The 125,860-nt window shown below is 36.4% G+C and overlaps 1 protein-coding gene across 4 annotated transcripts; it reads left to right on the forward strand.

The window, feature by feature from the left end:
* The first annotated feature begins 19,967 nt into the window (after positions 1-19,967).
* Positions 19,968-113,073, forward strand: ITGAV (integrin subunit alpha V). 4 transcript variants are annotated; one of them, XM_515967.8, is made up of 30 exons: positions 19,968-22,214; positions 33,750-33,880; positions 53,719-53,810; positions 56,844-56,958; positions 62,194-62,255; positions 64,734-64,779; positions 67,482-67,607; positions 68,468-68,512; positions 69,685-69,728; positions 69,817-69,873; positions 72,292-72,344; positions 72,762-72,964; positions 79,198-79,389; positions 82,340-82,385; positions 84,486-84,593; positions 86,895-86,953; positions 88,498-88,652; positions 91,278-91,415; positions 95,981-96,048; positions 96,701-96,848; positions 97,340-97,432; positions 98,917-98,996; positions 99,369-99,449; positions 99,890-99,995; positions 100,970-101,128; positions 101,907-102,020; positions 107,784-107,897; positions 108,000-108,107; positions 108,991-109,113; positions 109,379-113,073. In XM_515967.8, the coding sequence occupies exons 1-30, from the start codon at positions 22,030-22,032 to the stop codon at positions 109,472-109,474; spliced, it is 3,147 nt and encodes a 1,048-aa protein (XP_515967.3). In that variant the 5' UTR covers positions 19,968-22,029; the 3' UTR covers positions 109,475-113,073. The 4 variants fall into 4 exon arrangements, with proteins under 4 accessions (XP_515967.3, XP_054535941.1, XP_063647396.1 ...); XM_063791326.1 differs by lacking the exon at positions 62,194-62,255 and having other exon boundaries at positions 21,482-22,214; XM_063791325.1 differs by lacking the exons at positions 19,968-22,214; positions 33,750-33,880 and adding an exon at positions 39,773-39,883.
* Positions 113,074-125,860: the final 12,787 nt, after the last annotated feature.

A 125,860-nucleotide genomic window follows, 5' to 3' on the forward strand; every position in this document is an offset into this window, starting at 1 on the left:
TAAAGGAGAGTATAATTGGAATGATTATAATACAAGGAAATGATAGATGATTGAGGGGATAAATACCCCATTTATCCTGATGTGATTATTACATATTATATGCCTATATCAAAATATCTCACATATCACATAAGTATATACACTTACTATGTACTCATGAAAATTGAAAATTAAAAAAAATTTAAGTAAATGTGAGAAAAAAAATTACATGAATGTCTTCTTTTGAGAAGTGTCTGTTCATGTCATTTACCCACTTTTTAATGGGGTTGTTTTTTTCTTGAAAATTTGTTTAAGTTCCTTGTAGATTCTGGATATTAGAACTTTGTGAGATGGATAGATTACAAAAATTTTCTCCCACTCTGTAGGTTGCCTGTTCATTCTGATGATAGTTTCTTTTGCTGTGCAGAAGCTCTTTAGTTTAATTAGATCCCATTAGTCAATTTTTGCTTTTGTTGCAATTGCTTTGGGTGATTTCATCATGAAATCTTTGCCTATTCCTATGTCCTGAACGGCATTCCTAGATTTTCTTCTAGGGTTTTCAGAAACAAAGCTCAACATCACTGATGATTAGAGAAATGCAAATCAAAACCACAATGAGATACTATCTCATGCCAGTCAGAATGGTGATTATTAAAAGTCAAGAAATAATAGATGCTGGCAAGGTTGTGGAGAAATGGGAACACTTACACACTGCTGGTGGGAGTGTAAATTAGTTCAATCATTGTGGAAGATGGTGTGGTGATTCCTCAGAGATCTAGAACCAGAAATACCATTTGACTCAACAGTCCCATTACTGGGTATATAACCAAAGGAATAGAAATCATTCTATTACAAAGATACATGCATGTGTATGTTCATTGCAGCACTATTCACAATTGCAGTGACATGAAATCAACCCAAATGTCCATCAATGATAGACTGGATAAAGAAAATATAGTACATATACACCTGGAATACTATGCAGCCATAAAAAGGAACAAGATCATGTCCTTTGCAGGAACATGGATGGAGCTGGAAGTCATTATCCTCAGCAAACTAATTCAGGAACAGAAAACCAAACACCACATGTTCTTGCTTATATGTGGGAGATAAGCAATGATAACATATGGACACAAGGAAGGGAACAACAAACACTGGGGCCTCTCGGGGGGTGGGGTGGGGGGAGGGAGAGCATTAGGAAAAATAGCTAATGGATGCTGGGCTTAATACCTAGGTGATGGGTTGATAGGTGCAGCAAACCACCATGTCACACGTTTACCTATGTAACAATCCTGCACGTCCTGCACAGGTACCCCCAAACTTAAAATAAAAATTAAAATTACAAAAAAAAAAAAGAAAAGAACCATGAAACTAGGATTTTAAATGATCTTATACAGCAAACGAAACCTGTGGTCTTGTGTTTTCTGCTTCTGTGTTTTCACAGTCTAATTTAGTTTTCCTTTTTGTGAAGCAACCAGATCCAGGAAAATTTAAGAACACTAACTAAAAGTGGGCCATCTATTTATCCAGGCTATGCTCAGCAATAGCGCTGAGCTGATCATGCACTCAAGCAGCTCTGGAAAAGGGTCTCTGCAGATATGGTCACTCAACAAGAGAAAGCAGTTTGGTCATCCTTTCAGGCCATAATTATATTCTAGTTCAGTGAGCAGTGGTAATTAATTGTACTTTGTGCCCAATGTTAAAGCAAACAAACAAACACAATGGGGAAGTGCAGTGTCGGGTAAATGGCCACAGCCATCCTTGGAATTTAAGCTAGTTTCTTTCAATGGTGGAAAGGAAGTTAATGTCTCACTTTCTCCCAGAATAGAACCAGGTTTTAATACGCAGCAGACCTGTAACAGCACTTTCACCCCACCCCCAAGGGAGACTTCAAATTTGATAGCTTTTGATAACAAAACAGAAGCTTTACAAAAGAAAGCATTAGCATTGTTTATATTCTCTCAAAACATAAGTTATTTGTACAGATCTATACAAAGCTTCTCCTAGGTAAGCACTTTGGAAGAAAGGCAAATAAATGGAAATAGATGCAGATTTTTTTTTTTAACTCTAAGGGAGAAGATTGTCAAAGGAGATTTAACCCACACAGTTCCATACTGATGTGGCTAGGAAAAAATGTACAAACCATTGAGGATACATTGAGTGTGGAATCATAGACTAAACGGCAGAAGAAACTATTTAATTTGTTTTTTGTTTTTTTGTTGTTGTTTTTTGAGACAGGGTCTGACTTTGTCACCCAGGCTGGAGTGCAGTGGCACAGTTACAGCTCACTGCAGCCACAGCCTTCTGGGCTCAAGCAATCCTCTCACTTCAGCCTCCAGAGTAGCTGGGACTACAGGCGTGTACCACCATGGCTGGCTAATTTTTGTATTTTCTGTAGAGAAGGGGTTTCACCATGTTGACCCAGGCTGATCTTGAACTCCTGGGCTTAAGCAAACCACCCACCTCAGCCTCCCAGAGAGCTGGGATTACAGGCATGAGTCACCGAGCCAGGCCAGAAACTAATTTATCTTTATTTCTTGATAGAGAAACTGAATTCAAGGAATGTATGAGAACCTGCCTAGGGTTAGTCAGTGGCAGAGTTAGGATCCGACCTTTAGCCTGTGAAATTGTGTCAACACTTTCGCTCTTTCTACAACATAATAATGCCTCACAGGAGGGAATGAGGAGTAATTGTTTTATACCCTAGAAGTCCAAGAACAGAATTCAATAGCAGCTAATATTCTGTTCTCTTCAGGATTAAACTTTTTATTTCTTTCTTAATTCCAACATTTTCACGCAGCTAGTAGAAATAGGACTGCAAAGTCTTTTTGTTTTGTTCTTGTTGTTGTGTTGTTTAAAGTAGTCTAGACTGCAACCATTGGCATATTACTGGCATGATTTTTGACACATCTGCATATCAACTCTACCATGTACTTTTTTAAAAAAGGTTATGTACATGTAAATTTTATTTAAAGAGGACGTATATTCACGCCTAAATAAATAAACCAAAATCATTTGGCATAAATGGAAAAAATCTTAGAAATGAACACAAAATAATGTTACTCTTGCCTACTAAAACCCCTCAGCATAAGGCCTGCCTTTCTTTGTTAAAAGATTAGCAAGTATGAGTAGAGCTGCTAACATAAGTTAGCACCAATCTGAGCCTTTTTTTTTTTTTTTTTTTTTCTTGAGACGGAGTTTTTGCTCTTGTTGCCCAGGCTCTCGGCTCACTGCAACCTCCACCTCCCGGGTTCAAGTGATTCTCCTGTCTTGGCCTCCCAAGTAGCTGGGATTACAGGCATGTGCCTCCACACCTGGCTAATTTTGTATTTTTAGTAGAGACGGGGTTTCTCCACATTGGTAAGGCTGTCGAACTCCCAACCTCAGGTGATCCGCCCACCTTGGCCTCCCAAAGTGCTGCGATTACAGGCGTGAGCCATCACACCCAGCCCAATCTGACCCTTTTGTAGTAATCAGAAAGACTAAAACAATAATGAAAAGGGAATAAAATTCTTACTATGATTAACCGTTATGTAATATCAGGCTTGTGTAACACTTCAAATAATCTTTTTAATCAGTTTGGAGAAAACTACTGCAGTTAATGCATTTACCATCATTAATATCTAATATCAGCGTCCTTTAGAATCCTGTTATTCTCCAAGAGAACTATAAAAGGCAATATAGCATAGTGGAGGCCCTAGGTATATTCAAATGTACAGCAGGTAAGCTCTCTAACTCGATTTGTTTGGATTCACATCCTGTCTTTACCACCTGATTACCTGTGTGACCATGGGCAACTCATTATTCTCTAACCCTCATTTTCTAAAATAGGGGTTGTTTTTAAGATTTAAAGGTCTAATTGCATATAAAAATTTACAATGTTGAATAAACATTAGTTTAGTTACTATTTTGTCACCATATTGTACACTGTTCTGAGTTTTAAGAAACTGTGTATGATGGGCATGGTGGTACGCGCCTGTAGTCCCAGCTGCTACTCGGGAGGCTGAGATGGGAGAATCGCTTGAGGCTGGAAGGTTGAGGCTGCAGTGAGCGGTGACTGTGTTGCTGCACTCCAGCTTGGGCAACCAAGCAAGACTCTGTCTCAAAATTAAAATAAAATAAAATAAAATAAAGAAACTGTGTATGAGCCTCCCATGATGGCAGGAAAAGTAAACTACCATTATTTAGAACAAAAACATTTTTAGGCAGCTGACTTTGTGTGAAGCTTAACTTTTCCTCCTCATTTTGGGAGACTCATGTGGCATAAGAGATGCATCCCACTTTGCCCTGGCTCACCTCCAAGCCAAAAATTTTCCGAAAGGGCACACTAAGGAAAGGACGAATAGTTAAATGTTTGCAAAACAATTTGCCACCCACCCTCTTCTGAGTCACCTCTTCAAGTTGGCAACCTTTCAACCAGCTGATGGTGCCACCCAGTATCAGGGGCATGTATGGACTCCTTAAGGTGGTTTCCCAAGGCATGGTAGCAGCTGCTGGAGCTGGTGAGGGGGATAGGTCAAGTAAAATATCTGGTCACAAATTCTAGATTGTTTGGATACTGAAGTAGAAGACTGGCCAGCCGCAGTGGCTCGCGCCTGTAATCCCAGCACTCTGGAAGGCCAAAGCAAGTGGATCACTTGAGGCCAGGAGTTTGAGATCAGCCTGGACAACATGGTAAAACCCCATCTCCACAAAAATACAAAAATTAACCAGGTGTGGTGGTGTGCGTGCACACACACCGCCCCCCGCCAAACAAACAATGTAGAAACTTAATAAAAAAAAGAAAGTACAGGACTGAGGGGAGAAGAGATAGAGGGAGTAGGCTAAGCACACATGACAGAAGAGAATATATGATTAAGTGGACAAAGTAAACCAAGATAAATAAAAAAGAAAAGAAAGAAGACGCTTCCATGGGACAGCACTCCAGCATAAAGTACAAGATACCCTAAAGGCATTTCTCAGTCAAACAAGACTACAAAAAGAAGACAGTGATTTAGGGAAGATGATAAAAAAATGGATGGCACCAAAGTGACAACAATTAAGAGGAAAAATGAGGAAGGTATTTGGTTAAGAAACAAGGCTTTTATAGACATTTCTTTTTATATTTTGTGTAAGTATGTGTTATATATACGTTATGTTCATATCAGTAGCTTTGAAAGCATACTTTTATGTTATCGACATGTCTGTGAAAAACAAGACTTAAAGATTTGATTTTCTTCCGTAAGCCACATTCCTTGACTCCAGTCAAGCCTCCCAGAGTAACAGACAATAAATACCAGTCTTTTCCAAGCCAGTCTAACTCTGAGGTGGTGGCTGTTTGGTTTCTATTAGAAACATTAAGAAAAATAAATTATTTTAGAATCATGGAAAAAGTACTTTCCAACAATCTTGGTGTCACAGATATAAAATTTCTGAATTTGGAAAATATTTAGTGAAAAATATTTATTATAACAGTTGAAATAATAAAAATCTATTGCTTTCTTGCCACTGAGCTTAAGCAAAGAAAAAAAAATCTATTGCTTTTCTCAATTGCTTAGAAAGCATAACTGAAAGTGGACACACTGAAAAGACTTGCAGTGGAGATCCTTCAACTTCAGCCTCTGGAGATTATAGTTACTTATCCCATAAAAATATATACATATATATATACATATATATAATATATATATATACATATATAATATATATACACATATATATAAAATATATATATACATATATAATATATATACATATATATAATATATATATACATATATATATTATATATATACATATATATATAATATATATATACATATATATATAATATATATATACATATATATATAATATATATATACACTATGTATCCATGAAAGTTAAAAATAAAAAAAATTAAAACAAAGATTACAGTTACTATGTAACAACCAGAGTGCTCTTTTTTTTTTTTTTTAAGGGATTGCCTCCCACTAAGGAGATAACAATAAATATTAACCAGTGTTGCAGTGAACTGGTTGGCCAAAGATAGCAGGTCTTTGTTTTTTGTTTTTTGTTTTTTTGAGACGGAGTCTCACTCTGTGGCCCAGGCTGGAGTGCAGTGGCGCGATCTCAGCTCACTGCAAGCTCCACCTCCCAAGTTCACGCCATTCTCCTGCCTCAGCCTCCCGAGTAGCTAGGACTACAGGCGCCCGCCACCACGCCCAGCTAATTTTTTGTATTTTCAGTAGAGATGGGGTTTCACTGTGTTAGCCAGGATGGTCTTGATCTCCTGACCTCGTGATCTGCCTGCCTCGGCCTCCCAAAGTGCTGGGATTACAGGCGTGAGCCACCTTGCCCAGCCAAAGATAGCAGGTCTTAACATTGGTTGTGCATAGGAAACAACTGAGGTGCTTTAAAAAAAAAATGCTGACACCTGGCTCCCACTCCCAGAGATTTGGATTTTATTAGGTGAGATGCAGCCTGGGCATCAAGAGTTTTAAAAGCTCCCCAGATTTTTCTAATGTACAGCGAAATGTGAGAAACACTAAAACCCTCGCTACTGACCAGTATGGTCCATGGACCAGCGGCATTGTTATTACCTGAGAGCTTTTTACAGATGCAGAATGTCAGGCCTCACCTTGGGCTGATGAATTAGAATCTGGATTTTTCCAAGGTTCCCATGTGGTTTGGTTTATATGTACATTCATGTCTGAGAAGCACGGCTCTAAGGAATTCTTGTCACTGATCATTTTTTCTTTCTCTGATGTTAGATAGTAATTCCATAGTTAATAAAAGATGAAAGAAAAATAACTCAACTTTCATTCTCTAAAATGCAGGAGAAAAGACTTTCATCTGTGACATTCTGTAGCATGATAAAAGGTGATTGATGTGAGATGAGATCCAAATATGTAGGGTTGCCAGATAAAATATAGGCTAGTCAATTACATGTGAATTTCAGATAAGTGATTTTTTATTTTTATTTTTAGTGAAAGTATGTTCCAAATATTGCACAGGGCATATGTATACTAAAAAAGTATTCATTGTTGATTTGAAATACAAATTTAACTGGACATCCTGTATTTTTATCTGCTAAATTTGGCAACCCTACATATATTCCCAGGAGCCTCTCTTTGCTCTCTAGGCTCTCCTAGTTGAAAAAAAAAAAGGAAATGATACCATAAATGGCCAAGTGGCTGCCCCTAAGCTGTCTAGACTGATTGCCTGTAATGTTGTTTCTCATCTAGCCCAGACACAGGACTCTGACTTAGGGAAGCCAGGCTGGTGACTCATCTAAGTGGGAAATTTACTTGCTGACTCAGGAGGACATAGTTCTTGGCAAACTTTTGCCTTAGAATAAACCAAAAGGGAAAAAAATACATAAGCAAATGTTAAATACAGGAGAATGTATTAAAACACTTCAACTTAAGGCAACAGGCAAATTAATCGTATATTTTCTTTCAGTTGATTAAATGAGATTTTCGTGGTTTCCTCTTTTACCATCGCTTGTCCTAAAAAGTGATTTTTGATAAGAGCAAAAGGTTTTATTTAAATATGGAAAATGGTAGAGAGAATAAAGATGGATTGAAGTCAGTTGGGTACAGAGTATAAAATTCAACACTCACTTTAGGAGGAAAGACTGAGATAGCTGACTTGCCCATGGTGGCACTCAGGGTTTGGCATTTTTCTGAAGAATTAACTGCTATTTAAGTCCTCTCAGAGGCCACTTTCCAAGAATACATTTTAAATCAGTTATCTCAATATTCCATGTAGCTTGTGTATACAGTAGCAAATTCTTGGAGCAGAGATGTAGGTGTGGCTTGGGTGGAAGCCCTCCCTTTGCAAGCCTGGTAGAAGAGGAAACTAAATTTACTTAGCCAGTTCTGATTTTTTCATATTTGAAAAGGTTTTGATGGGAAAAACCTGAACAAAATAATTGTGGATATGTGCAATTCTGTTGTATTAATAATTTTTTTCTTAAATAAGTCCATAGTTGTTTTTGAGTAGGTCCAAAATGGAAGTTAGATACCAACTCTTTTTTTTTTTCTTTTGAGCTTCTGAATCTTTTCGACGGAGGTTGGACCCTTATATTTAATAACTATTAGCCACGATATTAACAATCCTGGTTTTAGGACTGGAAAGCAAAACAACCTGTTTCTAGCAAATGCTGACAGAAATTTTCATTTCAAAGCAAAGCCCATAAAAAGCATATCCCAGAAGTTTCATAAACACAACAATCCCTGCAGACATGATGGAGAAGGGACTAAGTATTAAGAACTATGGTGTACAGGAAAAATAAATACAGCCACAAAATGCTTTGTGACTGAATCTATCAAGAAATGAAATCTATTTTTTCTCTGCTTTGAACTTGGTCTGGCCATCTCGCTTGCTCTGACCCAACAAAATGTGGCAGAAATGATGTTGTACAAGCAAGCCTAGGCCTCAGGAAAGCTTGCAGCTTCCACCTTTGCTGTCTTGGAGCATTACCCTGAGAAGCTGCTTCAGCTGACTGGAGGATGAGAGGTCACAAGAAGAACTGAGATGCTCTGCTGCTAACAGCCAGCAGCATTGCCAAATACATGTATGAGGCTATTTTGGACCTTCCAGTCTAGCCGTGCCTTTACCAGAATGATGATGCTTGAGTGAGCCCAGGAGATGCCAAAAGAGAAACTGCTAGTGAACCCAAACAGAATCATGATAAATAAGAAATCATTGTCTAAAGCTACTGGGGTTGTCGGGGGGAGGAGTTGATATGTAGCAATAGGTAACTAAAAAGATGGAATGCTCAAACTTCACTAAGTTTAGTTTCACTAAAACGCCCCAAAATAAATTCTAAAAAAAAAAAAAAACTCAGATCTCGTCTCCACCCCAGAAATCCTGATTTAGCTAGGCCTGGCAACCCACTTTTTATACAAAGACCCCAGATGGCAGTGGTCCTCAGACCACCTTTTGAGATACACCCCCTAGCAAGATTTTCTTCAGCACAGAGGAGGCTTGAGGTAGGTGGCCACATAGCTGTGCATTACTCCTGCAAATGATGCTGCTGGAGCAAGTGCACATTTGTATCATCGTCACCATACGCAGTGTCCCAGGTACCAACAGAGCATTTTTGTTTATATATATATCTAATTATAAAATGGAAATTGAAAAGATTATTTCTATTCTTCCTCACTTATCTAACATGGATTATTGGAGAGGGAGTTGAGTGGGGGAGCAAAATAGCACAGCCCTCTGCGGAAATGGGCTTGGTGGAGACTTTGACTGGAATTGATATGGGTTAAAGTCTTGATATTGGCTACATAGCAAAAATGCAGCTGAGTTGAGGCAGAAGTGGGATAAAAAGTGTGCAGATGTTTTTTGAGCATTATGAAAGGAAGGGAAAGGAGAATAGGGAAGGCAGATGCTCGGGGAGGTTTATTTGAGTGGAGAATCATATAAATTGTAGGTGAATATGCTGAAACCACTATAGAAAGATGAAAATTAATCTATCTGAGGGAAATGAATAAGTCTTTTATTTATTTGTATGCCCTCATCATAGCTGCAGCATAATAGGTGTATCATAAAACAAAGGTGGTGTGAAGTGTTGAAAGCTGTAGTTTTCAGTTGTACTTGATGGTGGTCCTCTGGCAGCATCTGGGTCCTGCTTTTTCTTAGTCTTATATATGTGAATTCTGCTAGTGTGCCATTTGAAGGGTTCCACTGCTAAGAAACCTTTGAAAACCAATGAGTTAAAGCATGAAGGAAATGCTATTTAATTGAAGAGAAGGATTGATTATTAGACAAGTGATATTGACATTTCTGAGATGTCTGCTTTCCAGTGGTAGGTGAAAGATTCAAACTTAATCCTCCTGGGGTTCTCTTTTACCCTCAGGAGGTGAGGAGAACCCAAGAAAACTCTCAATAGTAGCCACTTCCCAAGGACTTTTAGGGAGATCAACTTGCATTTCTTTTGCTACAGTTAAAGTGAAAGAACTTGTGGTGAAAACACACATTTCTAGTATAGTAACATAACTCTACTCAGAATTTTTTTAAAAAGTTATTTGTGAAATTTTAGTTGCTGAAATAAAGAGTAAGATGAAATCATAGATATGTACAAATAGTTGGCATAGGAGATCCCTTCTGACTCTTCTGAGCTCGAACTCACCAGAGAAATATTTTGAACCCTGATACTCACTAAATGAAGACTGTTTTCTCTTTCTCTTGGGAAAACGGTGAAATCAACTGTTATTTGTAGGTAAATCACACAAATATATGTATGTTTTTTGTCTAGAATAGAAATTATACATACTGTAGTAAGGGAAAATATATAACATTTCATAATTACCATGAGAATCCTTTTTGTTTATAAATTATGCCTACTTGTAATTTAATGTATCTGTATTCCTCAGGATTGACTAGGCGGTATTATAGTATCAAATTAACACAGAGATCTTGGCAGCTTAATGCAATAAAAGCTGTATTTCACCCTATTGCATGTGAGACACATTTAGTAAAAATATGTAATGCAAACATCAGGCATTTAATTTCATTCCATATACCCAGGCAGCATGAGTATAAAATAATACAAATGATGCTTTCTAGCAAATGAAATTTCTCTAAAAATAATGGTAAGTTTTGTTGTCAAGGCGAAAATAAATTGTTTCCAAATACAGTACCAACCAAGGTGTAGCAAGGTTAAGAAACAGTTTTCAAATCATCACAACCACAGAAGTGGGGTTAACTGAGGAAATGGCTTGTTAGTTGACATAGTTCCCACAATATCTAAAGATAAATGTATAATTTATAATACAGACAAAAAGTTTTAAGCCAACATTGCATTTTGACCACAAAAATATTATGCCAATGATTATATAATTTTCATAGTTGGTTTAAAACTAACAAAAATAGATTTAATTAACAGTAGGAAGGCCTAGGGGAATATTTTTCAAGTTTCATAATCGGGATAACTGATTAATATTGAAATAAAAAATTCAGGGCACATGAGGGAATTCTTTTTCTCCTATATAAGTACCAAGAGTTATATGTGGAAAACTCCTTGAGAACAAGACATGTTACTTATAAGTCTGCATTAGCCAAATACTGTATTTGTATGCCTGGTTACATCTCTATCTTTGTGGAACTGCCCTTCCTCCATCTTAAGTAATAACAACATTCATCAACCACAGTGCTGTGCCACATTATTCCCATAGGAGTTTATCACCTGACCTGTGGCCAACCATAATATCTCACTCTCTGAATACAGTGATTGGTTCAGGGGTGAGCAATTATTATAAACACAGTCAATATAAATCATTGCCTTGAGTTGAGATACTTATTTGAGAAGAGGGTAGCTTTATCATCTATGCATTGCTAAAGTAGGACCTATAACTGTTTTCTCTGGTCAACTGTACAGCCTGATGCAGTTGGAGAGGGTAAGGCCAACATAAAGTAGAAAGCAGAGCTGGAAAAAGAATTGTGTTGTGTTTGAAGACAGAACCAACACTGCACTTCTGGGTTATGTGAATCAATCCATTCTCTTTTTCACTTTAGCTAATATGAATTGGGATATTATCACTTGTAACTGAAAGAGTCCTGACAAATACTTCATTTCATTCCCCCCTTCTTTTTTAAGAGAGAGGGTCTCACTCTGTTGCCCAGGCTAGAGTGCAGTGACATGATCGTAGCTCACTGCATCTTCAAACTCTTGGGCTCCTGCTTAAGTCTCCTGAGTGGCTAGGACTACAGGCATGTGCCACCACTCCTGACTAACATTTTTTATTTTTTGTAGAGACTGAGTCTCGCTGTGTTGCCCAGGCTGGTCTTCAGCTCCTGGCCTCTAGCAGTCCACCTGCCTCAGCCTCTTCATTCTTGAAAGTGCTGTAGCATCTACCACAATATGCCATAGCATCTTGTATGTAGCCCTGAGTCAGTAAAAGTTTTATAATTCAATAAGCATTGATAAATCTATCTTCTGGCATCCTCAAAAGGTATTGTTGGTGATCAAGGCATAATTTTGTCAAAATAATTATTATCTACTTGCTTCTCTAACTCAATTACAACAGGAAAAAATTTTCTATCTCTCTCTCTTTTTTTTTTTTCTTTTTGGTTAAAAGTTCCACTTCCTATATGTAACACTGGATTTTCAAAGTATTGGCTGAATTCTTAACTAATGTACCCATGTGAAATACCATTTAAAAATACATATATGCATCAAGTTATGTTCAATAACTTTTTTATCTATGCGTTTTTCATTTTTATATGACTTACTTTTCAAAAGTTTGTTATGCCATTTTTGGTAGTCAAGAAAGATTTCCTATTGGAGATAATATGTAAGTAAGTATAAGATTCTCAGACATGTTTATAAAATCTTTTTAACTCATATTGTTTACAGTGATAATATAATAGAAAGATAAATGCCTTTCAAGAGACCTGTATACTAATCCCAGTAACACCTTTTATTGATTTTATGACAATGGCCAAGTCCTCTCTGAGGCATCTTTTTCTCATAACAATATATACTTACATAGCATATATAGTTATATGAAAAATAGAAAATTTTATTTCAAACTCTGGAGCCAGAATCCTTTTTAGAATAAGAACATTTTAAACTTAGTTTTTCATTCAAAATTTTGAGTCTTGCAATGTAAGTTCCAAACATGGTCTGAAAAAAAAAAGGCCAAAACAAAGAGAAGTCTTAGTTGCTCAGTATGAAGTCTGAGAAAGATGTAGACATGACATTGGCCCAGAAGGAAGACACAGGGGCCTAGGAATGAGGACAACAAAGAAAAGAAGGTCTGGTGGCAAGGAGTGCACACAACACAATGACAGGCCAGGAGGCTGAGAAGGAGATACAGTCAACGCAATGTTCCCATGGTAGGAATGGCTGAGGGCTGTAAATATGTCTACTATTCAACCGTAAGTGGTTAGCTGGCCTCCGCTGCATTACTCTGAAATATTACCCTCCACCATCACCATCAGACTTTCTACAGAATTCTGTTACATGCAACCACCATGCATTCAGGTTCCTTTGTGGAATAAATGCAAAAGGGGCCATATTCCATTTTTTCAGTTTGGATGAAGTATGTGCAAGGTTGAGTAAATAAACCGGATGCAGAAGGTGAGGTGCCAGTGAGATTGGGAACTTAATTTTGGCTTAAGCCCCTTTGAGAATTCTTGGAACACTGGCAAGAATCCTGGCAATAGTGGGAATTATGTACAGCCCACACGCAATCTCAGATGTGCAAGTAACATCACATTATTTACACTAAAATCAATTTGATATGACTCAGTATCCTTATTATTCCTGCATGACCCCATACATTTCTGTGGGTTTGCTCCTTCCAAGCAGAGAAATATCTGCTAAATCTGGAAGCCCCTGCATTTAGGGTTTTGTGTCCATAGCCTGCTACCTTGCTATCACATTTGACAATGAGACATGTGTCCCAGAGGAGAAGAGATATTGAAGGCAGTGAAAGAGAAAAGCAAGGTCAAAAATGTTGATGCCAGAGCAGCTTCTTTTTTTTTCCACTGCACTTGGCACACTAATTCTATGATGATTAAATTAATGAATAAATGAATTCCTAATATTAAAAACAGAAAAATTTGGTTCAGAGTGGAGCAGTAACGGAGAAAAAGTTTCACCATTTATTTTTGCAGCTATGGCAATACAAAGTTGGAAGAGACTTTAGAATCTATCAAATCTGATTCTTTAACCTCTGTATCAATACCATCTATAACTATGCTGTCCAATTTGGAAGCCATTAGATACATGTGACAATGAAAAATTTTTTTAAGTTGAAATTTAATTTTTCCATCATACTAGTCACATTTCAAGAGCTCAAGAGCCACATATGGGTAATGCAAGTGTTCAGACAATATAAATATGGAACATTTTCATCATTGAAGAAAGTTATAGTAGACAACACATATTTATTACATCCCTATCAAATGATCATCTAGCCTTAGTTTTCATTCTTCTTAATAAATGTCCTTTACTACTGCATTTCAGGCCAGCCATATTGTTAGGTTGTCCTTGAAGTTTCTTCCATATATTTATCCTTGATATTTTAGACATGTGAACAAGATTTATTCTGTATAGAGAGTACTTCATTAAAGTAACTGTTTAGAAATTTTCTTAATAATAAAGATAGTCTAAACTGAAATAGTTAGAACAACTAGACAGAATAAAAAAGTTTTTTAAGGACTCTCTTATAACCAAAGAATAGAATTAATTCATGTAACCATCTCCATACTAGTAATTTAGTCAAAACTCAGAAGAAAAGAAATCCAACTGTAGAATGGTTTATGCTTCACAAAATGCTGAAATGCATAAAACCTTTAATTTTTTGTCTCTACGTGCTAAATCTAATGCTATTATGCAAGTAAGAGTTCTGTATCTAACATCTTAGTGAACATCATCATTTTCTATTAAACCCAAATATATCCATAAAGACTGAAAGGTGAAAATCTTTAGTCTTCAAGTTTTAGAGGAAGTAAGGGTGGAGATTTTAGAAAACCTCCCAGAAGGAACAAAATTAGTGATGGCACCAGACCATCTGATAATTAGAGTATTGCTCACAATGACTTAATTCATACTTGTTTTATTAATGTCAACAATTGGAGGAGCTTCCATGGAGCATATAAACTTTTAAAGACCCAAAACAGTGAACTGACTCATCTTTCTGTACATAATAATAACCTTGTATCATCAAGAAAACTACCTGACAATGTTTCCCTTTTAGCTACTCTTCTCTTTTAGAGTGGTCAGTATATTTAGCATAATTTCTACCCAAATAGGTTAAGAATAAAAATTTTTGGCACTCAAAATTTAAATCTCTGTTTGAGGAATTAAGGTGAGTATATCAGCTAAGATTAGGTTAGTCAAGGTATAACCGAAAATCCAAGTCATAACAGCTTAACAAAGATAAAGGTATATTTTTCTACTGCATAATACAGGTTTACAGTTCAAAACTGTTATGATGGGTCCATGGTTATGAGAAACACAAACTTTCTGTTCTATAATTCTTAGTTCATGACCTATATTACCAAGTATAGCTTCATGTCCACAATGTGGCTTCTGCAGCTCTGACTATCACATCCATGTCTTAGGCAGCAGTTATACAGAAATTGAAGAACAAAAAAGGTTCCTTGTGATAGTTAAGATAGCCCCCACAAAAGAACTTTCCTACAAGCTCCACCTGACAACTTCTACTGACATATCTTGTCCATCTGTAGGAAGCTGGAAATGGTTTCTTTTTTTCCAGCTAGACCACTGTTGCCACCACACGATATAGGGGTTTTATTACCAAACAAGAAGCAGGCAATGAATATTGGATAGCTAGCTAGCAGTCTCTGTCTGAATAAATGAATTATCCTTTCTTTGTGCTAAACTTACATTGTTGCACAGGCCATACTGTATATACTTACTTATACTGAAAACAGAATTGTGTAGCAATAGAGAGCACAGGATGTAATTAGGGTGATCCTATGTTCCAATTTGCCCTGGAGAGTTCCAGTATATAGCTGTTGTATCAATATAGTTATTATTAGTGTTTCTATTACTCTCTAAAGTGTCTCAGTTCGACAATAAATTGCATGGTCACCTTAGCTATTATAAACTGGCTAGAACATCTCTAATACTTCCTAGCTCTGTGACCTTAACAAATTACTAACTTTTATAAACTCATTGTATTAGTTATCTATTGCTGAATAACAAATTTTAAACCCCAAATATATTGGCTCAAAACAACAAACATTATCTCAGTTTCCATGGGTCAGTAATTAAAGAGCTACTTAGATGGATGTTCCTGGCTCAGGGTCTCACTTGAGATTGAGGCTGGCAGGAGCTGCTATCATCTAAGGGCCTAATTGGGAGGCAGGATCCACTCTGAAAATTGTTCGCTCACATGGTGGTTGGGAAGAGGCCTCAGGTCCTCACCATGTGGGTTTCTCTATAAGGCAGCTTGTGTGTCCTCATAACATGGCAGCTGGCTTCCCCTCCAAGAGAGAACAAAAGGAAGCTTCAGTGCCTTTTATGCCCTAGTCAACAAAGTCCCACAGTCACTTCCTCTTTATTCTATTCACTAAAAGCAGTTTACTAAGTCCAGCTCACACTCCAGGGGGGACTATAGGCACATGGCAACATGCCTGGGTAATTTTTTTATTTTTTGTAGAGATGGGGATTTGCCATATTGACCAGGCTGGTCTCAAACTCCTTGGCTCAAGCAATCTGCCCACCTTGGCCTCCCAAAGGGCTGGATTACAGGTGTGAGCCAACACACCTGGTCATGATTTCTATTTTGGTGCTTTGAATCTCAGTTTTATATATCTTCTATCATAGATTGTATCAGCTCTGAAGGATAAGTTTGAAAAAGGAGTCTTATGGAAATAGGACCACAAGGAAGGTGCTCAATAAATGTATAACTCCAGGCGGAAATACGACTGGATATTTAAAATGTAAGCTTGACTCTAGTAGAAACAATAAGTTTTAATATATATTTATGACATATATATGTATATGTATACATATATATATACAGAGATAGCAAGAGAGAGACAGAGTATTGCTCTACTGCCTAGGCTGGAGTGCAGTGATGTGATCACAGTTCACTGTAACCTCAAGCTTCTGGGCTCAAGCGATCCTCCTGCCTCAGCCTCCCAAGTTTGTAGAAAATGGGGTCTCGTTATGTTGCCCTGGCTGGTCTCAAACATTTGGCCTCATGCCATCCTCTTGTCATGGCTTCCTAGAGTGTTGTGATTACATGCATGATCTTCCTTGCTTGGCCAATGTATGTTTTCTTAATCTACTCATTAACTTTCTCTTCACACTTGAATTTATATAGTGATGTAATTGAGCTCTTGCTATGCTGCCCAGGCTGGTCTCAATCTCCTGGGCTCAGGTGATCCCCCCACTTCAACCTTGCAAAGAACTGGAAATATGTTGGTTATTATTAAGTCTCTGGACAATGGAATTAATTCCTAAGGTCCTGTAAGCTCCGAGAATACAAAGACAATAAGGTATGGTTCCCAATGAGTCTTCCTAGGAGACATGGGTTTTTGCTATGCTGCCCAGGCTGGTCCCAGTCTCCTGGGCTCAGGTGATTCTCCCACTTCAGCCTTGCAAAACAGTGGGGATATGTTAGTTATTATTAAGTTCCTGGACAATGGAATTAATTCCTAAGGTCTGTAAGCTCTGAGGATACAAAGACAATAAGGTGTGGTTCCTAAGAGAAGTCTTTCTTGGAGACAGGCTGATGCCTAATACAAGCAATGAAAGAAGAATAGGAAACAGCCACTTTAAGGACATTGTGTATGTTTGTATATAACAGAAGGATGGAGGCTTGTGGAAAATGGTTACAGGCAGAACTAATGTTGCCTAGGAAGATGGAGCCCTTTGAGCAAAGATAGCACTCTGGAGAAAAGTTAAGTTATTTAATATGGCTAAAGCTCCTTTGTGAGGTGGGAAGTGTTAAGAAATGAGAGTTGAGAGCATGACAATGCATAAGATCACCCTGAGGAGAAATGCAGTGATTCAAGAACAGAGACTTAGGGAATCCTAGCATTGAAGGGGTAGTTTAGGAAACATGGCCCAGAAAGGTGACAAGTTTACTGCCTGCCTTCTCTTCTTTCCCATTCACCCAAAGAGCAGAAGTGCTGGCCAGAATCTTTTCTGATACAGATCAGATAGGAAAGGGCAGCACTGGGAGTGGAAGTGGTTATGGGGGTGAAGAGAGAACAAGTCAGTCTCCCTAATAAACAGCCAAGAGAGGAGTGACAGGAGTGAGTTAGACAAGCAAACAGCAACAAAAATTCCAGGGCAGGGTTTAGTGGGTTAAAGCCTCCAGAGAAATTGAGAGTAGAAGAAGCAGATTTCTGAAGTTCCCATGGGTTATTAACCGAATCTCCTTTGAGGTTCTTTGAGAGAGATAAAATTTGAAATTCTTCTTAAATTATGGACTAAGTTCCTTTGTTTGCAGAGACAGAGCTGCGTGAAGCCCTGGTTTGATTATGGTTATTGAAGGACCTGTTGGACAGACACTAGGGGAACTAAGAGAGTGAAATAATAGTCATAAAAATTTACGGCAGGAGAATTGCTTGAACCCAGGACGCGGAGGTTGCAGTGAGCTGACATGGCGCCACCGCACTCCAGCCTGGCGACAGAGTGACACTTTGTTTCAAAAAACAAAAAAATTATTATTGCTACCATGCTAAACTATTAGTCTTAAAAGTATTAATGGCAACAAGAACTGTTCAATTTTAAGAGATAGACATAGTATTACTCCCCTTTCCCTTTCATAGATAAGAAAACTGAGGCACAGATTGGTTGGATTGATTTCCCCAGGGTCATACAACTAGTAGTTGGCAAAGCCAGGAATGGAACCCAGGTGCTTTATTTTACAGAAACCACTGGAATCAAGATTTTTACTAAAGTATAGGGTAGTAGAGGATAAAATTCAAAGTACAAATTATTTTTACTAATATTTTATTTTCTAAGAAAAGGATTATATTCAATGAATACTTAATGTATACACAGAAGTTCTTTTAAGTTGGAAAACTGTTATAATGTAGTTCAAAGAGTAGTGTCATGGGGGTAGGGGAGGGGCATCACCATTCTTTCGTAGACTAAAACATTCTTTTCTCTGTCCCATGCACATAGTACCAGGTGCAATGTGGATTTTGAATCAGCACTAGCTGAACTGACATGTTCTACAATACAATTTGCAAGGCACTGTGTGAGTGGCTGCTCGAGCATGGTCACACAAAGAGATGCCTGCATTTATAACCCCAAGTTTCTAAAGCCACTGGGTTAGTCTGCTTCATAGTTTCCTAATTGAAATGTATGTTTGCTTTTTGTTGTTGTTAGACAGTCTCGCTCTGTCACCCAGGCTGGAGCACAGTGGCCCACAATACCACAATATCTCGGCTCACTGTAGCCTCTGCCTCCCGGGTTCAAGCAATTCTCCTGCCTCAGTCTCCTGAGTAGCTGAGATTACAGGCACACACCACCATGCCTGGCTACTGTTTTTTCTTTTTTGAGATGGAGTCTCATTCTGTCATCCAGGCTGAAGTGCAGTGGCACGATCTTGGCTCACTGAAACCTCTGCTTCCCAGGTTCAAGTGATTCTCCTGCCTCAGCCTCCCAAGTAGCTGGGATTACAGGTGCCTGCCACTGCACCCAGCTAATTTTTGTATTTTTAGTAGAGATAGGCTTTTACCATCTTGGCCAGGCTGGTCTTGAACTCCTGACATCGTGATCCACCCACTTTGGACTCCCAAAGTGCTGGGATTACAGGTGTGAGTGAGCCACTGCGCCCGGCCAATTTTTGTATTTTTAGTAGAGACGGGGTTTCACTGTGTTGGCCAGGCTGGTCTTGAACTCCTGACCTCAGGTGATCCACCCACCTCGGCCTCCCAAAATGCTGGGATTACAGGCATGAGCCACAGTGCCTGGACTATTTGCTTTTTTTAAAAAAAACAAATTCCTTGATTTTCAAGACTGCTCATTCAAAATAAACTCATAAAGAATGGCTCAACAATAAGTGCTTTCAGTAAGTTGTAGCCCTATTTGGGGGTGTGTTGTTCACCCAAGTTTTGGTGGGTGTACATGTGTTGTCATTTCGCGGGCTTCTTCTTTTCCCCGGTCCTCTCACATTTCTTCACTCCACCTTGGTCTGTCGGACCCCTGTCCTGCGATCAGAAGTTGAGGAGTGGGAGACTTACTGGATCTAGCCAGAGTTTAAACTCTTCTGTTTTCCTTACCTGGATGGATTTCCAGGTAGACTGGTTGTCATGTTTTTAAGATATAAAAGACCCTTTGGGTTTATGCATACATATCAATAGCCTCTTTGGTGTATTAGGAAAGAAGGTGAGAAATAAGCTGTATTTGCATTTATGTGTAAGGATTTGTGTAGGATTTCCTCTCTCAATCAGTAATTTCTTTCAGGCAGATGCTAGACCATGCCTTGTAAAACATGCCAAAGGTTTTGCTGCATATCTTTTAGTCAAATTTAAAAATGGAAATATTTAATGCATTTTTTTTTTTTTTTGAGATGGAGTCTCACTCTGTGGCCCAGGCTGGAGTGCAGTGGCACCATCTCAGCTTACTGCAGCCTCCGCCTCCCGGGTTCAAGCAATTCTCCTGCCTCAGCCTCCTGAGTAGCTGGGACTGCAGGCGCATGCCGCCACGCCCGGCTAATTTTTTGTATTTTAGTAGAGACGGGATTTCACCGTGTTGCCCAGGCTGGTCTCGAACTCCCGAGCTCAGGCAATTTGCCGGCCTCAGCCTCCCAAAGTGCTAGGACTACAGGCATGAGCCACCTCGCCCGGCCTTTTTTTTTTTTTAAACACAGGGTCTTGTTCTGTCACTCAGGCTGGAGTGCAGTGGCAGGCTCATGACTTATCGTAACCTGGAACTCCTGAGCCTAAGCGATCTATCTACCTGCCTTAGCCTCCGGCATAGCTGGGACTACAGGCATGCACCACACTCCCAGCTAATTTTTAAATTTTTGTAGAGATGAGGTCTCCCTATGTTCCCCTGGAACTCCCGGTCTCAAGCAATCCTCCTGCCTCAGTCTCCCAAAGTGCTGAGATTGCCAGCATGAGCACCTGGACCTGGTCCAATAAATATTACAAATTCGAATTAGGCATTTCACTTTCATTTATATACATATCCTTTCACAGGATTATTTGATAGTTATTAATGTACATTATGATTGAGTTTTAATAGTTACTTTGGGAAAACAGAAATTACTGTTCCAGTACTTACTTGTAAGTTGTAAGTCCACACAATGCACTTAAACTTCATCTTGTTCAACAGATTCTGTAGCACATGAAACACTTGAAATATGGAAGAGTCACTTCTCTGGGCACTTTGCTCATTTCGTCTGCTATTCATTCACTGATTGGACATTTTATTGATCGACTACTATCTGCTTGGCAAGGTGCTAGAAATAAGAACACTAAGAAAAAGGTCAAGGTTCCTGTCCTCAAGGCCCTCTCTCTCAGTCCAGTGTTGTCAAGGCTTGATGAAACACACCAGTGGCAAACAAGCACGCGGGGCCTTATTTCACCGGTGTGCGGTCCTTCTTCCAGCTGTGAAATTATGTCTATCCAAACATCCTAAATCAACAAATCAGTGTTTCTAAATCATACGACCGCAGCTAACAAACTGGGAATAAGGCTTCGATTATTCTGACTTGATTTAAAACGATCACTGCCAATTCTTTTCCCTGCGAATCCTTTCTTTGACTACTAAGTTAAGCTTTACATACCTCACTTGCAAGAGGCTATGCTGGCTTTCTGGAAATCCGTAATTAAGTTCAGTGTTTGTGGAATGGAGTGTAATTAACGACCATTAATTAACAGGGTTTCGTTCGTGAGAGCCTGCCAGGCTAAGCAGCAGAAACACGAGAAACTGATAAAAAGCTTTCCTCATTTTTAAACAACAGTCGCACGGAAGTTCCCGGCGGGACAAGGGAACGTGGGTGCCCTTGCTACTCCCGTGGACGCGGGTAGATTGGGACGCTGGACCGTGTCTCCCCGCCCCCGCCCCCACGCCTCCTCCGGTGCTCAGCCTGAGGCCTTCGTCCAGGAGCGCTACCGCTGACCCAGGCTCAGGAGCTGGGGGCCCCTGCACAGACACCCAGGTCTCGGGACAGGCGGCGACTGCACTCACGGAAGTACGCTGAGCTCTCCCCTGTAGAAGGGCGCCTCTCCTCCCCCACTTCCTCCTCCAGCTCCACAGCAGCCTCCCGGGCCGGCTCCTCCTCCTTCCAGGTCTCCTCCCAGTGCCGCCGCGGCTCTCAGGCCCGAGGTGCGGCGCTCACCCCGGCAGTCCCCAGCCTCAGACGCTGCGTGGAGCGGCGGAGCCGGAGGGAAGCAAGGGACCGTCTGCGCTGCTGTCCCCGCCCCGCGCGCTCTGCGCCCCTCGTCCCTGGCGGTCGCTCCGAAGCTCAGCCCTCTTGCCTGCCCCGGAGCTGTCCCGGGCTAGCCGAGAAGAGAGCGGCCGGCAAGTTTGGGCGCGCGCAGGCGGCGGGCCGCGGGCACTGGGCGCCTCGGTGGGGCGGGGGGAGGTGGCTACCGCTCCCGGCTTGGCGTCCCGCGCGCACTTCGGCGATGGCTTTTCCGCCGCGGCGACGGCTGCGCCTCTGTCCCCGCGGCCTCCCGCTTCTTCTCTCGGGACTCCTGCTACCTCTGTGCCGCGCCTTCAACCTAGACGTGGACAGTCCTGCCGAGTACTCTGGCCCCGAGGGAAGTTACTTCGGCTTCGCGGTGGATTTCTTCGTGCCCAGCGCGTCTTCGTAAGTGGCCGCACTTGGAACTGGAGCCGGCCCCCTCCCCCACCGCGCGCACCCACCCAGCGTTTCTCCATTGGGATTGATTTCCGAGAGATCCCGGCGTCTGTCTGTCTCACCCATGCTACCCCTCAGAGTGGTTTATATCCTGGGTGGAGGAAATATTTGGGGAAATGAACTCCCTTTGGTACCCATCACCCAGTTACACCCCGCTTCTCACCTCTTAAAATTGGTTAGGGGCAGCGGGAGAGCTTTGAAGCAGACCTGTGCTTAAAAATCGGGGAAAGTGGCAAATCAACAAAGGCTGGTCTTGCCGGACTCCCCGCCTCCTGTGCCAGTGTCGAGGATTTGGTCAATATCATCCCCGAACTTCTTTTTCTCCTCTACCAGTTAGGCTTCTTGGTAACCTTTTTCTGCTTTACAGGCTTAACGCCCGTCCTTTTCAGTCTCCCTAAACAAGCCCTCCCCCACTCTTTCCGCCTCTGTCTCATTCTGTTTCTCCTCACTCCTTTTGCAGACATTCTGATGACTTAAAATGACCATACTGTCCTATTGAATTCATTGTGTCTTATCTCTGGGACTGTCAGACATTTGCACATTTGAGGTTGAACAGATGAATTGAATGTGTCATCTGTTCTTTTTATAGTGATTCACTATTTAGGTCATTGTTCAGAAGGAACAAGGGTGTTTGCTGAGTTTTCACTCGCTGCAGGTCATTTGAATACTGCAGTATTTAATAATTCAGTTATGTTTTCAAGTTGCCAACGTTCCGCGTTGCAAGGGCCGTCAGGATTTCTAACAGTTATTGCCATTATTGTGTTAGAAATTGTCTCCGACTTTACTGAATGCTGACATCATTCTCACCACCCCACCCCCATGTTAGCGTTAGGAGTACTGTTTTAATGAATGTTGACAGTTTTTTTAATGATGTTTAAATCTTGTTTTCAAGAGAGAAACTGTTCTTAGGGTGCCTTCTAAACGCTTAGACCTTGTAACAACATATTTTTGTTTCCATATTTTCTGTATAAGATATCCCTTCGGGGTGAAGTGGAGGAAAATTTTGACGGTTAGTACGGGGATAGGACCATCTTCTACTACACACATGCCTAATTTGAGGGTGGTCTCAATGGTTTTCTATGACTGTTAGGACACTCAGCAGAATTTAGTCTTAGTGTTTTTCTGAATGTTACTGAGTATCATTCATTTTGGTAACAACCTTTGCAGCAATACATAGATTGGATGCAGTTAATGGAAACTTTGTTAGTGGAGACATTATTTTATGTAGCAAGCTTAGTTTTATTTGTTGTTAGCAGTTACAGTGCTTTCTGTGAGACCTGGAGCACAGATTTTCCAACATGATAAAAATAATCATTATTTAGGCAACATTTACCAATTTCACATTCCATTTAGTCATTTTAGTCAGCATTATCTTTCTATTTATTGTTTTTAACCACAGGGGTGAATACCAAACGTTATCTTTAAACATTTTTGTTTCCAGATACTTTCAAGTGTATACCTTCATGAGACAGAACATTTTAGTTGCTCCCAAGGATTCAATGTGAGATATAATTTGTAGAGAAATTCTAATGATTTTGAAAATATATGTCTTCAGTCAAAAATTAGCATTTAAATACTTCAGGCCAGGCACAGTGGCTCACACCTGTAATCCCAGCACCTTGGGAGGCCAAGACAGGCAGATTGTCTGAGCTCAGGAATTTGAGACCAACCTGGGCAACATGGTGAAACCCTGTCACTACAAAAAAATACAAAAATTAACCGGGCATGGTGGTGCACACCTGTAATCCTCGCTCTGCGGGAGGCTGAGATGAGAGGATTGCTTGGAAAGTTGAGGTTGCAGTGAATGGAGATTGTGCCACCACACTGTGGCCTGGGTGATAGAGAGAGACTGTCTCAGAAACAAAAACAAAATCAAAAACAACAAACAATAACAACAACAAAATAAAGTTGATGGCAGTGTTTTACAATGTTACTGTTAATTCTTCAGCAGTGCTCTGAATTTAGTGTAAGATAAATGAGAGGCTGATTAAGTGTTTTTTTTTTTTTCCATGAAAAATGCAGTGATGTTGAACTCTTCATGATATTTGCTACTGCTGATTACAAACCAGGGTGACTAATCTTTGGCCAGTCATTATAATCAATGAATGTGTTATGACCTCACAGGTTTACATGACTTCACTCATAGACCTTTAATGATAAAGTAAAATTGAACTTGGGTTTGGTTGCATATAATATTTTGAAATATTCATCAGCAACTTTGTTACCGATAGACTACAGAGCTCTAGGTATAGGTAACTTAAAAAATGGAAACCAACCTTGAGTTTTTTTTCTTTTTTTTTTTTAAACAAAACGTATATAAACGCAGGTTTTTACTTACTGAGCTTTTCAGATTTAACAAAAAGTTATGTAAATTTTTGCTGAATTTTCTAGAAGGGCACTTTAAATTTAACAAGCATTGAAATCCAAGGTACTTGGGATGCCATTTCCAATATTACCAGTTGGATTTATTGTTATTTGGTATTACCACAAACTTTTAAAAGAAAAAAAGCCACATAATGAAAAAGTATTTGTCAATTCAAGAGCGCCTTTCTTCTGAGGGGAGAAGGATTTGTGAGGAGCAGTGGTTGTGACGTCCACTCCTGTAGCTTTTTCCAGTTTTGGTGTCCACATACCTTGGGGAAGCTGTAGAATTATTTTATGCCTAATTTTTCTCTTTATAGAAAATTATTATTGAATTATCTGCATAGTTCATAGTTTTGTTGTGAAAATTAATGAATCAATATTTATTAAAGGGAAGGACAAAGTACTAAGCAAAATGTTAAGGCGGCCCCTCAAAAAATCACTCCAGAAATGAGTCAGGTTCAAAGTAAAAATTCACTAATATAGTGATTTTCAAAATTATGAAAAAACATTCGCATTCTGTTTTTTTTTCTATAAGCATTTATTTATGCTATGTTGTAAAACTTACATAAAATTTAAAGATTGTATGCAGGCTAATAATTAGAGTCATACTTTTCTTGTGGAGACTAATTGGAAAAATTAAAAATTACATCCTATGTTTAATTATAATGATGACATCTTATTTTGGTAAACATATTTTATAATTTGCTAAGCACTTATATCTCATTTCATTCTATAGCCCACACCACCGGGGGGAAGTAAGGGGAAGCAGATATACTCATTCTTACAGATGAGGAGGAAATGGAGGCAGAACCGTTTGCAGTCTAGTTATTTGAGTAGGTTGGTGTGAGTAGAAGGTAAGGAAGGGAAGGATCTGAAGACAGGGTGTAAAATTCAAATCCCACTTTTTTTAATTCAAATATTGAATTTTTAAAATAACTGAACAATTTTAAAATTCATTCTTCAAATATATGTTATACAGTTCTCATTTTATGTATTTCTTTATTTTAAAATAATGCTATAATGAATGACACTGGATTCTTGCCTTTCCCCCCATTAAACGCTAATGGAGCCTTATCTTACAGTTGGCAATGTGTAGATGTGTATGCCTTAGAAGCAGAAGGTCCTGCAATGGTTCTCAGTCCTAACTTCATGTTTGCAATATCTGGAAAGCCTTTTAAATAAAACTCTTGCCCTGGCTGTATCTTAAATCTAAAAGTAGATCTCTGACTTGATATTCCAGTGGCCTGGCCTGTGAATCATTTCTCGTTGACTAGCCTGTCTTAACTCAATTTGACTAAAAAGTCTTCACCAAGAAATGTTAGTTGCACCTCTGTTTCTATTAATGGTGGCATCATTTTCTCTGTCACCTTGGAAATACTTTCATATTCCTCCCTCTCATGTTCTATTTTTTCTGTGTTTCTCCTACTTCACCACCTTAATATCAGTCAGTGATTAGTCAACAGGCAGAAGCTCCTAGAAATTCTTCCTTTTTAAGGTTTTCTTGATTCCATCTCTGCTTTCTACTCCTTATTTCAGTATAGTTATGACAAGCGTAGTCAGTGGCACTCAGGTCCTCCCCCATCCCTCTGCCCATCATTTGGCTCTTAAACGTGCAGAACATCTTGTCTGTTTCTATTCATTTTATCTTTCTTTAACATCCTTTTTCATCCTGGTATTCTGTTGCAAAAATTTTCATAATAAAGCTTCCGTTGCCAGCAAGAAAGTCCAAACCGCTTAACGTGGATTAAGGTCACTTGCAATCTGTCCCAACCTGTGTGTATTTTTAAAACTTCATGTACCATTTATACTCTTACCATTTTAACCCTTTTCACAACACTTTACAAAATGATGCCAGCTCATTTTTTATAAACTTCAGAGTAGCTCTGATTATTTTGGTTGATTTTTCTCATCATAAATAATATACATGTATATTAGGGGACATAAAGTTAGGCTATAATTTTGTTATTTAGAAAGCAAATCCTATATTGATTACTTCTGATTAAGGACATATGATGTTTCATAGAACATTATGAAAGACAAGGGAAAATATGTGGAAATTGTAGTTACTGCTTCTGTTTTACGGTAGTTGTTGACTGGCATTTTTGTTTTTCTTTTGATTCAAAAAAGCATTTTTTAAAAAATGAAAAGTAAATCTGAAACTGGAATTGTAGCTTTGAAATAACATTCAGTAGTATTTCATACACATTTATTTCTATATACATGTATGATAGTTTTTCAGAAGTTCCTTTTGGTGAAGGCTCATTGGTCAACTCAGAGTCAGCTAAATATATTAAACATGCTTTATCTTAGAAAGGTCAGTGCTGAAAGCAGACAAACAAGTTAGTTTATTTGGAGGGTTTGAAAAATGGACTTGTCATTGTTTGGCAGGTTGCCCCTCCTTGGTTGTCAAGGTCACATTCCATGAATCAACTGCCCTTCAAGTACAATTTGGACAGGGAGTGCATCCAAAGGCCATCCTCCTGATTGGTTCCTCTGAGCCTCTTGTCTGTCTCCCTCTCACTGCCTCCTCTGATACCTCTCCCTCCATATCGCTCTCTCTTTTTTCTTTTTCTGTCTCTTGTCCTTCCTCTCTTTTTCCTTTCCTCTATCTCTTTTCTTCCTTTCCATCCATCTTTCTGTCCTCTCTCCCAAACTCAATCCTTTATATTTTAGCACTTCTTGGCATGGATGTAAACCTTAATTTTGAAGTCCCAGAGAGTTATTTAATGGCAGTGTTTCCAGTCATTAAAAAAAAAATGTTGAGGATGGGGATTCTGATGATGTTCTTGGACATACTTTTTGGAGGGAAATGGAGTCTATCAGGAGAGAGCTGCGGGCATAGGAAATTAAGTCACTCAGCTTCAGATTTACACTGCTAATCAGTGAAAACTCTTGTCAACCTTGCCTCACCCTGTGTATTCTCCCCACCTCGCCACCATTGATAAGAAATGTTTAAGCCGGCTTTTCTACCCTTCTTTCTCTTTTTCTTCTTCATCTGAGTTAATCACTTGACCATTAATGGCCCTTTGAAAACACTGAGGAAAGAAAAGCCCTTTTAAAGACAGAATTTAAGTTTTACATTTTCTACTCTTCTAGGGAATAACTTATTAATGGCATCAATTGTTTTCAGGGCAAAGATGATAATTAAATCCCATCATCTTGTATTTTCGTGGTGTTTCAGATTTTCTAAGTTTGCATTTATTTATTATCACCTTCAGAAAGTTTCTTTTTAAAGTAATTACAGTGAGCATTGTTATTGCCATTCGATAGAAGGGAACAGAGATTCAAAGTTACTCCTTCAATTGATTTGCAGTGTTTGTAAATTTTAATTCCAAACTGTTTCCATTAGATAGTGCTGCTTAGATCACAAACATTTTTTTTCTGGTCTGTCAGTTCTCTTACCCTAATTAAGCTGTTGTACACTTTCATTAGTCATTCTTAGATGAAATTCAAGTAACAATTATTTTTATGGAGTGTTTTATTAACTTTGTTTTTTGTAGTATGTGTTGCTTTTTTTTTTTTTTTTGAGATGGAGTCTTGCTCTGTTGCCCAGGCTAGAGTGCAGTGGCACAATCTTGGCTTGCTGCAACCTTCGCCTCCTGGATTCAAGCAATTTCTGGCTAACTTTTGTATTTTTAGTAGAGATGGGGTTTCACCATGTTGGCCAGGCTGGTTTTGAACTCCTGACCTTAAGTGATCCTCCTGCCTTGGCCTCCCAAAGTGCTAGGATTACAGGCATGAGCCACCGTGCCTGGCCTGTGTTGCTTTTTATTCCTTAATTTTTTTATATAGCATCTTTTATCACCTTGTACCCAGTTTTCTATGCAAGTATTTCTTTTTCACTACACAACTTCCTCGTAAGACTTTAACATATGTCTAAGGTCATTTTACTTTCTCTATCTCTTCATTGTTCTCTTTAAAAAACTTAAATATCTTAATGATAACTTTAATATCGAGATGGCATTTTGGATGAAAAACTTCATTCATCAGCTTTTTTCCCTCACAAATTTAGCATGTAGATATTGACACATTCCTTTTATATTATTCTGCCATTTCTGTAGCATTTCACCAGTATGCAAGTCTGCACATGAAGGTATGCTTAGGAAAACTTAATGAACATCCATATTTGTACACCTGATTACCATCATTTCATGCCTGTAATGTGCAGATAGCCTGATGAAAAGCAACAGGCTTGTTCCTGGTCTTATTCAAGGAACTCATGCTATGTGCTGCCAATAGAGTGGTATTTTCATTCAGAGAACGCTCCTACTGGGCTCTTTTTCTCTGTCTTTGTTGAAGGCTTTCTCCTAATAACTTCCGAGCTCTCTCTGTCTTATAGTGCCAAGTAAAGAAAGTATCTGAAACCCAAAATTAAGTAGAGATGTTACACAAGGAAATTGTTTTAAGGGTAATTTAAATAATTGGATGTTTAATAGAGGATGCTTTCTGCATTTTTGAGGGTTTCAGACGTAGTGGAAATGACTTATTTATATATGGCTACTTTAAGATTGAGACATAGCTATTGAATTTACTTTGTTACTCCACTGTCCATTTAAACTTTTCTTGAGTTCTTATAATGTAGCAGGTGCAAAAGATGAATTAGAGTACCCTACATTCAAAGAAGCAATTTATCATAAGGTAGGCAGAATAGTTTTGACCAAAAAGTTATACAATATATTGTAAGACAGGGGTCCCCAACCCTCGGGCCATGGACCAGTACCAGTCCATAGCCTGTTAGGGACCATGCTGCACATCAGGAAGTGAGCAGCAGGAGAGTGAGCATTACCACCTGAGCTCTGCCTCCTGTCAGATCAATGGTGGCATTAGATTCTCATAGGAGCAAACCGTATTGTGTGAACCCTGCTGTGAAGTGTGCATGCAAGGGATCTAGGTTACATGCTTCTTATGAGAACCTAATGCCTGATGATCCGAGTTGGACAGTTTCATCCGGAAAGCATCCCCCTCTGTGTCCAGGGAAGGAAAGGTTGGGGACCACTGCTGTGAGCTACTATTTGAAGACAACCCAGAAGTGATTTTTGCTTGTAGGTTTCCAGGCAAAGCTTGAGAACCAGTTCTCCTATCCTGATGTAGAACCTGGTATGATCTACAACACTAAGAACGTGTACATACCTGTGCTTGTATTACTCTCATTAGGGCTACTGTGGCAATGTCCCAAGCAAGCACTATTCAAGATATTGACCCTCAAAAGCAAACTTACCTGAACTGTTCTTTTGTTCTAGTATGCACTCAAAAATCATTTAATTCTGATGAAAAGAGGTAGTTGTGTGATTTTGGGGTCAAATTTTAGACCCGTAGAAAAAAAATTGTATATGTAATAAATTTACATATTATAATTTATACACACACACACACACACACACACACACACACACACACACACACACAGAGTTTCACTGTGTTAACCAACTCTGCTCTAGAAAAAGAACCGATGGGGTTTTGATGACGAGCTGCTCTCTTAGTTATGGGAGGTGGGGACTCTCTTACTCATAGCATTTTTTTTTTTTTTTTTTTTTTTTTGAGACAGAGTTTTCCTCTGTTGCCCAGGCTGGACTGCAGTGGCGCAATCTTGGCTCACTGCAATCTCCACCTGCCAGGTTCAAGTGATTCTCCTGCCTCAGCCTCCCGAGTAGCTGGGATTACAGGCTCATGCCACCACGCCTGGCTAATTTTTATATTTTTAGTAGAGATGGGGTTTTGCCATGTTGGTCTCAAACTCCTGACCTCAAGTGATCTGTCTGCCTCAGCCGCCCAAAGTGTTGGGATTACAGGCATGAGCCACTGTGCCCAACCTCTTTTTTTCTTATGAAAGACTTTTGCTGAATGAAAACTAAGTTCATTTTCTATCCAGAATCATTTTGCCGTGATGGGAGAGAGCCAACATTGGTGTTTTACTGATGCCAAATATGACTGCATGAAGCTCTATTAAACAGGGCGTGGTTTGGTTGGGAGTTACGTCTTTATTTTGAATTTGTGGATTTTTAAGATAAGTGTCAGAAAGCAGGATTCTTTGTAACCCTGCAATTCGTACAGCCAGCTTTTGTCTACTGTAGATGAGATTTGGCAGCTACTACCCAGAATAAGAAATTGATTTTAAAAGTTCAAGTGAATGCATTCCATATTTAAGATGTACATTCGTTCTAATTTCACAAAAAGGTGAAAAGCAATTGTAAATGTTTCCTTTGCCAGAATAATTTAAGTGACTTAGTATTTAATGAAACAAAATGATTATGGTGATAGCATTTTAGGACTGTTTTTGTCTGCCTGTATCCTGCTTTATTTCCTCCTATATTTCAATCAGTTTCTTGAGATTAAAGACAAAAATCTTTTTTACTTTATCTTCTTTCTCTTCTTGACTCCTAAATGTTGTTGTCCCTGAGAACTCATTCATTGCCCCTCTTCTTTCGACGCTTCCCCTGGCTGAATAACCCCAACTGTGTTCTGATACAGCATACTGTCTCAGGCAGGGCTTCAGACTACAACTGGATGACTCACAGATATCTCAAACAAACATATTAATAATTGAATTCATGGTTTTTGTGTAAATACTAATTTTATTTTATTTCTTGAGACAGGGACTCATTGTTTCACCCAGGCTGTTTGCTTACTTTGTAGCACTTGTAATCACAGCTCACTGCAGCCTCAACCTCCTGGGCTCAAGCCATCCTCCTGTCTCAGGACCCCAGCTCCACTCCCAAAGTCGGGACCGCAGGCGCATGCCACCACACCCAGTGAATTGTTTTATTCTTTGTAGAGATGGGGGTCTTACTATGTTGCCTAGGCTAGTCTTGAACTCCTGTAAGTACTTAATCTGCCTTCTGCTTCTCTGCTCTCTAGGCTTTTCTCCCATCAATGCACTCAAGAAGGAAATCTAGGTGGCATTCTTGAATGTCTTTTCTCTCATATTCAGGCCTCCAGCGATTGCTGTTGTACTCCAGATGTTTTTTTCCATCTGTCACCTATCTTTCCACCCACCCTCTTACTGCAGATCACACTCACCTGCTCCCTGAGCTGCGGCCAGTCCTTTGCTTTCCTTGTTCCATTTTTTTCTCCCTCTCCCTTAATGCTTTCCCCATAGGGCATAACATTTAGTTTTCTTTAGTAGATGATTTCATTCTTCTCCTTAAAAAACTCAGTGGCTTCAAATGAACCTTGGGATAAAATACAAAGTTTAACCATGGCCAAAAGGCCCTGTTTGACTTAGTTATTGCCAGGTTCCTTGACCTCATCTTGTGCCACTCCCGGCTTGCCCCCTCCTTCAGCCATACCTTTCTTTGTAGCTCCTGGAGATTCAATTCTTTCTTGCCAGGGTCTTTCTACCTCTGCCTCACATATTCCCTCCATCTCTTCATTCCACTTCCCTCATCCCCACCCCCCACTCCCCTCCATCCTCAATACACAAATGCTCCTAGGCACCCTCCTTCTGATCCTGTACATCTTAATGTTGTGGTGAGTTCCTTAGAAATAACTTCTCTGTCTACTTTATCTAAAAGAGAACTTTCTTCCCCATTCTTTAAAGATGATTTCCTTAGAGAGACTTTCCTTTACCTAGAGGAAATCTTTCCCCTCTCATCCTTAGAGATAACTGCTCTGTCTAAAGAAGGTCTCCTCTCCCTATTCCCAAAAATCTCTCTCAGCTAATTGTTTGCTTACTTGGTAGGACTTGTAATAGTAATTTATTTATTGGCTAGTTTCTTGCCTCTAAGGGAATGTAAGCTAAATTCCTCCATTAAGAGCAGGAATCAGCCAAGCACAGTGGCTCACGCCTGTAATCCCAGCACTTTGGGAGGCCAAGGCAGGCAGATCACCTGAGGTCAGGAGTTAGAGACCAGCCTGACCAACATGGTGAAACCCTGTCTCTACTAAAAATACAAAAATTAGCCAGGCATGGTGGTGGGCAGCGGCTATAATCACAGCTACTCAGGAGACTGAGGCAGGAGAATCGCTTGAACCGGGGAGGTGGAGGATACAGTGAGCCAAGATCATGCCATTGCATTCTAGCCTGGGTGGCAAGAGCAAGACTCTGTCTCAAAAAAAAAAAAAAAAAAAAAAAAAGGCAGAAACCAAGGTTGTTTTATTCATCTGTTATCTCTAGCACTTAGGACCTTGCTTTATGTAGAGGAAACACTCACTTTATATCTTTTATGAATGAATAGAAAACAACAAAAGAAAACATCTCTTTAGAATTAAAAATTTTACTCCTGATTATTGTGTCTTTGGTTTATTTTACCTTAATGACAAAGAAATTGAATAGTGGTCCTAATCTTTGACCAAGAATTGATTACATTAATCTTGTGATAAGAAATTTTTTATTAAATAGTCAACTATTAAAAAAATTAAGCCTAGGCAATGTGGCGAGACCCCACCCCTACAGAAAATTTAAAAAAAAATTAGCTGAGCATGGTGGCATATGCCTATAGTTCTACCTACTCAGGAGGCTGAGGTAGGAGGATCGCTTGAGCCAGGAGTTGGAGGTTGCAGTGAGTTATGATTGTACCACTGCACTCCAGCCTGGGTGACAAAGCAAAACCCTGTCTCTTAAAAAAAAAAAATAGAATAAAATAAAAATTACAGCAATATTTCTAATGCAAGATAATTTTTCTAAATGGGAAAATAATAATATTTATAATTATACTTTGGAATAATTTACTTAGAAAATTTTTTTTTTTGCTCAACATTCAGAATATAGAAAATGCGTAGTAATTCTCTCACACACACACATGCACACACACACACACCAGAACACCAAAACAAAACTTTCCTGCCTCTAGGCAGCATACATTTTTAAGAGCTTTACTGAGATATGTGACATACAATAAACTGTACATATTTAAAGTGTATGATTGACCTGCATAAATTCCTAAATGAATGTAACCCTGAACTTGCCTTATAAAGTTATCAGGAAAAATAAACTATATCAAATAATGTATGCATGCAAGAGAGTACCAAATGAATAATGAAGATTATGCCCTCAGTGAATAGCAAATGGTTTTAAAAAATATTTATAGATAATATCAAGAGAATGATTGCTCCTCATAAATCAGAAGATATTGCTTACACTTTGTTTCACTTAAACTTTGGTCTGCCCCTTTTGTATTTTAGCCGGATGTTTCTTCTCGTGGGAGCTCCCAAAGCAAACACCACCCAGCCTGGGATTGTGGAAGGAGGGCAGGTCCTCAAATGTGACTGGTCTTCTACCCGCCGGTGCCAGCCAATTGAATTTGATGCAACAGGTAAATTTTGATGCACAATTTTCTTTTCATTGATTTCATTTGATTTTTTTTTTGCAATTGGTTTAGTTTAAAGGTAGCCATTTAATACAATTATATAGATAAGCACCTCAGCTTCACAGGGAAAATTATATAAAGACAAACGATTTATTATATGATTTTTTCCTACAATTTTTGTGGTAGATGAAAGTATTAAAAGTACGTTGTGTTTCCATTGGTTCAGATGTCTTCTGCCGTAAACTGATAATATCAACCCACAGAAATTTGGGGTAAACCTGTTAGGATGTTTTTGTACCTTTTCTGAGAATAGGGAGCTCATAGGCACAGAAAGGCATTCTGCTGCTTCTCTGTCAACCAAATTGAAGCATGACTCACTATTATAGAAGATCAAATCTCTGATCATGAATATATCCAAGCCTTGGGCTGTGCTATAAAAAGCAGTTGAGGAGGCTGGGCATAGTGGCTCACGCCTGTAATCCCAGCACTTTGGGAGGCTGAGGTGGGCAGATCACGAGGTCAGGAGTTCCGGACCAGCCTGACCAACATGGTGAAACCCTATCTCTACTAAAAATACAAAAATTTGCTGGGTATGGTGGCACACATCTGTAATCCCAGCTACTTAGGAGGCTGAGGCAGGAGAATCTCTTGAACCTGGGAGGTGGAGGTTGCAGTGAGCTGAGATTGCGCCACTGCACTCTAGCCTGGGTGACAGAGGGAGACTCCATCTTAAAAAAAAAAAAAAAAAAAAGCAGTGGAGGAATCTTTTGCATTCAGGTAGACTTAGGTGACGTAAACACTTATCAAGACTTTGTTGGGAAAATTATGTATTATGGTTCTGGTAACAGGAGAATTTTAGGGATAATTTTCAGTGTCAGGATTGTGGTAGCAAGGAGAAAAATAGCATGTGTAAGATGAGAAATAAGTTTTACATTTTTGCCAGTGAAATAAAATATGCAGAATTCTGTACACATTTATATTGGTATATTTATATATATTTGTGAAATCTTAGATAATCCTTAAGGAAATAGTGTGACATTCTTCTAGTATGATAGTCTTGCAAAATTTTTTATTGATTCTGATTTGCTGGCTTTGACAGAGTGCTTTAAGATAAACCTGCACAAAATTAATCCTTTTTTCCATATTGTTATTTCCTGCCAGTACTAAAATATATTGATTCTGGGAAATATATCAGTGAAACAGGAATCATGATGCGGACTGTTCCATTTGACATTGTGATCAGTGCCAAAATGGTTGTTAGTCATTAAGCCAGCTGTTAATGGGAACCAGATCACATGCACATGTTTTCAGGGTTTTTTTTTTTCCATTTGAAATTATCTACATTAAACTCTGTTGTTGTATTTTTCCATATATGGCTAATACTTGGAAAACTCCAAGAGTTTGTAAAAAGGCCCAATTTTACCATAAATGGAGAAATACCTGTGACTCAGAATATGATAGTTTTAGGGCATTTATTGTCTAACAAAATATGAGAACTAATAAAAGGAAACCACAGTTTAGATTTTGATAGGTCGAACTCTTGAGATGTTTCTGTACTTAACACTGTAGGTTTTTGTGTATTGCAAAATAATTTATTGCTTCAGATAATTTTTTGTTTATTGAAAATAATATTTGCACATGGTAAAACAAATTTTAAACAGTCTCAAAGGGTGTACAATGAAACATACAACTCACATCAGTCTTCTCAGAAGCAATCACTTTTTTTTTTTTTTTTTCTTTTTGAGATAGGGTCTCGCTCTGTCACTCGGGCTGGAGTGCAGTGATGTGATCATGGCTCATTGCAGCCTCCACCTCCCAGGCTCAAGTGATCTTCCCACCTCAGCCCCACGAGGAGTTGGGACTACAGAGGTGTGCCACCAGCCCGGCTAGTTTTTATGTACTTTTTTTTTTTAAAGAGATGTGGTTTTGCCATATTGACCAGGCTGGTCTCAAAACATCTGGGCTCAAGCAGTCTGCCCCCCTCAGTCTCCTGAGGTCCTGAGACTACAGGTTTGGCCCACTGTGCCCAGCATGAGGCAATTACTCTTAACAATTTCTTTTATCCTTCTAGAATTTTCTTACTTCTATATATGTATGCATCCTTGAAAAAAAGGCAACTCAAAAATCTGATGCCTCCCTGCACCGTTCTAACAATAGAAATCTCTTGTAGATATTTCCTTATCGGCATATGAATTTACCTCATTTTTTTGTAAATCACTGATACTATTCTATTGTATATGTGTACTTAATTTGCTTAAATTATATTTTCTACTAGTGGATACTTTGGTTATTTCCAGTCTTTTATTATGAACACTGCTGTAGTGAAAATGTTATACACAAGTATTTGTACAAATATGTGAATATATCTGTATGATAAAGGAGATTTTTGGATCAAAATGTATGTATATTTAAAGTTTTGTTAGGTATTATATACTTTCCCTCACAGAAGTTTACACCCCTCCAGTTATGTTTTGAAACCCATAGCAACCTCATTTATTAGCATATTTTTAAATCTTTGTCAGTTTTATAGGAGGAGATAGTATCTGTTATGTTAATTTGCATTTCTTTAATTAACAGTAAGACTGAGTGTCTTCATATTTGTTTGTAAGCCTTCAGTATCCCTTTTCCTGTGAGCTACTTTTAGTATATTTGCACATATTTTCTGTTAATTTGTGATTTTTAAAAAATGAATCTCAGTTTATGGCACTCCATCCTTTCAGTGTTTAGGCCAGAATCTGGAGCTATGTTTGACATTGAATCTGTCAGTAGGTCAAAATTTAACTGCTTCTTATCAGTCCACTGCTAATATCCTGGTCCAAGCCACCACTGTCTCCCACCTGGACTATTGCCCTAGATTTCTGAATTAGGGCACTGCCAGGAACGAGATGGTACACTTAAATTGGGGTAATTTGACTATTTACAGAGGACTGTGCAGGTACCTGGGGATTGATCGTATATCAGCACTAGTTAAAATGTGACCTCTAGGCCTGAAGGCAGTGATTACCAGAATCTGAAGACAGAATACTAGGTGTAGAGAGCCACGTGACAGGATCTGTGGCTTTTTTCAGAGGGCAGGAGCCAGCCCAAAATGACCAGGGGATTAAAACAATGAGCTTACTCTGCTTCCTCCCTTTGATTCTCTGTGCTGTGCTGTGCCTCATAAACAGTAGGCACATTCCCACCTCACCCTTGCCTGGGCTGTGTTTCCTGCCTGGAACATTCTTTCCCTAAATATCCACTGAGTATCTGCTTCACCATCATTTTGAGAATTGCTCAGATATTATCTTCTCAGTGATGACCATCTTATTTAAAATTCCAACTCCCCCTTCTCACCTTGTACTTCCATCCTCTTCTCTATTTTTCCCAGTAATACTTACATTGTTACATGTTATTTATTTGTTTTTAGTGAATGTCTCTTTCCCTCAATTAGAATGTAAGTTCCATGAGGACGGTTTTTTATCTTTGTTCATTGCTGAAACTCCAGGGCCTAAATATTGTCTGGTGCCCAGCACAAGTTAGTGCTGAATAAATTGAAGAGATGAATGTACGATAAGAGGTTTTTGTATAGTAAGGAAATAACTAAAGTCCTTTAGTGGTCATAGATGTATATAAATATATTTATATGTATAATACATATATTCTTATGTATATGTATAATATATTCTTATGTATATGTATAATACATATATTCTTATGTATGTGTATATCTTTTGTCCCTGTTTATGATATTTCTGTAATCCTTTTGTATAACTTCTGAGACCTCCCCAGTGGAAAAACAATTAAGATTTCATTTTTTTACATTAGTATTTTTATTCAAATGGTGTTTATTTGAATGTAAGAGGACAACATAGATTTAAATAATCCAGTCAAGAAAATGTATATCTAAAATAGCCACATTAAACTATATGGTATTGAGTTTCAAGGAAGAAATGCTTATAGCTTATCGCATCCTGCTAAACTTTCTTTATGTCTCTCTCCCAAGGAACTCTTCATCCCATCTTAGCCCAAACATATAAGCATCCCTACAATACAAATGTCTTCTCTCTTTTTTATTATCTCAAGGGAGACAGAAGCTGAGCAGATATGTGGGGTTTCTGAAGGCAGCCTCCCTGGGGCTCAAACCCTGGTTCTGCCAGTTACCAGCTGTTGACGTTGCACGGGTTACTGTTAGGTTACCCTCATCTCCCTAGTGCAGTATTCTCATCAACCTGCTCCATGGGTGTGGATTACATTGCAAGAGTTAATTTACATATAGGTGAAGACTTCTAAAGTGCTTAGGACAGGGTTTGGCATGTTGAAATGGCTCAGTAAACATGAGCTGTGTCATGTCGCTATTCCTCCCTTTTGCCTTCTTAGAGACCCTCCCTATTCCTTCATTTGCTTCTGTATCCCTGCTACATTCTCCCTTTTCCTTTCTTCCCCAACTTTGAAGTGTGTTTAAAGTTTTTTCCCTGAAAAACTAATCAAAAACTGTTTTCCCTTGAACATGTATCTTTTCTTAGTCAGTCACATCTTTCTCTCTTCTTTCCTTTACATCCATGATTTTTGAATACATATTGTGTCTTCATCACTTGTCATGCTTCAATCCAATAGAATCACTGTTGGGTTGTGGCACCGACCCAACCCAGCAGTGATTCTAACTGTGATTGTTGACAGCAGCCTATTTGCCAGCTTCAGTGGATGCTTATGATTCCTCATCTTTTTGGACTGCTCTTTTACAATTCACCCCATTGGCCATTCCCTCCTTAAAGTTTCTGCTCTTTGTCTGCTTGAAATGATCACATCCTTTTATCCCTCCTAAACTTCTTGATACTATTGTGGACTTTCCTCTTTGACTCTTTTTCATCACTCCATTATTTGTTAAACCTCATGGTGTCATGAAAAGGAATAGGCCTTGTAGTTAGACAGACATGGGCTCAAATCTAGCCTCTGTCATTTTTTCTAACATTACCTTGGGAAAATTACCTGCCATTCTACATTGTATAATACATTCCAGGGAAGAGTATAAATTGGTTAGTTTATTTACTTTATTGTGTTTCTGAGCCCAGAACAGATTTTAGTGCTTAAAAGTGCCCTGTCCTCATGTTTTTAATATTTGGGAAATAATTTAGTTTATGAAATAGTCTCAAGAAAATTAGCTGTAATTATATGATGTGGGAGATATTACAACACTTTGTCATTATTCACATTTTTTTAAACTTCTGGGAAGACCTTTGGTATGCCCATGTGACTTTTTCTGGCCCATAAAACATAAGGAGAATTGTGTCATTTCTGGGTGGCAGGGTTTAAGAGCTGGGGCATTATTCTGCCCCTTCCCAGATGTCACAGGGAATAGTGATAGTTGAAATGGTAGAACTTCTGTCAACCTGAGGCCTGTGGTAAGGAAGACATAAAGCTTAGACTCTTACTCATATGTGTGTGGACAAAAAAAAATCTATTGTTCTTTTTAACTACTTCAGATTTGGGGGATGCTTGTTACTATAGCATAATGGGAACTAAACTGAATAACACATATAGGGATATTAAAATGGAATATTATCAATAATCATCTGCTGGAAAATGGTTATTAAAACCACTTTCTATTCTGCATGCCAGTTTGGTCTTCCTTTAAGTTTCTAGTCTGACTTACTGAGTATCTGAGTGACTAAGTGACTAGGTATCATTGCTTATGCTAAAAATGGCCCCTGACGTTAAGTTGCATTTGGATTGGGAGAAACTATAAATAGACTAAGTACCTGATAGGGATGTCATAGCTTTGGGGTTCCTTGAGTATAGTGACTTAAAACTGGCATGTGTTTTGTGGCGACTCTGGAAGCTATGGCTATGGAGTTGTTGCAAAAGATATCATTTCTTGGGGGCAAGAGGCTTTGAAGCCAGAATGACTCCTGTGTCTACCAGGTTTTGTTTCTTCATATCTGAGCCGTCACCTGGCGGGGCAAAGAGAAGTACTCTGGACAGCTGGGTGGACAGCTGTATAGGAAAGTTCATGTAAGGATTCTCACCAAAGAGGTATGTCTGGTTCTGTCCTGCTGGAAGGCTGTGGTTGTGTCCTATATCCTTGCAAATAGATTGGTGCTTCATATGGCCTTTGATAGTTTTGTGAGTTTGAAAGTTTAGTTGAGCCTTAGGAAGCCCCAGATGATTGTTGCATCAACATTTGAAGTCTGTAATTGTATGAAATATTCTAGGCTGGTTGCTGCATAGTCTGTTTCTCCTTTGAAAAAATAGAATAGTAACTATATTCCTTCCTACAAAAAAGAACAAACCTCAGCTAGCTCTAGAATCACAATAAAAATTTTACAGTAAAGTGCTTGGGGATACTATAAATGCTTGGCATTAAGTAATATTTTGTAAAATGGTCCTTTCCTCTCCCATTCACCTTTTAGGTCAGGTTCTGCCATACTGGTAGTCTTAGTGCACTGAGTACAGTTCTCTTTCTTTATTAAGCTGAATTTTTTGTTGATTTCTTTTTTTCTTACTGATGTTATAGTATGTTTGTTTTCCTGAGTAGACTATAAGCTATCTAAAGGCAGGGAACACATTTATTTCCACTTACCATTTATTCCACTTCCATATGGTGGGTTGCCTGTGTGTATGTTCCATGCAAGTTTTGGGCTCTTCATGAAAAGTAATAGAAATAGACTCTAGCTAAATTTAACAGAACAAGAATTTATTGGAAGGATGTTGGTAACTTAACAGTTATCTGAAAAAATAAGCAGGAACCAAGAGAAGCTAACAAAAGAACAACTAGTGGATTTTATTGTTGCTGGAACTGCTATTGCTGAATGTGGAGTAACACCATGAGAATAATTTCTTATCCATCATGCCTCTTTGCATCATTTTCTAGAGATTTAAAACTTTTATAGTAGTGTCTGTTTGGTTGAGTCTAAGTCTCATATCTGTGAAAGACCTGGAAAGCCTGTCTTATCTTACACAACTAAGAAGATTATGAGCTTGTAGAGGGAACTAAAAGGTATAGGATTAAAAGGGTGCCTTTTTCTCCTTTTGACTGGAAAACAGGGTAATAGGAAGGAAACATCCTTTGCAAATAACCCTTTTTATCTGTTGGGCTAATTAGTAATTCATGAACTAATTTTACTTTGTGTTTACCAGTGAGGTCCCTGGATATTAGATAGTATATCATTTATTAAAAGGCCATTTAACTGTTGCTTGTCACATGCATTAAGACATACACTAGTAGCTAATTAAGAAAATCTGGATTTTGCTTTTAAGGTATCATAACACAACTTTCTTAGCTTTTAAAGAAGACAGATGGACACTTTAGATGTGCTTTCCTATCCTGTAACATGATTTTGGTGGTTTGAGTTGGGGGTAAGAGAGAGGCTTTCAAAAATATATTTGAGAGATCAGTCTAAAAGTTATTTTACTGTAATTCTGAAAAGTAGACATAAATAGATTCATACCAAAATAAAGGAGGCATAACTGGAAAGTATCTAACTTTGCCTGGGGACTTTGAAGAAGGCTTCCTAGATTAGTTGGTGACATTTGAGCTAGCTAATGAAAAATGAGATGAAATTCCTTAGATGTCGAAGAGGGTTCTAGCTTGAGAAAACAGTATGTGTATGCTTAGTAAAAGAAGTTAGGGACTGATAATCAAGTAATTCCATGTGCCCTACATATATATATATGTATGTGGGCATAAGGGTTATACGTGTGTGGTGGTGGGGTTATGGTGTTGAGGGCATGATGAGGAATAAAACTGGAAGTAGCTGAGGAAAGATATAAATGAGTTTTTAAAAACATACTCTAAAGGTATAGCCAAATAAATTTACCATTAAATCTTAATGCATATAGAGTATTATATTAGAGATAGAAGGATCTAGAGCCCCATAGGGACTCCTGGTTCCTTGTAGATTTCACATGAACATTGCAGATGAACTAGTACTTTCAGTACCCGTTTTATTAATTTTCCTAGTCACTTTTTTGGTAAAATGATAGAAGTTACATGAAATAATGAATATTATCATATACATATATTCAAAATATTATAGACACGACTTTAAAAAATGTGGAGTTTCATGATACAAAGTTTAATTTAGTAGAAGGTACAATCCAGGATAGAAAAGTTACTCGCTGCTTTGATTTTTGAATAATATTTATGCTTTAGTGAGCCTTCAGGAGTAAAAGGAAACCTTAGTCCAAAATTTAGATTTGCAAAAGTTATCTCCAAAATGTGCTGCCCTGTTAATTTTCTTTCAAGATCTTGACTCTGGCTTGTCATCTTTATTTTTCTTTTCCCCCCAGATTTGCTTGATAGAATGTATAAACAAAGCCACAACTAAGATGTTTTAAAAAGTTTCTTATTTTATATGTTTATGCAATGATTGAAATATTACAACTTGCTTTTGAAATAGCAGTTGCCCTCTTGGATTTGTAAACCTTTTCATCCAGTGACTCTTCATAATTTATAGATTTTAAGCAAGGTCTGCATAATGATGGAATAGTTTTTTTCCCCCAAATTGAAAGAATAATGTGAACTTTGATATGTTGTGGAATTAGTGAAAATGAAACAGTTATTTTGGGTATGATTTCTTTGTTTTAGTCTAAGATGATTGATAGGTAGAAAACTCACAAGTGGATGATTTAGTTTAGGGATTAATGATCTATGTATTTTCAGTAGTAAAGTTATTCCAAACTATAATAGATTGTGATGCAAAACAATATTGAGACTATTCATGTAGCAAACCTAGACTGCTCATGTAGTCTGTTATCTGTTTTGCCTTCATGGCCGCATTCGTTTCCTGTTGCTATTGTCATAAGTTACCAAAGATAGCACATCTGTTATCTTTAGTTCTGGAGGTCAGATGTCCAAAATGGATTCACTGGGCTAAATCAAGGTGAGAAACTGTTTCCTTTCCATTTCCAGCTTGTAGAGCCATTGGCATTCTTTGTCTTGTGGTTCCTTCCCTTATCTTCAAAGCCAGCAATAGCTACCGGGGTCGTTCTCATGCTGCATTACTCGAACATTGACCCTACTGCCCCCCGACCCTTGTGATTATGAGTCCACCCGGCTAATCCAGACTTACCTCTTATTTCAAGGTCCTTAATTTGATCACTTCTGCAAAGTCCTTTTTGCCTTACAAGGTCACATATTTATGTGTCAGTTTCTGGGAATTAGAAGTTGAATATCTCAGGGATATTATTCTGCCTACCACAGTGCCCTTTTATGTATTTTCTTTTTAAATTATTTGTTATTTTTTTCTTTAAAAAAGAGAGATGGGGTCTTGCTATGTTAGACCAGGCTGGTCTCAAACTCCTGGCCTCAAGTGATCCTCCCATCTCAGCCTCCCAAAGTGCTAGGAGTACAGGTGTAAGCCACAATTGATATTGGTTACACTGCAAGCTATGCTGAGGCAAGAACCATGCTTATATAAGTAGGCATTGCTGTCTCTCTTGTTCTTTTTCCCTTGGCAGCTTTGGTTATAAAGAATGCAAACTAGATTTAGAAGATGCAGGCTCAGATTCAGACTCTGATACTTATTAACTGTGATGTTGGGCAAGCACCATCCACAATTTCCCCATCTGTCAAATAAGCATAATACCTACCTCTCAGGGTTGCCATGTAGATCAAATGAGGTAATGTCAGTCAGGCATGGTGGCCTGGTGGCTCATGCCTGTAATCCCAGCACTTCGGGAGGCAGAGGCAGGAGGATTGCTTGAGTCCAGGAATTTGAGACCAGCCTGGGCAACATAATGAGATCCCATATCTGATTTTTTTTAAAAAAGGTAATGTCTATGAAGGTATTAGGTTGGTGCAAAAGTAATTGCGATTTTTGCCATTACTTTCAATGCTTTGTAAACAAGAAAGCATTATACCAGTGAAGAAAGGATTGTTTATGTTGTGCCCATACTAGAACTGTAGGGAACTAAATAAATACGGAAAAGGAAAGAAATAAAGATAATTGTGGATATTCTTAAATTGATTATAGCTTGATTTGCATTTTAACTTCTGTTATTGTGACATTTGGGAAAATCCTCTTCTTATAACATGTTTTCCTTTTCTAGGGAAGCAGATGCTACTGACAGACTGAGCCTTGGCCATGTTTCTTAGTAATGTGTTTTTTTTTCCACCCAAAAAGATAGACTGCTAATGTACATTGAGAAAAGAGACCATGTATCACTGCCCTACGAAAGTCTCTTTGCTTAGAAATGAAGGCTTACCTACCTGTTTAAGTTTTTTTTTTTTTTTTTTTAAAGGAGAAGCTCCTACCTTTATATTCCAAATACAGTGAATGGATGTCACCTACCACTAACCGTTTCTGTCATACAGAAGGGCGGAGGTCAGATTACTCTTCTTCCTACCCAGAGCAGCTTGCTGGAATGCTTGCCATTTGTTCCTAGAAGGGCCTGGCTGTAGGTTGAGAGCAAACCTTGGCTATGCCAGTTCTGTGGTCAAGAAAAATGCTGTGGAGTATTTTCTGGGTATAACTAGGCTTTGTATTTAATAGAGAATATAAAACATTTAGCTGTTTTCTAGCTTCTGCAGTACAATTTCCATCTCGTTGCAATTAAAACACTCAGGCAGACCCTAAACTAACTTCCTTTAAGTTTTACTTCCTCCTATTGATGAATTTTCTGTCTTCCAGAGTTATGTCTAGGTATTTCTACAGTTGCAACTGTCCTGTAAACTAAAAAGTTAAAAAGAAAAGTAGTTTCCCTTCCCTTGTTAATACAAAACAAATTTATACTAAGGGTTTTTTAAAAATAAATATGTTTCTCCTGATATAATCTGTTATCCCCTGTTACAGAGTTACACAGAGAGCTGGTAAGCACTTTAGAAATCTTTTAGTCTAATTCCTTTACTACTAACTGACTGACAGTCATACAGTTAGTCAGTATTTTAATGTTTTCAGTATTTTACTGAAACCAAACTCACAAGCTCTTTTAAAGTCTCTTCCTTTCCCTGCTCACTTTGACCTGACTCAGCCCATTCTTTAGGACTTAACATGGGATTGGCTTTTTTTTTTTTTTTTTTTTTTAATCCCCAGTAAAGAGGTTTTGTCTTAAAATGTTAGATGCTTTCAGGATCATTTCCTTTTCATGACTAGAAGGAAACAAACCAGCATTGATAAAGCAGTGAGTGTTTTCAAAAGGCCTGTATTCTTTGTGCTGCACTCCAGCAGCACTGGAATTGCTCATGGAAGAAGAGGGAGATTTTGATTCTTTATTCGCTGTGGTAGTAATAACTAACTAACTCAATGAATACCAATCCCAGTGAAATGAGCTTCATTCCTGTTTTCCTCTGGTTCTGCTTTTCTGACTCTTTTTGTTTATTTTTGGGAAACAGCTGTATCTTATTTTATGTAAAAGATGTTTCTGGATAGTTCTATATAAATTAATAACACTTTTGCATGTCCATGGATTATGGTTGCAGAACTTATTTTTGTATATATAAATGATTTATTTTTCAAACACTTTGGATTTAGGGAACTTGGTCTCTTGGCCATTTTAAGTCAATACAGGTAAGTTTCAAGAGACATTTGAAGACACCTTGGAAGTTTATAAAGCAAATTGTCCTTTCATTAATAGTACTAGTTCTAATATCTTACCACTACTTATTATTTGTCAGAGTTTCTTAAATAAATTAACAAACTGTATTTCCTTACTAAGTCAACGAAATCATTAACCACCAGTTTAGTCTTCAGGAGTATCTAGAATTTTTATTTTTTAATTAGTTATTTTATGCAGTATTCTACTCTAATAGTTTAATTCTATAACATAGAATAGAGGTTCCTAGGAAGGTCAATGCTTAAAAAAAGAAGGAAGAGGTTCCTAGGAACGCTAATGCTTAAAGAAAGAAGAGCTTGTGTGATTAAAATTTTTTCTTGAATTTTATGAACTAAAACTCCTTTACATGTAAGAGATGAAAATGTAAACAAAGTTAATTAAGAGGGGATGTGGGAGCTTCAAACTAAGCTTTTGTATATGAGGATTGAAGGATATTTATCCACACTACTTTTTAAAAAACCTTTAAAACATTTTATAAATAATGCATGTCCATTGATGAAAATATGAGAAAACCAGACCTACTTAAATCTCACCACTCAGGAAACCAAGGGCCATAGGATATACTTTTGTGTGTATTTGTGCATGTACCTTATGGCATGTGTATATTCTCTGTGTGTGTGGGTCTGTGTGTAAATATACAAGATACATAAAGTTATAATTTACTCTGTCTCCTATTCTGTTGGACATTCTGTTTGACATGCTTATTATTCTTAGTTCATATTACAAAAAGTTTTTTTAGTTAATTTTTAAAAATTACATTTAGAAGTCATAGGAATGTGTGTTTCAAGATTTCTGATACATATTTGCCAAATAGGAAAATACTGACACAAGCAATCTTTGAACGAAATTTGATACTATCTTCCTTTGCCTGACAGGTGAAACATATATCTTGTTTTAATTTACATTTCTGTCATTTCTGGTAAGCTTGAGTCTTTTTTCATACGCTTATTAGCTCTTTCTGAGTTTTTAAATTTTGTTTTCTATTATCCGTTTTCATTCTCGATCTATTATATTATTCATTTTTATTCTTGGTCTATTACTCTTCTGACACATCTATTTTTAATTAATTTTGAAAAAGTCATTTTATATATATATATACATTTCTGTTCAATGTTACAGCTACTTTTTCTCCTGACAAATTTGTCCTTTTTAAAAACAGTTTTATTGAGATATAATTTACCATAACATTGACCTGTTTTAAGTGTACAATTCAATGAATTTTTACTATATTTATAGAGTTTTGTAACTATTACTACAGTCTAATTCCAGAACATCTCCATTTACCCTAAAAAGAAATGTGTCCAACATCAGTCTCTCCCCATTTGTACCTCCAGCCCTAAACAGCTATTAATTTACTTTCTGTGTCTACATATTTTTGGTTTTGGATATTTTATATAAACGGAATTATATGATATATAGTCATTCCTATTGTAGCATGTATCAGTGCCACATTCCGTTTTTATTGCCTAACAGTATTCAACTGAATGAATAAACATTTTGTTTATACCAGTAGATGCACATTTGAGTGTTTTCTGCTTCTTGGCTATTATGAATAATGCTACTATGAACATTCATGTGCAAATCTTTGTGTGGACATATGTTTTCCTTTCTCTTGCATAGATGTCTAGGAGTGGAATTGCTGTGTCATATGGTAATCTATATTTACCTTTTTTAAAAACTCAAACTATTTTCAAAAGTGGCTGTACCATTTTACATTTCTATTAGTAATGTATGAGGGTTTCAGTGTCTCCGTGTCCTTGTGGACACCCATATTCTGTCTTTTTTATATTATAATAACCATCCTAATGAGTGCGAAGCCATATTTTATTGTGGTTTTGATTTGCATTTACCCGATGATGAATAATGTTGAACATCTTTTCTTGTGCTTACTGGCTGTTATTTCTTCTTTGGAGAAACATCTATTCAAATTCTTTGCTCATTTTTCATTTGGTTGTTTGTCTTACTGAGTTGTAGGAGTTTTTTGGTTTTTTTTTTTCATATTATTTAGGATACAAGTTTTTAATCCAGTATTTGATAAGCAAGTAATTTCCCCAGTTTTGAGGGTTGTCTTTCCACTTTTTAAATGGTGTTTTTGAAGCACAAAAGTTTTTAATTTTAATTGGCTAATATATCTACTCTTTTATCATTATGCTTTTGGTTTTCTAAATCATTGCCTAACCCAAGTTCATGAAGATTTATTTCCTTGTTTTCTTTTAAGAGTTTTATAGTTTTAGCTCTTACATGTAAAAATTTCTGTGATCTATTTTGAGTTAATTTTCTGGTACAGTTTGAGGTATGGTTCCAAATTATTTTTTTTGCATATGGGTATCTAGTTGTCCCAGCATCATTTGTTGAAAAGACTATTTCTTTGCCACTGAATTTGCTTGGCATCTTTGTCAAAAATCAGTTGACTGTGAATGTACAGGTGCCTTTGACGTTAAAATGTACTATTTATGTACTACTAAAAATACTAAAAGTGTCACCATTATAAATATATCACTGTTGACTATTGTACACATTCAGATTTTAGGCATGCTAATATCTGAATATTTGCAGCTCTGAGTCAATGATATACCTTATTTCAAAATAGCATTGGGTTACAAATAAATGCATGATAACAGTAGTTGTCTGACCTCCAAATCATTTTCTCTCAAATTTCCCTTATAGTATTTATTGCTCTCTGAAAATATTTTATATAATTATATATTACTTTTCTCCTTGAAAAGCAAGGACTTATCTGTCTCGTTTAATGCTATATTACTATCATATAGACATAGGAGATACCCATGATTTATGATTTATTTAAATAAATTAATGGATAATCTAAGATATTTCTTCCACTAACCTGTCCATTTTTACCTAATAAATAAGCATGCTTTATTGGATTTTTTTTTAAGCAAATTTGTTATACGAAGTACAACTAAACAAGTGATGTTTGAAGTAAAAAGCTGCTTAAGAAAGTCTGTGAATTGTCTATGAATGCAGGGTGGTATTGTTTTGATAGACATTTTTTCTTTCTTTTTTTGTTTGTTTTTTTAGCAAAAAGTAAGTTAAGGACCTGAATTATTTCATTATTCATAAAAGTCATAGTGATAAATAGGAACCAAGTGACTAAAACCACATTTAGCTTCAAAATGGAAGTTTACTCTCTTGCTTTTCTAATGATTTAGCATTCTTGTTCACTTTGGCCGTTTCACAAAAAGGTGACATAATCTTGTTCCAAGGGATATTCTTTTGGCATGAAAAGAAGAAAGAAAACATTTTGCTTAGGGTAAGAAGGTAATTGTATCTTAAAAATAAGCACTGCCCATAATTGTCCAGCAAGTTGAGTGCCAAATGTGTTGACAATGCCTTTGGAAACACCGGGGAAAAGAGTTGGCTGCTAATAAGGAGTAGAGTCGAAAGCTACGACAATCCGTTTTTCTCATTTGCTTCTGTCCTCAAGCATGCAGTCATGGGAGTTTGATAAAATGCACATGACAAGTTTCCAAACCTGGCAAAATAAATGTGAAATTTTCAAGTCTCTAGTGATTTACTTGCTTATTAACTTCAAGTTTCTCTAGCAAAGTTTTCCTCTGTATTTTTTAAAGTGGTAGCATAGAGCCTTATGTTAATTTATATAATACAGAGCAATTTCTTCTCAACTTTATTAGAGAAAGAGATTTAAAGATTATGAAATAAAATAATATTTAAGATTTAAGTTATTTAAATACTTTATTTCGATAATTAAATAAAATTATTTTATTGTGTGAGATACTCTTTTTTTCTTTTTTATTTATCTGGGTGAACAGAGCTAATCTTCCAATGGGTTTTGTGACTATGGACAGAAATCTTTCTATTCTTGGCTGTTGCCGGATAAAGCATTTCTTCCAGCCCTTGAGTTTCTGCGGTTGTCTGTGTCCTGTTTCCTTTTCAAGTGTGTCAGCATAGTCCAGGCTATCTGAGGAGGTCCAACATCATCCTAAATGCTGACTTCAGAGCTGTGATTCAAAATATTTACTTCACTCATGTGCCTCAGGATAGCTGCCAGTTTCACCCAGGTCATGAATGAACTTCTTGTCAGTTTGTCTGGAGAGCAGGCTTTCTTTTGCATTCTCTTCACCCACTCTATTTACACTTCCTGTGGGTGAAACTTCTATGTAATGTTGAATCAAAGATTTTAAGACTTGGTCTCCAAAAAAACAATTTTGATTAGTAAAGACAAACTTCCTAATGAGCAAACTTCTTAAAAAGATGGTAACATGAGGTTGTAACTCTGTTGCAGGTGAAGGCATTGAAAGCACTGGATGATGTTATTCTTTTTGAAGACCATTGACTAAGTTTTGGGTGCCAATATATGCCAATGCATTATATCCAGTTATACTGGACTACTTTGGTTTCCAAAAAGATATGTCAAATTTGTACTGATTTTGCATGAATTTTCTAGCTTAAGCTAACCCTGATGTCCACAAAGACAGATATCCATAACTGTTAAGGCAAGGGATGTTTTTGATACTTTTTTAAAGAAATAGGAAACAGAACATGGTAGCTTTGCAAGCCTATGCTGCTTGACAGTGCCCAGCAGCATCTTGTGCCACCGTATACAAATTTAAAGAAAAGTAACGTTCGTTAAGAAAAACATTCATGGAGGTAAATTTTCAAAGTGGTAGGGAGAGATTGGATAACCTTTCACAAAGAAGAAATTTCACTTTTCAGGAATATAATAATTGAGAAAAAATGCTTAGCATAGAAGGCAACTCAAAAATCCCATAAAGCCCAGTCTTAGCGTGGCATAAAAGCTCTTGACAAAAGTGGGAATGTAAATTAATACAGCTACTATGGAGTACAGTATGGAGGTTCCTCTAAAACTACAAATGGAACTACCATATGATCTGGCAATCCCACTACTAGGCATTTATCCAAAGGAAAGGAAATCAGTATATCAAAGAGACATCTGTGTCCCCATATTTATTGGAACACTATTCACAATCACCAAGATATGGAATCAGTTCAGGTGTCTAACAACAGATGAATGGATAAAGAAAACATGGTGTGTGTATGTGTCTATATATATATATGTACATGCATTATATACATTATATATAGTATATTTTATACATATATATATATATTTAGTGTGTACATATATTCCTGTCTCCTGTCTGTGTTCAGGAATATGTATACACACTGGAAAAATGTGGTGTGTGTACGTGTCTGTGTTCAGCCATAAAAAGAATGAAGTCCTGTCATTTATGGCAACACGGATGGAACTGGAGGATATTATGTTAAGTGAAATAAGCCAGGAACAGAAAATTAAACACTGCATGTTTTCACTCATAGGTGGAAGCTAAGAAAAAGTTGATGTCATAGAAGTAAAATGTAGAAGATACTAGAGGCTGGGAAAGGTAGGGAGAATGGGAAAATAGAGATTTGTTTAAAGACACAAAATTACAGCTAGACAGGAGGAGTAAGTTCTAGTGTTTTCTACCACTGTAGGGTTATTATAGTTAAAAATAATGTATTACCTAATTTCAAATAGGTAGAAGGAAGGAATCGAATGTTCCCAACACAAAAAAAGTGCTAAATGTTCAAGATGATGAACGTGCTTATTACCCTGACCTGATAAGTGTACATTATATGTATTGAAACATCCTTATGTACCCCATGAATATGTAAAATTATTATATTTCAATTAAGAAAAAAGGGCTCTTGGCCAGGCAGGGTGGCCCACGCCTGTAATCCCAGCACTTTGGGAGGCTGAGGTGGGCAGATCACCTGAGGTCACGAGTTCAAGACCAGCCTGGCTGACATGGTGAAACCCTGTCTCTACTGAAAGTACAAAAAATTAGCTGGGCGTGGTGGTGTGTGCCTGTAATCCCAGCTACTTGGGAGGCTGAGGCAGGAGAATCGCTTTAACTCGGGAGGTGGAGGTTGCAGTGAGCTGAGATCACGCCACTATACTCCAGCCTGGGCGACGGAGCAAGACTCCATCTCAAAAAAAAAGAAAAAGAAAAGAAAAGGCTCTTGATAACCACTCCCTTCCTGACCATTCTCTCTAGTTATAGTGAACAACTCACAATTCTCTTAAAAAATTCAAGATTACCCACTCTTCTGCCTCTTTGCACAAGGTTTTCTTTTGGCCCAGAAAACATTTCCTCACTTGTAGTGTACCCTTACTTTCCTATAACTCTTTACGGGTGCCTGTACTATTTTCCACCATAATTGCTTGTTCCTGTGATTATCTCTTGTGTTAGAGAAATGTTCCCATAAGAGGCAGACTACCATTTCATCATGGGTTAGCATCATGAATAGACAAACACACCTGAATTTTCAGTTAGGATTTGAATCCAGAGTGGAGGGAATAAAGTTTCCGGGCAAGAGGACCTTGGACACAAATGCCTGCAGGTGGAAATAAGCATGACTTGTTTCAGAGAATAGGGACGAAGGATAAGAGAACTCTTCCGCATAAAAATAAGTATATCAGCCAGGCATGGTGGCTTACACCTGTAATCTCAGCACTTTGGGAAGCTGAGGCAGGTAGATCCCTTGAGCTCAGGAGGTCAAGACTAGCCTGGACAACATGATGAAACCCTGTTTCTACAGAAAATACAAAAATTAGCCAGGCATGGTGGCATGCATCTGTAGACCCAGCTACTGTGGCAGCTGAAGTGGGAAGATTGCTTGAATATAGGAGGTTGAGGCCACAGTGAGCTGTGATCACACTACTGCCCTCCAAAAATAGAAATATTCCTAAATTTGAAATTGAGGGAGATGTAGGGGATTGATTAAATAAAGTATTCTATGGCTGTATAATGGGATACTACACAACAATGAAAATGATACTATAGGTCTGCCTTTATAAGTGCCATATTAAGGGAGAAAAATGTACATATATTTATAAAATGATAATTTTAATGTTATCTTAAATATTGACTTAATATCAATTTTACATATAAAAAACATGCATGTATTCATGAAACAAGTCTTTAGGATAGATACTAATATGTTAACAGAGGTCATTTCTTTATGGTGGGGTTGTGGTATTTAGATCTGTCTTTATGGCTTTGTTTTATGTTTTGGTTTGTTTTGTAATGAATAAGACATCTATAATTAGAGTAAATACAATAAAGTGTTAAAAGGGCAAGAAGGTACCATTGGTCTTGTACATATATTTTGTACTTATTGATTGCTGTGTCTTAAAAATTATTGTGAAAATTTTCAAACGTATAGAAAATTTGAATTTCAGTAATACAATGAACAACGAACAACACACTTGTTCACCTAGCTTCACCCATTGTTGCAGACATTGTTACACTTATCCCTAAATACTTCAGCATGTATCTCCTAAAAACTAGGACATTTTCTTATGTAAGTACAATATAGTCATCACATGTTAGAAATGAATCATTATTATGAAGAATATTAACAGTAACAATGTAATTATTGCTGAATTAAACATTATTACTGTTACCTACTCTAGTTCACAATTCAAATTTCCACATTTATCCCAATAAAGTCCTTTGTAACTTTGAAAAAAAATTATTTGGACATAAAATTCAATCAAAGATCACATCTTGCATTCGGTCGACATGTCTTAGTGGTCTCTTTTAATCTAGAAGTGTTTCCTACTCTTTTTGTCTTTCATGATATTGACATTTTTGAGGGCTCTATCCCAGGTGTCCTGTAGGCAAGTATACTTACATTGGTAAGAATATAGTGATGTTCAGTCTATCCCAATGCATCATTTTGTTTTTGACACTGGAATTTTAGTGTACAGAAATAATTTTCTCAATAGGGCTGAAGTAATAAAAATAAATGTTTGATTGTAGTGTGCCGTATTGAATTCTTTTTTCTACCAACCAAATCAAGTTTTCTGGATTCTAATTCTCGCATTGTTATGTCATAGGCACACGTCTCAGTCTTGTCTTTTATAGCATTTTACACAAAGGTGTTTCATAGCATTTAATTTTCATAATTATCTTTATGCCCCACAGAAAGATCTTCTGGGAATAGGCGATCATACGTATTTGTTTAATAGTTAATTATCTAACAGTTGAGCAACTGGAAAACTTTATTTACAATTGCTTTTTCAATCATCTGTATTATGATAATGGGGCTAATAATAACACTGAGACACTTCTGGGTCATCATGTATCCTATGTTTCTGATTAGTTGAAAGTCTCTAATGTATATAAACTGTATATGAAAAAAATAACCAGTGGAATATTTGATTAATCAAAGGTGTACTATTTCTCAACCTAGCTGGGGATAAAAATAAACTGTTATATTAAGAATAGTATATTTTGTGTCTTACCACTCACAATATTCTTTTTTAGGCAATAGAGATTATGCCAAGGATGATCCATTGGAATTTAAGTCCCATCAGTGGTTTGGAGCATCTGTGAGGTCGAAACAGGATAAAATTTTGGTAAGTCTTCTGGATATTTACTCACAGGTGAGTTTAGTCAGTTTATGTGGAGACACAGAAGGTTTTATATTTTCAGGCTGATAGTAAAATTCAGTATGCTCAAGGGCGCAGCGTATAACAACATAAGATAGCTCTGATCAAAGGCCACTCTGTCCAAGGAGGCCATCTCTCTTGCCCTTCTTGAACAGGCTTTCACATTTTTTCACCCTTATTCCTACTTTGTTTTACCTGCCCCACTTGACAGTTCCTATCAGTTTATTTCCACCTAGCCAAGTATAGGAATAGTGTGGCTTTGGCTAACAAGTGCTTTAATACTTCCTCTCTCTCTCTCTTTTTTTTTTTTCTTTCCCCGAGATGGAGTCTTGCTCTGTCACCCAGGCTGGAGTGCAGTGGTGCGATCTCGGCTGACTGCAGCCTCCGCCTCCCAGGGTCAAGCAATTCTCCTGCTGCAGCCTCCCGAGTAGCTGGGATTACAGGCACCTGCCACCAGGCCTGGCTAATTTTTGTAGTTTTTAGTAGAGACAGGGTTTCACCATGTTGGCCAGGCTGGTCTCTAACTCTTGACCTCAGGTGAGCCACCGAGCCTGGCCACTTCCTCTCTTTGAATATACGACACGATGTTGAAGTGGAATACAAAACAAAGAAAAAAAAATAACAACCTTCCTTCACCTCATCTCCCCCTATGCCACTGTCCATTCCTCTGCTCCTCTTCTCAAACAGTTTCTGAAATGTTTTCTATGGTAACCATCGTAGTTCTTCACATTCCCTTTCCTATGTCATCATTGACTTTCAGGTCACTGAAATCCACTAGCATTTATACATATGTGCATACATACACACCATTATGTTTTGTTTTCTCTGCTGGTATTTATTTTTATCTTTCTTGCACTGTCAGCATTATTCAGAATGGTCAACATCCCTTTTTTTTTTAGAACTAAATTTTTCTTCTCTTGGTTTCTGTGAACTGTATTTTCCTGGTTTTTCTCCTATCTTACTGGCTGCTCTTTTGTAGTCTCCTTTAATGGCTGCTCTTAACGTTCAGTTTCCAAATATTGGGGTGTCCTTGATCTCTATTTAGCTTCCTTTGCTTCCTCTAACTACAACTTTTACCTAGAGATTCCTAGCCTATCCCATGGCTGTAAGTATAATCCCCAAATCTATACCTCTAGCTTTTAATTCTCCCTGGATCCTTAAAGGCATATTTCCAGGCTACCTATTTGGCTTCCAAATGAACATGGCCAAAATAGGACTCTTGTTTCCTTCCATCAAAGAAGAAAAACAAATAAAAAACTATTATTATATATATTTCCCAATTTTTTAGGAGGCCTGGGTTTCCACCCTATTCACTAGTGAGCACTCACAATCTGCCTCAAAAATATATCTCACATTTATCAGTAGATCTACATGTCCGCTATTTCTACCCTGCAACAAGCCACCATCATTACCCCCTTGGACCACTGCAATGGCTCTTCTCATCCTGCTGCTGCTTCTCTTACCCTAACTGCAAGAAGGACCAGAGTGAACCAGAGCATTTAACCTTCTTGATTAAAACAGTCAAGTGGCTTTCTGTCACTCTCTGCATAAGTATGAGAAGCTCATACTGCCTTAAAAACATCTCCAAAAACAAGTCACTGGCTATGTCTTTGGCCTCCTCTCACTCCATCTCACATACTAAAGCCAGGCTTGTCTTTATTTCTTGTACATTCCAAATCATTTCAGTTAGTACCTTAGTGTTTGTGTTTCCTCTGCTTGTATTAGTTGTCTTTATGATTTCTACTTGGCTAGCCCTTTGTCATTCACATTTCAGCTGTCACTCAGATTTCAGAGACTGCTCCCCCTATTTTAATTATTTACGTAGTATTTATTGTTGCCTTTATTTTTTCATCTAATTATGCTGCATAGGGAAGGATTTGCTTAGGAGGTGAAGTTTCAGCAGACTTTAAAGGATGTGCCACATTTCAGCAATTGGAGGTGAAGGATGGGGTTAAGAGTGGGGATGTTCTAGGCAGAAAGAGGTGCAAAGAAGCAGGAGTAAGGAAAAGGAGCAAGGCACCCACTCTGGAGTGTCAAGTACGTGTACAGAAGTAGCTGCTATGACCTACTTTCACTGTTTTCAGGGTATATATACAATAAGTCAGTATTGATGTTCTGCAGTGCTTATGTTAGCACTTTGCTTCAAAAAGTATAGAAAATCAAACCTTTTTCACTAAATGAATTGTTCCACATTTGGTAGATTAATATGTTGTTAAAGCATTCATTACTCTACTGCTCTATGTGGTATTACAGTCTAGAATGCTGAAAACAAAAAGGTCATGGTTTATTTGGAAAGTAAATAAAATAAGTACTGTGCATTATTTTACTCTCTTAATAAACTATTTGCTGTATAATTTAGGGGGTATATTCCATATGCATGAGTGTTACTTAGTTCAAAAGCTAATTTGGTCTCTACCTTTAGCATAGCATATTACATCAAGAAATATACTACCTGAAATAACAATTTTGCTAACTATTTTGAAAAAAAAATTGGACTACAAATATGGCCTTCAGAATAATGTGAGAAAAAGACTTCATTTAATATCTTTATTTACCACTGTGATAAAAAATTTAAGGTATAGGATAGGTTTGATTAATTTCTATGAATGCTTTGAAAGTTGGCCAGGTGTGGTAGGTATGGTGGCTCACAATTAGCGCTTTGGGAGGCTGAGGCAGGAGGATTGCTTGAGTTCAGTTAGAGACCAGCCTGGGAAACATAGTGAGACCCCGTTTCTACAAAAAAATTTTTAAAAATTAGCCAGGCATGGTGGCATGCGCATGTGGTGCCAGCTACTCAAGACGGTAAGGCCAATTATTTGAGCTCAGGAGTTCAAGGCTGCAGTGAGCCATGATCACGTCACTGCACTCCAGCCTGGGCAACAGACTGAGACCCCATCTCAAAAAAGAGAAAGTGGTATTATATTCTGAAGTAGTATAGAGCATCTGAAACACTAAATTTTTAGAAAATCTTCATGTCGTGGACTAAACCTTTGATTTTAGGCGTGTGCCCCATTGTACCATTGGAGGACTGAGATGAAACAGGAGCGAGAGCCTGTTGGAACATGCTTTCTTCAAGATGGAACAAAGACTGTTGAGTATGCTCCATGTAGATCACGTATGTATAGGATATTGTACCAGCTTTTAAGAAGAGGGGTGGGAAGCCTAGTTTGTTAAAAATATATGTGTGTGTGTGTGTGTGTGTGTGTGTGGGTGTGTGTGTGTGTGAGAGAGAGAGAGAGATTAAAAGATATAGACATATTATGATGATAACAAAATGAAAACAATCCTACTAATGTAAAGATATTACAAATGTGAAGTAAACAGGTTTACTTTTTCTAAGAACTCATTTTCATCTTCCTTCGTTAGTATAATAATAGTTACTACCTGATTTTAAGAACCTGTATTTTTGATGACTAACAGTCAAAAGATGCTTAGTTGAACTTCTCTTAACAGAGAAGATGTAGACCCCACAACTAAAGATTCTGATTCAGTAGGTCTAGGTCAGGCCTGGGTACCTGCACTTTTAACAGACTCTACAAGGCAATTCTGATAGATACCAAAGTTTGAGAACTCCTGCTTTATATTAATAATGATGTTGAAAATAAAGAATATTATGTCTTAAAGAGCCAAAGTTTATATAGGAAGATGAACATTGAACTCAGGAGTCTTGACTCTGAATTTTCCTGCTCTTAATCAGAATTTCTTTGTTAACCTGCTACCAAGCCCACCCCTTTTTGGTGATCCAGAGGATTTTATGCTCTTTGCTAATATTACTTGAAATTTCAAAAGGAATTAATATCATGGCTAAAGATGACTTCAAGCAATTATAATTTTGATTATGCTTTTCCAAAATCTCTACATCCTCTTCTCTTTGGAGATTCCAGTCCTTTTGTGCCCCACTACCCTTTGTTGAATTGGCTACTGCTTTAGATCTTCCTTGTACCAGAAGCATAAAAATAGATTACTGAAATGCAGTGTAGTGTTTATGCCTAGAGCCCTTAGGCCATTATTTTTTGTGTTCCACTGGTCACCCCATAGTTTATTAGAGAAAATTAGTAACAAAAGCACAACATGTAAGACTCTTACTCCTACATTTGTTTTGTCCATGTTAGGTGACCTGTGACACCAGGTCAAAGGAACTATTCTGTCCTCCAGATTCTAAGTAGTTGAACCTACAGGAAACTGCAGATTATTTCAATAAACACTTATTTTCTTAGCCCAACACTTTGATCCTACCTGTTACAAGTGGGAAGTGAACATTAAAAGAGTGATACCTACTCAGATCTGTATTGTATGTTAGGAAAGAGAAAAAATCAGGTTAGAAAGCATACACTGCACAGGATAAGGGAAATTGAGGCTTTATCCTCAGTGCTTGGATGCCATCTGTACTGCCATCTTTATGTTGGTATTTTGGTTATGGTACTGTCATCTTCGGTGGTATGTAGAGAATCTGAAGATTAAATTTGTATTTTTAATTTCTATATTGCAAAAATGTTCCTATTTGAAAAGATAATTTTATAGCTATGAAGAATGAGTTAACCCTTGTATGCCAAGTTTGTTACTTATTAATTATATGATGTACACACACACACAATACACTCTTATTTTCATTTGATGCATGTGGGAACTGAGATTCACATAGTTGAAGCAATCTAATTTCCACATCTCATGGGGTTGAGAGTGGGGATATTCTGGGCAGACAGAGGTGCAAAGAAGCAGGAGTAAGCAAAAGGAGCAAGCCACCCACTCTGGAGCATCAAGTACGTGTAGAGAAGTAGCTGCTATGACCTACTTTCACTGTTTTCAGGGTACATATAGAATAAGTCAGTGTTGATGTTCTGAATGGTCAAATGAGGATTTAAACCCAAGTTCTTCTATTCCGAAAGAACCTTTCTTCTACATTATTCACAATAGAAAATGTTTTCCATTTCAGTTGCTTCTGTATTAAGCACAGCTTTTCTACAAAGAATACCTCCTGCTTTCATGACCTAGGTTTGGATAATTCCTGATATGTAAGAATACATGGAACTCTCCTGAAAACATGCATTCTAACAATGATTCCCTTGTTCACAGAATGCTTTTATTTGGTTTAGGCACAGAAATTATAAAGTCATTTAAAGCCATATTTTCTAAGGTATTTAACATCCAAATCAGGTCCATGAACTGTGGCTTGTGGGCCTCTTTTTGTGAATAAAGTTTTATTGGAATACAGCCACACCCATTTGTTGATGTGTTATCTATAATGATCTAGTACAGTTGTGAGAGTTGAGTTGCCACACTACGTGGCTCCTGAGCCTAAAATATTTACTGTTCGGCTTTTTACAGAAAAAGTTTGCTGAACCCTAATCTAAATAATAAAACCTCAAATCTTAGGAAAAGCTTAAAGAACAGTCTCAAAAAACAGAAAAGCAAAGTGCATGCCTTTGTTTCTAATAGGCCTGGCACTTTCAGTAACCCTTGATTATTGTACATGCTTTTTGATTCAACCTTTGAAATGTTAAGCCACCTATAATAGGCCTAAATTGTGAGGGGCATCTTGTTCAGAGAAGAAGACTCAGGAGTGGAAGTCTGAGAACCTGGGTTATATTCTGACTTTCTGCTGACAATCCACGTATAGCTATGGGTAATTCACCTAACCACTCTGGGCCTTTGTTTCATCATTGGTAAAACACCAATTCACACAAAAAACTTCTGAGGTATAAATTCAGTGTTTTTTATCTGTTTCATACTTCAATAAATTACGCAAACCAATAATTGGTTTTATGAGATGATGTCTGTTTTGTAGGACTACACTGCTAACTTTTTAATAACTTTGCTTGTCTTGTGGGTTGTTTTATTTATTTGATTGTTTGCTTTTGAGTTTTTTTTTTTTTTTTTGGTGGTTAGTTAGTTTGGTTAGTTGGTTTGTTCTGTTTTTAACCTGACTTATATGGACACCCTGGACAAGGAACTTCACTGTCTGTCACTAACTTACCTTTTTACTGATTACATTTGCTTTCAGCTCTTCATAACTGCATGATAAAACCTCAGATCTTAGGAGAAAAGCATAAAAAACAACCTCAAACAACAAAAAAGCAAAATTACTTAGGGAAATTAAGTAACTTGACCGTGGCTAACCAGCTAGTAAATAAGAGAGTATAGACCTGACACTACGTGTGTCTACACCACTACATTGCACTATGTCAAATCAACAATATACTTATCATTTCCTGAGTAATGACAAAGGACATTATGCAGTAGACCAGATGTTGTTCTGTTCTAAATTGCCTAGCCACTTTTGTTCCTTCTGTCTGCTTTCTGATGCTAATATTATTTGAACATAGATTTTTCTCAGTAATGATTTCTAGTTGGCTTTTCCTTTCCTTTTGTCATTACTCAGGGAATGATAAAGATATTATTGATTTGAAACAGTACAGTGTAGTGGTATAGACACACCTGGGTTCAGGTCCTACTCTCTTATTTACTAGCTGGTTGGCCATGGTCAAGTTACCTAATTTCCCTAAGCATCAGTTTCCCCATCTGTACAAATTATTGAGTAATAATAGTATCTCTTATAGGATTGGTATAAAGACTTAAAAAGTTAATGTCATGTAAAATGCTTTAGCATAATACCTGACTCAGAGTAAAGGCTTAATAAACCCTAGCTGATCTTACTGTCAGAATCAATAATATTACTATTTGTAATATAATTACCAGACTTAACAAATGGGAGAACTATTAACCATCTGCAGGAATAAGTACCAGAGCCTGCATCAAAATAGTTTATATTCAACATGAAGTCTTTAAATTGGCAAAAGCACTCAGTTTAATATATACCTGTTAAGAAAATTTTAAGAGACAGTCATGGTTTTTAGCTGGATACTCTGGGAAGCCAAATAAAGCCGATAATTGTACAGTATGATAATCAAAAAAAGGATGTCTTTATAAATAGCTTGAAATAGTTCCCCAGATGCAACTTGAATAAAGGAAATAAATAGCCAACTTGCTGTAACTTGAGGTTAGAGCAGAATTCCTTAGTCTGATTCACTGGATGCTGGAAACCCCTGCCCCACATTTTCCCACTCCCTCTTGGTTAGAAAAATTTACGTTGGTTTAGCATTATACTCTTGAGGCTATTTTCTTTCAAAAAAAAAAAACTTTAAAAAAATTTAGATATTAAGTGTGTAATCTTTGGGCAGTTTCCAGGCTTTAAAAATGGGTTCAAAATTTCTGATGGGATTATTTAGCAGAAGTTCTTAGAAGTTTGTCCTTATGACTGAAAACAGATATTTTTGGTTCCTGTATTTGGGTGGCAAACAAAGTAACAGTACAGCCTTAATGTATTTGTAACATTGGCCACAGTGAGTCTTTGATAACTGAAGGATAGTGTTTTCCATTGTTCTCTGTTGTCCTCAAAGTAAAATAAGGGGAAAGTGTTCAGATTCATCCTTACATGTGTTCTAGGTACTGTATTGCTCATGATTAAAATTAATTTAAATTAATTGGCTAATTGTTCAGAATTAATCCCTTTCTATGAGAACAACTAAAAAGGGAACAACTACAAAAGAGTACAACTATTGAGCCTACTATGGTTGGAAAATACTTGAAAGTATCATTTAAAGATGGTTACTTTAATTAGATCTCCGTACTAAACGTGGGAGGATAGCTTTATATTTTACTTTTTGAAGAGCATTAAGTTCTGGTCTGTCCATTTCCTGAAATTCTGAGCTATGTTATTCATCTCTGTTGTTGGCTCTATAATGTATGTATCTGTTTGCTGCTATTCATAATAACAAAGGTCTTAGTGAAGACCTAGCAATCTTAGGGTAATAGGAAGACAGAGGAATTTCATATTGGAATTTTTAACTTGCAGATCACAACTTGTTAGTGTTTTACGAAATCAGTGTAGTGGGTCACAACCACTATAGTTTTTCTAAAAAAAAAAAAAAGAATGAAATAAAATAGAAAATGTCAGAGTGTATTCTATATAATAATACAAATATTGTTTGGTAAGATTTTAAGTTGTATCTATATATTTTATACACACAATGTGTGTTGGGTTGTGATATAAATTATAATCTTTTTGTGGATTGTGGTTAACTAAAGGGTTTAAAATTTATCATTTTAGTTGGTTTCTTTGTTCTCTGGTGACTGGTTCAGGTATTTAATCTTCGTTTCCATATCTGAGTAAATGGTGCTGATAAACATGCATACTCTCTTGGAATGTGGTAATAACTAAGTGCCTGAGTGAATGACCACTCTCAAAAATTGGTACATTATCTTATGATTCTAGTGATATCAGGTTTTCTCATGTTTTGTTTTGTGTTGTTTGTTTTTGGGTTTGTGTATATTTCCAATCTTTTTATTTTAGAAGATATTGATGCTGATGGACAGGGATTTTGTCAAGGAGGATTCAGCATTGATTTTACTAAAGTAAGTTCTCATTTAAGACTGAATGAGATTCACATCTACCTTATTGACTAAACTGTGGTTAAAAATAAACTGGTCAATACCTCAACTCCTTTACAGCTGTTAGCTCTTTAATGAAAACAGTTAATAAAACGATCCATTCATTTTGACATTCTTTGTCTTATATTATTCCCTCCCTAGTAAACATTGCTTATTTGAAATAGGGAGACATCCCCCATCACTCTGGGAATGGAGGAAAGTAGACAATCTCCTCAGTAAATGATAGGTAACTATTATGACTTAATATTAAAATTTCCAGTTATATGAATTTATAGCATATTAAAGTTTTTTATTTTTAATTAAAGTTGTTTTTCTTACAAAAGCTATCAATGAGAGCTTTATTACAAAATTAGAGTTACATAAAAGCTGGGAAACATGTATGTTTGCCATCTATTATGTGCCTGTAGGCACTAAGTGAAGCTGACTTCACTTATGTAATGTGTAATAATTGTAAGAAATCTCATAGGCAGGGCTCTATGTATTTTTAACTAAATTAATATTCTCTTCAGAATTGATATTTTTAATCTATTTTTTGAAAATAAGACTTCCATTTAAATGTTCAAAGGTAAATTTTCTGAAGTACTTTTCTTTATTTACTTTTCTTTTGTGTGTTTATTTATTTTGGTGGTGGGGGAGTATGCACATTTTGAATATCAAATTGAGAATATTCTTTCTAGAGAAGTCTAAAAACTATGTTGATTGATTATATGTAGACCTTCCTTAGAAAGCTTATATGTAGGCTTTCTTAGAAATGTGAGCAAAGAGGAGTGCCTTAAATGTATGAAAACAACTGAAATTGAAATAATATGATGCATAAGAACTAATAAAGCATTTTCTTATTTTTTAAAAATTTGTAGGCTGGGTGCAGTGGCTCATGCCTGTAGTCCCAGCACTTTGGGAGGCTGAGGTAGGAGGATCACTTGAGCCCAGGAGACCAGCCTGAGCAACATAGTGGGACACCATCTCTACAAAGAATTAAAAATTAGCCAGGCATGGGTGACATGTGCTTGTGGTCCTAGCTATTTGGGAGGCTAAGGCATGAGGATTGCTTGAACTGCAGTGAGTGAGGCTGCATTGAGCCATGTTCATGCCACTGCATTCCAGCCTGGGCAACAGAGCAAGACCCAGTCTCAATGTTTTTTTAAAAATTGTATTTTATCTGTATTTGTATTTTATTAATTTTTTTTCTATAGTTAATTCTAACTATAATTATAGTTAACTCTTCTTACTAGGTAACTTGTTTTTAATACTCTAAATTTCATACTATATTACTCAAATTTCAGAATGTAAGCCAAAGAGAGATAAAGTATATTAATAAGTGTTAGGTTTAAACTTGTATGATACATTCCCAAATAGGTATTATATATTTTTAAAATATATAATGTCCATCTTTTCTGTATTTATGCCTATACAACCATAACCCCAGAAGTACTCTCATACTGTGAAAGTCATTGCTAAATTAGGTATTCACTTTCTTAAACACGTTTCTGAGAAAAGGGTGTCTTTTTAGGGCAGATGACTTAGAAGTGTCTTTTACGTAGCCAAGGCAAAAGATTGTCTATTGAAAGCTTGGAAGGGCTATATGTACATTTGGAGGGGAAAAAAAATTTATCTTACCTCCAGCAAGAAGAGATTTCTAAAATATTGTGCTCAAACACAATACACCTAGAATTAGACACTTTTAGATAGTTAAATATAAGAAATGCTAGGCAAGCATAATTTGTATATGTATAATACACCCTGAAAATTTTATTCTCAACTTCACTTCTGTTTAGATCTGAGACACTAAAAATATTTCCTTTAGCAGAAAATTCTTCAATGATTATAGAAAGAAAATTTGCTGTATAGTCACAAATTTAATATACAACATTAAGAAGTGACTTAAAAAAATTGTAACCTGATAATACTTCGCATTAGTGCCTCATTTCAAATATGTGAAGCAGCCAAGATCCACAAAAGTGTGTATTTTCATATATTGAGTGAATATATTAAAATGTTTCTTTTAAATTTTATTTTAGAAAAGATACAGTGAAAACCACTGAAACTGAGTTAGATGAATTTGAGATTTATGACTTTGTTTGCTTTAATATATACTAGATAGATAGATAGATACATAGACAGATAGATACATAGACAGACAGACAGATAGATATAAATCTCAGCACTTTAAGAGGCTGAGCTGGGAAGATAGCTTAAAGCCAGGAGTTTGACCAGCTTACCAGCCTGGGTAAGGGAAGACTTTGTCTCTACAAAAAAAAAAAAAAAAAAAGTCTTATTAAATTTTAAAAAATATAATTAACCTGGTAATGATATAAAGATACAATACTGTATTGTTCAGTCATATATACATATACATATATATCTTATGTTTTTCATTGATTTCTATTTTGAGAGATATTTGTTCTTTAAATATATATCTTTTTGTTGTGTGATTTCATCTAGGCTGACAGAGTACTTCTTGGTGGTCCTGGTAGCTTTTATTGGCAAGGTAGGTTAATATTTTTTAAATTACAATTGGTGACTATGTGTCGCTGATTCACCTGGCTAATTGTATGCCTATGACATTTTACAAATTATTTTAAAGAAAGAAATGGAAATACAATTAAAGCATATAAACACTCCATTTTACACAGTGTTTTTTAAAAGAATATATATAATATATATTAAATATGTGTATATTCCTAGAAGAAAATAAACTGAATATTTAAAAAGTAAATACATACTTTTATGTTAAATATATTTTAAAAGTAATTATATAAACTAATTTATTTTTATTGTGTGTGATATATACTTCTCCATGTCTGTACTCTAGGGGCCATGACATAGTCATTAGGCAGTGTGCGAAACCAATCTGTATAGGCCAACTGTGGCATTCTAAAAGTTGAAGGTTTTGAAAGTATTTTGAAGTTGCTCATTAGGATATTTAAGTCATTATTTTATTATTACTGATATTGAGAATGATCTCTAAGTGTTTGGGGACTTCTTAAAAATTGAAGCTGGGCATGGTGGCGTGGGCCTGTAATCCCAGCTACTCGGGAGGTTGAGGCAGGAGAATCACTTGAACCCAGGAGGAGGAAGTTGTAGTGATCCAAGATCATACGACTGTACTCCAGTCTGGGTAGCAGAGTGACACTCTCTCTCAAAAAATATATATAAAATAAAATAAAATTAGAGGATCTTAATAGGTTTTTAAAAAATATTAAACTGGCATTGATATAAAGATGCATTATTATATTATTCAGTCATTCTGGGAGGCCTAATTAAATTACCATTTGAACATATGTACAATAGATTATTGTTGACAGTGTGAAAATAGATAACTAAAACTTTATTTGCTTTATGTTTCTTTATGTATCATTAGAGATACACAATTATTTATCTCATCAATATATTGACATGTTTAGTTTCTGCTAAAAAGTGCCATTTATGAGGTGAACTATTTTGTATTAGCATTCTGATATTCAAGCATTGTCAGTGTTTGGAAGAATTAGAAAATCTTTGACTGGATTGATTTGAAAGTTTCAAATTTTACTCTATTTTCTACACTATGCTTTCCTGACTTGCTTCTTTGTAGAAAAACTCATGCTTGCTTTTGCCTTGTGGAGAGGGAAGCTAAAGAAAGAGATTTGCTGGAGGATGACAGGATGGAAGGAGAATAAGAAGAAAAGAAAACTAGGAATAAGTGAAATATTGAAAGGGAAGGCAAAGGAGGGAATAAAAAAATAGAAAATTCAGGCATCACAGACAGGGATCAGAATGTGAGACATAGCAAAGCTGAAAAATTGGAATTTCTATGCATTATACATCTATTGGGAAATAAAATGGTTTAGAAAAATTATAATTGAGTTTTACTGTTTTAAAACAAAAATAGCAGTTCTAAAGTACATATGAGAAAATAGGGGATATTAACACTTTATAGTTAGATATAGAAATATGGATTTATTTTTCTTCTTTATTGCTGATTATGTCATTCAGTGGAGGGGAAGGAAGTATCTGATGAGCATGCCTGGGAACCAAAACTGTCAAGGAAGCTAAATTTTGTGATTCTCAGTTAGGACTACTTGTTAACTCTGTCTTTTTAAGAGATACAGCTGTGAAAATGTATGACCTTTTTTTTTTAATGCCATGGGTATTGCATAAATAGGAATAATAATAAATAGGAATGTGTAATAATTAGGACACAGTAATAAATTAGGACAAATAAATTAATATTATATTTATTAGAATTTGATTACAAGTTGTCTGTAATATATAGTTAGCAGACTCAGTGAATTGGCAAATAGTATTTTGTTTTAATAAGATTAAAATCAGCAGATGTCACCCTGGATAAGTACGTTAGAATGAATTTTTTCACAGATCTCAGAATTGTCGTTGTTAGAATGGAGAAAAGAATAATGTTTTATTCAGAAGAAATAATGAATTTTCCTCTGTTCTTCAATTTAGGAAATGTTTATTGAATTTCATATGTTCTTGGTACCGCTGAAGCCCAGATGATAAAGTAGTGACCTGGACAGAGAAAGTGCTTCTGTGCTGTAGATCCAGTCTCTGTGACTGAACAGATGGGAACAGGACTGAAAATGTTAGCTGTTACACATTTCTTTCTAAAACAGCAGAAATGATAAGAGATTACTGTGTCCATATTGTGGAGACAACATTTGATAAACCAGCTATCCTTTCTTGGCATGGAGGGCAGGCTGATTTTTGTGTAGTCATCTGGATTTCTTGTCTGCTTAATAACAAGGTTGTGAACGAAGGTGAACTCATCCATTGAGGTTGTTTCCTAAAGATGTTTAAATTACTAGTTAAAAAATATCAATTGAACCAATTATTCTGATTATAAAAGTAACAGTATTGTTTCAGTAAATTTTTCATGTTTTAATGGATTAGTTGGGTGATAGCCTTTGATTTTATTATTCCGTGTATTTAACATTGCTTTCTAGTGATTTAAGACAAATCCTGTTTTCTTAAATTTTTATTAGCAGAGACTACTTTTAAGTACTGGCTTAAACAGAAATAATTTTAAGTTAAGAATATCCATTTTCAAATTGAGTATGATCAAGGAGAGTTATGTACGGCTAATAATTAGAAGTACTAATATCTAATATTGTTTTCCTTCATGCAGGTACCATACATTATCTGTATCATAAAGTTTCCATTTGAAGGTTATTTTATATATACACCTTTTTTTAGGTCAGCTTATTTCGGATCAAGTGGCAGAAATCGTATCTAAATACGACCCCAATGTTTACAGCATCAAGTATAATAACCAATTAGCAACTCGGACTGCACAAGCTATTTTTGATGACAGCTATTTGGGTAGGTAAAACCAAAATGTACTCATTTTTGGAACTGTGGTACATATATCTTATATCTGCGTATGGTCTTTTAAGTAGAAAAATATTTTATGTGAAATAGATTAGGATTTTTTGAAACATACAGAATATACAATTTCAAATTGTTAATGAGTACTTTGGTTATGTTACGTTTCAGTAATTGAAATTGAAGACAGTGATTATTTGTGCAGTGATAATAATAATAGCTAGCCTTTAAGATATGCTTACTGTGTTCTGGGCATTGTTCAAGGTGACTTGGTTTGTATTCGCTCATTTAATCCTCACAAGTCAAGCATACTGTATTATTCTCATTTTGTAGGTGAAAACACTGAGGCACTGAGACGCAAAATAACTTGCCCAAAGTCACTCGCTTGTAACTTGCTTTTCAGAGATTCAAATGGAGGCAGTCTAACTCCTGAAGTTTTCTTCATGATGTTAAATAAAAGTTTTGGTCTTTAGGACTTATTAACATGTGTTCTTTCTTTAAATTTCTTTCTGATATATTAAAACAAGTCATATATGACAGAAATAGTACTTGCTGATTGAGAGAATTTATTTGTTCTTTATGATGAGTTGTAAATTTGGTGTTTTTAACAGACTCCTTTGTAAAGTTAATAAGACAATTGTAGTTTTGTAGTAAAAATAGCCTATTTGAGTATTTAACTCAGTTGTTTCATTTAAAATTCATGTGTCATATATATATTAATCTGTTATGACTAGGGGACAAAATATTACATAATTAAAGGAGTTTCTTGAAAATATTTTCAAGGAATGCTTACTCAGCAAGCCTGCTGAAGATAACGTCCTTGTCCTGATGGTTCTCCCCTTTGGTTTCCTGTTTAGGTTATTCTGTGGCTGTCGGAGATTTCAATGGTGATGGCATAGATGGTATGAAGTACTTGAACTATATATAATCTTTAAAAAAATTAGATTAAGTATTTGAAACATGTGGCATTGAAAATTTTAAGCAGTTTGAGTGGCTGGGTGCTGTGGCTGAAGCCTGTAATCTCAGCACTTTGGGAGGCCGAGGCGGGTGGATCCCTTGAGCCCTGGAGTTCAAGAACAGTCTGGACAACATGGCAAAACCCTGCCTCTAGAAAAAACACAAAAATTAGCCTGGCGCGGTGATGCACACCAGTGTCCAGCTTCTCAGGAGGCTGAGGTGGGAGGATCTCCAGAGCCCAGGGAGGTTGAGGCTGCCGTGAGTTGTGATTGCGCCACTGCACTCCCACCCGGGCGACAGAGCCAAGACCCTGTCTCAAAAAAAAAAAAAAAAAAAAAAAGGAAAAGAAAAGAAAATTTTAAGCAATTTTAAACCATTGTTATGGAATATAACAGAAGAAATGAGGAAGATGTTAGCACACTGGTGAGAGTCCAGGCTAGGTCTGTGCTGAACTTCCTCTAGTGGCTGCTGAAATTGAGACAGCTACATTTGGCTTCAGTGCCTTTCCTTTCTGCTTCTTTTTAGCCCCCAACACTGTTAGTGATTTCTTTAGCATTTTCCTCCTTGTCTTCAGCAAATTCATTCCTCTGGGAGGAAGAATTAGTGTCTTCTTTCTTTAGGCATCCTTTGTTACCTTCTGGGTCATCTCTGTACGGTTATTACCCCATCCTCTCATTGTCCATCCATCTTCCTTCAGAGCTCCGTTTAGGAATCACAGTCTTTACCTGATTTTGATCACATTTTTGTGCCACAGCCACTTCTACCCCACTTCAGTTTGCTCTGTATTATTTTTCATTACTGTACTACTAAACTAAATGTAGTTTTTCTTCATTCTTAGGTTACTTTATCTTGTCTATTCTTGTTTAACAATATTACAAATGACTTGAGGGCTTATTTGCTTATGTTTGAGAGCCCTCCAGAATTTGTATTTTGTAAATTTTGATTTTATAGTTTAAAAATGCTGGGCTATTTATTACGGAGTACCAATTTTTCTAAATTGATTGTTTGTTTTGAACTGAAGTAGTAAAACTTAAAGCTTGCTGACATAGTCACTTCTGGTCTGCAACTTCCAGTGTTGTCCTAAAAAATGAATAATTTGTTTGTTTGTTTGTTTCAGACTTTGTTTCAGGAGTTCCAAGAGCAGCAAGGACTTTGGGAATGGTAGGACAGTTAAAAGGTATTTTTAAAAAAATCTCTAAGTTATCTTCTATTTTACCAGATTTCACATACTTCTATTTTTCCTTCACAGGTTTATATTTATGATGGGAAGAACATGTCCTCCTTATACAATTTTACTGGCGAGCAGGTATGCTTCCAAAATATGATCGTCCTCTCCCGCTATAAAAGCAGTATGTACTCATTGGAGAAAGTTTGCGAAATAAAACTGTAAAAGTGAACTATAATCTCATCAAATAGATAATTCATCCAACTCTTACCATTTTGGTCAAACTATTATCATTTCTCTTTTGAGCGTGTGTGTGTGCGTGTGTGTGTGTGTAGTATATAAACAAAAATTGGTTTACTCTGTATTTTTCATTTTGTCTTGCCTTTTTCACTCAATATTTTATCATCAGAGTTTCTAATGTTTTAAAACTTTCCTTGGCAGTATCAGAATGGTTTAATGATTCCATAATATTCAATATTCTAGACATAAGATGGGCTTTAAATATTTCATCTTTGTTTTAACCAAAGTAATTTGGATATTTTGGCTTGTTTTTGTTTCCTTTTTTTTTTTTTTAGGAAATGCAAAATCACATGCATACAAAACCACAAAGACTTCCTTTTTCTTTACTGGTATCATTAAATTCTTTTTTAAGGATGATCAATGCCTTATAATTTTATTAGATGCAACAGAAAGCATGGCACAGATATGTGTATTATAGATATTATAAGCAAACTTCATTTTTACTACATGAAATAAGATATTTCTCAGCTAAAAAAATGCTAGTACTTTTTAAGTATTAGACATTTCTCTGCGAGTACAGGCATTTTATAATATTCTCTGTTGTATGTCTCAAAGAATTATACCATAAGTTGGTAATGATGAATAAACATTTAAACAGTAGGTAGAGAAAAATCTTTCTCAAAGTTTGCAGATCTGGGATTCAAGCCTTTTTGTTCAGTTGAGATTGTTGGGCTTTGGGATAGGATTGACAGGCTGACTGACTAGACTCATGGTCCCCAGAAACCTCCTCCCATTTGTATGGCAGTCAAGATTGATGCACAACCTGGAGGGCCCTGCAGTTGACAGGCAGTTAGGGTTGCTGCAGGGGTGGTCCCTTTGTTCCGTTTTGACTTCTCCAGCTCAAGCAGCTTCTCCTGTCTGGTGACCATGTATGAGTCTGGATCCTACTGCATGCACTCAATGATACTTGCTTTATTCCTCCTTCCACTATTGGGAAGTGGGGGTGGCTAGAGAGGAGTGGGAAACGTGGATTTTAGATGAGGACAAACCTGGGTTTTCCATGCTCAATCTGTTATTGCATTGGATAAGGTATTTGCTGCTGAAAATCTGTTTCTTATTTATAAAAATAGGGATGCTGACAACTTCCTCATGGGACAGTTGTGAGAATCAAAAGAAAACATTCGAATCATAGTGCCCGGGACAAAGTGTGTCTCAGTAAATGCCATCCTTTCTTTACACTTCCAAGCCAAACACCGTAGGTGACTGAGGCCCATGAATATTATTCTGTTACATAGTCGGCACATCAACCTTTTACCCCAAACACAGTATATTTTATTTCACAAGCTCTGAACTTGTTATTTAATACAGAACACACCTTTCATTTTCCCAATTACACTGTATCAACCCAAAATAGATAATGCAGGAATCTCCCTTATCATTCTCCCTTGATATCTGAGCCAATCAAATTTGAGAAGCATTGCTAACTTTCCTTTTTTGGTTTGTTGACTCATTTTTCACCTTACTTTATATTTAATCTGTCATCTCTTTTAGTTTTGTTTTGCACTTTCAGCTCTCTTTAGAGCTTTCCTTTTTCACATTTATTTACAGCTAAGCTGCTCATCCTATGAAAGCCTGTGGTCTCCTGTGGTAGGGAAGAGGACATTTCTGCTCCCTGTGCATTATAAGCTCATAATAAACCCAAACACATTTGTACTGTGTGTGATTCAAAAGCAAAATCATGTGGCAAGTAATCGATAGAGATATGACACAAAAATGAGCTCCTTTCCATATCTTTCCAAACAGTAATTTTTAAACAGTAGTAGTAGTTACACATAGGGGAGCCAATTATTATCTGTTATTAATAATTATTATCTATTATCCTCATGACATAGGCATCCATATAAAACTTGTTGGGTTCAATCACAACATTTGTCTGTCACTATATATCTTTGTTAGTGTGCTTGTGTCTGGTATGTTTTGGGAAGTGGAGAGAAAGGGAGATAGTAGGGTAGGCCTGAGAAGGAGAATTGATAGTCCTTAGACTTAAATGTCATATATCAACAACACTGGAATGATATACATGTAATATATTGTGTATATACATGTAATATATTGTGTCCATGATCTAGGAAAACAACAAGCCTCATTACCTGATTGTCATTGTGTTGGTAGAATAAACAAAAGACAAGACATTTAGATTGAAGCACTATATGCAGAGAAAAAAAATAACCCTTTCTATTTGGTACATATATTACAAATGTTAATTGTCTAAACTAATTGGATGAAATATAAACATTTCATTTTCATCTTTTTATCCAGATGGCTGCATATTTCGGATTTTCTGTAGCTGCCACTGACATTAATGGAGATGAGTAAGTTTAAAAAAAATGTTTCCAGAAAGTTATCTTCTCATGTTTATGAATACTTTACTCAAACTAAACATTTTTTTCTTCTGTTTTTGTATTCCTTTTCTGCTAATCTTTCTGTTTAAGGAAACAATTTGAAGCAACCTTAATCATGAATTCTAGAAAACCTCATATGTTTATTCTGTTTTTTTTCAGTAGCTTTTATAACATGAACAAATAAAGTAATTTTATGAATTATTCATAGTTTCTTAAAAGAATTAAAGGAAGTTTCGAATTTGAAATGAGTGCTCTGGTAATCATTTTGTGTTTCACTGTGGGTGTGAGAGATGCAGAAGGAGGAAAAGTGAGTTGTAGTAAGAAAGAAAATGCCTACTAAGACATGAAATTTGTTCTTGCTTTGGTGAGAAGTTTCTGTTCTTCTAGTTATGCAGATGTGTTTATTGGAGCACCTCTCTTCATGGATCGCGGCTCTGATGGCAAACTCCAAGAGGTGGGGCAGGTCTCAGTGTCTCTACAGAGAGCTTCAGGAGACTTCCAGACGACAAAGCTGAATGGATTTGAGGTCTTTGCACGGTTTGGCAGTGCCATAGCTCCTTTGGGAGATCTGGACCAGGATGGTTTCAATGGTAAGATCAAAGTTTAGCAGCTACAGGTGCCTGATTATCTGTGTCCACCTGGAAAAGTTCTGTAAGTCCATCTGTAGAAGTCTACACGAGCAAATCTCCTTCCTGGAAAGGTGGGTTGTGTGTAAGTGAGTAACACACCAAATTTAAAGACAGTTTGCTATTTTTCTTTAAAAATCAGAGCAAAGATTTCAAAAATGGACTCTCATGAGTTATTATTCACTTGGCCTCAAATTAGAAGGTCAGAATGATTACTTTCTGAAAGGAACCTTCATTACCCTGGTGTCTACTGCTAGCTGGTGGCTTTATGTGTTTGTGCATTCTGCTTAGCAGCAGTGCCCTCTTCTGTTCATTTGGCTACAAGTGTTAAAAAAAAATGCTTCCAGGCACATTGTGAAGGCAATGCTGACTAATGCATACCTCAAAGGTATGATTTGCCATTAATATTTTTAAAGCCATAACTTTGTTGTAGCTGTCCAAAATGTTCTAAGGGATGTTATATCTCCCTTCATGGTGGCATGTTAAAAGTATAAGCCTATTCTTTTATAATAGTACCATTTTAATAGTTGTCGATATCTTTAAAAAGCAAAGTTAGCTTTTACTTTAGAACTCTTTTCAGAAACATGAAATATATGTTACAAATTACCAAGATTTTTTTTTAAAATCTGTTAAAAACCTTTCTAGAGATCACAGAATGGATAGTTGAACTAGTTTGTGTAATCAACAGTATAGTAAGCCTATGCCCCCTTAAAACCTAAAGGAAAGGTATACATTAAGAAGAAAACTTTAAAAATACAGATAACTTGTTGTATGTCTCAAACAGTAGTGGAAAGGTAAATGTTGTTTGCCCTCGAGATTTCACACCTGTCTTGTGGGTAGGTGCTGTCATTTACTAGATGTGTCATCTGGAAGATTAACCTTAGACATTTCTTTTTCTTTCTTTCTTTCTTTTTTTTTTTTTGAGGCAGGGTCTCACTCTGTCACCCAGGCTAGAATGCAGTGGTGCAATCATGGCTCACTGCAGCCTCAACCTCCCAGGGTCAAGAGATCCTCCCACTTCAGCCTCCTGAGTAGCTGGGACTACAGGCTCCCACCACCTAGCCCAGCTTATTTTTTTTAGTAGAGCTGAGGTCTTCCCATGTTACCCAGGCTGGTCTCTAACTCCTGAGCTCAAGTGATCCTCCTGCCTTGGCTGTGCGAAATGCTGGAATTACAGATGTGAGCCACTGTGCCTGGCCAACAGGAGAAGTTTCAGTGGTAGGGAACATCTACTCAGAGGTACATCTGCTACCTAAAATAGAGGCTTAAAGAGTTTTACCACAAAGAGAACTTAGCATAAATCAAATGGAGCTATGGTATGAAGTTCATAATAAAATGTGAAAAGAACACTATATAACAGACCAAATCATTACTTAATCATAACAAAAACTACATAGGAAATACAGGGCTAAGTTTGAGGTTCCATCATGAATAAAGTTAATGAATTCTTTGCTATGTAGCTGGGCCTCTGTCTCCCAGGTTTTCTGGGAAGCCTGGTCATGTGTGATCTTCACCTTGTCTTGATGTTATTCCAGTTACTTTAAAGAAAGTTTTCTCATTACTGTGATCTAGCCAACATCTCTTCCAGCTTTCTAAGTTTTTGTTATAATGTGTTGTCTGTCAGTAGAACAAATATAGACAACAGCTTAAAAAAATGTGAAGTTTTACAATGATTTTACAAAGGGCTAAAATATAGATAAAATCATCCATAGAGGATGATTATGGTCTCCCAAGGTTTCTCCTTGGGTCTTACTATAGCAAATAGTAGATTGTGAATGATAATGTCTTTAGTGAAAAATTATCTGAGCTGTATTTATGTATAGTATTTAGTACATATGTGTAAATATAGTTACATTATACATATATATGTTCTATTAGTTATGTTAGATCTTTTGTTGTTGTTCATACATGAAGACATTAAGTGTCATTGTTCCTGTATTCCTATATTCCTTTCTTTCCACCTACCCCCACCCTAGGCATCATCAAGAGGGATATTGAAAACAAAACAATAAAGTTATGTTCCAAAATTTTATATAGCCCCAAGGTAATTATGTGCAGTTTTTTATCAGTACTTTTCCAGAAAAAGCAGAGGAAAAAAAAGAAAAGCAGGAAAGAGCATCTAAAATGATCAAAGGAAGAAATCAATTGCATGAATGTGTAGGATTTTCCAGACTCGACAGATGATAGCGAAGAGAGAAGATGATTAACATGTATAAAATAATGAAGCGTTTAGGAAAGTTACAGATAATTTTTATTAAACAGTCACTCAACGTTGGAGCCATCTTTTGTTGCAAAATTATGTTTTAATGAATACTTTATTTATTATTTGTTGAGACAGGGTATTGCTCTGTCACCCAGGCTGGAGTGCAGTGGTACAATCACAGCTCACTGCAGACTCGACTTCCCAGGCTCAAGCAGTTCTCATACCTCACCCTCCCAAGTAGCTGGGACTACCAATGTGCACCTCTGTGCATGGCTGATTTTTGTATTTTTTGTAGAGATGGGGCTTTGCCATGTTGCCAAAACTGGTCTCAAACTCCTGGGCTTAAGCAATCTGCCTGCCTCGGCCTCCAAAGGTGATAGGATTACAAGCATGAGCTACCGTGGCCAGCCTGTTTTAATAAATACTTTATTAATGCATATGTCAGTAGAGAAGTTATGCTTATCTTTGGTTTGTTTGTTTGTTTGTTTTGTTTTGTTTTTTGTTTTTTTTTTAGACTGAGTCTCATTCTGTCGCCAGGCTGGAGTGCAGTGGCACGGTATCGGCTCACTGCAACCTCCGCCTCCCGGGTTCAAGCGATTCCCCTGCCTCAGCCTCCTGAGTAGCTGGGACAACAGGCACCCACCACCATGCCTGGCTAATTTTTGTATTTTTAGTAGAGATGGAGTTTCACCATGTTGGCCAGGATGGTCTCAATCTCTCGACCTCGTGACCCACCCGCCTCGGCCTCTGAAAGTGCTGGGAATACAGGCGTGAGCCACTGTGCCCAGCTGATTTACCTTTAAGGCTTAAAAAAGGATAAAAAGAATACTTTTACGTAAGTTAGGTACTCATTTTTAAGGATAACAAATTCTTAGTTGGTGTTTACTGCAGGCCAGGCACTCTTCTAGGTGGTGAAAATGAGCATAAATCAGAGTCTACTCATGTCTTTAAGAAACTCAGCATCCATAAATGTCTTCTTTTGAGAAGTGTCTGTTCATGTCCTTCGCCCACTTTTTGATGGGGTTGTTTGTTTTTTTCTTGTAAATTTGTTTGAGTTCATTGTAGATTCTGGATATTAGCCCTTTGTCAGATGAGTAGGTTGTGAAAATTTTCTCCCATGTTGTAGGTTGCCTGTTCACTCTGATGGTAGTTTCTTTTGCTGTGCAGAAGCTCTTTAGTTTAATTAGATCCCATTTGTCAGTTTTGGCTTTTGTTGCCATTGCTTTTGGTGTTTTGGACATGAAGTCCTTGCCCACGCCTATGTCCTGAATGGTAATGCCTAGGTTTTCTTCTAGGGTTTTTATGGTTTTAGGTCTAACGTTTAAATCTTATTTATGCAGCCAAAAAATACATGAAAAAATGCTCATCATCACTGGCCATCAGAGAAATGCAAATCAAAACCACTATGAGATATCATCTCACACCAGTTAGAATGGCAATCATTAAAAAGTCAGGAAACAACAGGTGCTGGAGAGGATGTGGAGAAATAGGAACATTCTTACACTGTTGGTGGGACTGTAAACTAGTTCAACTATTGTGGAAGTCAGTGTGGCAATTCCTCAGGGATCTAGAACTAGAAATACCATTTGACCCAGCCATCCCATTACTGGGTATATACCCAAATGACTATAAATCATGCTGCTATAAAGACACATGCACACATATGTTTATTGTGGCATTATTCACAATAGCAAAGACTTGGAACCAACCCAAATGTCCAACAATGATAGACTGGATTAAGAAAATGTGGCACATATACACCATGGAATACTATGCAGCCATAAAAAATGATGAGTTCATGTCCTTTGTAGGGACGTGGATGAAATTGGAAACCATCATTCTCAGTAAACTATCGCAAGAACAAAAAACCAAACACCGCATATTCTCACTCATAGGTGGGAATTGAACAATGAGATCACATGGACACAGGAAGGGGAATATCACACTCTGGGGACTGTTGTGGGGTGGGGGGAGGGGGGAGGGATAGCACTGGGAGATATACCTAATGCTAGATGACGAGTTAGTGGGTGCAGCGCATCAGCATGGCACATGTATACATATGTAACTAACCTGCACAATGTGCACATGTACCCTAAAACTTAAAGTATAATAATAAAAAAAAAACTCAGCATCCAATGGGGGCAGCATATATGTTTAAAAAAAAAAAAAGCACCTCAATGTGATCATCACAGTGTTTGAGATCCCAGGCTTAATGGTCTCATATAAAGGATGAGTGATCAAGGCATCGTTGATGTTTCAGGGGAGCCATGAGACAATGAGGCATGGCTTATTAAGGAGCTATGAGACAGCTTGTGTACATTAAGGAAATTGAGGCAATTTGTTATGACTGGTACGTAGGGTCTGTGATAGGCAAGATACGACATGTCCTTGGTCTCATGAAGCTTATGTTCTATAGCTTACTTACTTTGTGTAGTCATAGAATAAGTAAACAATGGGGAAATCTAGATAGTGATAAAGATGATGGATTTTTTAGAAGGCAAGGTAATATAATAGAGTTTCAGGATAGAGAGGGTGATAGAGAAAGTAGGGGGTCGAGAGGGGTGGTGCACTGCTGCGTAGGATGGCTAGGGAATAGCTTGCTGACAGACAAACAGCTTGCTATTTGTCCAAATAGAAGGAATAGAGTTGTAAAAGCTCTGGAGCAAAAGGCAGAGAGAATAGCAAATACAAGCCCATAGTTGGAAACTAGCTTGGTGTGTTTAATAAACAGAAAAAAAGGCCAGGATTGCTGGGAAGAGTAAATAAGGGTAAAAAACTGGATGGCGTGGGGGTGGGGATGGGGAGAGGAATGAGATTTGCATGGTAAACAATGGAAATACCAGGTAGGGTTTAGAACTTACTCTAAATGCTTTGGGAACTAATTGAAGGATTTTAAGATGGGGATGGGTGTAACATGATATGGTGAATGGCCCTTTTGAAGAGAAAGTTACAGGCAAGCGTAGAAGTGGGAGGCCACTTAAAAGGCTGTTTAAGGCCGGGCGCGTGGTTCACGCCTGTAATCCCGCCACTTTGGGAGGCCGAGGTGGGTGGATCACGAGGTCAGGAGATCGAGACCATCCTGGCTAACACCATGAAACCCCGTATCTACTAAAAAAAAAAACAAAAAAAATTAGCCGGGCATGGTGGCGGGCACCTGTAGTCCTAGCTAATCGGGAGGCTAAGGCAGGAGAATGGTGTGAACCCAGGAGGTGGAGCTTGCAGTGAGCCGAGATTGTGCCACTGCACTCCAGCCTGGGGAAAAGAGCGGGACTCTGTCTCAAACAAAAATTAAAAAGAAAAGAAAAGAAAAAAAGGCTGTTTAAGTGCAAAATGCGGCAATGACTTGTCTAGGGTGGCAGCAGCAGAGAGAGAAGTGGGCAGATTGGTAATACATTTTAGAGGTAGAAAAGATAATTTGGTGTTTGGGGTTTTTTTAAAGATTTAAAATGTTATTCATTTATCTTCTTTCAGTGTAAGTTGAGCAAGATCAAGATGAAGTCACAACTTACGAATTTCTGAGCAGATTGGCTTCTGTTCAGAAAAAACAATACCATCCATAAATAAATTATCTAGGATTTTGAGAGTGAAAATAAACTTTAGATGAATCTTTTGATGTGTCCTCCTCCATCCCCTACCCCTAGTTTTAATGAGGAAGCATTTGTGGTCCAGAAAGTTTAAGTGATTTGTTTAAGGTCAGAGCCAGATTATCTGGCTCTAAATTAATGTCTTTTCTGTACAGTTTTGCTTGAGTTTCCTTGAATTAGATTATTGCTTATGGATAAAGAGTACCCTACTGAACTTTGAATTAGTATTTATCATGATAAATGGGTTCTATAAATATTAAGATCTGTGCAAATAATTACAAGTACTGAAACTTTCTTCTCTTCATCCTTGCCCTCTTCCCCCTTCTCTCGTTCCTTCCTCATTCTTCCCTTTCTTTTCCTCCTCCTTACTTCTGTCATTCTCCTTCCCCCTCCTCTTTTTTTCCCCACAGATATTGCAATTGCTGCTCCATATGGGGGTGAAGATAAAAAAGGAATTGTTTATATCTTCAATGGAAGATCAACAGGCTTGAACGCAGTCCCATCTCAAATCCTTGAAGGGCAGTGGGCTGCTCGAAGCATGCCACCAAGCTTTGGCTATTCAATGAAAGGAGCCACAGATATAGACAAAAATGGATATCCAGGTGCTTTCTTATCAACACATAGAGCCCTTAGATTTTTCAGTCCTAATAGCAAATAGTATTAGTTACTGTTCTTGATTTATATTATAAATTATTGCAATTCAGTATTTCATATGTTGATCAAACCTCTAAAATATTCAAGGCATCATTCCCATCACCTAAGGGTATATGAAGAAAAGTCAGCTCTCTTTCCTGGGAGTGTACAGTGTACTCTGAGTTTCTCCTGTAGTCTTTAATGAAATGAGAAGAGTATTACAGAAGTTATAAACAAAAGTTAAATGCTCATTCTAAGCTGTTTTAATGTTAGCTATCTTTTTTATTTTTTTAATTATGTAGAATATATGTACTTGACTAATAGTTGTGATTTTTTTTTTTTTTAAGACAAGGTATGTCTCTATTGCCCAGGCTGGAGTACAGTGGCACAATCTTGGCTCATTGCAGCCTCCACCTCCTGGGCTCAAGCCATCCTCCCACCTCAGCCTCATGAGTAGCTGGGACTACAGGCACACACCACCATGCCTGGCTAATTTTTGCATGGTTTGTAAAGAGTGGTTTTTGCCATGTTGCCCAGGCTGGTCTTGAACTCATGAGCTCAAGCGATCCACCTGCCGTGGCCTCCCAAAGTGTTGGGAATACAGGCGTGGGCCACTGCACCCGGCCTTCATTGTGATTTTTTTTTTCAAGTATATTATTTTATTTAATTCTCCCATTAATACATGAGTTAAAATAAGCTCATTTTTATAGCTCATTATTATACCATTTCTGAATGTAAAAAGAGACTGAGAAAGGCAGTTTGCCCAAGGTTGCCCACTGCATGGGTCCAGTAGAGCAAGCAAGACCTTTTTCTGGTTCTTATACACTTTGGAGCATTATAAATGGATCTAGGATCAAAACAGATCTTTTCTTTAAATGAAATACAGTGTAGAAAATTTAGATGACCTTTGTGTTGAAACACTTAATATGAGCTCAATATACAAGTATGTTGGTCTGTTTCCAGAAATAAGACATGAAGTGGATTCTCATAAATTAGTATTATTTTAGAGTTTTTTTGTTATAAATGCAATATATTTGTTATAGAACTTTTAGAAAATACATCAAAGCATATCTTTTCAATGTTTTTCCTGTGCAGTCACACACATTTTTTTTAAAAAGGAAATCATGCTTTTATATGCTATTCATAGTGTTTTATTCAACGTTTCAGAAACATTTCTTTATTATTCTTCTAAAACATGAATTTTCTGTTTCCCTTTGTAACAAATAGCTACATCATATCTTATTTACCTTTTTTTGTGGCATTTTTATCTTTCTTTATGATTCTTTTGCATATCTCTGATTATGTCATTAGGACAAAATTCAAGAATCACTGTGTCAAGTGTGTGCACTTCTTTTTTTTAAGGTTATTAATACACATGGTCAAGTTACCATCCCACTCCCTCCACAGGAAGGTTTTTGTCAACTTTTTAAAGCACTCACCAGCAGTAAATGAGTCATTGTTTTCCCATACTTGTGCTTCTTTTAAAATAATTTTTAACTGTATAACAGGTGGACAGTGTATTTTAACTAACAGTTTGTGATTCTAGAAATAAGGCATGAGTTTGATTCTTTTTGTTGAGACGAAGTCTCGCTCTGTTACCCAGGCTGGAGTGCAGTGGCGTGATCTCAGCTCACTGCAAACTTCACCGCCCGGGTTCAAGAGAGTCTCCTGCCTCAGCCTCCTGAGTAGCTGGGATTACAGGCAGGCGCCACCACGCACAGCTAATTTTTGTATTTTTAGTAGAGATGGGGTTTCACCATGTTGATCAGGCTGGTCTTGGTCAGGCTGGTCTCAGTCAGGCTGGTCTCGAACTCCTGATTTCGTGATCTGCCTGCCTCAACCTCCAAAGTGCTGGGATTACAGGCATGAGCCACCACGCCCGGCCATCAGGTTGATTCTTAACTATACATAAATAAAAATGATTATTTTTACTAATAATCTAATGTATAGTTATGAGGTTGATTCTTAACTATACATTAGATTATTAGTAAAAATAATCATTTTCATTTGCGTGTGTATATATATACATTTGTATATATATAATTTGTGTGTATATATATACACATTTGTATATATATACATTTGTGTGTATATATATATACACACATTTACTTCTGTGAATTTCCTTTTTGTGTCTTTTTTTTCTTCTTTGCTACTGGGATTGTATGTTGCTTTTCTTTCATTCATTCATTTTTTTTAAACTTTCACAATGCCTTAAATGTTGCAAATATTAACTTCTTAACTCTTTTATGTATTTTCTAGTTTGTCAAATTTGCATTTTGAGCATAAAGTTTTAAACTTTTGTGTAATTTAATCTGTTTTTATTTTTTTTTCATGTGATTTTCTGTTTAGAAAAGACTTCCTCAAATTTAGCTTGGGTATACTGTGAGATAGAGCTCTCATTTGACTTTTTCTGAATCATGAACCAGTTGAACCTGTGGCATATGAAAACTAATGCGTTTCATTCTTGCTGATTCGAGTGCTATCTGCTATTGTATTTTATATATATATATTTTATATACATATTTTATATATATACACACACACATTATATATAGAAAATAGAAAAGAAATTTTACAGTAAGATTGTAAAATCCACAGGCATCTATAAAGCTTTTTCCTTTGGCAGTATGTATGTTTGGCAGGTGTATGCTTATCATTGCTGCTTTTTACTAAATATTCATTTAAAAGATTTATATCCACCTAGATGAAAGTCTACTTTATGATAAGCATTTTCCACTGGTGGTAGTTTGTTTACAGTTTTCATATATTTTAGCCTTTTATATGATGTCTTACAACCTCTTAATAGTTTTGAGAATTTGTTCAAGCCTTTTTATGTTCATTGAAAATTTTATAGAATGGTATATACATTTTAAAAACCATTATCATTATTAACATGTTTTTCCACTCTTTCTTAAGACTTAATTGTAGGAGCTTTTGGTGTAGATCGAGCTATCTTATACAGGTGAGCATTTTCTGTATCCTGCGGTATAGGAATATTCTGAATTATTTGAACGTTTTTTAATTAAGTGTCAGTGTTTGAATTTTAGTTTAATTTTCTTGAAATAATGATAAAATTTGTTCTTTCTATTTGTGATTTGCTACGGGCAAATTATTTTTATTGGTACGTAATAATTGTACATATTTATGGGGTACATGTGATATTTTGATACATTCATACAATGTAATTATCAAATCAGAGTAATTAGGATATTCATCATCTCAAACATTGATCATTTATTTGTGTTGGGAACATTCAGAATCCTGTCTTCCAGCCTCTCTTATAGTTATTTTGATCTTTTGTTTTCTTTGGAGACAGAGTTTCAGTGCAGTGGGACCATCTCGGCTCCCTGAAACCTCTGCCCCCTGGGTTCAAACAATTCTCATGCCTCAGCCTCCCAAGTAGCTGGGGTTACAGGCACATGCTACCACACCGGCTAATTTTTGTATTTTTAGTAGAGACAGGGTTTTGCCATGTTGGCCAAGCTGGTCCTGAACTCCTGGCCTGAAGTGATACACCCGTCTCAGCCTCCCAAAATGCTGGGACTACTGTTATGAGCCACTGTGCCCAGCCAGCTATTTTGAAATGTACAATAAATTATTATTAACTATAGTCAATCTATGGTGTTATTGAACACTAGAACTTCTTTTTTTTTTTTTTTTTTTTTTTTGCCCAATCTGGAGTACAGTGGTGCAATCTTGGCTCATTGCAACCTTTGCTTCCCAGGTCCTAGTGATTCTCGTGCCTCAGCCTCCCGAGTAGCTGGGACTACAGGCATGTGCCACTACCACACCTGGCTAATTTTATGTATTTTTGGTAGAGACAGGGTCTTGCCATGTTATCTGGGCTGGTCTTGAGCTCCTGGGCTCAAGTGATCCACCAGCCTCAGCCTCCCAAAGTGCTGGGATTACAGGTGTGAGCCACTATGCCTGCCCCTTCTTTGTCTTTTAAATTATGTTCAGAGGTATTCTCCTGTAGTTTTAATCTCTCTAAAAATTGTCTGGGTTTACATTTTCCTATAAGAAGCAGGAAATTAACCTCATGCTTATGTCTTGGTATTCTCTGACCACAAGGTCAGTATGTAATGAAACCCCAAATGAATATTTTTATTAGAGCAATATGTATGAATTTATATATTTCTATTTCCCAATTTCTTATATATCCCCAGTTATTCTCTGTATTTCATCAATTCCTCATGACTTAGAATATCAGTTGGCATCCCAAGTAGTTAAGATGTTTATATATCTATGATCTGAGTTTATACATGGCAGGAACACTAACATTAGTGCTATGTAGCGGAGTTTGCGATGGGTCAATTTAATTGTAGCTATACAATACTTAACAGATTTCAGATATTTATCATTTTGAGACAGGCACATTGACTTGAGCCAGCTGTATTTTTATATAGGATTTAAACCTGTGTATCTGAACTCAGGAAAACTGTATTTATTTTAATTTATTGTTTTTAGTTTTTAAAATTGCTGTTAATTATATAATGTATGTGGTAAAAATGCAAACACTATAAGAAGGGTATATAAAAAAAGTTTTCCCTCACACCAGCTAATAATTTATTTGTTTCTTCTACTAGAAATATTCTATGCATTAAAAAATCATATTATGTATGTATGTATGTATATCAGTAGACATCCTTTGTACTTCTTGGGTTTTTTTTCTCTCCCACTAAAACTATATGTTGGTTATGTCTTAGAGGTCATCCCACTCATTTTCTCCACGGTAGTGCAGTGAATTCGGTAGATATCTCACAACTTATTTAGCCATTCTGCTTTAGTGACTGAATTCATATAGGCCAGCCATTGTCCCACTTTGTCTGGAACTGAGCGATTTCCCAGGATGCAGGAGTTTCTGTGCTAAAATTAGGACAGTTCTGGGCAACTAAGACAGTTGATCACCTACGGTTATGTTGTTCCTGTTCCTTTTACTATTACAAACAATGCTTTTAGTAGACATGGTACTATATATGTAGTGAATATGAACCAAAAATATTTCAATCAACCTAACTTTTTAAATAATTTTTTACTTCATCTTCTTTTTTTCCCCCCCTAGGGCCAGACCAGTTATCACTGTAAATGCTGGTCTTGAAGTGTACCCTAGCATTTTAAATCAAGACAATAAAACCTGCTCACTGCCTGGAACAGCTCTCAAAGTTTCCTGGTAAGGGTATTTGTTTAATAATAGTTATTATTGTGATTATTGTTCAGGCATTGTAAGAACAATTGAAAATGAAGGTGGTAGGGCTGAAATATTGCTAAAACAGTTTCTGTGAGTATACTGTTTTTTTAATCCTTTTTTTATTTGAAGCAAAGTCTGCCTCTGTTGCCCAGGCTGGTGTGCAGTGGCACAACCATGGCTCACTGTAGCCTCGACCTCCCAGGCTTAAGTGATCCTTCCACCTTGGCCTCTATAGTAGCTGGGACTACAGGTGTGCGGCACCATACCCAGCTAATTTTTTAAATTTTTTTAGAGATGGGGTCTCCCTATATTGCTTAGGTTGGTCTCGAAGACTGCTGTGGCTCAAGCAGTCATCCTGCCTCAGCCTCCTAAAGTGCTAGGATTTACAGGTATGAGCCATTGCACCTGGCCTTATACTCTATTTTCATGTTATAAATTGGATTATAGAAATAGTGCTCCAAAAAGGATATCTAAAGGCTGTAAAGATACTCTATAAATTAGTATGAAATTAATTTTTAAAGAATTATGCATGGTCAATGAATATTTTCAAAAAGAAAGAAAAGATAATAAGATCTCAGTTCATTTATATGTAATTCCAAACAGGCCCATGAACATTTAAATTTTTAAAAGATATCTTGTTTTTCTGATTTAATATCTATGAACAGTTGTATGAAAAAAATTATTTTGCTCTAATATATTAATTATCTGCTTATTCCTTTACTAGTTTCCAAAGAAAAATATAATAATTTTTCATAAGTTAAATGTCTGAATTCTTCTCTACTCCATTCTTTCTCTCATCTTTGTCATTTTATGCTACTTCAGTAATTTTTGCTCTATTTTCACTATAGATATTTTTTAAGTTGTCTCGTGCTTTACTTCACAGTATTTAAAAGCAAAATGTAGAAACCAGTATCTTTCTCATACATATCAATATAAATATAAAACTAATGAAAAATCTTGACCCATATACTACCAAAATCACCATGAGTAGTCATTCATGAGTTCACACTTTGGTAAACACTATTCATGTTCCTTACTTACACAGACGAGTTGCAGAGAACTTATGATCAAGGAGAAAATGATTGGTGCCTAAAAAAGTTTTACTTCAAAAGAGCCAATTAAAGATATTGTTCCTGAATTTGTTTTTGAATATTTTTGAATTATTGTTATAGTTATTAAAATTTTGAAATTTTCATTTCTTTAATTGGATTACATTTAAAAATTCAGTAATATTTGGTCTTCATTTTTATTGAACTGGCAATGAAGTTGTTTTCAAGATTTTGCTGTAAGTTTTACTGCTTTTCTACCCTGCATACCTCTGTGAAGTTGCCAATAATCTGCTTCTAATTATGTTAGTAATTCAAAGGCTTCAAATGCACTAACTAGAGCAGTAACATCATATGATTTTTGAGTATGGCACATAGTAAGAAATACATTTTGCATTATAAACACATGAAAGTAATTAAATCAAGCATTTCAGAAAATCGTACTTACCTTTGATACCTAAATCAGTTTTATTTATTTATTAAAAATTTTTTCTTAAGATGCTGAACACAACCCATTAAACTGGTTTCAAAACCTGCTAATAAATTGTGAAGAACACTGCTGTAAAGGAGGTTGCTAATTAAAGAAAGTTTTGGTGGGTCCTTTTATCAATGAGACAGTTTTTAAAATCTGAACCGTTGGCTAGGCACAGTCAGTGGCTCACTGTCATCCCAGCACTTTGGGAGACCAAGGCGGGTGAATCACCAGAGGTCAGGAGTTTGAGACCAGCCTGGCCAACGTGGTGAAACACTGTCTCTACTAAAAATACAAAAATTAGCCGGGTGTAGTGGTGCATGCCTGTAATCCCAGCTACTTGGGAGGCTGAGGCAGGAGAATTGCTTGAATCCAGGAGGCAGAGGTTGCAGTGAGCCGAGATCGTGCCACTGTACTCCAGCCTGGGCAACAGAGTGAGACTCTGTCTCAAAAAAAAAAAAAAAATCTGAACTGTCATACCCCTCATTTAGATTTATCAATAGGTTCTATAAGCTTGAGAGAAAGTTAGGACATTATTTTTCTTTTTCTCATCAAGATACCATGAAAGGAAATGTGCTTAAATTACTGAAGGATGAGTTAGGTTAGTGTATATAGTTTCATGTTTTTAGAATAATATTAAGACATGAAGAAAGATGTAAGGCTTCACAATACAAACTGTGTATTAGAAATATGAGATGTGGGTGATAATAAAAATATGTCTAAACTGAATTATAGAATTTATGTATGTTTTTTATTTTTCCACAGTTTTAATGTTAGGTTCTGCTTAAAGGCAGATGGCAAAGGAGTACTTCCCAGGAAACTTAGTAAGTGTTCTACGAAAAATCATATTATTTTAATGATACTGCATACACAGCACTTAAAAAATATTTTAAGATATTCAAATAGTTACTTGAATTGTTATTATAATTTTTTATTTGAATGTTTATGCCTAAAGACATTTAAGATTTCAACATAATTATATTCTTTGGTAACCCTTAAGCTAATTCAAAAATAATACACTTATTTATGGACATTATGAGCTAAATAGCCCACAGAATGGTAAATATGACCTTTAGAAGTTTAAGCAGTTACGAATGTGACATAATGAACTCTGGGGAAATATGAATATTATGGTTTATAAGTAGATGATCTGCTGAGAAGTCTGTATTTTATGTCTTTGAGCAGCCCCAAGCAATCTCAGGAGTAGAGGTGGTTTAGAAATAGTGAGAAGGAGGAGAAAAAGTTTTGATCATGCAATTTAATTCACACAGCAAACTCTACTCTTCTTTTCCTAAAATGGTTGATGTGGTCCTGAGAGCAAGATAGGCAAGATAGGAGTATTAAATATTTATTGCCAGGGTTTGTCAGTATGTTAATGGCAAGTGGTAAGGAATAATAGTAAAGCAGAGAAGAAACTGAAACTGTTGGGTGTGTGTTTGTGTGTGAAAGTTTACATAGGGCAGCCAAGTAAGGTCTCCCTAGGAGACAACTTTTCACTAGAGACCTGAAGGAAATGAGGGAGCTATTGGATGTGTGGAGGAGTGTTTGACACAGAGGAACTGGCAGCTTCAGCAGGCCTGAAGCGGAAAATGTGCTCAGTGGTTGAGAAACGGCATGGAGGTCAATATGGCCTAGTAGAACAGAACATGAAGCAAAATAACCCTGGGTATTCACCCAAATTTGAAATAAAGGTCACCTTTTAGAGAAACTTGCGACACAAATTCTGGTTTTAAAGATTTGCACTCTCTTAAGAAACTATTTAAAGAACTGAATCTTACAAGGCAGTAATCCTAATTGCTACATCCTTGTTTTACAATGATTCTTGATGTATTTAACTCTGTTTGATCACTTGCTTCCTGAAGGCATATTCATCTGACAGTTTGATATGATAGCTTCACTGGAAGCAGGAGTTTCAAGTGGGGCAAACTGTTCATTCATCATAGTGTTTAATATGATGGTATGAGTACATATGAGCAAATACTTCTTAATCAAAATCAGCAAGACTCTTGCTACTTGAATTTATGGTGGAAGTCTTAATTCACATGTTTCATCCTCTGGATTTCCTCCTCTCAGCTTAAATTAAAAGATAGCATTTCTCCTGTCTGATAATTGGCTTACTACTATCATTTTTTTGGGAATTATTTATGACATTACTTTAGGGAAAGTTTGATTAATTATTTAATTATTATTAAATATTTTTTCAGAATTAATATGTTGTAGTCTCATTACAATGTAATGACATTTTAAATTAATTAGAAGCAATTTACTTCTTAAGGAATAAAGATCTCTGTTTACATGAAAACTCTAGAGTAGGATAGATAGATGTCCATAAAGAATATGTTGGTTATAAATCCTTTGGTTTACATAGATTTCCAGGTGGAACTTCTTTTGGATAAACTCAAGCAAAAGGGAGCAATTCGACGAGCACTGTTTCTCTACAGCAGGTCCCCAAGTCACTCCAAGAACATGACTATTTCAAGGGGGGGACTGATGCAGTGTGAGGAATTGATAGCGTATCTGCGGGTAAGAGCTAACTTTTCTGCTACCTTGTTGTTCCTTTTTAGTCATTAGTTTTTCTTTTTTATCTAAATGATTTTCACTTTCTGTAAATTAGTGTTAGATCAAAAGGAAAAACAGAAAAATACACAAAGGAAATTTAGCTTTGTAAAGTGTCAAACCTGAATGATGGACTTCTACTTCTGTCAGATTGGATATTCCGAATGGCCTTTCCACATCAATACTACTGAACAAATTATGATAAACATATTTCCTAAATGCAACTGGACTTTCAGGACAGTAAAAGAAATCGCCAGAGTCCAAAAAAAAAATGAGCAATGAACTAAAAAACTCCAGTGGCTCTGAATTGTGAGTTATAAGCAAATATATGAGCCAGAGTTGCTGGCAAAGGATGAAGCCTAAGGAGAGGGCAGGTGGTAATTGCAGACACCAGCACAGGAATTCCGACAGTTGTATAAGGCTAAGTGTTCTTACGACAGAGGTGCATCCTGATTCCAGCAAGAGCCAAATGTAAAACCTTGCTGAAGGGGAGCAATCCAGTATGGGCCCCAGGATTTCCACAGGTTAAGTTTGATCAAATATGAATTCATTAAACACACACACACACACACACACACACAGAAGCCACTAGAAGAAGCATCAGATTTTAGACCCGCAAAGACCAGTTACGGAGCACAAATTTGTATAAAATGTTTAAAGAAATAAAGGGCCTGGGCACAGTGGCTCAAGCTTATAGTCTTGGCACTTTGGGAGGCCAAAGCAGGAGGATCACTTGAGGCCAAGAGTTTGAGACCAGCCTGGGTGAGACTCTATTTTATTTAAAGGAAAAAACAAAACAAGACAAAAACATCAGTAAATATTTAGACAACAACATAATTAATGAACTTGATTTAACAGACTTATATAGAACCTACACCTAACAACTAAAGAATATGAAAACTGACCATGCATAGGCCATAAAGGAAGTCTAAACAAATTTCAAAAACTAATTTTATAGAATACATGGTATCACAGTGCAGTTGTTAGAAATCCATAACAAAAAGATCAACTGGGAATTGGGAAGTGTGATTTTTAAATAACTTATGGGTCAAAAACAAGATCATAATGGAAATTTACTTGCAACCGTATTACAATGAAAATGTGACATCAAAATGTATAGGCTATCACAACAGTAGAATGTAAAGATAAATGTATAGCCTTAAATGCTATTTAATTTAAATGAAAGTTAAGAAAAAATGAAGGTAAGAAAGAAACACCACAAAATTAAGAATTGAAATGGGACATTACAGATAAGGGAGGAATTAACAGAATATTTTGAATAACCTTGGGCCAGTACATAGGAAAACTTTTAGACAAAACATGGAAATTCTTAGAAAAACAATACAACTGTCATAAGAAGAAACAAAACCTGAATAATCCTCTAAACACTTAACAAATAGAATTGGCAGTTAATCTTTACAAAACGACAAAGCTCAGATGGTTTTGTAGGCAATATCTATCAAACATTCAAGAACAAGACTTCTAAATTTTAAATAGCTCTTTGAAAGAATAAAAAAACCAAAATATTTCAAAGTCAATCTGTGAAACTAGTGTAATTGGTTCCTGGAGTGGTCAAGAATAGTACCAGAAGGGAGAATTTCATTCTAGTCTTACAATAGATGTAAAATGACTAAGCCATTATAAGCAAATAAGTCTTAGCAGTTTGTAAAAAAAGATACATAAACCAAGTTGGATTTATCGTAGAGTGGGTTAATATTAAGTCTAAAAATGTAATTTACCACATGAATAGATTAAAGAAGAAATATGTGACTGTCTTAAGTACAAAAAAAGGTTTTAGAGTAAACTTAAAAAACTTCAAGATTTAAGAAGCAAGACAAATACCCCAAGTTATGACTATGAAGAAATAGAATCTTACATTTAAACAAAGTCCACCAATATCTATTAATTGGTCAACATGTGAATTAAGAATTCTTATACATTGCTGATGGCAGTGTGAATTGTTTTGAAGACTTTGGAAAATAATGTGGTACTACAGAACTGACAAATATACTTGTCACTATGTATAAGAATAATCACAGCAATTTCTGTAATAGCAAAAACAAAACCCATAAACAATCAAAATAGCCTTTGACAGAATGGATAAATGAATTGTATATTTACATGATGAAATAGTACTCAACAGTACAAAATTAACGTAGGCTACATGCAATGGAATGGATGGATCTTAAGAGTGTAGGACAGAAAGCAAGTCACAGAAGACTACATGTAATCCTATTGAGAAGGAATGCAGAGGGAGGAAGAGAAAGAAGTATTTGGGTAGCTTAAGCAGTATCAATAATGTTCTTATTATGTTGGGTGTGTGTGTTTGAGTGCTCATGTTGTTAACATGTCTCGTACTTTCGTGTGAATCAAATAGTACATTGTAAAACAAAAATTGACTAAAGGCTCTTACTTGATAAGGATAATCTTCTTTTGGATATTCTATTTCTACAAAAGTATAATTTTCCAGAGAATGTTGTTAGAATTGAAGGCTCAGGGATGAATACAGCTGGCTTTGTAATGTGCACTTATGGATTTCTCCAGATAATTTAGGTTGATGTTAACATTAATTCAAAGCATTTCCATTTCTAGGATGAATCTGAATTTAGAGACAAACTCACTCCAATTACTATTTTTATGGAATATCGGTTGGATTATAGAACAGCTGCTGATACAACAGGCTTGCAACCCATTCTTAACCAGTTCACGCCTGCTAACATTAGTCGACAGGTACTGTACTCAGTTTACCACTAATGTGATATTTTGTTATTTTTTTTTACAATTCATGTTTTTAAATATTAGAGGAGATTTCCTTTATCATATTGATAGATGTTTAGTCAAAGTCAGAAGTTTAGGAATCTGAATTTTCTATTTTATTTTCTTTTTGGTTTTTATTTTTTTGGGAATCTGAATTTTCAAGTCAGAGATATTTAAAGCCACTCAACATGGAGATATACAGAGAAAGACATTTCATATACATGAAATAGGAAAATAATTCAAGGAGAACAGCAAAGTGCCAGTTTGTTTACATAGTATTTTAGTATTTTGCTAAATATATTTGATATCTATGTTATCTTTGATATTTTAATTTTAAAAAGTGCATATATAGTAAATAAATAATTCTTTTCAGAAAACCAAAGAAAGCAACAAAATTTGATAGGTGGTATTCTAGTTTTAGAAAATCTTATGTGTAATGTATTTAAATATTGTTAATTCTAGTTACTATTTCTCCTTTTTAAATTACATGTTCATGTTTTTACATTACTATTTCTTCCTTCATAACTCTTTGCCCTAAATTTAGTTTATAATTTTTTTTTTTTGTCTTTCTGAGATCCCATAAGCTCTTTTTTTTTTGGTTTGTTTTCTGTATATGTGACAGTAGCAAAAGGCAAATTAAAATAGTTTTTAAAGTCTTTTCTAATTTTTATATTTTAACAATTTCATATTTCATCCTGTACATTAATAATCATAGTATATGTGCCATTTTCTAGTATTCATTAACATAGAACTTATAACTATACTTCTGTGTTTATATTCTTTACATTTTTTATTTTTAATGAATGCACAATATTATGTTGATTAATAGTTTAATAATGACCATCTGAGCCTCTTAATGTCTGTCATTCAGTATTATACTTTCTTTGAAAGTTAATTGTTACTTGTCACTTTATATTATGTGCTTTCATATATGGGTTATGGTTATTTTCTGTTTATAGTTTTATAAATTTTTAAAAATCTTTTATTATCATTGTTATCACTACTTTTGATTAATTTTCCAAACTCCCCATCCAATTTCTTTAATGCCAATACCATGTTAAAACCAGCTAATCAAGTAGGCTAACTTTTGAAACCCTTGGAGGGCAAGAATAACTGCAGTAATATTTGACTTCCTTTTTTTCCCACCTATTCTCATTCTTCATTGTTTGAAAAAAATTTGTTTTGGTCTCCTCTGTGTCCTACATTTGTTCCATCAGTGACATTATTAAGTTTTAGGTATGTTTCTTTCTGCATTCTTAGCTTTGTTATTCGTTCTTATTTTTATGTTAATTACTTACCCCACCATTTTCATCATTTCCTTTTCTCTAAAATGGATGCTTCATTTCACTGGTTACGTTACAAACTCTTCCATGCACTCTCTCTTTGCTGTCAAATAGAAATACAAAGTTTTAATTGTAATTTTTAATTTGCTGGTTAGCAACATTTTTTTAAAAGGTAGAAAAGGTATAGGTGAAATTTATTTTAAAAATATATCTATATTAGTTTTCTAGGGCTGTCATAAAAAAGTACCACAGAATGGGTGGCTTAAACAACAGAAATTGATTCTCTCCTAATTTTGGAGCCTAGAAGTCTGAGATCCAGAGTCAGCAGGGCTAATTTCTTCTGAGGCCTCTCTTCTTGGCTTGTAGACAGTCACCAGTCACCTTCTTGTGTCTTCACATGGTCTTCCTTTTGTGTGTGTGTCTGTGTCCTAATCTCTTTTTAAGCATCAGTCATTGGATTAGGGCCCACCTTAAAGACATTTTAACTTAATAACTTCTTGAAAGACCATATTGCCAAATACAGTTCCATTCTGAGATACTGGGGATTAAGGCTTCAACTTATATATTTTGGGGGGACACAGTTCAGCCCTTAATGATATTTAAAATATTGTCATTTTTACATGGAATCAGTTAAAAATTATCAGTGGAATATTTTGCATTCTGTTTCTTACTGTCTTCAAAATCCAGAATGTATTATATACTTTTAACACATCTAAATTCAAATATTTAGGTTTTATTAGAAATTTTTTTTGTATTTAGAATCCATGTAATTCACAGTTGAAAAAGTAGATTCAAATACTCAAGTTGTTCTAAACATACTAAAAGTTTTGCAGTAAGAGAATTAAGCATCAGCTTTTAACATTAAACTAATTTAAATTAAATAAAATTTAAAAATCAGTTCCTCAGTGACACTAAGCCCATTTCAAGTGCTCAGAAGCCACATGAGGCTTGCGAGCGGTTACTATATTGGACAATGCAGTTCTAGTGTTTCCCTTTCTGCTCCCTAATCCTTTGGTGTTAGAGATTTAGTGCTTTCTGCAGAAAGAGTTGGGTTTTTTTCTCTCATTTTTTTCATTCAAATACACATTAAGTTTTTTTTTTTTTTTTTGAGACAGAATCTTGCTCTGTTGCCAGGCTGAAGTGCAGTGGCACAATCTTGGCTCACTGCAACCTCCGCCTCCTGTGTTCAAGCGATTACCCTGCCTCAGCCTCCTGAGTAGCTGGGACTACAGGAACCCACCACCACGCCCGGCTAATTTTTTGTATTTCAGGAGAGATGAGATTTCACCATGTTGTCCAGGACAGTCTCGATCTCCTGACCTCGTGATCCACCCACCTTAGCCTCCCAAAGTGCTGAGATTGCAGGCATGAGCCACCGTGCCCAGCCTCAAATACATATTAATTTCTTACTTTGTGCAAGATGTAACATATATAACTGTAGAGACTTGGTTTTCTGAGCATGGAAGACATTGCTTTTCCATTTCTGAAACTATCTTTCCTGACAGCATATTTTAATACTATGGCTGCTTCAATGCCAGCTAAGTCCTTTTTTTCCCCTATAGAGTGATATCAGCCAAATATCTCTATATTACAGTTTTATTAATATTTTATACATATGTCTCATTGCAAACTTAAGATACTCATCTAACATTCTAACTGGGAATGTTATACATACCTTATCACTAGTTAATTTGTTATCTGCAAAGTCCACACTTTCTTCCTGATCTAATCAAGCGTTGATTTATATTTGGCATGATGTAAAGAATCACCATATAGTTCTTCTAATAGTCCTTTCTTAAAAAGGTTTATAGCAACTGCTTATATCTAGGTAATTGAATTAATTCACATATATTTTTGTGTTTCCTTCAAATTAAAACGACAGTTACGAATCTTTGTCCAATATATAGCCACTTGCAAGCCTCATGTGGCTTCTGAGCACTTGAAATGGGCTTAGTGTCACTGAGGAACTGATTTTTAAATTTTATTTAATTTTAATTAATTTAACGTTAAAAGCTGATGCTTAATTCTCTTACTGCAAAACTTTTAGTAAGTTTAGAACAACTTGAGTATTTGAATCTACATTTTCAACTGTGAATTATATGAATTGTAAATGCAAAGAAAATTTCTAATAAAACCTAAGTATTTGAATTTAGATGTGCTAAAAGTATATAATACATTCTGGATTTTGAAGACAGTAAGAAACAGAATGCAAAATATTCCACTGATAATTTTTAAGTGATTCCATGTAAAAATGACAATATTTTAAATATTGTTAAGGGCTGAACTGAGTTCCCCCAAAATGTGTATGTTGAAGCCTTAATTCCGGACATTCCTTGTGACTTGGAAGTTTACAATCATCATCCTTTTTTTTAAAGGACTCTATCTTTCTTTTCCTTTAAATCCTTTTCTCTCTTCTTTTTGTCTGCTTCTGTGCTTGAAGCCCTTTGGATGTTACCAGTAGACAAAGCAAAAATGGCCTCATCTTTATTTTCCATTCTTTTCTTAATTTTTGTGTTTCTTCTTTCACATCCTATCCAGCTCCTCTGCTTTTTTCCCACTGTTTCTCTCTTTTGGGTGTTTCCATTTTGCTCTAGCTGGAACATTCTCCTGGCCAGATCTAGTGGGGAAAAAGTTCAGGTCTTTGTTTTTTCACCTACCCTGATTGGTTAACTATAATGCTTCAAGTTCCTTTTCCTTCATCTTTTTCCAAATGACCATGCAATGCTGGACTCATTTTATCCAGTTTCTTTTGCCCCTTGGTCTCTCTGCCTGTCTGAATTGCTGCTGAATATCTACAGCTCTTTATTCTTTTATCCTCTACAGCCCTATTTCCTGATATTGGTAGAGGCACAGTCCATAATGAGAAACTCTAGAAGGGAGTCTATTTTGCCCAACATCTCACAACTTAACTAGCAGCAGGGTAAAAATGAAGCCTCATTTCTTGGCTATTACTTGCTTTTCTACACCAGTCTTCATTCAAAGATGATAACAGCTTAATCTGAGATAAAACTGAAAGGTTCCAAGGAACTGTATCATATCCTATGAATCTTTTTCTTCTTTCTCATTCTTGACTGGCTACACTGACCTGCTTAAAAATAAGTGGCCATGGTCTCTTTTGCATACAAACAAGCTGATGAGTATCTGAAAATATATACATGTGTACATATAGGCTTAACCACATAGATATTGATAAACACTGCTTATGCCACCTGCATTGGTATTTTTCATGTAGAAAAATAAAATGTTTTTTTCTAGGCTCACATTCTACTTGACTGTGGTGAAGACAATGTCTGTAAACCCAAGCTGGAAGTTTCTGTAGATAGGTAAGTTTTGCTTGAAATAATAATGTAGTAAGAAATTTAAATGGAAGGGCACATTTTTCTATTCAAAGGACTAACATATTTTAACGAGAATTAGTTATCCTGGAGGGTAATGCCTGATTTTCTATAACACTAAAACTATCAATATTGAGCTTCTAAAGAAAATAGCCACTGTGTTTTCACTAGTTGCCTAGGTTGAAAGAGTTATTACCATTCAACTTTGGGTAATATCACAAAGTAATATTGTATCATTTTAAAGATACACTTCATCGTAGACATTCTTTGAACTCAAGGAATATCCTTACCATTTTGTAAGGCATATGAATTATAAAGAATATTGTGAGAATTATGACACGTGATTAATTTAGCTTTTAGAAAAATATTGGGGAATTACAAAGTACATGTAATTCACTTCAGTAATAGATATGAATGATAGTGATATATTAGTGGCATCAATGTTTGTTGAGAGAAGCATTCGATTTGCACCCAGTGTGCTATTTTCTGTTTTCTATCAAGCTGTGAAGTAGTCTTAAAATACCTTGAGACACTGTTGAACATGTCAGTGCTGTGTATTTATCTCTTGTTTCTTTGAACAGTCATACTTTCCCCATGTAGTCTTTTTTTCTCAGTCTGGATTTGTATTGTTAACTTGTAGTGATCAAAAGAAGATCTATATTGGGGATGACAACCCTCTGACATTGATTGTTAAGGCTCAGAATCAAGGAGAAGGTGCCTATGAAGCTGAGCTCATCGTTTCCATTCCACTGCAGGCTGATTTCATCGGGGTTGTCCGAAACAATGAAGTAAGCAGGCTGCCTCTTTAAAAATTGAAATGCACTCACTGATCTTATTAACATTAATGAGCTCTTCCCCTATTTAGTGCAGCACAAGCTTAGCTATTCTACCTAAGGCTAAATTGATAGACAATGGAGTGCCTATCTTACATAATTCCTTTTAAGCCTAATACTTTGCATAATGCATTGATTTGACATTTTTAGAATTGCAAGCTAAGTGCCTGGAAACAAGGTTAGATAGATAAAGTGTCTAAGCCTGTCCATCAAATTATTTGTCAGAGGCTGTATGGTTATGTATGGTAGTCCTCTAGGGATCTTTCAGAAACACTTCTGCATTTCCATGTGGCAATTGTACCCAATTCTGGCTTTTTCCTTACCTCCTGGTTTGCTCAACTAGATTTATTTGCTTAGGACAAGAAACTGAAATATCCAACTGTGTGATACTTTATTTCCTTTCATATCCATTTTTTTTTTTTTTTTTTTTTTTTGGTCTATCAAAGGCCTTAGCAAGACTTTCCTGTGCATTTAAGACAGAAAACCAAACTCGCCAGGTGGTATGTGACCTTGGAAACCCAATGAAGGCTGGAACTCAAGTAAGACAATTTAATTAAACGGATTTTTCTCCCTGGCAAATAGAAAAGCATATTGTTCTCTGGGCTCATAGTAATTTTTAAAAATAAACACTTCAAAACAATGTCCTTAAATTGGTTTCGATATAATAGTTAAATGATTAGCAGAGTTTTGCTTAGTTTTAACTAAGATAGGAAAACAATTGGTTGTGCTCCTACACGGTTTGCAATCAGCTGCTCTTTATGCCTCCTTCACTTTAGTGAATGGATGAGAACGTGGTTTAAACTAGGGACTGAAATAATAATTTTTGCTATTTTACACTGATGCCTTAATGGATCCTGAAAAGCTACTCTGGCAACTACCAAGACTGTCAATCCTAGGTGAGCTAGATTCCATCACAGGCCCCACACAGAGATCAAAGCGAAGGTCAGTTGAATCAGGCTCCCCTTCAGATGGTGGAGCAGGGTGCCCAGGAGCTTGAAAAGAAGCAGCCAATGGCTTGCTTTCCGAATCCTCTAAAAAGTAAACAAAATATACCTTGTAGAATTTCTAGTAGCAAGGACAAAATGGCAGCATATGCTGTGTGACTTTTTCAATAGAATTTATTTAATGACATATTGATACTGGTACTTTGAAGATCTGTGGTAATACAGGTCTAAATATTCCATATTTCTTTAGTATGTTTTCTATTACAAGTAATTAGTATTTCTAGATGTACGGTATCTTAGGGATGAGAACTTGAACAAATTACCCTAAGTTCAGTTTTTCACATGTATTCAATGTTTTATTAACAATGAGCATGCCTTTTATTTTCTCATATCCTCATTCTCTCTAACTTTCTGGTTATTATATAGTTTCTGCTTATTACAAGTAGCCAGCTCCAGGTTTTGTGGAGTGGGAGGCAGTGCCCAGGAAGTACTGTTTTTATATGTCATTTGTGTGATCCCCAAGAAGCCTTCTTTTTTGTACCTGGTGGTTCAATTCTTTTATTTAAAATCTACCAATTTTCTGCCTGCAGGAATTAGGATATTTGGTGTTGGGAGTGTTATGAGAGGTGTGTGGAGAAATTCTGGTTGTGGCCCTACTCATGCCTTCTTTAGCCATGTTCCCTTACTCTAGTAAACCATCCATTTCTTCTTTCCTGGCCTATGAACACAGCACATACTTCGGTTGTTAGCTTTGTGTTATCAAATTATTGTACCCAGTTGCTAGACTTTCACTGGATCAACAAACATTTACTTTTGCACTTTTTAGAAAGATGGTTAGTATTATAAGGAGGTATAATTATGATTAATAATTGTTGTTAAATAGGCTCTCTTATGGATTGGCCTAGGTATATTAAGTAAAATAGGTTTGATAGAAAATAAGATTTAATTATCTTTGTTCAGTTTTATTGTAAGCTCAGAAAAACCCCATTTTAGAACATTATTTTTTATTTAGACGTTGGATTTGAAATTTTGCTAATTAGACATTGACTAGCATTACTGTCTTTTCCTCTCTCCTTCAGCTCTTAGCTGGTCTTCGTTTCAGTGTGCACCAGCAGTCAGAGATGGATACTTCTGTGAAATTTGACCTACAAATCCAAAGGTATGAAAACAACTTATATTCACTTATAACTATCAAATAAATATTATTTGTTGTAAATATACTATGTAATATACTTTAAATGTAAAGTAGCACAGATTAAATTTTATTGCTTGATTATAGCATTTTAAAATCAATATTTACATTATAAGAATAATTTTATTGTCAGATTTGAGTTTGTAAAACAAAATTTAAAATCCAGAAAGAAAATGTTCATCTTCTTGGAATTAAGTGTTAATGAAAATAACTATTTTGAGATATAAGCTTTACACTTGTTTCTTTTGTTTGTTAATTTTTAGTTTCACTGCGTTTGCCTCTGTATGTTCTTGGTCGTTATGCATAATTCATTTTTAAGTTTTTTTTTTTCTTTTTCAGCTCAAACCTATTTGACAAAGTAAGCCCAGTTGTATCTCACAAAGTTGACCTTGCTGTTTTAGCTGCAGTTGAGATAAGAGGGTCAGTATGAATACTTAGTTGAGTATCTCATTCTCATGATTGCTTTTTAAAGGTAACTGTCAGGCCTTAACCTTTTCTAGACAGTAGACCCTGCATGTTTAGTGGTGGTTTTACTAGGGCATTAGCTTCTGTAGAAATAAAATCCTAGGTATGTTCCAAACCCCCAATACTGGGTGATCCTCAAAAGGAACAAGACATGGCAACAACATGCACAAAATAATTTTGTTGAACTTTTACACAAATTGTCAATTCACCTGTTACATGTACATTTCATAAGAGCAGTTTTTGTGCATGTGTGTGTTCATTAGTTTTCTTTTAAAGTATTTTTTAAAATTAGATCTAATTTTATTTATTTGAGTAATGAATATGGGGTACTTTTAAAAATGAACTGACTATATCATTTTGATATTCATGGTAGGTTTTCTTTGGTCATTGTTTAGAGTCTCGAGTCCTGATCATATCTTTCTTCCGATTCCAAACTGGGAGCACAAGGAGAACCCTGAGACTGAAGAAGATGTTGGGCCAGTTGTTCAGCACATCTATGAGGTTTGCAGTTGTTAGATTTTACTCAAACCTAGTGAGCAAGCCAACGAAGAGAGGAACAACTAAGCTACTTTAAAAAAAAAATTCTATGTAATTTTTATGTAAACTCCACATTGGTTAAGTATGTGTCAGAGATTTCTTTGAATATTTTCCCTATACATAAATTCATTTTTATTTGACAGATAGACTTGTTTAAATAAAGCAGTTTATATAATTTGTTGTTTAAAATCAATTAGTTCTACTTGAATAAAAGAAATGTCATTGGTACTTTCTCATGGGCATTTTGTAGTTCTGGCTAAAAATTGAAAATACCTATGGCAAATAATCAAAACTATTTCTATAGGAAGAAATTTTCTTTGTCATCCTTCATTAATAACTTTTAAATATTTTGCCTTTTGTTTATACATACATATACATATATATATATATATATATTTTTTTTTTTTTTTTTTTTTTTTTGAGGTGGAGTCTTGCTCTGTCACCCAGGCTGGAGTGCAGTGGCGCGATCTCAGCTCACTGCAAACTCCACCTCCCGGGTTCAAGCGATTCTCCTGCCTCAGCTTGCTGAGTAGCTGGGATTACACGTGTGCACCACCATGCCCAGCTAATTTTTGTATTTTTAGTAGGGACAGGGTTTCACCGACAGGTTTCACCACATTGGCCAGGCTGGACATGAACTCCTGACCTCAAGGGATCCGCCCACCACGGCCTCCCAAAGTGCTGGGATTACAGGCATGAGCCACTGTGCCCAACCTTGTTTATATTTTTATCCTGACACATATTACTCTGTGTTAGAGACAAATGTTGAGTTTGATCATTTTTGCATAAAAATGGTCACATTGTAATTAGAGGTTAACCGTGGAAATTGCTGTTATTTAAAACCTATTGCTAACATGATTTCTAAAGTTGATGTAGGGGAAGGATTATGGAATAGATTTTTGCCCAAGGTGTAGATACATTTTCTTTTTTCTCCTTAGCTGAGAAACAATGGTCCAAGTTCATTCAGCAAGGCAATGCTCCATCTTCAGTGGCCTTACAAATATAATAATAACACTCTGTTGTATATCCTTCATTATGATATTGATGGACCAATGAACTGCACTTCAGATATGGAGATCAACCCTTTGAGAATTAAGGTAATATGCTTAATAGCAGCTCTTCATTACAATGATATTTCATTGCCTTCTTTCTAAACCTGTAAAAGAAATTCATAAAATAAAACAACTATTTTAATATAAAACCCACTCTGCAAAAATTGGTTTAGTTCATAAGCAGTACACTTAGGATAAGTTCATTTGTATAATGGGTAAGAATTGATTCTGTGACATCTAGTGAACCACATCTTCATGGAGTGCTTACTGAGCCTCATGAGATGTCCTTCAGTGACTCAGTTTGACCTTGGCTCCATCACATTGTTGTTTCTTCAGGGCATAATATCACATCAAGGGTGTTTTGTTGTTAAAATTTCTACCTTTGGGATAAGCTATACCATTTTACTCATGATTATCTTGACTTTTGGATATAGTCATCTCCATCATAGGTGTGCACTAGAAACTATTATACAATATGGTCTAAGGAAAGGTGAAGAAACAAAATAAAAGATATACCCATGATTGACATCACAAATGTACTGTGGAATTTCAGGCCATTTCTGTATGTTTCATCAGTTTCCACTCTAGCTAAGCAAGAGCTGAAAATAATGGTTAGGGAGAGCTAACTTTTTTGGTGCATATTAAAGACTCTAATCTTTATTTTCTGTCCTTACTGCTCACTATATACTGAGTGGTAAATATTCTGTCATACTAAATTTTCATTCACTATTTTTTAATCATATCTAAGAGTTTATACCAAAATGCTGATGTAAAATGTTTTTCATTATCATTTACCACCATTTTATTAATGTGATTGCATTAGATCTCATCTTTGCAAACAACTGAAAAGAATGACACGGTTGCTGGGCAAGGTGAGCGGGACCATCTCATCACTAAGCGGGATCTTGCCCTCAGTGAAGGAGATATTCACACTTTGGTAAGTGCCATTTCAAATATGTGCACCATAGACATTTAAAAATATGTGACTATAGAACTGACGCCAAAGAACATTTCAAAAATAACAACAGCTGTGCTTGAACAACTACATTTATTTTTATACCATGCATTCCTCTTACTTTCCTTTTTCCTAGTCAGATTAATGACATATTTTCTTCAAATGATCTATTTTTGTAGATGGCTAATAAAACTAGTTTATGTCCCAACTTTGATTTTCCTACTCTAGTTCTTTAACTGTCCTCTTTTTGGGCCTCCTCCTAATCTCTGAGGCTTTAGTACAATACTAAAAAATCCAGAAGGTCCCAACAAAAATACATTGGAATAATAATTAGCACTTGATTAACCTTTGTTGAGTTAGCCTATATAATGGCTATAATGTTTTTAAAGGCAATTGTTTTTCTTTTTTCTTTTAATTAACAAATCTCCAGGTCTCTAGTAGAGAACCTGGTATATTGTTTTTTGTTTGTTTGTTTGTTTGTTTTTTGACGCAGAGCCTCACTTTGTCACCCAGGCTGGAGTGCAGTGACACAAACACAGCTCACTGAGGCCTTGACCTCCCAGGCTCAAGCAATCCTCCCCTCTCAGTCCCCCAGATAGCTAGGACTATAGGCGCTCTCCCCCATGCCCAGCTAAGTTTTGTATTTTTTGTTGAGATGAGGTTTCATCATGTTGCCCAGGCTGGTCTCGAATTCCTGAGCTCAAGCGATCTGCCCACCTCAGCCTCCTAAAGTGCTGGGATGACAGGCATGAACCACCATGCCCAGCACTGTTTATGTTCAATAGTGATCACTAGTTACTTTTACATCACCAGATTCTGTGGTTCTTGTTAGTCCTCAACCATTCAATTGCCTAGTGGCTTTGGTTCACTTAATCACTTCCTTCTGTTGACTCTCATGGCTGTAAATACCATGTGGTGTAGATGCTTTGATTTATATTTCCAGTCTGATCTTCTGCATTGAACTTCAGATTCCAATATCCAACTGCCTACTAGAAACTGCTTTTAAATATCTAATAGGAATCTCAAAAAATTCTAAATATATACCCTTGGGTTTTTCCAAGTCTGCTCGTTCCATAAAGTTCTTAGTTGATTTTAGTAAATATCAACTTCATTCTCTAACACCTGGACCTCATGCTTGACTCCTCTCTTTCTCTCAAATCTCACGTCTTGTATTTCAGCAAATTGTATCAATATTTTCTTTCAAAATACCTAGAATCTGGCCCCTTCTCACCAGTTTCATCACTAACACAACCTAACCCAGGCTCCTTTCCCTTCTCAATTGGACTATTGCCAGACCCCTGGTTGGCCTCTGTATTTCTGCCTTTCTCCCCACTATACTTTGTATGCTATAGAAGCCACAGTGATCCTTTTAAATATAGGTCAGGTTGTGTCACTCCAGTGCCTTCCCATCTAACTCAGTGAGAAAGCAAGAGGCTACAATGACCTTTAAGCCCAACATCAACAGGCCCTTCCTGCCTCTCTGCTTGCATCTCCTCTCCTTACTATTCTCTTTCTCAAATTTTCCACCTTGCTTTCATTGAACAGATAGCCCCAAGCATGTTTATTCCTCCATGCTTTGAAAATTGCTCTTCCATCTGCCTGGAATTCTTTGTCCAGATATCCTTGTGGCTTATTTTCCCATATCCTTCTCATGTCCTTAAAAGTAAAATTATGTCAGAGATCTTCCCTGACCAACCTATGTGAAATAGAAACTGCCTTCTACCTCCCAACCCCACTTTTGATCTTGCACTTTCTGTCCTCCTTCAGAATCTGTTTTCTTTAATTGAGACAAAACTTACACAAAATTAACCATTTTAATGATTTTAAAGTGTATAATTTAGTGGTTTTTAGTATAATTACAATATTGAACCACCATTACCACTATAAGTGTAAACATTTTTGTCCGCAAAAAGAAATGCTGTACCCATTAAGCAGTTTATCCATTCTCCCCTATCATCAGCCCCTGGTGACCACTAATCTGCATTCCTACTGATTTGCCTATTCTGGACATTTCATACATATAGTATCATACAACATATGGCCTTTTGTGTCTAGCCTTCTTTCATGTAGCATGTTTTCAAGATCTACGTTGTGGTGTGCCTTAGTACTCTTTTTTTTTTTGAGACAGAGTCTCGCTCTGTCACCTGGGCTGGAGTCCAGTGGCGCAATCTCGGCTCACTGCAAGCTCCACCTCCTGGGTTCACGCTATTCTCCTGCCTCAGCCTCCCGAGTAGCTGGGACTACAGGCACCCACCACCACACCCGGCTAATTTTTTTGTATTTTTAGTAGAGACGGGGTTTCACCGTGTTAGCCAGGATGCTTGATCTCCTGACCTCGTGATCCGCCCGCCTCGGCCTCCCAAAGTGTTGGGATTACAGGCGTGAACTACCATGCCCAGCCAGTACTTCATTTTTATGCCTGAATAATACTCCATTGTGTGGACATACCACCTTTTGTTTATCCATTCATCAGTTGATCAACATTTCGATTATTTCTACTTTTTGTCTATTTTGAATGTGTTGCTATGAACATTCATGCATAAATTTCCATGTAAACATGTTTTTCAGTTTTATTGAGAATAAACATAAGAGTGCAATTGCTAGGTCATATGGAAACTCTATGTTTAACTTTTGGAGGAACTGCCAAACTGTTTTCTAAAGTTGCTGCAGCATTTTGCAATCCCAGCCAGCAATATATGAGGGTCCTATTTTCTCCACATCTTTGTCAACACTTATTATTTTCTGCTTTTGTTTGTTTTAAAATTTTTATAATCATCCTGGTTGGTGTGAAGAAGTAACTCATTGTGGTTTTGATATGCATTTCCCTGTAGACTGATGATATTCAGCATCTTTTCAGTTGTGTATCTTTTTTAGACAAATGTCTATTCAAATTTTTTGCCCATTTTTAAATTGGGTTATTTGCCTTTTATTGTTGAGTTGCAAAGAGTTATTTATATATTCTGGATACCACCTTCATTAGATATATGATTGCACAGGTTTTGTCTCATTCTGTGTGAACTGTCTTTTTACTTTCTTGATGGTGTCCTTTAATGCACAAAAATTTTTAAATCTGAAGTTCAATTTATCTATGTCTTCTTTTGTTGCTTGTAATTTTGTCATCATATTTTTAAAACCATTGCCCAATACAAGGTCATGAAGAGTCATACCTAGGCTTTTTGGTTTTATAAATTTTACACTTACAGCTCTTACATTTACATTCCTGATTCATTTTGGGTTAATTTATGTGTATGGTGTGAGGTAGGGGTCCAGATTGATTCTTTTGTGTGTGGCTATCCATCTGTCTGAGCAACATTTGTTGAAGAAATTATTCTTTCCCCTTAAATGGTCTTGGCAGTCTTGTTGGAGATGAATTGATTATAAATATATGGATTTATTTCTAGACATTCAGTTCTATTCAGTTGACCTATATGTATATCCTTAATACAAGTAACAAATTGTTTTGATTACCATAGCTCTGGAGTTCAGGTTTTGAAATAGGGAAATATGAATACATTTTATTCCTTTTAAGATTATTTTGGTTATTTAGAGTCCCTTGCGATTCCATGTGGATTTTAGGATCAGCTTGTCCATTTCTGCAGACAAGGTAGTTGGAATTTTGGTAGCAATTTTCTTGAGCAATCTAGGGAGTATTGCTATCTTAACATTACATAGTTCACTTCATGAACATGGTATGTCTTTCTGTTTATTTATTCTACCATTTTTTCAACAATATTTTGTCACTTTTAGTGTACTTGTCTTGCACATCCTTGATTATGTGATTTCTGTGTATTTTCAATGCTTTTTATTATTATTATTATTTTTTTAGAAGGAGTTTTTGCTCTTGTTGTCCAGGCTGGAGTGCAATGGTGTGATCTCGACTCATTGCAACCTCCGCCTCCCAGGCTCAAGCAATTCTTCTGCCTTGGCCTACTGAGTAGCTGGGATTACAGGTGCCCACCACCAGGCCTGGCTAATTTTTTGTATTTTTTTAGTAGAGACAGGTTTCACCATGTTGGTCAGTCTGGTCTTGAACTCCTGACCTCAGGTGATCCACCCACCTTGGCCTCCCAAAAGTTCTAGAATTACAAATGTGAGCCACCGTGCCTGGTCTATTTTTATTTTTATTTTTTAGAGACAGGGTCTTATTCTCTCATCCATGCTGGAGGACAGTAGCATAGTTATAGCTTACTGCAACCTCGAAATCCTGGGCTCAAGCAATCCTCCTGCCTCAGCCTCCTGAGTAGCTAGGACTATAGGTGCACCCACCACACCTGGCTAATTTTTAAATTTCATTTTGTAGAGATAGAATCTCACTACGTTGCCTAGGCTGGTCTTGAACTACTGGCCTCAAGTGACTTTCCCACTTTGGTTTCCTAAAGTGTTGGAGTTACAGGTGTGAGCCACTGCTCTTGACCTCAGTGCTGTTTTAAAGGAAGTTGTTTTCTTAATTTCTTTTTTGGATTTCTTATTGATAGTATACTGAAATATGACTCATATTTGCATATTGATCTTGTGTCCTGTACCTTTTCTGTACTTGTTTTTTTTAGCTTAAATAGTTTTAATTTGGATTATTTAGTGTTTTCTATATGTAAGATCCTGTCATCTACAAAGAGATAGCTTTACTTTATCATTTCTAATCTGGATACCTTTTACTTTTTTTTTTCTTTTTGAAGAAAGAGTCTAGCTCTGTCACCCAGGCTGGAATGCAGTGACATGATCTTGGCTTACTGCAACTTCTGCCTCCCAGGTCCAAGCGATTCTCCTGCCTCAGCCTCCCAAGTAGCTGGGATTACAGGTGCCCACCATCATGCCTGGCTAATTTTTGTATTTTGAGTAAAGATGGCATTTCACCGTGTTGGCCAGGCTGGTCTCGAACTCCTGACCTCAAGCGATACGCCTGCCTCAGCCTCCCAAAGTGCTTCGATTACAGGAGTGAGCCACTGCACCTGGTCTTAATTTTTCTTACCTAATTGCACTGGCTAGAACCTTCCGTACAATATTGAGTAGAAATGGCTTGATATCTATTGTCTTATTCCTGACATTAGGGAGAAAGAAGTATGAAGTATGATACTACCTGTGGGCTTTTTATCAATGCCCTTTCTCAGGTCAAGGAAACTCTTTTCTACTCCTAATCGTCAACAAATGGTACCACTACTGGATAACATTGTCGTGAGGTGTATATATGTGATATGTCTAATACAGTGTGGTCAGCATATAGAAGGTGGTGAATATTTATTTCTTTTGGCTGCCAACCTCGAAGTTACTGATTAAAACATTAAATGTGTCAGAGGCCATAAGCATGCGATTTGATTTCTGTAGGCCCTCCATGGAAAAACCATTAAAAATTCTGTTTTCTTTTCCATGGGGATGTTGAGATCTGGTTATTATATCTTACAAATATCACCATGTTATGGGTTTGCCTAAAGAATATTGAGTTCTAGTCATAGAATGAATCTTTTAATATTATGGATCTTATCTTTCTATAACAAATCACGATAAAACCAACCCTTTCATTTACAAGGAACTATATGTGTGGCAAAAGAAGAAAAAGAAAAGAAACATACCAACCCCTTCACAATAAAAAGCATTCATAGACTCAACTATTAGCCTGTTTATTTTCAAGACAGAAGAATCTGGATAATCTCTTTGGCCATCACACAAAAAGAAAATAAAATGGCAAATTTTCAAATGTTGAAGAGATGATAGAATGACCTTTTCTTATAAGTAAAGGATTTGTTTTGGCAGGGTTGTGGAGTTGCTCAGTGCTTGAAGATTGTCTGCCAAGTTGGGAGATTAGACAGAGGAAAGAGTGCAATCTTGTACGTAAAGTCATTACTGTGGACTGAGACTTTTATGAATGTAAGTAGACAGGTGCAGCATTTAGCAAACATACCCAGTGTTTTCAAATAAATATAAAAGGCCTGATATCTGGGAAATCATCTAATTGTTATTTCCAAACAGAAAGAAAATCAGAATCATTCCTATTCTCTGAAGTCATCTGCTTCATTTAATGTCATAGAGTTTCCTTATAAGAATCTTCCAATTGAGGATATCACCAACTCCACATTGGTAAGTCATTGGTTTAGGTGAATAGAATAAATTTACTCAATTCAAATGCTGTACATGTTTTTATTTTGTTTTTAAAAAAATGACAGCTTAACTTTTTTGATAATTTAAACTAATGAAGTTATATGATAGCATTATAACCTAGTTTAATATTATCATTTTACTCCTTACCCCGAAGTGATTAAAGCTAGACCTTTTAGTTTAGCATCTTGTCCAGTGTAAGAGATTTCTTAGTATATACTAAATTATATTGGGGAAATTTTAGGAATTTTCCTTTACAAAGTTAGAAAGTTGGAAGTTAACTGCAACAAGTGAGGCATTTTGAAGATATTTAAGGAGTAAAAATGGGATGAGCACATGGTAAACTGGATTGGATTATTTAAAAATCATTTCAAGCTGGGTGTGGTGCCTCACACCTGTAATCCCAGCATTTTGGGAGGCTGAGACAGGTGGATCATTTGAGGCCAGGATTTCAAGACCAGCCTGGCCAACATGGTGAAACCCCTTCTCTACGAAAAATACAGAAAAATTAGCTGGGTATAGTGGCACAGGCCTGTAATTCCAACTACTGGGGAGGCTGAAGCATGGAGGTTGCAGTGAGCCGAGTTCATGCACCTGCATTCCAGCTTGGCCTACATACTGGGCGAGACTCTGTCAAAAAAAGAAAAAAAAATCATGTCAGATGCAATCAGAAGTCAGCCTATCATTGGGAGTTTCATGTGTGTATGTGCATGCTCTTGATATCAAATGTGAAACCACTAAATTATCATACGCAGGAAAAGAATATACTGTGAATTCCACTAAAATAAAATATAATATTTACTCAGATATTTGTTGATTAAGTCAATGGACTGTTTTTAAAACTAAAAGCTTTTTTCCTCAATAGGTTACCACTAATGTCACCTGGGGCATTCAGCCAGCGCCCATGCCTGTGCCTGTGTGGGTGATCATTTTAGCAGTTCTAGCAGGATTGTTGCTACTGGCTGTTTTGGTATTTGTAATGTACAGGGTAAGTAACGGACTTAGAGAGAAAGAAGGAGAGAGGGAAAGCAGAAGAAAAGGGAAAGGGAAGAAGGAAAAGAAGAATGAAAAGTAAGGGAAGGAAGAAAGGGACTGTAATGATGATACTTGATGAGCATTACTTATTATATGAGGGAAGATAAATTTTATGAAATACAATTTAAATGTTCTTAGTGGTAATATAGTCACCCAAAAAATACTTTTCGTATTCTACACTGATGTGACAGTAATAATGGTTTTTCTTCAACTGACAGATGGGCTTTTTTAAACGGGTCCGGCCACCTCAAGAAGAACAAGAAAGGGAGCAGCTTCAACCTCATGAAAATGGTGAAGGAAACTCAGAAACTTAACTGCAGTTTTTAAGTTATGCTACATCTTGACCCACTAGAATTAGCAACTTTATTATAGATTTAAACTTTCTTCATGAGGAGTAAAAATCCAAGGCTTTACTGCTGATAGTGCTAATTGGCATTAACCACAAAATGAGAATTATATTTGTCAACCTTCTCCTTATAAATAAGTTCAGACATACATTTAATAACATAGGGTGACTTGTGTTTTTAGGTATTTAAATAATAAAATGTCAAGGGATAGTTTTTATTCAATGTATATAAGACAGGTAGTGCCTGATTTACTACTTTATATAAAATAGTACCTCCTTCAGTTACTGTTTCTGATTTAATGTACGGAACTTTATTTGTTGTTGTTGTTGTTGTTGTTTTAAAGCAGTCCAAATTTGGACCTTAGCAATCATGTCTTTTGTATAGGTACTTAATGTTAATACATATTACACTACAGTTTACTTTTCAGGATACTAAAGACTTTATAACTGCATGAACTTGGATTTTTTTAATCACTTATATGGTAGAATTTTATAAACACATACATGATACCATCCAAATTCTTGCTTTTAATAACAAAGGTACAATACTTTGTTTTAGTATGAAAATCTGGTAGATCCTATTACACTTCTGTTTATATTAAATCCACAATATTTTATTACATTTTTAACTTGTATAAATTTTAGGTCAAATCCTTCAAGCCAACCTATACTAAAAATTAGTTCCATAATCACAAATGCCTCTTTTGTGTAATTGTTTAATTTCACCTGAATATCATAATGCTTAAAGCCATATGGAGTTGGAAATTATTTCAAAAGCATATTTATTCCATTGTTTTAGTCTGGCTATTTACAGTACAAAAAAAGCATTTTTATTAAAATACTGTGTAGTTCTTTGAGATAGTTGCTTATGCATATAGTAAGTATTACATTCTTAGAGTAGAGCAGAGTTTTTAGTTAGTATTAATTTATTTTCCTCCATTCATGTACTTTTCCTTATATTTCCAAAACTGTTACTGAGAATGGGTCAAGATCAGTGAGAAATCTTTACAGTTGACAGGAACCTGACCCCTTACCCCAACTTTATGAGTAATGCTTGGAATAAAAACTCTTAAGGCAACTCACTGATTTACTTCTAGCAATAGCATGATGTTACAGGAATATTACCTCTGTTTAAGCAAGGTAATGTGTAAAATCAGTCTCGGCTATCAGAATAACTTCTAAAAGGTATTTTTATAAGCAGTTCAAGTTATTGAAAACCTTTTAAAGCTTTCTGAAGTTTGTTGGTATAAATTACTTTTCTAGGATTATTAATAAAAGCCACATAGGTGGCAAGTTGTAGTTTTATATGGCTCTGTAGAGTGGTGAACCTTCTAGAGGAATATATGATTTATTCACAGTTCCTCAAGGCCTGGGGATGATGATCAGTTATACCTATTTTTGTGCAATTACATCATGTTGTACATTAGAAATGGAGAGTTTAATAGCTCTTTAACTGCTGTCCTCATTAGGTAATGATAAATATTTCCCTTAAATAATTGACTATTTCGCTGTGTTTTAAAAATGATTGAAATTTATCTTGCCATATCTCATAATTTCGTGCACAAGTTGACTGAGCTAATCTTGAGAATATATTCGTAAAATAGGAGCACATTTAGTTGAGGTATGCAAGGTAGGACTCTAGACAAAACCTTCTGTTTTAGCTTTAGTGAATTTCAAAAGTAATGGGTCTTGGAGTATAGATTTTTATTAGTAGCTTGAAAGAGCTTAATCATATGCAGTAAGTATTTTTATTACCAATAAATTTAAAAATTTTTAAGAAAAATATTTTTATCCTAGGGCCAAGTGTTGCCTGCCACCAATCAGTAAGTTAGTCTATAACAAATTTTACCCTAACAGTTTTACCACCTAGTAACAGTCATTTCTGAAAATATGTTGGATAGAAAGTCACTCTTTAACAAAAGTGTTAGAATTTGCTTTTGTGCCATCTATTCCTTTTATGGCATGTATCTTGAAAGTAATCTTGTATTGGATATTGAAAGATGCTGTAATTTAGAAATTAACATGATATCTTAAATTACCTTTATGAAATATAGTTTTGTATCATAGCATAGATTTTCCTTGAAAAAATGAACATTTATGTATCTACAAAAATACGGAGAAGTGTAATTTGAAAGCCTACTTTCTGAAGAAAATGGTGGGATTTTTTTTTATCATCATTAAATATCAAAAAATTGCCCCATGAAAACTTTAAATCTCTAAAACATTTGAAATACTACCATATTTGTGATTTATTGAGAATAAAAATCCATTTTGAAATGTAAAATTCTTATGATCTGATTCAGTTTTAAGAAAACATGAACTAGATGATATTAAAAATATTTGACATTGGTAAGAAATATTGATACTGATATTGATTTTTATATAGGTATTTATTTCAGAATTGATATTTTGAGAAAAATACATGTGAGTCATTTTTTCTTTTTGTTTCTCTTTTCTCTTAACGATTATCACTGTAATTCTGAATCTGAAAGGTAAAACAATTAGTCAAAATATTATTGCCATCATTCTACCTGTGTTATGAAACTACTTATTCATAGTTAATTCTCATTAACACTTACATTTCCATAAAGAAAACTCAAGTATTACTAAAAGAGACTTTACTGGCTTAAGGGGGCTGTGAAAGATTTTTGATAGTGAATCATGACCCTAAGGGAGAGATTTGTGTGATAAAAGTGTTGTATATAATAGATCAGCGATTTTTGTAAGACAAAAAGAATTTGTAAGTTGGCAGATCTTCCTAAGTTGCAAAATGTAATGATGAGCTTGGTGGAGAAGAATGAGTCGTTCTTGGAATACCTATGTGCAGCCACTACCCATCTCAATGTCACCTTGTTTGCATTCTTGGATAGCTTGTATATGTAGTAGTTTGATGAATAATTTAAAGAAAAACACCTAAAATTTGAAAAATGATTGTAGGATCAAAAAAGGCAGATGAAATTACTTAATACTCAGTGTTTTGGAGAGTATTCCTTTTAGTTTGTTGGTTGGCTGGTTTGAACAATAGAAATATGCAGCATGCAATATATGCTTATATTTCATTTTAATTTCTGATATATAATGAACTTCTTGGGAGAGGTACTGAATCTTTGATGTTTTTTGTCATTGTTCTCAAGTGCAATATAACAATGTAACCAAATCTAGATAATTTCAAAGTTGTCATTAATTTAGTAAGCCTAATATAAACAAATATTTGTATTATTTTTGTTAGCAGGAAAGAGTGATTAAGTGAGGTTATTTACCCCTAAATGGTCCATTCTGCATTGTATTTCAGGCTGGAAATGAATTATTCTTTACCAGTTTTGAAACACTTTGAAATATCCTAAGGTAACTTGGAAGCTGTGTAGTATATCAAATTAATTTGCTACCTAATAACATAGAAAGTAAATATCTTTGTGGTCACCCACATTGGGTGAGACAGAAAATGAATCTGTTCTAAAATTTGTAATTTGCTAACTTGATTTGAGTTAGTGAAAACTGGTACAGTGTTCTGCTTGATTTCCAACATGTAACTTGTGACTGTACAATAAACATAAGCATATGGTGCCACTTTTGTGTATGGGGTTTATCCTTTCTGTGATGTGTTTTTGTTTTTTAATTACATGAGCTAGCAATAATGCACTAAAAGGATGACCTCAGAGGTAACTTTCTGTAAAACTTCAAATCTTGAATGTCAGTTATTTGATGAAAAGAAACAAAAAGAGCAAAATGTACCACATTAAAATTCATCCTTAGAAAGGCAAATATGTATTTGCCTGAAATATAAGAATTATTTTATTTCTAAACAAACATTTCTAAATTCATTACGCTAACCTTTATTATTTTTACATTATCAGATTCCTTCTAAAATGCACATTTACATCTTTTATAATTTTTAATTATAGTGTATATATGTCATTGCATATATGCAATTGCAATATACATATGCAATTCTAGTATAAAAATACCTATTTTTATAAATGAAAAGTACCAAGAAGAAAATTAAGTGTTGAGAGGCTTGGGAAATTATACTGAAGTAGCATAATACACCACCGTAAATCCCTATGGAAATAAGATAGAGTATTGCCAGCATCCACAAGCCCCCTTCTGTCTCTTTCTAATCATATCTCACCCTGCCCTGCAAAAGTAACCACTGTCCTTACTTCTAACACTATATGCTTAGTTAGATGTGATATTTCCCCTGGACCAGCAAGTCATAACTACCCCTATCCTGACCACCATACTTGATATTTTGGCTCCGATTAAGATGTAAAATGTACAGCACCTACACATGGAAGTATTTTGAGTGTGAGAATTAGAAAATGGGCAGAGCCTTTCTGTCCTGCCTGACTTACTAGTTGCTCTTTAGGATCAAATAACACATATGAAAGGATTTTATTTTTTTGAGATGGGGTCTTGCCATGTTGCCCAAGCTGGTCTCAAACTCCTGAGCTCAAGTGATCGCCTGCCTTGTCCTCCCAGAGTGCTGGGATTACAGGCGTGAGCCACCATGCCCTGCCTGAAATCATTTTGAAAACCGTTGAAACCACTTGGGTTCAAAGCTCTTCCCAGTCACTTACAAATTTACCCTCTGTGGAAGTATCTTGGTCCACAGAGGGTAAATTTGTGAGGATTTTGTGAAAATGCAAGAAAAGGGGTTATCAAACGCATATGTTAAGTGCTTATCCAGTAACTCTCTTCCATCATTCACTTGACTGGTCCAAGAAGAAAATTTTGAGCCATGGAATTCTCTTTTCCCAGATTAATTTTAAACATCCTTCGAACCTTATAATGGTGATAAATCATTAATGAGGCAAGCCATTATAGAGAGTTGTATTAGTCTGTTTCACACTGCTATAAAAGAACTGCCTGAGACTGGGTAATTTATAAAGGAAAGAGTTTTAATTGACTCACAGTTCAGCATGGCTGGGGAGGCCTCAGGAAACATAATCATGGCTAAAGGCAAAGGGGAAACAAGGCACCTTCTTCACAAGGCAGCATGATGAAAAATGAATGCAGGCGGAACTACCAAACACTTATAAACCGTCAGATCTCGTGAGAACTCACTATCAATAGAACAGCATGGGGGAAACTGCCCCCATGATTAAGTTACCTCCATCTGGTCTCTTCTTTGACATGTAGGGATTGTAGGGATTATGGGAATTACAATTTGAGATGAGATTTTGGGTGGGGACACAGCCAAACCATATGAAGAAACATTCTTGAACAGGCCTGAAATACGATAAAATTCAACCACCGGCAGCCATGTTGGCAAAAAGTGACAGAACTGTATGCGTTTTAGAAAAAGAAATTATACTACTTATTTCTAAGAAGTAGCTTTGGTATTTTGCTTCGGTGATATGTCTATTTATTATGAATAATTTATATAATAGCTAATATTATAGATACTATATTGATACCCATTTTATTGATTTGAAATCAGCTCAGAGAATGATTATCAAAGCTCTCACACTAGCGTGTGGTAGAGCTTTGTTATGTCCCCAGGATGTTCTCTCTTAATGTGTTCTACAGTAGTGTCTTTCCTTGCAGAAACCACCTAGCCCCTCCATACCTTTTTATTATATTCTATATAATGGACATCGTAATAGCTACCTCATCATGTAGTGTTATCTTTGGAAATATTAAATATATGCAAAGTACTTACGTATATTAGTATATTAACATATTAGAAGACAGAATGATGGCTGGCAATATTTTCATATTACTGCCAAAAAGAGGTGATAAGGGCTTAAATAAACCAGGCCAGTAACAATGGGAATGGAAAGAAGGAGACATATTTAGGATAAGGTATGATGTAGAATCCATAGGTTTCTGGGTTGGGTGATTGGCTGGACTGAGAATTGAGGCAGGAAATAGGAAAGGGGCAGAGATTTGGGGAAGAGCAGAGAGTTTAGGAGAGGAAAAGGTACATTACATTTGAGGTACTTATGGCATATCCAGATGGAAATTTCCAGCAGGTTCTTGTAAACATAAGCCTTGGTATTCAGGAGAAAGATCAAAGCCAGAGAAATAATATAGGTATTAATAGAAGCTAATGGATGAGATTGTTCAAGAGAAATGTGTAAAGTAAGGAGACAGGAAGAAGGCAGTGCAGTGAATTTTTACATTTAAAAGGAGGATGGGATGGCCAGGATCCAGGAGGCTTGGCTATAGAAGTAAAAAAAAAAGTCAAGAGAGACTGTGACGCAAGACCGTAGAGAAACAAAGTAACCATAGAGAAACAAAGTAAGAGAAGAGTGGGTTATTGGTGACCTTACAGAGAGCCATTTCAGTGGTGTGGTCAAGCACTAAACCCAGATTACAGTGGGTCAAGCAGTGGATAGGCATTAGGCTTGGCTAGGCTTAGAAAGGAAGAGAACGGGCTGTAGTTTGAGGTGAAAGCAAAAGTAGGAAAGTTTGTTTTACAGATGGAAAATTCTTGAGCAGTTTTGTACATTAAGGGGCAAAACACATTTTAAAGGATATGATGTAGATAAGGAAAGAAGGAAAACTTGAGGAGAGCAGATCTAGAACATATTGGGAGGAGGAGGGTCAGGATTAGCATCAAGAGATGAGATAGAACAATCCCAGGGAATATCTTGGATCAGGAGCAAAATCACAAAGTTGCAAACAGTGGCCTGATGTTTTGTTTGGCCTCAAGGAATTTTAAAAATAAATGAACTAGTTGGCACCATTAATGTATTATAAATACCCCAAAGACAGAGATTCTGAATTCTAAGAGCCACGGTATTCTTGAGGATAGGAGCCTGTGTTCTTGCTTGGATACAGCATTGGAACTGAGTAAGATCTGCACTAAGATGGTCAAGCAATTTTGGGGTTACCATAAATCCTAGAGAGACTTCCGTTTATTTCACGAGACTAAGTTCTCATTACTCATTTGCCTAGCCATTGTAGGAATTTGAGTTTCTAACTCCTGATGAAGAGCCTGCTGAAATCATGAATGGATCAGAATTACCTGCTGAGTTTACCATACCAAACACTCTTTGGCTAGGTTATACCCCAAATACCCTTTGCATTTGTTCAGTCTGTTGCTTGTACATAAGCTAAATCTAAAGGCAACCAGCTGGGCACAGTGGCTCATGTCTGTAATCTTGACACTTTGGGAGGCCAAGGTAGGAGGTTTGCTTGAGGCCAGGAGTTCTAGACCAGTCTGGGCAAGACAGTGAGACCCCCATCTCTACAAAAAAAATTTTTTTTAATTAAAAACTTTCTTGTAAACAAAGCAACTTGATCATAGATATCATAATACTTTGACATGCTTGATTAGAAAAAAGATTATAAATAATTTTAGTGACCAAGAACAGAATCATAGGCATTTAAAGTTTAATAGGGGTTTCCAATTTCAATAATGGCAGGATAGCTTTTATCAGATAACAATGATAAATTCTTAACAAAATAGGGTGGAAAACAATCCTTTGAAGACATTGAAGTTACTGAAAGCAGGCAGAAATTGGAGGGGATTTAACTGTTAAAGAAGGCAGCTACACTTACCCCTGAGGTTACTCCCTATGGAGCGGATAGAATACAACAGAAAGCTGTCTTTCTTTCTGGAATGATGAGAGTGCCACTATGGCTAGAAATTGAGGAGAAAAATCCAGGAAAGGAAGCAGCCACAGGGTGGGAGGTGGGAAATATTTCCCTCAAATCCTTGACTGAACCCAGCACTGAGTGAGGCTATAAGGGGCCCAGAGGAAAACAACAGAGGGAAGGCTGAAAGAACGGAGCAGTTATTCCAGCTACTACTGTCCACTGCACAAGAAACAGGAGATGAAAGTTCAAGTCTTACTCAGTTACAGGGCTTCAAAAAACCCATTTTTCCATTGAAACCCCATTGGATCTATGCCTTAGGAATAAGTAGTACATCCAAAGATTAATTAATTCACCCTAGGATGAAGGAAAAAGCCAAAACAGGCCCACCCTAACAAACCGTAAAACCAAGCTTCCCCAAGTTTATGATACACCTGTAATTTAACTGACTGCTGGTAAAGACTTGCTTTCAGAGGAAGATGACACAACATAGAGACTCTGCAATGTATCATCCACAATGTCATGGAGGGGAGGAGGGTGGGGAAGAATGGGAAGAAACAGGAAAATGTGAGAAAATATAACCCAGAGTTTTGAGAAAAATCAGTCAATAGAAACAGACCCACAAACAATTTAGCAGACATGACTTTATTTTTTCTGTTATTTTTATATTTAAAAATATTTTATCTTTCAATTTGTTTTTTTTTATTTCAATAGCTTTTGGTGTACACGTGGTTTTTGGATACATGGATGAACTGTATAGTGGTGAAGTCTGAGATATCAGTGTACCCTTCACCCGAGCAGTGTACATCTTACCCAATGTGTAGTTTGCTATCCCTCACTCCCTCTCACCCTCCCCACTTCTGAGTCTCCAGTGTCCATTCTGTATGCCTTTGTGTACCCATAGCTGACATGACTTCAAATAACTACGATGAAAATCCTCAAAGGTCTATAGGAAAACATGAATATTATGGATGAAGACATGGGCATTTCAGGAAAGATTGGGAAACTAATTAAATACACTTCAATGAATATTTTAGGATTAAAAGTAGTATCTGAAATCAGAAATCCATTGGAGGGGGATCAAAAGTAGAGTGAGGTAGCATAGAATAAAAGATCAATGAATTTAGATCAACAGAATTTATCCAAACTGAAGCACAGAGCGGAAAAAAAAAGAAAAAATAATTAACAGCCTCAGTGACTTGTGGGACAATCTAACTAGGTGGAAAAACAGTCTCAGAGAAAGAATGGGGCAGACAAATTATTTGAAGTCAAAAACTGCAAATTTGATTTAAAAAATAGCAACCTACAATTCTGGAAGCTCAGTGAACCCTAAACAGGACACCTTTTAGGCACATCAAGGTCAAACTCCTAAAAGCCATAAGCTAGAAGAAGTTTGCCTCAACCCCTTCTTAATGTTAACAATCCCCAGAAAATTCATTACTTGGCCAAGGCAGTTACTAGCAGGATTGGGACTAATGCTTACACATTCAAACTCCTGGTCCAGTATGCTTTCTGCTGTGCAACATTACCTAGATTACTAAACATAGCTCATAAAATAGAATTGCTGTTATCTAGTGAATAGGTTGCAATGCCCGAATATCAATTTGTGCAACAACAATATTTTTCCAAGTAATGTTTTATTCACTTTCTAAAGTGTTCTGACTTTCCTAGAAAGTTATTTGGTTATGGTCCCTTTCATACCATTTCCTTGTCAACCCCATTTTCCTGAAGCATAGCAAATATATTATCAGTTTTAATAAAAGTAGTGTTTAGGTTTTGACTTTGGTCATTACACAGTAATTTACCTTCACGTTATTTAAAAATACCTACTTTGTTTCAAAGTAATTAATCTTAAAGTTATTTTACTTCCTTTCTCAGATATTAGGCTGTTAAAATGGACCCTTTAGGGGTTACTCTTTAGTTAATCCTGTATTCAGAATATTAATTAGTTATCACTAAGTTATTCAAAAAGTGTCAACTGATCTACATTATTAGTAGTAGTTTTCAATTTGGAGAATTATGCTCTTCACCAGAGTAATAGAAATTATTTTTGATCTTGTGTATGGTACATGGTATGTTTTTCATAGAAAATTCTGGTGGCTTATACTTTTTTTCATCTTTGAACAATGCAGATAAAGTTGTTTTTGAGATTATAACAGACATAAACATCTTTAAAATTCAGGGATATTATTACCTAGTCTGCAGACAAATCAGTAATTTTGAATTTTTCAGTATACTTTAGTGAGGAAATAAAAAGGAAAAAATTATTAAATGAGTAAATTTCCTATTTGATAGTAATACCAATTTTGACTTTCTGACTTGCAACTTGACTATTAAACCAGACCCAAGCACTTCACCTGGTGCTAAATTACTAGCACAAACTGAAACAGAAAGGTCTTCTCTCAATCATCCCACAGGTATTTAATGATTCCCAACAAATAGAGATGACACACCAGTAACTAATTTTACTTTATTTCCAATGGACAGCCCTAGCCTTTCAAGGGAACCCTAAAGCAGCTGCAGTATAGCAGTGATTTAATGACGGAACTGAGAATCTGGTTTATTTACCATACAGAAATAATCCCGTCTTCTCACTTTTAATTCTCCAAATCCAGCTCTTCTCCCTACCGATTCTCTATCCTCTCCTAGTTGCATGCAGTCTTGTCACTGAATAAGCTTCATTACTTTATCATGTATTGAATGATAAATTAGTTTTACATTGCTGCCAAATCCTTTTAAGGCACTTTGGATTTTAAAGTCCAAACTATGTGTAAGGTAACATATTCACAGCTCCTATGAATTACCTCATGGACATCTTTGGGAGGCATTTTTATTTCTACTGAAACCAGGCCAATTGTCCCATAGAACTGATATTTATGGTTTATTTTTAATAAACATAGAAATAGACCCTACCAGTCTTAAAACTTGAAAAATTTTCATTTGTGTTATCTGAGTTCCTTTCTCAGGAAAGCACCAGCAGGCCTCCCAGAGAGTATCAAGGAACTGAAACTTAACAGATCATGGCATCTGGACAATGAGATCTCAGACTTCTTACTTGTCATGATTGCCTAACCAACCACCTGTTTCCTGTTGATGAACTCCTCTTTCTTACTCTTCCCTAATCCCCGTTTTCCAACACATAGTTCCATTTCTTCCCTGCTATATAACCCTTAATTTTAGTCTAGTTTTTGAGGAACTGCCAAATTGTTTCCAAATGTAAACAGCAGCTGCACCAGTTTACATTTCCACCAGCAACGTATGAGGGTTCCAATTTCTCCACATCCTTGCCAACACGTGTTTTCCATTAAAAAAAATTATAGCCATCCTAATGAGTGTAAAGTTGTATCTCATTGTGATTGATTTGCATTTTACTAATGACTGTTGATGTTCAGCATCTTTTCATGTGCTTATTGGCCATTTTTATATCTTCTTTGAAAAAAATGACTATTCAAGTCCTTTGCCTATTTTAAATATTGTTGTGTTGCCTGTCATTTTGCTTTAAGTTGTAAGAGTTCTTTTTATATTCTGTAGGTTGTCTTTTCACTTTCACGATAGTGTCCTTTGATGCATAAATGTTTTAATTTTGATAAAATTCAATATATATATATATTTCTTTCTTTTGTTGCTTGTCCTTTGGTGTCATATCTAAGAAATTATTGCTGAATCCAACATCACGAAAATGTATCCCTATACTTCTTTTAAGAGTTCTATAATGTTAGTTCTTATATTTATGTCCTTGATCCAATTTTAGTTAATTTTTGTAAATGATGTGAAGTAAGGGTCTAACTTCATTCTGTTGCATGCAGCTATGGAGTTGCCCAACATGAACATTCCCAGCTGAGGTCAAATGAGAAGATGCTCTTCCTTCTTGTTCAGCTCTTAAAATGGAAATGTGTCCTTTCTGTGGTCTATTTAGCACCATATTTTTCACAGTTGTGTGCTTTTTTCCTGGTGATTTTGTTGTTTAAAATGGCTCTCCAGTATAATACTGGAGTGCTGTCTAGCGCTTCTTAGTACCAGAAGGCTGTGATGAGCCTTGGAGGCAAAATACAAGTGTTAGGTAAGCTTTGTTTAGACATGAGTTACAGTGCTATTGTCTGTGATTTCAATGTTGTTGAACCAATAATATATAAAATAAACATGGTGTCTTTAAACAGAAACACACATAAAACAAGGTTATATATTGATCTGTTGACAAAAATCTTGTGACGAGAGGTTCACAGGAACCTAACTTGTATTTCCTCTAGGAGGAATGGTTCAGTATTTGCTAATTCAATGTTTACGGTTACTTAATGGAACATTGACTGCCGAGAAAAATGAGAAGTGATTGCATATAACATGCATTTTGTTTTGTTTTTAATTTTTTTCTTTTTATCTTCAGATGAGCATCATGATCTAGAAATTGTATATACGTATAAGATACATATAAACAAAACAGAACAATCATATACAAGTTTAACAAAATAAATAACAGTTAACATTTACCGAAGACTTCCTCTGGGCTGAAATTCAAAGTATTTCACATGTTATTTTATTTTGTTAGCTCCTTTAGGTTCTATTATTTCTCCCCCTATACAGTTGAGGAAATTGAGGCCTAGAATCTCATGTAAATTACATCACTCGTGAGGGGTTGATACCAGAGCAGTCTGATACCATGGTCCTCCACCCTTAAGCAACAGTTCTGCCTCTTAAAATTGTTTTATTGATTTAATCAGCCAAGTAATCAATCAAACAAGCAATGCCAGGTATCATGGTAGGAGCTGCTGACACAGCTGTGAGCATAATGGTCCTGGCTCTTGTGGGGCTAGTAAGTGAGGATACAGAAAAGTAAATGCCCATTTTAAATAATAAGATCAAAACAGGAAATATGGGTTGCCATGCAAGCTCATAACAGAGGCACCTAATCAAACTAAGGGTGTTAGGGAATGAATCCTGGAGGAAGTAATATCTAACCTGAACTCTTCGGGCTCTAGGGGAACTTGCCAGTTAAACGGGTAAAGGAGTAGACTTCTAGGCAGGGAAAATCACATATTTAAAGGTCTAGGGGCAACTCAAATCTAGTTCAAAGGAATAGAAGAACCTCCCGTGTGCGTGTGTGTGTGTGTGTGTGTGTGTGCAGGAATATTTTTAAAATGAACCTGAACCTAGGTAGTCAGGGGACATATTGCAAACGGCTTTGTAAATCATGTTAGGAATTTTGGATTTGTGCTAAGAGTAATGAGGAGGTACCAGTAGGTTTTAAGTGGGGAAGAATTATATGTGTATAGTATTGTGCTTTGCTTTCTGATGGCTCTTGGGGCATTTTTCTAAAAATGATGAATTTCTAACCTTAATGATTACATTGTGTTTAGCATGAACTTTATCATGGACTATGTACCTGAAAATAACTTGCTGGATTAACTGGCATTTTTCATTCCTTTGTAAAACACACAGACAAACATTTAGGGCAAATGTAGTTATCAGCTTACATCTTCCTGAATGTCTGCCTATGTTTACTCCTGTCATTTGGTTGTGCCTGTGCCAAAAGTCAGTTATATTTTTCACAAACTTTTTCTTTTTTGCCAGTTATATGTGTGATAAGGAATATATACAATATGGATTTGAGATAAGTAAATTTTTCCTATTAAAACTAAGTTTAGGCCAGGTGTGGTGGCTCACGCCTGTAATCCCAGCATTTTCGGAGGCTGAGGCGGGCGATCACCTGAGGTCAGGAGTTCAAGACCAGTCTGGCCAACATGGCGAAACCCTGTCTCTACTAAAAATACAAAAATTAGCCAGGCGTGGTGGCATGCACCAGTAATCCCAGCTACTCAGGAGGCTGAGGCAGGAGAATCGCTTGAACCCAGGAGGTGGAGGTTGCAGTGAGCCAAGATTTTTCCATTGCACTCTAGCCTGGAAGACAAGAGCGAGACTCTGTTTCAAAAAATAAAATAAAATAAAATATAAGTTTAATACTAAGTATATGAGAAAATTCTACAAGTTTGGGAAAAAAATTGAACATAGAATGACTTGGCACTCTAATTGTGTGGCAAGGGTCTTTGAGAACTTCCACTTAAACTAAACCTGCAAATCATAGTGGTATATCATAACTGTGGTTTATGACTTCAAACTCTAGGATGTGGTTGAAATTCTTGGCCCTACATCAAAAGATTTGTGAACAAATATATATTTATTTATTCTAGGGTAAAATATGTGGCTTAAGATATATTTAGGATGTATTGACTTTGGTCTTTTGATGAACTTTTTTCATTTGCCAAGTACTATCCCCAATTGAAGCAGATAATATGGCTTTTTTATATTGCACAGAAATTAAGCATAAACTACACGAATAATGAAGCACTTAAAAACTATTTAAATACTCTTGATTGACAACACTTATCTCTTAAAACAGTCCATAGTATTGAAAGATTTGAGGTCCACCCTCTACCGGGGTCCATGACCCAGTGGCTTTGCCTCCAGAAGGTCTGCTTCTACTATATTAAAAATAACTTGGCTACCCCAAGGCAGGATGACAGAAATCCTGGCAGCATTCCTTTCCTTCTGATCCACCAGTCAGGTTTTTGGAGCCATTTCCATTTTCTCCTTTCTTCTCTCCAGGAGCAGAGGTAACTTGGAAGAGATTGCCATAAAAACAGCTTGATGAGACTAATGGAAACTTGCTGCCTTCAGCTCTGGAGCCCCCTCCCCCAATGGCTCCTGCCTCACACAGACCAGGGAGAGAAAGTCCTGATGGAAGAATGATGTTTAGTGTGAGGGGCCTCACTTTAGTATCTATTTTCCCCAAAATTATGTGGTCCACATACCTTATTTTTGTTTTAAAATCACTAAAAAAGCAATACAAACTCATAGCAGAAGTCTCAAACGGTGCAGAAAGGTAAAGTCACACACTGTAAATGTAGCCTCTGGCAAGACACGGAGCCTCTCTGATCTCCAGTGTTTCCATTTGCTAAATAGGATAATGAGAGCTAATTTGTAGAGATGCTCTGAAGATATAATGAGATAATAGATGCAAAATACCTACTGTTATTTTATTTATGGTTATTGTGTCAGTCCATTTGCATTGCAGTAAACTTCGGGTGACATAAAGAAAAGCGGTTTACTTTAGGTCAGTTCTGCTGGCTGTACAACGCAAGTGTGGTGCTGGCATCTGCTCTGGTGAGACCTTAGAAAGCTTACAATCATGGTGGATGGTGAAAGGGAGCCAGCGTGTCACATGACAGGAGAGGGAGCAAGCGAGAGAGAGAAGGGAGTTGCCACACTTTTAAACAACCAGATCTCTTGTGAGCTCAGAGCAAGAATTCAGTCATTACCATGAGGAGGGCACCGAGCCATTCATGAGGGATTCTCCTCTATGAACCAAAGACCTTCCACTAGGCCCCACCTCCAACATTGGAGGTCACATTTCAATATGAGATTTGGAAAGGACAAAACATCTAAACCATTAGTTATATATACACTATTTTCATTTGCTTAACCAAAAAATACTTTTCCAGTACTGAGAAGTTTGTTGTTTTCCAGCATATTGAAAACACTGGGAGGGACAAGGTAAGAATGATAAGGGTGGAAAAGGACAATGAACTACAATGGTAAATGGGGTGATGTCACAGCAGGTGACATTTATATTGCACTATTAGATGTCCCACAGTTACTCCAAATACAAAGAGACCACAACTGAACAAGGCAGGGCTCATTACTCTAGGCCAGTTAATGTTGATAAGGTCATAAGCAGCCACCTAAGATCTCAATTTGTCAATTTAGGTGTCACACTAGGCATATCTCCTCCTCTTCCAATTAACCATATCTGTTTATTGTAGTCTTATATACTGTGTCTCCTACTCTTTTCTTCTCCTTTTCAGTTTCAGTGACCTTTGGCATCTCCTATGGGTTTTGGCAAACACCTCTAAACTGGCATCTTCTCTTCCAATTTATCCCCCTTTAATCCATCTGCCATACTGAGAGCACAGTGATCCTCCTAAAATGCACAACTGGTAGCAAGTTTCTTCCCTGATTAATTTCTTTCATTATCATCTACAGTGTGAATTTCAATTTCTGTATACAGCATCTAAGTTTATTACAGAAGTTAACAAATGTTAAGTACTTGAGCACACAGTAAGTACTATAGAAATGCTTGTTATATTGTTTTTTTAATGACCTGGTCTCCACTCTCCTTTTCAATCTAAAACACTGTCATTCCTCCATTAGAATAATTGCTCACACTTTTGCAAGCCCACTGTGCTTACACACATCTGGGCTTCACACACACAAACACACACACACACTCTTCCACGTTCCTGATTTCTACTGTGTGGAAGTCTTACTCTTTTTTATATTCTACCTCTCCTGGTGTTTCATAGCCCCTACATACACAAGATATTTTCTTCCAATTCTGAGACCTCTGGACTTGTATTGCTTTTCTGTTTGTAGCCACCACATTGGGTTCTAATTTGTTCCTGTGTTCCTCTCCCCTAATAGATGGTGAGCTCCTGAAATGCAGGGATTGTATTTTACTTATTCCAAGCACCTGAAGAAATGCTGGCACATGGTAAGCAACTTGTATTTAGTAAGATTTTTTTTGAACAAATGAAAAGGATAGGCTAGAATTAGATAAAATGTAATTAAGAATATTTTATGATATGGAAAGAAATTCCCACTAGGGCAGAGAAAAGAAGTTTAGTCAAAATCTGGCGCGCTGCAGTTTAACTTCTAGCTAAGCAATGATGGCGGTGATGCAGCAAAGCCTATTTGTTTGAGATCCTGGCTTTTTGATCCGTTGGTGCCACCCACGCTATGTGCTGGATGGGGGTAATCA

The sequence above is a fragment of the Pan troglodytes genome, chromosome 13 (assembly GCF_028858775.2).
Source record: "Pan troglodytes isolate AG18354 chromosome 13, NHGRI_mPanTro3-v2.0_pri, whole genome shotgun sequence".
Taxonomy (NCBI): domain Eukaryota; kingdom Metazoa; phylum Chordata; class Mammalia; order Primates; family Hominidae; genus Pan; species Pan troglodytes.

What these genes read in the sequence shown, in the direction of transcription:
- ITGAV (XM_515967.8), top strand. Translation starts at nt 22,030, where the DNA reads ATGGCTTTTCCGCCGCGGCGACGGCTGCGCCTCTGTCCCCGCGGCCTC. An exon ending in GTATGCTCCATGTAGATCAC is followed by an intron (nt 56,959 to 62,193) that starts GTATGTATAGGA and finishes TTTTTATTTTAG; the next exon opens with AAGATATTGATGCTGATGGA. An exon ending in TGGTATTTGTAATGTACAGG is followed by an intron (nt 109,114 to 109,378) that starts GTAAGTAACGGA and finishes TTCAACTGACAG; the next exon opens with ATGGGCTTTTTTAAACGGGT.